General features: G+C 30.3%; 11 protein-coding genes and 1 long non-coding RNA gene across 32 annotated transcripts in view; 8 read left to right on the top strand and 4 right to left on the bottom strand.

Annotated features, from left to right (window-relative positions):
* The window catches only part of Mkp3 (Mitogen-activated protein kinase phosphatase 3), a 42,751-nt gene extending 27,929 nt beyond the window's left edge, over window positions 1-14,822 (top strand). Inside the window, exons 3-6 of one of the 2 annotated variants that reach the window (XM_088188871.1) lie at window positions 10,766-10,916; window positions 11,027-11,165; window positions 11,827-12,062; window positions 13,385-14,822. In XM_088188871.1, the coding sequence (XP_088044997.1) occupies window positions 10,766-10,916; window positions 11,027-11,165; window positions 11,827-12,062; window positions 13,385-13,621 (763 nt within the window). In that variant the 3' untranslated portion in view covers window positions 13,622-14,822. Of the gene's footprint in view, window positions 1-10,765; window positions 10,917-11,026; window positions 11,166-11,826; window positions 12,067-13,384 lie in introns of both variants that reach the window. The other variant, XM_088188879.1, reaches the window with a different exon arrangement.
* Window positions 14,823-19,528: 4,706 nt separating this feature from the next.
* On the bottom strand, window positions 19,529-28,778 carry LOC148239407 (kelch-like ECH-associated protein 1B). Its single transcript, XM_088188860.1, has 12 exons — window positions 28,294-28,778; window positions 28,116-28,229; window positions 27,884-28,048; window positions 27,679-27,828; window positions 27,476-27,592; window positions 27,232-27,393; window positions 22,087-22,278; window positions 21,893-22,024; window positions 21,272-21,351; window positions 20,615-20,820; window positions 20,374-20,550; window positions 19,529-20,298 (listed from the first exon to the last, which is right to left on the bottom strand). Exons 1-12 carry the CDS (start codon window positions 28,426-28,428, stop codon window positions 19,835-19,837), a joined length of 2,094 nt encoding a protein of 697 aa, XP_088044986.1. The 5' UTR covers window positions 28,429-28,778; the 3' UTR covers window positions 19,529-19,834.
* A 1,581-nt stretch (window positions 28,779-30,359) lies between these two features.
* LOC148239406 (uncharacterized) lies at window positions 30,360-32,599 on the top strand. Of its 3 annotated transcripts, XM_088188820.1 has the most exons (5): window positions 30,360-30,442; window positions 30,635-30,699; window positions 30,773-30,848; window positions 31,092-31,174; window positions 31,252-32,599. In XM_088188820.1, the coding sequence occupies exons 1-5, from the start codon at window positions 30,424-30,426 to the stop codon at window positions 32,401-32,403; spliced, it is 1,395 nt and encodes a 464-aa protein (XP_088044946.1). In that variant the 5' UTR covers window positions 30,360-30,423; the 3' UTR covers window positions 32,404-32,599. The 3 variants fall into 3 exon arrangements, with proteins under 3 accessions (XP_088044946.1, XP_088044966.1, XP_088044956.1); XM_088188840.1 differs by lacking the exon at window positions 31,092-31,174 and having other exon boundaries at window positions 30,388-30,442; XM_088188830.1 differs by lacking the exons at window positions 30,360-30,442; window positions 31,092-31,174 and having other exon boundaries at window positions 30,675-30,699.
* A 1,491-nt stretch (window positions 32,600-34,090) lies between these two features.
* On the top strand, window positions 34,091-36,367 carry LOC148239405 (uncharacterized). Of its 4 annotated transcripts, none has more exons than XM_088188793.1 (5): window positions 34,091-34,138; window positions 34,333-34,397; window positions 34,463-34,538; window positions 34,604-34,686; window positions 34,761-36,367. In XM_088188793.1, the coding sequence occupies exons 1-5, from the start codon at window positions 34,120-34,122 to the stop codon at window positions 35,904-35,906; spliced, it is 1,389 nt and encodes a 462-aa protein (XP_088044919.1). In that variant the 5' UTR covers window positions 34,091-34,119; the 3' UTR covers window positions 35,907-36,367. The 4 variants fall into 4 exon arrangements, with proteins under 4 accessions (XP_088044919.1, XP_088044909.1, XP_088044933.1 ...); XM_088188783.1 differs by having other exon boundaries at window positions 34,448-34,538; XM_088188800.1 differs by lacking the exon at window positions 34,091-34,138 and adding an exon at window positions 34,230-34,249.
* A 1,837-nt stretch (window positions 36,368-38,204) lies between these two features.
* On the top strand, window positions 38,205-40,641 carry LOC148239404 (uncharacterized). The gene is made up of 5 exons (XM_088188770.1): window positions 38,205-38,250; window positions 38,477-38,541; window positions 38,607-38,682; window positions 38,758-38,840; window positions 38,917-40,641. The coding sequence occupies exons 1-5, from the start codon at window positions 38,232-38,234 to the stop codon at window positions 40,309-40,311; spliced, it is 1,638 nt and encodes a 545-aa protein (XP_088044896.1). The 5' UTR covers window positions 38,205-38,231; the 3' UTR covers window positions 40,312-40,641.
* Window positions 40,642-42,496: 1,855 nt separating this feature from the next.
* On the top strand, window positions 42,497-43,658 carry LOC148239403 (uncharacterized). The gene has a single exon (XM_088188846.1). The coding sequence runs from the start codon at window positions 42,546-42,548 to the stop codon at window positions 43,656-43,658; it is 1,113 nt and encodes a 370-aa protein (XP_088044972.1). The 5' UTR covers window positions 42,497-42,545.
* Window positions 43,659-44,003: 345 nt separating this feature from the next.
* Window positions 44,004-45,521, bottom strand: LOC148239402 (uncharacterized). The gene is made up of 2 exons (XR_015810191.1): window positions 45,263-45,521; window positions 44,004-45,187 (listed from the first exon to the last, which is right to left on the bottom strand). It is a non-coding gene; the product is annotated as an uncharacterized LOC148239402 (long non-coding RNA).
* Window positions 45,522-45,894: 373 nt separating this feature from the next.
* Window positions 45,895-51,451, top strand: omd (integrator complex subunit 5 omd). 2 transcript variants are annotated; one of them, XM_088189885.1, is made up of 16 exons: window positions 45,895-46,169; window positions 46,330-46,483; window positions 46,544-46,654; window positions 46,718-46,908; window positions 46,977-47,100; window positions 47,166-47,339; window positions 47,408-47,566; window positions 47,675-47,984; window positions 48,720-49,027; window positions 49,091-49,314; window positions 49,384-49,569; window positions 49,632-49,748; window positions 49,815-49,980; window positions 50,056-50,180; window positions 50,239-50,323; window positions 50,394-51,451. In XM_088189885.1, the coding sequence occupies exons 1-16, from the start codon at window positions 45,924-45,926 to the stop codon at window positions 50,537-50,539; spliced, it is 2,826 nt and encodes a 941-aa protein (XP_088046011.1). In that variant the 5' UTR covers window positions 45,895-45,923; the 3' UTR covers window positions 50,540-51,451. The 2 variants fall into 2 exon arrangements, with proteins under 2 accessions (XP_088046011.1, XP_088046002.1); XM_088189876.1 differs by having other exon boundaries at window positions 50,044-50,180.
* A 39-nt stretch (window positions 51,452-51,490) lies between these two features.
* Window positions 51,491-54,879, top strand: LOC148239400 (V-type proton ATPase subunit D-like). Its single transcript, XM_088181891.1, has 5 exons — window positions 51,491-51,754; window positions 53,049-53,275; window positions 53,342-53,423; window positions 54,195-54,332; window positions 54,592-54,879. The coding sequence occupies exons 1-5, from the start codon at window positions 51,491-51,493 to the stop codon at window positions 54,877-54,879; spliced, it is 999 nt and encodes a 332-aa protein (XP_088038017.1).
* A 1,986-nt stretch (window positions 54,880-56,865) lies between these two features.
* On the bottom strand, window positions 56,866-60,244 carry LOC148239399 (uncharacterized). Its single transcript, XM_088187906.1, has 13 exons — window positions 59,668-60,244; window positions 59,376-59,607; window positions 59,245-59,311; window positions 58,987-59,182; window positions 58,792-58,916; window positions 58,616-58,720; window positions 58,456-58,551; window positions 58,263-58,387; window positions 57,924-58,198; window positions 57,781-57,858; window positions 57,652-57,715; window positions 57,470-57,578; window positions 56,866-56,959 (listed from the first exon to the last, which is right to left on the bottom strand). The coding sequence occupies exons 1-13, from the start codon at window positions 59,705-59,707 to the stop codon at window positions 56,939-56,941; spliced, it is 1,533 nt and encodes a 510-aa protein (XP_088044032.1). The 5' UTR covers window positions 59,708-60,244; the 3' UTR covers window positions 56,866-56,938.
* A 752-nt stretch (window positions 60,245-60,996) lies between these two features.
* LOC148239398 (queuosine 5'-phosphate N-glycosylase/hydrolase) lies at window positions 60,997-62,436 on the top strand. Its single transcript, XM_088188758.1, has 4 exons — window positions 60,997-61,169; window positions 61,264-61,479; window positions 61,546-62,008; window positions 62,069-62,436. Exons 1-4 carry the CDS (start codon window positions 61,059-61,061, stop codon window positions 62,299-62,301), a joined length of 1,023 nt encoding a protein of 340 aa, XP_088044884.1. The 5' UTR covers window positions 60,997-61,058; the 3' UTR covers window positions 62,302-62,436.
* M7BP (Myosin-7a binding protein) lies at window positions 62,344-123,536 on the bottom strand. Of its 14 annotated transcripts, none has more exons than XR_015810217.1 (16): window positions 123,439-123,536; window positions 113,141-113,324; window positions 93,078-93,245; window positions 92,845-92,957; window positions 92,603-92,764; window positions 72,812-73,011; window positions 68,590-68,820; window positions 68,347-68,512; window positions 67,595-68,221; window positions 67,334-67,526; window positions 67,215-67,267; window positions 66,945-67,139; window positions 66,651-66,876; window positions 64,159-66,588; window positions 63,416-63,949; window positions 62,344-63,338 (listed from the first exon to the last, which is right to left on the bottom strand). XR_015810217.1 is itself a non-coding variant. In XM_088188669.1 (16 exons), the coding sequence occupies exons 2-16, from the start codon at window positions 113,257-113,259 to the stop codon at window positions 63,021-63,023; spliced, it is 3,429 nt and encodes a 1,142-aa protein (XP_088044795.1). In that variant the 5' UTR covers window positions 113,260-113,324; window positions 123,439-123,536; the 3' UTR covers window positions 62,344-63,020. The 14 variants fall into 14 exon arrangements, 9 of the variants coding, with proteins under 9 accessions (XP_088044795.1, XP_088044861.1, XP_088044838.1 ...); XM_088188669.1 differs by having other exon boundaries at window positions 66,465-66,588; XM_088188735.1 differs by lacking the exons at window positions 113,141-113,324; window positions 123,439-123,536 and adding an exon at window positions 109,394-109,542 and having other exon boundaries at window positions 66,465-66,588.
* Between the last annotated feature and the right edge of the window lie 20,643 nt (window positions 123,537-144,179).

Below are 144,179 nucleotides of genomic sequence, written 5' to 3'. Positions count from 1 at the left end.
TTTGACGTACCAATACATGTTAGAAAATATCGAGAAAAAAGAATAAAAATATATTTATTATTAATATATTTATTTGATAAAAATATATATTTATTATTAAAATTTTCAGTGATATAAAATATTAGGTCATATATGTAGGGTAGCCATATTTCCCAGTACTAAAAACGGACGCATCGCAACCCCCCCCCCCCCCCCCCTATATAAGAGTTGTACGTCCAAAATTTTACAACTTTTCCTTCGAAAAACCATTAATATCGTCAAGGATATATATTTTGTTTCAGAAAGTATAATTCTTTTGTACAAAGAAAAATTAATAAAACACGAAGATAAAAAAAATGTTTATATAAAAATAATTATAGCGCCGAAGGGCTTTAATTAGTTTTAAGCCTTTTTTCATAACTGTACAATTTTTGGTATATTCATCTTTAAAATGACACTTCCTCTTTTATTACAGGTGTAAAAATCGGTTACCTGAAAATATAATAAAAAGTAAATAAATAATTGCTTGCTCCCTAAGCGGACAAGTTTTTTTGAGAAAACGGGACAAATAGTAATACGGGGCTAAGTAGTGTCAGTAAAAGTCCCGTATATACGGGACGCTTCATAAGATTCCCATGTCATCTGGACGAAGCACCGTTACACGAAAGAGCATGCTTTATCTCTTTCTTCGTTGCATGCGACACCACTCCCACTTTTATTTCTAGGGGATCGGCGTCAGTTCTGGATTGTTAAATGAATAAATTTGATTAATCTACAATACCACTAACTTCATTCTATAATTTTACTACTTATGTATCTGATTTTTTTTAATTTTTTGCAGAATTATAACGATATTTTAAATAAATATAATTATTATAGTCATTATTAAATGTATTCCTACTATTGTTGTTTCCAAAAGCAATCAAATATTTGTATTTATTATAAGAAAAGAGCATTATTATATAATAAAAATAAAATGGTGAATATTTCTTTAGAAGCGCAGGGTAACACCTCCATGGTGTATGGCTGAGAGGCAAATAGTAGTGGATTCTAATTAGAATGTAACGGTAAACCGTCGAGCTCGATAGGGAATCTTATGATGCATACGGGACGTATGGTAACCCTACATATATGGCACTGCATGCAGTAGTAACTATAATATTTATCGAATCATATGTGGCACTCTATGCATAAACAACAATAAAATTAATTAAAAAATGAAAACATAAAAATAATAAGTTTCTAATAAACATCTGTGCAGTAGTACACAATGTTTCTTTTTGCACACGTGTTGAATCATCGTCAGTAGTAAATAAACATTTTTAAGATTTGTTATTTCTGTTGGCAGTGTTTCTGATCCCGACAATGCTATCCATCTTGTGTTATTCTCTTCTTTATTTTAATTATTTTCTTTGTACTTTTTTACTTATACTGTTTTCTTGCAATTCTAAAGGATCTTGTTCTAATTCTGATTCCGGTCTTCATTTATTATGATGAGAGGTACAGATTTTTTTTATTGTTTTGCGAAATATACCTAATTCAGTATCATCTGATCTTTGTATCTGGTATGATAAAAAAACATTTGTGTCAATAAAAATTGTTTGGATCCGTTTTACCTATAAATAAAGAATACTGAATGTAGTACCAATATTAATAATAATAAGCACATATTGCTTTATAGGCAAAAGACAACATACAAATAATTCCAGTTCTCAATGATGTGTACTCAAATTAGCAGTAAATTTATTGGGGTTTTTTTGTTCGTTTCTGAGATTTTTTTTTGCTAAAATTGTAAAAGGTTTATCTTTTTCCCTTAAACTATAACCACAAGCGTTTTATTTTTTATTGAATTCAGCTAATAACTAATATTGTAAACATGAAAATGGTTATAAACCAGTAACATGTATGTGTATTATATATAATTAGTATGTTTCTAAAATTATTTATATTATCGAAATTAAAGTATTTTAAAAAAAATAGTATTCAATGCAATATCAATATAACCCTTACTGTACCTAGTGCCATATTTGCCTTTATAAAGAAACCTCATTTATGATATGATAACGATTGTAAAATTAATCAGTATATTCCCAAATTTACGTACCAATATGTTTTTTTAACGAAAAAATATGTTCGAATCCGTAGCAATGTGACATTACCAACTGACGCACTTCAAAGCATTTTCTGCTTTTGCTGCCTGATGGCAAAGTGCAATTAAGTTACTAAATATGTTACTGTATGCAGCAAGATAAATAATAATCAGAAGAAAGAGATTTTTAATATTAGCTTGTGAGGTCATATATGGCACTGTATGCGGTGAGGGGTTAAGGCACCTACTTTGATTGCCTTTTCCTTCTTTGAGCTCATTTGCTTTTTAAAATATTTAATTTGATATAGTCAATTATATTTTTACCACAAATGATGGAACAGATTTTCGATTTGTGACATTTCGTGCGGTTTTTAACCCTATGAGCGGTATCGCCGTACATGTATGTTTTGATTTATATATAGATTCGATATATTCCCATATATAAATGAAAATATAATAAATGTGAATTAATAAAAATTATTTCTATATAAAATAATATCCATAAATGAAATAAATTAACATAAATGAACGTATTGTCAAATACGTTCATTTATATTATTGTCCACGTAGACTTAGTATCTTGAAAAGGACATTCGATAAGCAAGTACAATGGTTTTGCTTATAAAACGCCACCCAGAAGACGAACTCTCGCTTCATTCGAGAGTTTATACATTAATATTCAATAAGTACGGTCATAAGTTAATATAAGCTGACAGTGAAAACCCACAGACCACTGAATATTTCAGTGTTCATATGGAATTTAGATATGTGCTTTCTTCCTTGTGACTAATGTTGACCTCAGAGCAACTCAGAACAGATCACAAACTTACGGAAACAATATACAACTGAGCGTGAATAATATAGTGGTACTTTGCGTATGCTGTATGTACATATTGTCCAGTTCTAGTGATCGATTACCAACGAAATGAATTGGTTGCTATGGTGACCGTTTACAGCCTCGTCCCGGTTTCAGCTGCAGCGACCTTTCCGTAGGTGCATCGATGTATGTACTGTGTTGTAGGACAATGTGTAGTAGATATGTAGGATATCCGTTTTTAGCTCGCATTGTGTATTCTTGCTAATTAGGCCGTTGGAAGTTTAGCATGTCGCGTTTGACGCGATTGTTCGCTTTACGGTGATACAGATCGAATTCGAACAATGTTCCAGATGCGGCAGATTTTCTATTATCGCTAATCTGCTAATGCGTTTGAGCTTTATTCATCCAAACGTGCGTCATTTGTTGGGTCTTAAGGTATGTAAATATCGAGTGGGTAGCTTCGAGACGCGTCCTTCCGCCCACAGACGGATTTTTGTCGGAATTAAGGAAAAATATGCCTGGGATTGATGGTTTTAAGTCGTAGTCGTCAGTTTGAAACAGTTTGCATAATCAGGATCAATAATTGACAAATATATGTATATATACAATATATAACTAGCCAATCAGTTTGTGGCACAATTTTATCCTTTTAGTGACCAGTTTTCCTGTAGCAACTAAAGTGATGATTTTATTACTTGCAACTATATCAATTAAGGATACACATACTCGTGTTTCGAAAGTTTTCTGTGAGTCAGTTATGTGAGGATCTTCTCGGTAATAATAATTTTATGACTCCAATCAAGAATGGAGTTTATATGACGATTAACTTAGGATGCGTTCGATGTGACGAATCGTTCAATTTTATTAAGGAGCAATTAGAGATATACTACTCTTCATAGCTTGAATGGATTCCATCGCAACAATTATCTGTAATATATTCAATAATTAATATTGTGATTAATTTGAATAATTAGATTTATTTATCATATTAATTGTGCGACTCTACATACCTTTTGATCGATTATGAAGTGTGAAAATAATATTGTTGTATTTCATAGAATTATTTTTCACATGAGTTTAAATGCCTAAATATATACAGTCTAGACTTCGAGTCGTAAAACATCGAACACATTAACTCGAGTTTGATCAAATTGGAAGCACACCAGACGCCTCAATAATATAGTCATGTTCTCCACACTCATCAACCTTGAAGCGTATTTTGGTCAGGTTCTCAATAAACACGATACGATCGCATCCTCGCCTTCGGTGCTTCCTCCAAATCCCCCTCTTCTCGTTCGCTCGCATGAATCACGGCAGATAACAAAGAGGAGACTTTGACGAGGGTCCGGAGGAGACGTTCCATGCACCGCGATCATTTCCAAATCAGATATCATCGCCAGATATCCAAATCCAATAAGCCTCCTCTAACAAGGAGGAGGCGTTCGAAAGAAACTCGATAGTGAGCGCCGCGTCTTCTCCTCCGCCACGTGTCCACGTGGGCCGTTATTTTGGTGCTCGTCGACAGGAAGTCGAGGATCCGGTGTGTCTATTCACAGCCAGCGGCCACCTTATGGCCATAATGCCATTCAAATGCGGCCGGGCCGAATGACCGGACACGGTCGCCTTTCGAACGCCTCGTGCCTGCGCCGATTCGCCGAAATCGATCATAATATGTGGGCAATAGCTGGAAATCACTTTTAGTTCACTTCGTAATGACCCATTTAAGCTAATGGAACTAAATATGGCAGTGATGGATCTTCTTGGAAAAGGGGAAAAAATCGAAATAAATGTTGATTTTTAACTTCCAACGATTTTCTTACCAAAATAAACAAGAAACTACTTTGTTACCACTATACTATAGTGATTAGTAATTCATTTTTTTATCTCACGAGATTTTTATCACGTACCCGAGATTTCAAAAAAGCAAATATTGATTTGACTTGACAAGCAGCCCAATATGTTTCATATCGTGCATTTTGATGCCGCTGGACGTATTGTCACTTTTAAAACAATAGCCTCGACATGCTTAATACGGTATAATACCACAACATTTTGTGTTTCATACTAGTATATTTTATTTGCGTTAACATAGTCAGTTCGAGAGCTATCCATTTCGTCATTATTCATAATTGAGATAGAGATGGCAAGTTTGGCTTTACACGATAAGGATATACGTTCGATATACTTATCATTACTTCTGTTTATATTTTGAACAAATGTACAGAAATTTAAATCCTTAATTTATTTTTTATAATGATAAGTATATCGAACGTATATCCGTATCGTGTGCTTTACGCCTGCGCTACACTCTCTGGAAGTTGTCCGAACCGAAGTTACACCTAAAGTCGGCCGAGACCTACGACTTCGAGTAAGCAACCACACTGCCACAAATTTCATATGCCGTCCGGACGGCGGCTTCTGTCACGTAAAGCTGGCATATTTGCGCGCGATCGAAAAATGTACCAAATAATCGCAAATTTTAAATTGTCATTTTATTAAGTTTGTGTGGGCACTCACTAATACAATATCACTGAAAACTTTTCAGTCGTAAATATTCAATTTACCCAAAATCTTTGTCGGCTTTTCAAAATGCCATAAGGCATAAAAATGATACTTCAGAACACGAACAACACATCTGTGACTATCCTAGAATTTGTCGCCATCGATTCTAAATAAGAATTTGTTTTTTTTGTGACATTTATGTAAACCGATCTAGGAAAATACATTTGACTTGGTCCGTTTGCCGACAATGTTCGGAAACGCTCAAAGCTGGCCAAGTCGACTGAATTACCCCCACTTTACCTCCCGTTCTAGGAAATGTCGGACAACTTCCGAGAGATTTTAGAGCGGGCAGAACCGAACTCGACCGAAGCAATCCACTATATTCTCCGTCCTTGGCCGTCCTTGGCCAACCTTGGGCAACTTCCAGAGAGTGTAATGCAGGCATTAGAGCTAACAGTAGAGGCGTGAATCCAAACTTGCCATCTCTTTCTCAATTATGAATAATCATGAAATGTATAGCTCTCGAACTGACCGTGTTAACGCAAATATATTATAGTGCTTTATTCTATCTTGATCACAATCATATAAGTAAACGAACGCTACAGTGTCCAATTTAATTTGTTACCGCTTTCAAAGACGTAATTGGGGGGGTAGGGGGGGGGGTATTTACCAACTTTTCCACACGTAGTAATATATACATTTACATATTTATTATTATTTATTTTATTTATGATACATATTCCGATAAATATTTATGATACATATTCCGATAAACTAGTGAAATTATATGCTACACTAAAATGTCTGAAACTCAAACCCAACATGACCTAATAAGAGTTCTAAAACTAATTACAGTTTTAGATATTTCATTAGGTCAATGTTAAGATCCAATTAATAAGCTTTCTTCGTTTTTAGATTAATTTGAGTATTTTCATTGACAAATTGCTTCTGTATATTGAAAACAATTGCGTATATTATGTATACATGTATATGTCATGACACACACTCTAGATACGAGCGAGAGTTATTAATTTAAGTTTGTTCTAGTTTTGAATTTTAGTTTGTAAGAAGTAAAAATATTACAGTGGGAAAATTTGTTTTAACGCTAATCGCTCAAGATGACGGTAACTGAATCTAACAGCACTTCGTTTTGACAATTTGCAAAGTGACTTAAGATACCGTCGATTGAAATCGGTTTTCGCGAAAATATTATCCCCATTCTACATATTTTAGGAAGCATTCGTGCGGACAGCTTTGTCGCTGTTTTCCACCAACGATGAAAACGGCAATTTTGGCAAATTTCCCGGCGGCGACTACCGCCGCGGAGAGTGAGTGTAGGTAGGTGGGTCGGTAGGGTTTTCTGTTCTGATCCTGTGCTGTGTTTTTCCGTTGTCAATTTTAATTATTTTCAAAGGTCAGAGTCGTCGGTTCATCTGGCATTTGCGATGTGGAGAAGAGGGTCTGAGTCGGGTGGTTTTCGGCTGAAACCCTCTGGTTTGTGTGGATGTGTGCGTGTACTCGGCTCGTTCGCCGTGGTAGTTTTATTATTCAAATAGGTCAAACGTATATCCCGCCGCTCCTATCCCGGTCGGGTATGATGTTATTTTTGACCTGTAAATGAACAACTACAATACAAAATTTGCAACAAAAATAAAAGTATCGATTCCTATGTAAAATCACGCAGCGCCTTCAAAACTTGATCATAGTTAAGAAATCGCCGATTTTATTGTTGAAAATTTTGGACAAAATCTATTTTTAGCTCTTGACAAATGTAGGCAATATATGCTAATTGGCATAATCGTAGTTTATACATATTTGCAAACTGATCTGTATTTTTATTAAATTAATTAAATTAATGATAGTTTATTTTTTAGTTATGCAATATTTTTTTGCTCGTGTGTCGAGTCAATTTTTTTTTAAATTTGCTTATATTTTGTAAAACTCTTATTGTTCCACTGTACCAGTTGTCGGTCCCTCACTATAGTGAGGTACCGCAGCAAGTGAGTGCACTAATACCGGACCATAGTTAGTTTTATTTATTTGTTAAACTTGAATATTCAAACCATTGTGTAGCTCTGTGCTATATTTTTTTCACATTTTTATTGCTATTTACTGGTTGGTTTTAAAACATTGAAATAAAATGGTTGCTCAAGCCATTATTTAGGACCGAATTACAATTTCTCTACTGTCAAAATTTCGCACGAGCACGTTCGATAGATATGCGGTTAATCCAAGCACATTTTTGACCGTTCCCGCGTTACTATGTGAATTTGCGCACTACGAGAACGACTTAGTTAGTTTTTTTGTACTATTAAATAATGATGTTATTGTCATATATTATGTTCTTTGTTTGTAAGATCATCGCCCTTCATACGAGTTTTGATCCAGCATACTTATTTTTAGATTAAGACGACGCGATTACCACTTTTCGTGATGCTTTAACTACTAATTAACATAATTATGTAAATAAAGGAATCTCCTTTGTTCATCAGCATCCGTCAAATAATTTCAAATCATACGGTCAGTCATCTGACCGATTTTCATTGAGTGGCCGCAAATTTATAACATTATGTATGTAGACAAACTACGTAATATTAATTAATAAAGTTATTTGAAAATATTATGTAGTAAGGTTTGCATCGTAATAATAAAATAAAACATTTTATGTAATTTAAAAACAGGTTCACAAAGTTGTTTATAAAGTTCATCATTAAACCGATTGTTTTATTAATTATTTTACACGAGTTAATCAGTGACAACGGATGGTCTTCCACTAGTTTCTTCTTTGTTTTATATTCACGACACCATTTTAAAAATAGCGTGTCTATTTTAAAAACACTGCGATTTATAAAATAAGTAAAAATATAATACACTGGTTATAACGCAATATTTTGACGTCACTTAAAAGCGCTTTGACTCAATGTGAATGCCCAAGCGTGTGGAAATTAATGTGTATATGTATAGGTATTTTTATTATTTATATTATACTCAATTACACAGATTTGTAGCTATCGACTTTGTTCTATCCTTTGTACTTGGCACGTCTATATTATATTAAAATATTTAACAAGCTTATTATTCATTGAACGTGTTGTAAACAATGGTCGTTATCATATATACAGTTACTATTATTCATATATAATAACTTGACACGCGGCAGAAATCAAATAATAGTTCAATTAATAATGATGACTAGATGTCTATATTCACTATCGCTCGCACCGCATCTGGAAGTTTCGCGCGTGGCGTTGCTAATTTCACGCTTTACGCTCGAAAATATTTCTAAAAATTTCTTACCAGTATCTTAAATTAGTTTTCAGCAATTCATAATAAATAACCAGGCCACACGCAATGTTGCGGATGGGCGATTTTGTTAAAGGATTTTGGCAATTTAGTTTCTTTGGCGCGCAAAATCGGCCGATGATTAATTCGGTACATAATTTATTACGAGCATTATGACTAATCGCCATCTTTCCCTTTATTGGGCTGATGAACGCGAATTAACGCGCAGCTCGCCGGAAGCTCGTCATCGTGGAAATGTTACAACATGGACACGCTGGATATTCTATTTCTGGTGAGCGCACGCACATGGCCGTTTTGCGAAAACAGCGTATAATGATAATTCTAAATCTTCTGTTTAGTTGGCCGAGCTCAGAGTGAGGGACTGACCAAAATAAGCAAGTTATACTAAACAAACGCGGTTAGAGTAATAAGTTCTTAACCCTTTGTAGTCCAAAGTTTTTTTTAATAAGTGTTAGCATAAGTCCAAGCCTTTTTAAATGAATATATTTAATTAAATAATTTTATAATCATTGAATATAATAATAAAAAATAACTATGTATTCTTTATTATAATAGTATTATATTAATTTAAAAAATATTTTTTTTAAAATTATATTCATTTATTTATTTATTTTTTATTAGATTTTTTTGTTTAATTTAAAAAATTAAACATTTGTTGTCACGCAATTTTAAAGAAGCAAAATTCTCCGTAAAAAATTAAACGTTTTATTGAAGCGAAAAGAACCGGGTCCCTGTTAAAAATTACCCGGTTTCTTTAAAAACATTTGAAAATATTTTAAATTGATTATTTTTATCAAAAATGGCCACTGTAAAATTATCACAATGCCATATCATACACAGATGACACAGTTTTTATTGTATTTATGTATTACAATGAATGTCAAAATGTTTAATTACTCATTGTTAATGGAATTATTAATAATGAGTAATTATTATTGTCTAAATTTAAGATATAAAATCAGCATCGTTATTACGCCAAACTTTCAGGATGTTGTGTTAAGAGTAATTTGTTTATGTTCGCTTTGCATAAATGTGCATACGTGCTTTATAGCAGGGCCGGATTTAGACTCGCGACCCCAAGCTACACACAAATTAAACGCAACAGCTGAACTCGGCAAACCTAAAGCCATAAAGTGTGCATTAGCTAAATTGCTGCTAATGCATTTGTATTGTATATTCACTGTGTACATTATGAATTATATCACTAGTTTGTAGCCCGTTGAATAATCAACACTGTATTGCATTGCATCTTTAAAATACATGATAACCTTTATCCTTGTATTTATTTTTATATTTAAAACATCCAAATATTTAAATAGTCAAATTCACCCTTTGTTTTCACGTTTCATAATATTATTAATATATCCTCAATGTCACTCTGTTACAGATACATATTAATATTTTTAATGAATATTCAGTGGTGTTTTTATTATTATATCGCAATTAATTTATTTACAGTGGTTCATCATATTACATTATATATGAAAGTAATGCAGAAAATTTTTCATGGCTTACCAGTATAAAATTATGATAAGGTATTTAAAAAAAAGTCAAGAAAGAATGCTCTACATTACAATTTTTTTTCAATCAAAATCGGTTTCTTATTTAGTTTGAAAAGTAAAATTAAGTTAGATGAATCACGAAAGTTTGTCATGATCCACTCATGTACATTATCAATTTGTATCTCCCCTGTGTTTTATTAAATAATGGCTAGTATATTTATTAGGAAATTATTTCAACTTGGAGCAACGTCCCAAAATAATATCTCAAATTGGCATTTCGTTCAGGGGTGTAGTTAGTTGGCTTCAGTTGTTATTCTAATATTATATTATTCGGAATTTTCCGCTCCGATCTATTTTTATTGGTAATTTTATCATATTGTTATCGGTTGGAATTTATATATAGACCTTTAAGGGCGTAGGTCGCGACCTAATTGATGGGGAAGGGGGAGGATAATCATCCGATTGAATAAGGGCGGCATTAAAAAATCCAAATACGTATATAATGTACAAGAAACTTTTCACACGCAAAGATTTTTCTCGTTGTTTATAATAATGTTTTGTTCTTCTTTTCAGTTCGTTGCGGATATCGGGAATGTCAGACTCTGAGGACACGCTGCCCACACGCGGTTACCAAGATTTTCCTGTTGAAATTCTGCCCAATCTGTACCTGGGTAACTCTGCCAATAGTGAAGATTGTGAAGGGTTGGCGAGGCACAATATTAAGGTAATTAAATTGCAATATTAACTAAAATTTTCCACTAAATCTATGCCACTTATTATTCTTATAGACAATTTAATACATAATGTTAATGATTTTTTCTTTTATATTTGCAGTACGTGTTAAACGTGACGCCGGATTTGCCCAACGTTTTCGAATCTGAAGACGGCGATATCAATTATTTGAAGATTCCTATAGAAGATCATTGGAGTCAGAATTTATCATCACACTTTCCGCAAGCTATAAGGTTTATTGGTGAGTTTTGTTTTAATTTTTTAAACATATACATGGCAAAATTTAGTATATACTTGAAATTTTATTTATTTTTAAAGTGAGAATAATTATAATAAATAACATGTCTATCTGTGTGTAACGCATGAAGTTAGTCGGGAGTAAAATAATACATATTTAATGAATGGTTCTAAACTTAGCTAAATTTTTTTTATGTAAAATATTTTTTACTAGCTGTTAGTTCCCTCACTGTTGTGAGGTACCGCAGTAGTGAGCGTGCAAATATATGACACTCGACATTTTTTTAATTGATATCTATTGGTTAGATTAGTTATAAGACATAGTCACTCTTTGTGAAATTTTTAAAAGCTCTGATATTTACTAATAATAGAGGAAACAATAGATACTATCAATAATAGTCTTTATATGTAAATAAGCATTGAAATATAGTATGTATGTATTATTATAAATAAATTTCTTATCTATTTGTACATAATAAACTAACGTATTTATACTTTAAAATACATAGTCAAAAACTACTTTAGATTAAAATGACTTATATGTATTAAACTAGACCGATAACGTTGTTTGATGATTGCAAGAATATTGTTTCTTACTCGACAAAGTGTCTAGTAATTTATTTTAATTGGTTTGTTATTAATGTTTTTTATTTTTTTATTTTTAGAGGAGGGTGTTTCGTCCAATTGTGGCGTCCTAGTGCATTGTGTCGCCGGCATAAGTCGTTCTGTGACCGTGACGGTGGCGTACCTCATGCAGTGCCATCGGCTGAGCCTGGACGACGCGTTCACACTAGTCCGGTCACGGAAGGCCGACGTAGCGCCAAATTTTCATTTTATGAGTCAGTTACATTGTTTCGAAAGAGACCTCGGTCTTGACGTAGACTCGCGTAGCCTGAGCAAGGTTGGTGCGTGTTTTTTTGTTATCTTTTCTCTGCACATTCTATTATGCACATATAGTTTTCTATCGTTCTATTGTTACTTCTTCAATTTTTATGTAGGCGTACAAATAAGTTTTAAATACACCTTCATATCATCGACTCTTACTATAGCTCGTTCATTCATCATATATTAATTCGGAGATATGTAACGTCTAGAAATAATATTAGGCTAGTCCATTTTTTTTATAAGCAAATAAGTATCTTATTTTTTAAATCGAACAAATTTAATTCTTGTAAAAAAAGTCTAGAAAAGTTTCTTTCATTTTTAAATAAAAACTGAATTTGGTACAAAATAACATAATTTTTATACTTCTACAATGCTTAGATTTTTAGCATGGATCTTTCTAGAAATAAAAACTTGGACACGGGCTGCTGCCCCTCGTTGAAAATTTCTTGTCCACGAGATCTGCAAAGTATGGTGGACGTTCAAGACACTCATTCAGATCTTTCATACCTGTATTTAACGAAACATGATTTTTGAGCATGTCGTCCTGGTAGTAGTGTTCCTTATGGACACGTAGTGCACTAATATAATTCCTCGTTCATCCTAGACATCCGATAGAATACTGTTTATCATTTTAACCTCCTCAGACCCATTGTACATTGCAATGTACAATAATTTTATTGCTTGTTTTTAAAATCCATTTTCGATTTATTTTCACCGGGACCTTTTGTACATTACAGGGTACACCATATTATTTCAAAATACAAAAAATATTTTACATGCCCCTTTAACCGCTGATGAAATCTATAGACGTCGTAAAGAAAATCGCCGGTATGCATTGTGCACCTAAAGGTGTCCTGAACCTTTGAGCATTGTAATATGATTTTTTGTTTAATATAAGATTGAAAAACACTTGAAATAATATTTAAATAACGTATGGCATAAATAGGTGCTCCCCCACATATTAGTAAAGTGCGAAATAACATTAAAAAATACCAGCCGTAGGCAAAGGGTTAATGTACTAAGTAATAAAATTAACAAAAATAAACATTTCTATGAAAAAAAAAATACTTTTCATGCCCCTTTAATGCACTTAATAAAATATTTTTCTGAGGAGGTTAAGCTACTGTTGTATTCCTGATTCATGCTGCCAACCCGACAGCCACTCTTCAAACTATACATATGAAAACAAAGCAGTGTTTTGATTTTTAATCATTTGATTAATTTTATGGGCAGACATGTCTGAAAGATTTATTTATTTGTACGCTTAATAATATCAAAAATACAATTAAGAATTTTTATTGTGTAAAGTAAATTAACGTATGTCTATCTTTGTTTTAGGTTCTTGAGGAATTGGGGGGCAGCGGGGACGGTGGCTTGTCGCATCGACAGGAGCTGGGGGAAGTTCGCGGACCCCCCGACTCGGGGTTCGAGCGCAACACGCCGGGTGGCAACTGCGGCGGTCCGCAGCTGCCTCGCGTTCAACTGCCCCCTATATGCCCCCTCAGCGTGGGAGTCAGTCCAGATTCGGGCATTGAGTTCGACCGCTGGGGCGGCACCCACGACACGCTGCAATGACAATTCTTTGACCGGCTGGACGAGGCCGACTAGGAAGAAGACTCTCAGTAGAGCGACTCGCCCCCCGTCGGCTGGTCGCTCTCATCCTTGTTGCAATTCAGCCGTTGGCGATCGCGTGACCCTTCTGAAACGCATGCTACACGGCTAGCGTCATAGTACAGAAGCGGTCCACGTGAAACGCAAAATAAAAGTTATTATATATTTATGTATATCCCATGAAAACGATGACCGTTTTGTCTATATATATATATATATATATTTTTCTGTGGATATTGTTTTCGGATGAGATGATTAGTTATTGTAGAATGAAATGTTTTAAATGCATACTTAAGTGCATGTGGAAAAAAATGATTCCTTGTTGCGATGAAACATTCCATAAGTATGTAATTTGCACGTTACGAGGTTATAGAATGTGTATTCGATATCAAGGCAAAAAGTAATACCTATAGTACATTCCTTTACTTTTATACAGGTGGTGCAAAAGTCGATTTATCATTTTACCGGTCTTTCAGGAGCTTTTTATAATAGCTCTTGAACTTCCATTTGAGTATTCCGCAATTCCAAAGAAAATGTCTGGTGTTGTAAAATCGGGTGATGTTTCTTTGGCAGTTGCATGCTGAACTGTAATTAGATCAAGCGAATTGAAAAGTTTCACAAATTCAGTGTAATGTTTTATATCTTTCGGCTGGATAGACTTACTCGACATTGAGAATGACCTCTTCTTCTGGTTGGTTTCTATACTCAAGATTTCTAATACAAAGCAATTAGTTCCTATCTTCTATACTGGTTGCTAATTTTTCCTCCAGAACCGAGGGCTCATGCTTCCATCCGATAACATGAAAATTATAGAATTTATTTCTGGTCTTTGGTTCGAATTAAATTTTATATTAAAAATTTCTTCTATATATCAGCAAATAAATTCATCAAAACCAGTTTGAAATATTTAAATTTCTTAGGGACAATCATATTGTCAAATCTTCGCTTGATACTGCTTTAATTTTGTAAGAATCTAGTCTGTGGTTAAAATGGGCGAAATTGAAATACTTTAATAACTTTGAGATTCTGAGTTTCTTCAAATGAACCTTTCTTTCTCAGTTCTTCCTGAATGCTTTGTTGCCAATATCTACATGTTGTCATGTACTTATTGAATCATGAATAATCACCATTGCTGGAAATGTATTAAAAATTCTCAAGAAAGAAATAATTATGCTCTGTGTTATAAGAACAGAGAGCTGATTCTAGAAATAATATTCAAAGATTTTTATGCATTGCTCTGTCGTAATTTTCTAGTTTTAATAAATTTTTAAAATTTGAAGAAAAAATTTAAAAAAATTAAAAAATTTTAATAACGAATTTTTAAAAATTTTGAAGTTATTAATTTATTTAATGGTAAAGAGACTTATGTATCATCCGTATAACCGATCAGAGAATAAAAATGCCATTTTATAATAGTGATTCGATTTTTTCGTTTGTTTAATATCTAACCTTATGAAGGATCCTTTAGTGCTTTATATATTAAAAATGAACAATTACGTTTTTGAACTATAATAACGTTGTTATAATGTTACATTTTGAGTTCACATTTGAATGGTTCTGCTTGTATTTTAACATTCCTATTAAATCAGAGAAGCCATTTTGCCGTTCTCGGTGTGCAAACCGTCGTAAATTTTATATATATATATATATACATATATGTATCGTTAAAAAATAGGCACATAACTTTTGCACAAAATGCATTATAGTGCATTTTTAATAATTATTATGCAGTCACAAAAAATACGTATTTATATGTAAACTTGAATAGTTTATGTGTAATCTATGGACACTATGTGGTTTAAGATATTCTAAATGTGTACGACGATTGGGTGATCTTGAGATGAGATATTTTCGAATTTGGCAAATTTTATATATATATGTATGTATACATTTATACGTGTATATATATAATTATATACATGCATTGTAATTTTTCAATTATCGTATATAAATATAATATTATTAATTATTAATAATAATATATTAAATATTATCAATAAGCCAAAGTTAAGCGAATTCGCAATGTGAAAAAATAAATACAAATGTTATCTCGTGTTATTGATGCAAAAATGGCATTGTTTCATAAATATAAAATGCGTATACTCAGTTGACGTTGCTAGATATTGTAATTTATTTTGATGGGATTTTTCATTTGTTGAACTCAATCTCGATATACCATAAAGCGCATTTTGGATTGTGTGCAGCTTTTATTTTTAGTACAGTTTTATTCAGCAAATATATAATATCTAGCAACTCTCATTTTATCATGTTTTATCTGAATGAAATATACAAATAATATTGTTGTTAATCAATGTTCTGCTATATTAGTGGATTAATATAGCACTATTGTTGATTTATTGAATTTTGATGAAGCTTGCCGATATTTTCATTCAATGTTTCTTAAAAAAAAATACAGAATTGCTCACGTGAGATTCGCTGAAATTGTACAAATTGATTAGTGATCGTGTGAAACCATGTCATTTTATTATATATTTTTTTTTAATAAAAAAATACATATTTTAATATTTTATATACTGTTTTTAGGATAATAACTATGATGATACAAATTAAAATTCGAATTAATGAAAAATAATAGATATAGGTATCGTTTCGTAGTTTCCGTGCGAAACCAACATTCGAACTAGTCAATAGAAGTTTTTACTAATTTTTGTGGTCATTTGTGGGGCGTTTAAAAGTAGACCATACATACTAATGTACAAAATAATTATTAAAAAAAAACACGATCGTAAATTATAATATAACCATTCATAGCTACTTTTAAATGTGTTCTGTTTTATTTTATATATTTGACATGACAACAATCTGACTAATAAATTTTAATCAATAACTACCTCTTGTATTAAATTACATCTCGATGATTTGATTCATAAAATGTATTTTTTTAGATGTATATGATACGTTGTAATTAAAAATTCAACGTAACATATCCATTGTCATATTTAATACAATTAAAATAGTAATATATATATTTTTTTACTCAAGATAGTTCATTTTAGATTAAAAATAATAATTGTTGTACTATCATTCCATTTTGTCAATCAATTACGCAATCGTTCTAATTTCTTAACCTTCTTTATAAATAACTAATAATCCATAATATTGTCTGTTATGATGGTTTTCGACTGATAAGTATTATTTATATGAGATTGTTTATAACGTAACCTATGAATGTGTTCTTTTAATTAAAAAAAAACGTAATGCGAACTATTTAATTATTTGTAAGAGATTCTACGAATAATTGTGAATGCTTCCAAAAGATGGTTAAATTTAACTTTAGACTTCCACGTCGATAGTATCAGATGATTTTTTTGTGAAGTGCCAAAACGTAGAGCAGATAAGGGCGCAACTGTTAAGCTCATAACACGTATTTTATATGTATCGAAGAAATATATGAGTTTGATCGGTAGGGAGTAAATGTCTTACTTCAGCACGCTTCCTGTAGAAAGATGTCTACTCTCGTCACAATACTGGTTTACGGTAAAAGTGTCATGTCGATGACATATCTTTAATACGTAGATGAACAAGAATATTTTTTTTTATAAATTATATATAATATAAATAAATATAATGTTTGCACTATGATGTAAGATATGAATAGACAAAGATGATATCTATTAATAAAAATATTATATAACGCAATCGTATTATTTTATTTCAATATATTCATTTATACTTTTAGTTATCCCATAATATATATTATATAACTATAATATATATATCACACACATATTAACAATAATTAGAATCACAAACACAGTTTGCATATATTTTCAATACAATATTTTTTCATTATCATTTTAACTTGTATTTGGTAAAAATGCCATGATGGAATAGGTTTATTACAGGATGGGACAAAGCGAGTTATGTTTCATCAACAAGAATTGAAATAATATTTATATAAAAAAAATATTAATACATTAATAACAAAAGGCATATGCAATGCCATAGATTATAAATAATTTAATATATAAAGTGAAAATCAATAAGCTCAGACTCAATTGTAATTATTTGGCCCATCCTGTATTATATTGCATAATGTATAGAATGATACATTCTTTCAATTGAGTAACAAACACATTGTTACATTTACATTATACAGTAAAACTCCTCTATTTAAAATATAATTAAATGCACCACTTGTTTGATTTACTTATAGTATGAATCTATACTTTACATATGTAACATGAACTTTCAATCGGAAGAGTTTTACCGCATACGAAGCAAATAGATGCTAATTTTTATTTACACTTTCATAAGCACAAAAATACATAGTCATTTGATAGTTTATATTTATTCACGTAACTGAAGAAAGCCGATTTGTATAAATATAAATATTTATTTACATGTCAGTACAATTCACATTATATACAAATGGCACGTATCACATACTTGGCACATTTACTATTCTTAACTATTGTTTTTAACAATCGAATGGAATTGGAACAATGCCTACGTAGATAATACATTTAATTTTATTCACTTTAAAGAAAAAAAAATTGGTCCACTTTCAACGACAGATTGTTCAAACGCTATGATGAACATATTATTTGTTGCGATGATATTAAATAATTTAACAATAAAAGGAATACTTCAATTGGCAAACATACAAACACTAGTACAATTAAATAGATAATGTGTAACAGTAACTATATTATTGTATAATTATATATAAGTGTGCCATTTTTATGTAGAAGAAAAGCACCAGTATCAGTTTGGAATATATAGCGTGAATATGTTGATAAGTTGAGATGTTTATTTTTAAACTTTATATGTAAAAATGTACTTTTAAGCTGCTAAAACATTAATTTTTATACTCAATTTGTTGATTGATCATAAAACAATGATAAATATAATTATTGTTTTATAATATAATATAAAAAAAATATTATCTTGATTTATATAAAGATAGTTTTTAAGATGAATGACAATAAATTTTATCAAATAATTATATTAATGAAAATAATAACTTCTACGGACATTGATTATTATTTATTGCAGTCTAGAATTTTAAATTAAAAAGAGAAAAAATCATGACATAAAACTTTAGTTACTATTAAATTAAAATAAAATTGCGAATCACCATTTAGATGTACACCAAAATCATATTTTTGTTAATTATCAACTTATTCACGCTGACTACATATTGACAATAACAGCAAATATCATTACACTTAATTTTTTCACAAAAAATATATTAGACCAAGTTTTAATGATCTACTGGAAGTGATATTCTTAAATCGTCAAATTTAATATAATGACATTCAATGAAACAGTCGATACGCAAGCTGGCCCAAATTTTTAATCAAACCTCAATCGAAGCTCAATTTAATTCCTTCAATCATATCATATTGTAACAGGAACAGTTTGAAAGTAATATGAGCTTAAAGGCAAAAATAAATTGAGCTAATTTGTGCAGAATTTATGATTCATATCAATTTTTTGGGCCAACATACATCAAGTATAGAAATCTAAATGATATTGATTGATATGATACATTTTTCATTGAAAATAATTTGATGCAGGTTGTCTCATAAGATTTATTTTAATTATATATCAAATTTTCTTATAATGTATTATAAAATCACTAGCTGTCGGTACCTCACTATCGTGAGGTACCGAAGCTAGCGAGTGTGCGTATACAGGACCCTCAACTTTTTGGGTTTTAAATATAATTTTTGCTTCGTTCTGATTTTTTAAAATATTTTTTATAAGTTAATGGTTCAAATTGGACATTACTATTTAGGATTTTCAATGATAGACAAAATGGTTCATTTATAAAAAACTACTTAACATTTTCAATTCATTTGAAAATAGGTTTACAACTTGACTAAATATTTCCAGAAGAAAACATTTTATTTTATTTATTAGATTTAAAACGTTAGATTTTATCGTTATATTGATATCCTTAATTAACAGGATTATTGAAACAAACATATATCTATAAGAACATAGATGGAAAATTGATTGTAAAATAGCAGACTTATGAGACAACATAATCAAGTAGTACAGAATCTGATTAACGGATTGATTGAAAAAAGCAGACTGAGCCGTCCCACTTTATTAGAATGTTACAGACGGACTCGGGCTTGTGCCCACGCTGTGGAAGTCACTCATAGACATGCAACACAAGTCGACACACGCGTCTCACAACGTGTCTCATAAGTTGTTCAGTGTGTTTTTGTGACCGAACAGAGAGCCAACAAAGTTACTGACGCTACAATATCCGTTGGTTCTCCTGTTTTCGTTTCCGTTGATCGGATTGTCTCCTCTGTCCGAAGCCGGTACCAAATCGTTTATAGACGATTGCTTGCTCTCGTGTTGTGAGGAGTTCGACGGTGGGCTTATGTCGTTGAAGTTGACTGAATTTTCTGGGTTCCCGTTGCTTGTATTGTTATTGGGAGATTTTGGTAGCGATTTCGTCGGTCTCGACGACGAGCCGCAGCTGCCGCCGTGCACTTCGATATCGTTCTCGATGCTTTGCAGTGGACAGTTGTGCTGATATGAGACTGCTGAGGCGTGTCCGGATCGCCCAGATGTGAGGGGAGTTCCTTCGATCCACTCGTCTGTCGTCGGATCGTAGACTTCAACGATGGATAGAAACTGTTGTCCGTCATATCCGCCTGTAAACAATTAAATTATGCATATTAATAAAACAAACTCAAGATCATATAAATATTATTTAAATACAAACATACCCATTGCGTACAGCTTTCCATCGAGAACGGTCAGTGACAAAGCGCTTCGAGCCACCTTAATCGATCTTACAACCTCCCAGACATTCCTCTCAGTATCGTATCTTTCCACAATATCCAACTGTCGACTTCCATCGTAGCCTCCGACGACATAAATCCATTGATTCAAAGGAGCCACTCCTGTAGACCGATAATCATAATAAGCAACACTCGAAAGATATTAATTTATAAAATAAATACACACCAGTTCCACTCCTAGCGATTCTCATCGGCGATATCATGGTCCACTCGTTGTTTTCGGGATGGTAACATTCTGCTGAATCTAATCTTTCTTGTCCGTCGAAGCCGCCTATTGCATATAATAAGCGATTTACGACGGCCACGCCGACGCCTAAACGGGCACAGCCCATCGGAGCCACCGGAGTCCAGCAGTCTTCTTGAGGATTGAAACTATTAAAAAAATAAAGTATTAATTGAAGTGAAATAATATTATCGTGTTTTTTAAGATCATTATTTCCATTATACTTTCGAGTTACATAACATATAATGCATATTTATCAAATGTTTTGGCGCTAAATATATTTTCGGAGGTCATATATTCGTAATGACTATTTAATATATTTAAAACTCACACAATATCTGATAAAAATCTTTCTCTCCTGGGAAATGACCGAAACATTTCTCGAGATCTGAAGATTTTTTACGCTTGTTTTCCATTTTAAATTATTACTCTCTTCATTTAGGAGAGGTGGTGGCAGAGTTTGTCTACGTTTTATGAAAATAATTGCTTCTGTTTTAATTTTCCACCTTTCAAATGTCGACCAATCTAGGTTCGGTGATAACACCATCGTAATCTTCATCGCTGCTCAGGTAATACTATTATTACATAAAAAAAGCTTACTATTCCACACTGGCGTGATAGTCAGATCCGTTTGATCCGCCGACTGCATAAAGTAGACCATCCATGACTGCAACTCCGACCTTAAGATATTAAAGGCATACATGTAATATAGTTAAGACAGAAATCTTTAAGAACTTTGTAAAGATATGAACATTACACCTACATTTTTTATCTAGATATGTCGTAACACTTGACGAAGCAATATAAAGAAGAAATCATCTCTCAAGGTAATTCCTACATTACGCATTGAGAAACAGCTTTAGCCACTGATTTATTGTCATGGAAAAGGCAAGGTGAATACAGAATTTAAGCGCTTGAAACAAAAAGTTAAATTGCGATTTTTGGAACACATTTTCGTCTTTAACCCTTTGACCGCGACTAATTTGCGCGCCATTTCGAAATTTGTTTTATGTGGGGGGCATCATGCCATATATTTTTAAATATTATGGTTCAATAAATTCAAGTGGTTTACTGCCTTAAATTATACTCAATAACCTAAATTATAATAAGGATTCTTATATCACTGATCTATCGTATTGGTACATAATATATGCTATTTTTTAATGCATCATATTGAGATGTGCTCATCTGAGTCTGGTATAATTATTTTATTTTAGTTACCCTATTTCTTGGAATAGACATCGGACAGCAAGGTCTCCATTGCTCAGTCACCGGATTGAACATGTCCACCCAATCGCAATCGTAAGAGCTACCTGGGGCATTGTTTCTTCCACCAACTGCATAAAATAGACCCTAAAATTTCAACAACACGTCAATTTATATTGTCGCAATGATAATTTATTTTGACAACTGACTTTGAGAAACGCTCCACCCAATCCGGATCTAGGTACAGGTAGTTTCGGCAGGGTCGTCCACGTGCCATCGTCGAGATTAAACACCTCCAGTATGTTCAGCGAATGTCTGAGGTATCCGCCAGCTATGTAGATCATGCGAGGAGTATTTGGTCTGCGTTCTTTTACTATCGTTTTCTTGTGGAGGGTTAAATCCTATAAAATAAATATTAATTAAAAATCTACTGTTTACAATTTAAAGTGCTATTTGCTGATTTAAAAAAAGTTATTGCATATATTATTAATACCAGTTATGAATATTTAAGAAAAGGATGGTCTCAACTTTTTTAACGCTAATTTATTCGTTATACAAAATATAGATTATATAAAAAAAATTTTTTTAACTCTTTTTATGGACTTAATAAGATATCATAAAATGATGCAATAAATTCAAAACCCATGGGACCGAAATTTGTCAAGTATTTCAAATTTAAATTCAAGATTTGGTTCCGGTTTTCGTTCTGGAATAAATATCGGTTTTTACGGTTTTCGGTTCAGCACCGAGTGATTATTTTTTAAATGTTTTTATTTGTAATAAAAATTAATTTTCTACCCTATTTTAAAACCGTTTGTTTCGTCTATTATTTATAAGCGAACTATATTAATTGATACAATAATATAATACATATAATAATAATTCATAACTAATTAAAGGTAAATAATTAGAACTGTAAGTATATAACATATAATATATGATAACAATATAATTTATTTAACAAGATATATGTAAACAGAGCAAATTCTTATGCGATAGTTTTGTAACATATCTCCCAATTTTGTATCGAGTTTTAAGTCTCGATTTATGTGGATTTTTAATTTTTGTAACCAATCTTCTATTTTTGAATATGTTCTATGTTTCGATTTACGTGAATTTGACTAACGCAAAATTTTGCGGAACCTATTTATGGTTTTAAGTGGATTTTCTTTAAAAATTCTTATTATTTTTCGATCCAAATGTATAGAAGTTTTTTCGCATTTTTGTTACGATAGACGTTTACACATGTTTTATATATTTTTGTAAAATATTTTAATGCATTATAAACTTAATTTCTAAAAATATTAAGGTTTTCTGATATAGTTTTAATTAACCACTGCTTGTTATGTTTTAACCCTTTATGTGCTAGGTGCAGATAAATCCGAATCACTGTGTACGACTCTTAAGTACTCAAAAATGGATACTTCACCTCATATTAAATTTTATTTTATTTTATTCTTCGTAAATACACTATTTATTAATATTTTTTAATAACTAAATTTAATAACAATAATAATAGAAGATGATAGGACGATGTAAAAAGCAGAACTAAACTGAAATATTTTAGATAGATAAAGACTCCCTTTGAATGTCCTGTGATATTTATAGGATGTGGCTCTAGAAAAGCAATAAATTTTGAGTTTTAATGAATACAATTCAGAGTGAGCCTCAGATCGGTTAGGTGAATATATCCTCTAGTGGTTTCAATGTTTTTTTTTTTACAAATTTGTGATTTTATTACGTATTATGAACAAAAATATCATGTCATTAAAAATGTCCTATTTATTTGACCGCCACTATATATTATTATTTATCAAAAAAAATTTGGTTAGAACACTAATAGGCACCACCAAACTACGTAAATTATCATATATAAAATTATCTATAGTCTTATCTAATAGTCTTCCATGAGCTAAAATTTTTATGTTAATAGCTTTGTCATGCTTTAGGAATAATTTAAGATGCTTAAAAATAGTTTACGATCAAATTATACTAGCATCTCTGATTAAGCAAAGAGTTCTTTGATGGTCCCTTACATGGAATTCAGGGGCGGCGGCAATGAAAATAATTGTGTTAAAATATTTTTTTTAACCATTTGGACGCGTTAATCAAAAATAAATATAAAATTGCTTTTTTTTTAAAATGCAAATTTTACTTTGATACTGTGTTTAAATGTTCTAATTTTTTAATTTTTATTTATTTAAAATGATATTTTATGTTTATTCACAAAAAAAAGTTTTTTCTTAAAAACATTTTTTTTACTGATTTTTGCGTAGAGATAAAAAAATCAATTGGGCGACTTTAGTCAATTTCCGCATCCAAAGGGTTAACCCTTTGCACTCGTAATCGTTTTCGTACTAGGTATGTCGCCAGCTCGGGAAAAATGAAAAATGTTAAATTCTTTTTAAAAATTAAAATTATATATGTAGAGCATAACTATGAATAAACTAATATCAAAAACGAAGAAATCTGAACAAATACTTGCATTTCTCTAAATTACATTTTTTTTTTTTTTGGTTCTCTCAATTACCATTGGTTGGCAATCCATAACAATAAATTAACACAATAGGGTGACGACCCTTTTTAAAATATTTATGGGACCGAAAAATGTTTAAACCATAAATATACACAAATAACAATATGCCGCTCGGTTTTAGGTTTAGATATATCTACCTGCGAACGAAGCCAGCTTACATCGCTCGCAGAATTACAAATTGTACGTTTTTTCCATAATTAAAGAAACCCACAAGATATCTATATTTATATAAACTAATATTAGTCTCATCGCCCCATCGAAGGGCAAATGGAACGTAGCAGTTAGTGTCATATTATTTTATATATTTCTTAATTAAAAATAGACAAAACTTTTATTAATGAATAGCTGTATGGTAAATATGTATTTGTTTGTAATTTTATACGACGACGACGGTCAATTGGGCGATGGTTTATTGGGCGACAGAAATTAAAAAAAACTTGCACGCCTTGCTTTATTGTAAATATTAATAAAATATACATTAACTATTTATAGGACACCTTGAACAAAGTGGTACATGAATATACCACCAAAATTAAGGTTTATTTTTCCTATGTTTTTATTTTTAATAATGAACCTAATGTTACAAGAGCACCCGTGATAACGTACATTGGTAGGTCAGTTTACCATTCAATATAAAGTTGACTTAATTTAGAATATTGCAGCCTAAAACGACAAATAAGATATTAATTCATTTTTAAAAAATGTAAAGAAAACAAAAATATGTGTCCTATAAAGGGTTAAAACGAAAAATTATATTGGAAATTCCAAAAGTTTGTTCTCACAGTAATTTATAATTCTCAAAATATAAAAAAATCGCGTAAAGGGTAAAATCTGCGATAAGCACTTATCAGCGCTAGTTCTGGGTTATTATATTTATATATAACTACCCTATCCAGTTTAAAATAGATAACGGTAAAGTATGCGATTTTTGGAAATTCCAAAAGATTGTTCTCACAGTAATTTAAAAGTCTCAAAATATAAAAAAATCGCGTAAAGGGCGAAATCCACGATAAACACTTATCAGCGCTAGTTCTGTGTTATTATATTTATATATAACAATCCTATCTAATTTAAAATAGATAACTGTAAAATATGCGATTTTTGGGAATTCCAAAAGTTTGTTCTCACAGTAGTTTCCAAGGCTCAAAACATAAAAAAAATTCGCGTAAGGTCCCACTATAAACATTTTTTTGGTAGGTATTTATAATAAAATTACCGACTTTAGCCTAAGTGTTTTATGATATCGAGTAACTTTCTTAAATTCTTGAATAAAAAAATCAAACTGTTTAAGTTATTAATTTTATGATTAAATATGCACAAATGATAAGTAAATATACATATACATATATCTTATGTAGGTATATTATATTTTGTTTAGACCGAATAATGTTTTCATCTTTTAATTCTTTTCTAAAAAATATTACTTATATTTTCGTATGTATTTAATTACGTTAATTATTTAATTAATTATAAGATCATGATTTGCATCACATTTATTTGTAATGCATTATTATTGTATCGCCCAAAAGACCATCGCCCGTTTGTCTGTCGCCCATTTTGAATCGCCCATTTGACTGTCGCCCAATATACGATTATACACTATCATTACAAAACATATCTTCACAATCACTATATTTAGCCATAGCACTATTTTTTCACAATAATATTTAAAAATTAACTTTACAATAACTTCACAATAAAATTACAAAATAAGTAATTAAACAAAATTATCAGTCACTATATATAGTTTCACTTAGACACAAATTACGGACAACCGAGCCGCTGTAGAAAACAGAATAGGTAATAAAAACGTCACCGACGCGTGTCAACCGAAAGGCGATCGCCAACTGTTGCCTTTGGGAGAAGCTACGGCAAATCTGCCGTTAAATTTAGTCATCAAAAAAACCCCGACTTATCCCGATAAATAAGCTCTCCCCGGCTTGATTCAGGTAAAAATGATATTTTTTTGATAAGGTATGACTCTTGAAACTCTTGTCTACAACACTGCAAAAACGCCATTCAAAACATGCACAGGAAATACCCAAAAATCGACGTTATATTTCATTAATTGAAATGGTGCGTCTGACGCGCCTGACGAGTAATATAGACCCAAGTACTGGTGCGTCTCACGCACCAAACGAGCGGAAAGGGTTAAAGTATAAACATTGATTCATAGATGGCAGCACAAAACGCTTAAGTTTTTGCAGTTAAATACAACCAAACCCGTCGTTAAGCATCAGAATTCGTAAGAGGTAAATTACCAGCAGCGGACAAATCGGATAGATATTACCTGATCTATTGGTGAGTGTTTCTATGATTTTTTACATACTATGTATTATTTTTTAACCACTGTGATGCATAAGGGTGACCAGTTTGGTTTTTGCTTGTCTTAATTTAAATAAGTAAGCATAATAGTTACTTATCGCTGAAAGTTTTGAATTGTATCTTCAGTCCAGAAATCCATTTTTTAACCATGGTTATAAAATTTTAATGTATTGCTTGTAAAAGTGTCAGATATAAAAATGCATTTTAACATGCTATTATATTATAATATATTAGAAAATACGTGAACAAGATTTTGATATAATCAAATTGTTCTATAAATTTGATTAAAATAATATTGAACTTTTGGACTAAATTTAGGGCAGATATCTTTAAGGAAAAACTTGTAGCAAATATTAATAATCGGAATCTGTTCATAAAAATAAACTAAAATAAATATATCACTAGAATTACGATAGCAATGTAAAATTTATACAAAATCGATTATAGATTAGATAAGGCATCACGTAGAAAGCATAATTGGAAAGTGGATAACCTTGAAAATTCTCGCCAAGTATTCCCTGCAAGCGGGCACTTTTTTGAGTAGGGTACAATTTTTCATCTGATCTTTCAAGAAGTTGGGAGTCAAAAACTGGCATCGGACTGCGCACAGGATGTGTTCCATCTTGGGATACCTGTTATCCTCGTCATACTTGACCTGCGATTGTAAGTAAAAGCGATAATTTGCAAGTCACAATGATTGTTTGATATTTTGTTTATGTACAGATTATGTCGCTAACCCAATTCATCACTGCGTTATACACTTCCGTTTCTTCCTGGACGTTGAGCTCGTCCTTCCTGATCAGCGAGATCAATTGCATAGCGGACAATTGCAAAAATTCCTCTTCTTGACATACCTGTTTGATACAAAACGACATAAGCGAGCATGACACAGCATTATTTTTCATACCAAAATACATGACTCGGCGAAATTTGAACACACCTGAGTGAAATGCCTCTCGATGAATTGGGTCGCTTTTTGTTTCAGATCGTTACAACCGTGTTGTTCGGCAAAATTGCCGATCCCTATTGCGTTGGAGGGATCTAACTGACGTTCCAGGAATAAGCAACAAGCGTCTATGACGTCGGTGATCTGGAAACGGATAAGTTTACTATACGATATAAACGTTTATATCCTAGAAACTAACCTGGAACATAGTAGCTGCCGGTAAAAGTGCGCAAACTGTGACTTCGGTGATGCGAACTTGACCCGTATACATAAAGCAGATGAGCCGAGCCATCGCCGAGGGGCAAACTCCTTGTAATTTGACTCTAGACATATCGCATTCCTTTAACCCTCCAGTAAACATAGCCTAAAATAATTTGTATCCATAAAAAATACACCCAAATCGTTAGAAAAAAGCTGTATGCGATATATACCTTGAAATACGGACTAGCCGCTGCCAAAATGACTTTATGCGCATGAAACAATTCAGAACCAACCTCTAGGATCACGTCGGTTAACATGTGATGAGATCGCATCATTAACATCATCTATGAAACATATCGATATAAATTTTGAACAACGTTAATTGACAAAGTTAGTTAAATAACTCACTTTCATAGCTTCTTTTATGTAGTTCGATATCGAAAACGTAACATCGCCTAGATCGCCAGCTAACTGACGTTCGTTAGTCGGCGACGGCGACGACAAGCCAGCGCCCTTGCTACTAGGAAACTCGCTTTCGTCCATTTTTCTATTAAACTATTTCTTTCGGTATCAATTAAAATAAAACTTATAACATACACAATTGTTACATAATTTAACTATTCAACTAGCACACGCGATTCGAACGATTATCTACTTTAGTAATAACATTTAGGTATGCGAAATCACAGCTGTACTGTTATTAAATGGCGCGTGAACTTTCACAGTTGTATCTTCAATTTGATTATGAAAAATAGTTCAAAAATTATAAAAATATACATAATACGGGATAACATCTAGTTTTTGTATAACAATTCAGGAGGAACGAACAGTACGCGCATCGTTACTTTGACAGATTGATAGTTTCATTCTTAATCCGTGCGCTCGTGCTAAGCATCTGACGTTCGGCCATGAGCCGTAAACAAATTTTATGATTTTTTTAAAGTTCATTAAATCACATTAACCCTTTCACCACGACTAATATTTTTGCGCGCCATTTCGAAATTTGTTAATATGTATTTTTTATTATGGCACCTATTAATTCCATATTTAAAAAATATTATTGTTCAATAAATTCAAGCGATTTATAGCCTTTAATTATACTAAATAAACATATTAGTATGAATGCCGGTCAGTTGATTAGCATGTAAAATAAAATAAAAACAATAGTATTAAATAAACAGCGCATGTGAAATAATATGTAAATAAATACACATACGTATGAATCAACGATTCTCGTAATTATTAGATAAATTAAATTTTTAAGTTAAATTTTGCTTGGTCCTAATCCCATCAAGGCGACTTCCATAAATGATATAACAGGGTTTTTATGAAATTTTACCCTCACCTCCTCACTTATGGCACAAGGTATCACACCATGCCAGAACTAAAATTACTTTGATTTACAAAGGAAACAATAGATTAAGCAATGTAAGATATGTATTTGTGTGGAAGCAATTTGACTAAATAGTTTTTTCTACAAGTTCTGTATAATAATAATTAAGAATTTTTGGCCACAAAATCGAAGGTACGGACGTGGAAGACTAGTTTCAACAAGACGGCGCAACTTTCCACACATCAGGTGTAACGTTGGGTGATTTGCGTGAAACGTTGCTAGGTCGCATTATTTCACTTTTGGTGACGTTAACTGGCCGCCAAGATCATGCGATTTAACTTTGTTGGATTTTTTGTGGGGTTACGCTAAAGGCGGCCACACACGTTACAGTAGACCAGAGAGGTCTACCGGAAAGGCCGACCTCTCTGGTCTACAGTAGACCCACACAAGTGGACCGGAGACCGGTTGACAAGCCCACAGACGCTCCGCAAACTGTCTTTTTTCAGCGAACGTGACGTACTTGAATGTCTCGCGTCGACGCTTACGACAGAACGGAGAGCATGTCAGAACCCATACAGGTCGACGCGAGATATTCAAGTAAGTCACGTTCCCTGAAAAAAGACAAATTTTGCGGAGCATCTGTGGGCTTGTCCAGTTTTCAGTCAACCTTCGCAGGTCTACCGTATCGTCTGTGGCCGCCTTAAGAGATGTCGACAAACCCGAAACGTTGGAGCACCTAAAAGCCAACATACGCCATGTTATAGTAATCGAAAATTACATCGAACGAATCGGTTATTTCAAAAGGTCCAGAGGTGCCCATTTAATTGATATATTTATTTAATTCATAAAATAATTAAATGTGCTATTATTAAAAATGATGCTGAAATTGATCATCCTTTAATAATCAAAAAATAAATAAATTGGAAATATGCAATATAAGGAATATAACCCGATTACAATTAGTGTTTTAATTAATCAAATATCCTGTATCTCTTTGAAATCATTGTGTTATGAAATGTTGAACAACGAGTTTATTTTAATAAAAATGCATTTCATTAAATCTAAATTATGAAAAATACTTAAAACTTATTTATTTATATTATTCCAAAATGCATGGATTTTATTCCTATATTTTACACCATGCTCGACAATTCGTCGTATTTAGATCAAAAGTATATTATGAGCAGAACTGTCAACTCTTCACAATGGCGTTTATGAAAACTGGTATTATATTATAGTTTTTTTATCACAATATAAATTAAGGAAAAAGTTGTAAGGACTTTTTGTTACTATTACTTTTCTGTCAGATTAGTTTTGGTAAAGTTTAAAATGAAACATATTTTATTTACATTTAACACTGCTAGGTTCTTAACTAGATAAGTTAATCACTTAAATGATCAAACTTCGTCTTTTTAGAAGCTGACATCGAAAACGACACAGAAATGTTTGCTTCCGTTAACACGACTAAGTGTAATGTAGAGGTAACAAAACGTAATATCTAACACTTATTGATATATATATGTGTGTAATCTTATTTAGTGTTCGTTTTTCAAGTTACCAAATGTAAAATGCGAATACGAAAACATAGAAAATACATACATCGACGACGAAGAAGACATGTTTGAAACAGGTTAGTCATATTTAAATTAGATGACCAGACATCCTCAAAAATTTTGCTTTTTAATTTCCTCCTCTTTTGTCCTGACCTTTTATAGCTTCTGCAGCATATCTAAATTAACAAAAAAATCCGAAGCGAACTTTTTGTTTTAGTGTCATTTTATATTTTTAAAATCTGGTCTTCTTAATTTAAATATATATTATGTTGTGTTTTGAAATTAAATTATTAATGTAAATAAATTATTGTATATTTAAGAAATGCACGATGTTAAGGATATACTTACGGCAAATACTATCGGTGTGAACGATTTATCTCATCAAATTTGTAACGTCACTAAAGTAATAGTAAAATAGATTTAGATTTCTATTTATTTCAACATTTACAACTTATGTGATGAACAAAATTTAATTTTCAGAAACCTGGAAGAGAAAAATCTAACAGAGTTCTACATATGGATAATGGTAGATTTGAATGTAGCAAGTATGAAAAAGCATTCAAAACAAAATTCGCTGCTTCATACCAAATGTCAACTCATTCGGATGTTCATGATTTTGAATGTAAAGACTGTAGAAAAGTATTCAAAACTAAACTCACTCTTTCGCGCCATATGCACACTCATAACAACACTTGTGACTTTGAATGTAGAATATGTAAAAAAACATTTAAAAAAAAATGTAATCTTTCGAGTCATATGCAAACTCATAGTGAAGTTCGTGACTTTGAATGTGAAAAATGTAAAAAAGCATTCAAATCTAAACGCAATCTTTTAAGTCATATGCACACTCATAATAACACTTGTGACTTTGAATGTGATAAATGTGGAAAAGCGTTCAAATTTAAATATTATCTTTCACAACATATGCAATCTCATAGCGAGGTTCGAGATTTTAAATGTCAAAAATGTAGAAAAGCATTCAAACATAAAGACAATCTTTCACGACATATGCAAACTCATAGCGATGCTCGTGACTATGAATGTGAAAAATGCTTAAAAACTTTCAAATATAAATTTTATCTTTCACGACATATGCAATCTCATAGCGAGGTTCGTGACTTCGAATGTGAAAAATGTGGAAAAGCATTTAAATATAAAAACTATCTTTCAGAGCATATGCAAACTCATACCGATGCTCATGATTTTGAATGTAAAAAATGTCGAAAATCATTTATAAACAAAAGCAGACTTATACACCATATGCAAACACATACTGGAGTTCATAACTTTGACTGTGAGAAATGTGGAAAATCATTCAAATATAAACAATATCTTTCACGACATATGCATACTCATAATGAGGTTTTTGCATTTGAATGCGATAAATGTGGAAAAGCATTTAAATGTAAAGAATATCTTTCCCGACATATACAAACTCATAGCGAGGTTTGTGCATTTAAGTGCTATAAATGTGGAATAGCTTTCAAAACTGCATCTATTTTATTATACCATATGCTAACTCATAGATCTGTTCCTAATCTTGAATGTAAAATATGTGGAAAAACACTAAAAAATAACCGTACTCTTTCCCGTCATATGCAATCTCATGGTAAGATTTTTGACTTTGAGTGAAAAATGTAGAAAGTATGGGGGCCAAAATAGATTTGTTATGGCCAAAACTAGTCGGCGCTTGAGTATCATTGGCGTGACGGTTTTCTGTCTCTCTACCGGCAAGCCCGCAAGGGTTCGGACGCGTGCCGTCGCGCGCGCGCCCCTTATAATGTAAACACCGTTAATCTTCAATAAATATATTACTGCAGCGGCTCAATCTGTGTCTAATTGCTACCCGTCACCATCACGGACCCTAAAAAAGCATTCAAACATAAAAATTATCTTTCACGACATTTTCTAACTCATGCACATAACTGAATGTTAAAAATGCCGGAAAAATATTCATAACTAAAAACAATCTTTTAGTACATATGATGAGTCATAGCAATATTCAGAACGCCGCAGGCTAATCTACATTTACCGCTCCTTCCTGAACTTATACTTAATTGCTAGGGAGGGGAGTTTGTAGGTGCCAATTTAGCTAGCCATCCTGAAGCTACGCGTTACAATGGCAGCACAGACTGAGAAAGTAGCGGCAGGAGGAACTAACAGGTTTTAGCGACGCAATGGAAAGGATTTGCTAGCCGGCTCTGTAAAAAACTTTATTAACGATGTACAATTATAAGTATGAACAATAAAACTTCTGCAACGGTTAACCTGTATTTTATTGCCAACTCGTTACCATACATTCGCCGTAAGCTTTTTGGCATGAGGTCTTAATCACTTACGTGTGTAAGATTGGCCCATGCCTAAATCCAGAATCTGTAGCAACACAGATAGCAGCTAAAATATGTTTAGATACCGATTCATTTTAAAATGATTTACAACGCCACGATTCTTATGGTACCAACGACGATTTCACTTGCACCACGACCTCAGCCTTCATAGCTAAATCTGCCTTATTCGCCTAAATAATTCATACGGTAAAAGCTATATTTCATCTATTCAAACGTTATTTATCACCTTTCTCAATAATTCGTTGTATTTAGCTCATAAGTATATTTTGAACACAACTGTCAACTCGTCACTAAGGCGTTTATCAAAATTGGTTTCATCAAAACAAAATTTTCAGTTTGTAGGGGTCTATTTATGTGTTTATTCAGGTTAATTATAGCGAAAACTTGGCGGCACTCTGATAATACTAGCGTAATGGATTTCTCTCCACTAGCAACTTCGGCGCGTTCATACGCCCCATTTTGTAAGCTACTCCACACTATTTTGATCGCGTTTCCTTGAAGATAAAAAAAATATATTGTATTCCTCTGAATATAAATACACAAGTAAAAACATTTAAGTTATAAATTAATAAAATTGCTGTCAATTCTTTTATGTGTAATTGAATGCATCGCAGTTGGCCATAACTTGTTTATTTACTGTTTACAATCATGTAATTATTACTTGGCGTACCCACAAGTGTTGACTCACGTACACTCTGGGGTACACGTACCTACTTTGCTGACAAGTGATTTTTACTACAATTCATTAAAAATAAATCGCTCCTGCCGCAAATATATTGGTAGCAACGATAATTTCATTCACATCATGATCTTGATTTGCATAAAAAAATCAGCTTTATGCTCTATGCACGTTAATAATTTATACGGTACATATTTATTTTTAGAGTGAAATATAAACCAGATTTCTACGGATTATAATTCCTCTATTTTCCGTCATGATCAATAATTCGTAATACTTAGACCAAAAGTATATTATGAATAGGACTGTCAACTTGTCACAATGGCGTTTATCAAAACTGGTATTATATTATAGTTTTTATCACAATAGAATTTAAGTAAATAGCTTTACGGTCCTTTGTTATTATTACTTTTCTATCGGATTAGTTTTTGCTCAGTTTGAAACTAAAAAAGTATTCTATTTACATATAACACTGCTAAGTTATTTACTAGATAATAAATTATTCTCCTAAAATATCTAACTTCATCTGTTTAGAAGCTGACATCGAAAACGACACAGAAATGTTTGCCCCCGTTAACACAATTAAGTGTAAAATCGAGGTAACGAAACGTAATGTATAACATTTATTAATTTATGTAATCTTATTTAGTATTTTTTTTTCAAGTTACTAAATGTAAAATGCGAATACGAAAACATAGAAAATACATACAAAGACGACGTAGAAGACATGTTTGAAACAGGTTAGGCATATTTAAATATATATTATGTTGCATTTTTAATGTATGTCAATTATGGTTTATTTAAGAAATGCACGATGTTAAAGATATACTAAAGGCAAATATTATCGATGTGGATGACTTATCTCACCAAATTTGTAACGTCACTAAAGTAATAGTCGAATATTTATATTTCCATATATTTCAATTTTGCAACTTATGTAATGAATTTAATTTAATTTTTAGAAACCTGAAAAAGAAAAATCTATCAAAGTTCAACCTATGGATAATGATTCTTATAGATTTGAATGTAACATTTATGAAAAAGCATTCAAAACAAAATCCACTGTTTCATACCATAGTCCAACTCATAGAGTTGTTCCTAATCTTATGTGTAAAATATGTGGAAAAGCACTCAAAAATAAACTCACTCTTTCGCGTCATATGCACACTCATAAAAACACTAGTGACTTTGAATGTAATAAATGTAAAAAAACATTTAAAAACAAATGCACTCTTTCGAGTCATATGCTTACCCATAACAACACTTGTGACTTTGAATGTGATAAATGCGGAAAAGCATTCAAATTCAAAGACTACCTATCACAACATATGAAATCTCATAGCGAGATTCGTGATTTTAAATGTGAAATATGTGGAAAAGCATACAAATTCAAACACTATCTTACACAACATATGAAATCTCATAGTGACGTTCGTGATTTTGAATGTGAAAAATGTGATAAAGCATTCAAACATAAATTCTATCTTTCACGACATATGCAAACTCATAGTGAAGTTCGTGACTATGAATGTGAAAAATGTGGTAAAGCATTCAAATATAAAAACTATCTTTCAGAACATATGCAAACTCATACTGATGCTCGTGATTTTGAATGTAAAAAATGTCGAAAATCATTTATAAACAAAAGCAGACTTTCACACCATATGCAAACACATAGTGAAGTTCATAACTTTGAATGTGAGAACTGTGGGAAATTATTTAAATATAAACAATACCTTTCACGACATATGCATACTCATAATGAGGTTTTTGCATTTAAATGTGATAAATGTGGAAAAGCATTCAAATATAAAGAATATCTTTCACGACATATACAAACTCATAGTGAGGTTCGTGCATTTAAGTGCGATAAATGCGGAAAAGCTTTCAAAACAGCATCTACTCTATCATACCATATGCCAACTCATAGAGTTGCTCCTAATCTTATATGTAAAGTATGTGGAAAAGCACTAAAAAATAAACGCACTCTTTCACGACATATGCAATCACATAGTGAAGTTTTTGACTTTGAGTGTGGAAAATGTGGAAAAGCGTTTAAATATAAAAACTATCTTTCACGACATATTCAAACTCATGCTCATAACTGAATGTTCAAAATGTCGGAAAAACATCAACAATCCGATCTTTCAGTACCCATGGTGAATAATAGCGAGATTCAGAGAGCCCTAGGCTAATCTAAATTTGCTCGTTCTCCCTGAACTCATTGTCAAATAAAAGATGTAATAATAAATACTATTTTGCCACGAATTATTGTATTGAAATATACACTCTACTAAGCAATACCAGGAGTTCCAGGTGAACGCCAGGGTCTGTCTTTCTATACTGATTTTGTAATACTTAATTGCTAGGAAGGGTTAGATTGTAGGTGCCAATTTTATTAGTTAACCTGGAGCTCTGCGTTACAATGGCAACAAAGACTGGCATAGCAGCAGCAGGCGGAACTAACAGATTTTAGCGGTGCGATGGAAAGGACATGTTCTGTAAAAAAGTGAATTAACAATGTAAAATTATTACTATATAGGTTCAATAAAACTTCTGCAGCGGTTAACCGGTGTTTTTTTGTCAACCTGTTACCACACATTCACCATAAGTCTTACAGCATGAGGTCTTAATCAGTTGTGTAGTGATAAAAAAATAAGTGCTGGAGTGCTGAACTTACACCCCGCCCTTATTTTTCGTGTATTTCAAAAAAAGTAGCCAATATTGATATTTCAAAATATTTAAAAAAAATTAATGTTTTTGTGAGAATAAAAAAACTTATTTCAACATTTCAGTAATGAATTTTCCTAATGTATTATGTGTATTTTTATTATCCTGTCTCATGATTGCTACAGTCTAAAGTGTGATCAAGGAATCACTGGTAACTTATCAGTCTTCGCATTTGTTTTCGCAAATTAAGTTTAATAAATTAATCTAATTTATTTGACAGATGTTATTTATATTTTACCGAAGTTCGCGCTCTTATGTCAACCGAGGTTGCACTCCTATGAATACGGTCGATATATTCGGGCAAAATTTAAAAGAAAAAGCAATCGGCTGCGAAAGTGTTACTTTGATTCTTTTGTGTTACACGGGCACAGATAGGAACAATTTTTTTTAATTTTGTGAAATTTCTGTTACGTTTTAAAAATTTGGATTTTTATAAAATGTAGAGAAACGCATCGGTAAAAAAACCGGAGCGTCGCCCCGGTGCGCTCTGTGGCCCCACTACACCACTGGTTTTAATCACTTATGTGTGTAAGATAGCCTAAATCCAGAACCTATAACAACACAGGTAGCAGCTGAGATATATTTAGATAACGATTCATTTAAAAACGTTTCGTCACGCCACGATTCTTACAGCTTTGCTCGACAATTTGTTGTATTTAGGCCTAAATTATATTTTAAGCAAAACTGACAAAAATATCCTTCTTTGAAGAGGATTGTCCTCAACATTTTTATCCTTTTATGTCCTTCTTGAACAAAAATGTTCGAGGTGACCTGTTTAGCTCCTGTAGCAATTTATCCTCCTCGAATAAAAATTCCCTTGTGGGGCTATTTAAATATTTATTTATTCATTCTTTATGACCAAAACTTGGCGGCATTCTAGTAACACTGACGTGATGGCGGCGAGGACAGCACATTATTTTGGTGGACTTCGAATGGAAGACAACGGCATTCATTTCATGATTTTTTTGTCAAAAAAAATATTAAAGGTTAAACATTACTCTACATAATAAGGAAGAATAAAAAATATCATGGGAGCCCATTTATATATGTATAGGTTTTAGTATGGGCAAAACTTGGCGGCAGTCTGGTAGCACTGACGCGACGGCGGTACATTCTTTTGGTGGATTTTACTGGATAAACAGCGGCGGTGCTGCCTCTTTTACCGTCCATTCATTACTATATTAATAAAGTCTAAACTAAACTATATTTCAATAAATACTACTGCAGCGGCTCAATCACTGTCCGCCAATATATATATATATATTAAAAATCAAATTTATACTATTTCAGTACAAACAGTATGTTACAAATATGCAACATTATGAAAATAAGGAATTTATAAAGCCATATGAAAATATCATTAATGTTATACTGTAATTATTACTTGACGTGTCCAAAAGTGTTGACTCACGTTCACTTTTGGGTAAGTATACCCACTTTGCTAACAACTGATTTATGCAACGATTCAATACAAATAAATTCGTCTCTGCCACACTTATATTAATACCAACAATAATTTCATTCACATCATGATCTTGACATGCATAGAGAAATTTTCTTTATGTCCTTTACGCGTCAATAATTTATACGGTACATATAAACTAAATTCTACGGATTTTAATTCTTCTCTTTTCTGCCATGCTCGATAATTCGTAATATTTATACCAAAAGTGTATTATGAATAGAACTGTCAGATCGTTACAATGGCGTTTATCAAAACTGGTATTTTATTATATTTTCTTATCACAATTAATAATTGAAATGAAGGAAATAGGTGTAATATAACTTCTATTAATAATTTATTAATTAACTTCAGCTAATATAACTTCTCCATCCGATTAATTTTCATTCAGTTTGAAACAAAACATATATTTACATTTCACGTATTGCTCAATTATTTACTAGAGAATTAGTTTTTGTCTTAAATTATCAATCTTCGTCTTTGCAGAGGTTGACATCGAAATTGACAAGGAAATGGTTGCTCCTGTTGACATGCTTAAGTGTAAAGTCGAGGTAATGAAATGTAATATTTAACACTTGTTAACAGATGTAATCTTACTTAGTGTTTATTTTTCAAGTTATTAAATGTAAAATGCGAATACGAAGGCAACGAAGATACATACAAAGACGGCGGGGAAGACATGTTTGAAACAGGTTAGACATACTTAATTATATATTTTGTTGCATTTTTAATATTTTACCATTATTGTTTATTATATATGATTTAAGAAATGCACGATGTTAAAGATATACTTAGGGCAAATATTATCAGCGTGGACGGTTTATCTCACCAAATTTACAACGTCACCAAAGTAAAGTGAAATAAATTTCTATTTCTATGTATTACTATATTTACAACTCATATTATGAATAAAATTTAATTTTCAGAAACCTGAAAGAGAAAAATGTATCAAAGTTCAAAGTATGCATGATGATTCTTATAAATTTGAGTATGGAAAAGTATTCAAAACAAAATCTAATCTTTCATACCATGTGCCAACTGACAGCGATGCTCCTGATTTTGAATGTAAAAACTGTGGAAAAACATTCAAAACTAAATACACTCTTTTGCGTCATATGCACACTCATAACAACACTTGTAAATTTAAATGTGAAAAATGTGGAAAATCATTTAAAACTAAATGCACTCTTTCAAATCATATGCACACTCATAACGACACTTGTGACTTTGAATGTGATAAATGTGGAAAAGCATTCAAATTCAAACACTATCTTTCACAACATATGCAATCTCACAGCGAGGTTCGTGACTTTGAATGCGAAAAATGTAGAAAAGCGTTCAAACATAAAGACCATCTTTCACGACATATGCAAACTCATAGTGATGTTCGTGATTTTGAATGTGAAAAATGTAGAAAGACTTTCAAATATAAAGTCTATCTTTCACGACATATGCATTCTCATAGTGAAGTTCGTGACTTTGAATGTGAAATATGTGGAAAAGCATTTAAATATAAAAACTATCTTTCTGAACATATGCAAACCCATACCGATGCTCGTGACTTTGAATGTGAAAAATGTCGAAAAACATTCATAACTAAAAGCAGACTTTCATACCATATGCAAACACATAGCGAAGTTCATCACTTTGAATGTGAAAAATGTGGTAAAGCATTTAAATATAAAGAATATCTTTCCCGACATATGCAAACTCATAGCGAGGTTCTTGCATTTAAATGTGATAAATGTGGAAAAGCCTTTAAAACCATACCTACTCTTTCGTACCATATGTCAACTCATAGAGTAGGTCCTGATTTTGAATGTAAAACATGTGGAAAAGCATTTAAAACTAAACGCACTCTTTCCCGTCATATGCAATCTCATAGCGAGTTTTTTGACTATGAGTGTGAAAAATGTGGAAAAGCATTCAAACATAAAAATTATCTTACACGACATATGCAAACCCATAATAATACTCGTGACTATGAATGTGAAATATGTCGAAAACCATTCAAACATAAACAGTCTCTTTCAATGCATATGCAAACTCATAGTGATGCTCGTGATTTTGAATGTAAAAAATGTCTAAAAACTTTCAAACATAAACAATCTCTTTCAATACATTTTAAAACTCATAGTAATCTTCGTGACTTTGAATGTGAAATATGTCGAAAAACATTCAAACATCAACACTATCTTTCAATACATATGCAAACTCATAGTAATGCTCGTAATTTTCAATGTGAAAAATGTCAAAAAGCATTCAAACATAAACAGTCTCTTTCTATACATATGCAAACTCATAGTGATGTTTGTAGCTGAATGTAGAAAGTATTAAAAACATTTATAATTAAAAGCAATCTTTCAGTACATATGACATGTCGTAGCCAGAATATTTATTATATAATGAATAATATATTTTTTTTATTGCTAATAAGTTGTGTATGCTTAAAACGAATTTTAGCTATGCTTGTAACGATTTAATAAAAATATAGGAATATAACAACGAGTAGATAGAGATTCAAATAATATTGTTTAATTGTATTATATATAATTAATTTAAAAAAAATATGTACAGCAAAATTGTGATGTAATAAATAAATATAACAATGAATTAAAAATATATGTACGAGGAATAACAATAAAAAAGTAAAAAATTCTCTTTTTAATATTAATATTAAAAAAATGAACTATTAGTATACATATAAAATAAGAAATACAACACAAAAAATAAACTATATTAAATTATATAAAAGGCGATTTTTGTCAATAGTAACATCCACCAAAAATAGATAAGCATGTAAAAGGTCATGCTCTAGAAACTGCAAAACACATTATGTACTATGAAAAACAATGGCTTGTTTTTATGTATATATATAGTACTTATAAATAAAAATAAACACACAAATAAATGTTATACTAATAATTTAAAAACAAATTTAATATTTAACTACTGTAAAATAAAAAAATATATGTAATATAAATAAATAAATAATTTTCATTCACTAATCAAAACAAAACCTAATTTAGAAACAGTAAACAATATAGAAAATACATAGAAAAAGCAAGATAAGCAGCATCGCTACACACATTATTGTACCCAATTCCTTGAAACGGCACACTTTTACGATAATTAGTATATGATTATTTAATACAAAATCAGAACAAACTTGATTAAAATATTAACAAAATCAATATAAGCCCACATCTTTATTATTACAGATGAGCTATCCACCTTAAAAACCTCGCAAGCCTTGCTCTTTTTAGTAGCCCTATACAATTTAAGCAGCTTATTCATGTAGCTCCGACTGGCTTTGCACGGAGTTCGCACGCCGGAGTTCGTTACGCCAGTGTTATCAGAGTACCGCCAAGTTTTGCCCATAATAAACTAAATAAATATATGTATAAATAAATAGGCTTCCTATAATACTTTAAAATTTACAAATTGCTCTTGAGTGAAGGAGACGAAATGTACATATTTGCGTTAATTATGTATTAACAATTTTTCAAGACACTAAAAAAGTTAAATAATTATGGTCGATGGTCCATTAAATATTTTACAATATTTGTACTCAAATGATTTAGTAATGTTTCTAAATTTACCTATATTATTGCACATACCATTGACACTTTTGTAGCAAAACGTTCTCAGGGACGACAATAGTTTTAGTTTTGTAAGCATTTCTGATATTTTTTATTTAATAGTGGCCTAGGCGGACAAGTGTTATGTTAAGGCCAAATAAGCTATTGACAGATTGCCATCTGTTAATTTAACGAACTTCGGTTTACAACTAAATTAAAATAAGTATTAAGTTACAAATTAATTTCAATACTTCTAAATGTAAAATATGTGTTAAAATAGGTTGTTGAAATTTTTGATTTAATTATGATTAACAACGTCGATTGTACAATTAAGGTAAATAAATCTTCAAAAATAATTTTAAAATATCGCATTAAATGGAAAATATTTTTTCAGGAAGAACGTGTAAAAGAAGAATGTGATTGTAATGAAGAGAATTTTAATAGCGATTACGATAAGTTAGATATATATCTACGTACCACGAAAAATGCTGAATTATAGAACTCAAAATGGCTCACAATATATTGGTTGTGCCAATAAATTACTTTTAGGAAGAAGACTGCCAGAAAACGAAATTAATAGATGTTCAGGGTATTTCAAAATTTGTGTTGTATCTTAACTGGAATAAATAATAGTAGATTTACCACATAGTAATCCCAATAAGGTACGCCATGGTTTGTTCCACAGCTAATTATGTAAGTTATTTTAGGTAATCTAGCAGTTTGGTAAGATAAAGATTTTTCTTCTCCCACAATATTTCTTTCCTAAAGCTATATAGCTATCCTCAATCTAACTATTTTTGTGCAAGCTAAACTTGTTACTTTCTACGACATTTCTAGTTGTTTTGTATACAAATTGAGACGGTCTTCTTCCAAACTGATGATATGTGGTATTAAATCATTTATTTTCTGCTCCCCATGTAAACAGATGTTATCCTTAAATTTAAATTTTTGTCTTTACTAATTTTATCATATGTATGTTTTCAGATCCGCACGATGTTAAAGATATACTCAATAAAAATACGGATGATAAACAGCTTAGTGATAATTCAGCTTCTTATGAAATGAGTATGCTCCCGCATTTTAATGAGCAACTCAGTCATAAGACTGACAAAAAATATGAAAGAGGCATTTCACTACTTCCTCTATGCAAAATAAAAAATCTAAAATATGTACATAATGATAATTTTTATGATAAGAAGGAGTTTTTACAACATCTTAGTAAATCCTGTGACTTTGAATGTGGCATATGTAGAAAAAAGTTTAAAAGAAAGAATAATTTAGTTAGGCATGTTTCTATTCATAATGATTCTTATGACTTCAAATGTGGCATATGTGAAAAAAACTTCAAGACAAAAAATGGCTTATTAGCACATTCTCATATTCATCATAATTCCTATGACTTTGAATGTCGCAAATGTGGAAAAAGATTTAATACAAAGAGTAACTTATTAAAACATATGTATAATCATAATGATTCTTATAATTTTGGATGCAGTGAGTGCGGAAAAACATTCAACATTAAACGTAATCTTGTACTTCATATGTTGACAGCACATGTCGATTCTAACAACTTTGAACGTGATAAATGTGGGAAAAAATTTAAAACAAAAGATTACTTATTAAAACATATGCACATTCATGACGACTCCCGTGACTTTGTTTGTGGCAATTGTGGAAAAGTCTTCAAAACCAAAGTTAATCTTTCTTATCATGTGAATACGACACATGTTGAATCTTATTATTTTGAATGTCACAAATGTGGAAAAAAATTCAAAACGAAACATCTCTTATTAAGACATTTGTTTATTCATAATGATTCCTATGATTTTAAATGTAGTATGTGTGGAAAGTTATTTAAAAGTAAACATAACATGTCAGAACACAAAAACCGTGTACATGTTAATTCTTATAATTTTGAATGCGATAAGTGTAAAAAGAAGTTTAAAACAAGAGATCACTTATTAAGACATTCATATATTCATAACGATTCATATGACTTTGAATGCGATACATGCGGGAAAGTGTTTAAATGTAAACGTAATGTGTTGCAACATAAGAGGCGTATGCATACTGATGCAAGCGTATAATTTAACTCATTTTTCAGTTGAAATGTGACAAACTAAATAAATAATGTTTGATTAAATTGTATGGATATTTAATATGAATCAAAAGTTTTTACTTATGCATTAAAAATAAATTTCATAATAATTGTAAATGCAGTAATTGTATTGTATGCAGAAAATGTACTGTGATTACTTGACAAAAATACATTTTTGTCAATCTTTATATCTGTATGTCTAACATTTATATTTTTTTCATTTAAAGATGAATAAAATAATTGATAGTGTAAAAATGTGTATTTTAATGGTGGAACTAAGTGACACAAGAATTTGCAACAGTAATGGGGGGCGGGGGGGAATAAAAACTAAAAATTTTGTCGAATTTTTATAAATTCATATTAAAGTAAACATTCAGGAAAGTCATATCTTAAAATTAACATTATCCAGGTGTGCACCATCGCGCTGCAAACATAGTTTAAATCTGGACCTCAAATTTGTGAAAAAACTCTGGAACATTGTGCGTGGAATAGTACTTCTTGTCCATGTAGTCTGCTCGTAATGCATTGACAACACATCCGTATTTTATACCATGAAATATTCATTTACTTCACGACCTCTTGTAGGCCAGGCTTTGCAAAGTTTCCCCGCTGATACCTCTTCATTCTATTTTCAATGTATTTATTGATTTTTATGAGTAAATAATCCTTCAATGGCTTATTTATTACAATGTCAAGAGTCTGGAGATATGCCGTCATTCCTGTGGGAATCATTATTTGATCAATTCTTGAATCTGAATCCCGAATTAGCGAACCTCTTTGGCCACCTCACGAAAGAAGTAGCACCATTAAATCAATCCACTTCCTTATAATTGCTTGTGTACACTAAGCTTTTTCGATTTCAATGACATAAACCAAGCACCAAGCTTTTTCGGTATCAAGGATTAATATATAGGTAACACGTTCATTTTTGTAACCAGTGGAAGGAATATAGTTTAACGTGGCAACAATGTGATCAATCGTCGTTTGAAATCCGTGGCCCATTAACACTGCAGTTTCATCCATAGCAATCATGCTGGAGAGTTAATATTTTAAAAAGTCGATGCCAGCAACAAAAGACTTGAATGCAGCTTTTTATAACTTCTTTATCTTTCAACTTGGACAGCGTTGTCGATTTTCTTAGAGAACGTTTATATCGCAGAAGAAAGTCATCCAGCATGTTTTGTTACGCTTTGAATGCTTCTAGGAATATGTTAGGGTAATGCCATTGTAAGGGCAATGCTTGAATATCAGCCCTGCGCACAACCAAAGCCATTGATTTCCTGTCCGCAATCATTTCCAGAGGATATCTTTCAGCTCAGGAAATAATGGTTGCCGACCTGATTCACACTTGCGTTTCTTATCATTTCCCTGGTTCACCTGATGACATAGGTTATTGTATTATTTTCAGACCATTCTGAAAAAAAAATTTCTCTATGCAGGAAGTCGTAAAATTCTTGCCCCGGGAGTCCTTCACGATTTATTGTACTCGACGGACTCTTTCTTCTGCACTCATTTTATCTGTGGTTAAAAAAAATATTTACTTAAGAAAAAAATAAAATTAACAGTTATGATTTACAAGACAGAAGTGCTTACACGTTATATCTGCGGCATAAAATAATCATTTATTTTTTAATATTATAATTTGTAAAGAAAAAAATGTAAAATAATATGTTGTTTTCTTGCCAACTTTTGAGAAGTCGCGTGTGCTTGACTTCATCGGGTCTGAGTATGAAATGCGTTTGTGTAAGTGCAAAAACAATGACAAAAAGACATAGTATCGTCTTGTTCTACGCTCAATTAAAAATATTTCGGTTTCAAGACAGTTATTGCGGTGCTGCCACACGCCGAAAGAAAATTCTAGTAGATTAATCAACATTATCATCCGATATTAAATAACCGAGAATGCGAGAGGGATTTGAACGGAAACTAAACACGAAAGCTTATTTTTTTAAACAAATTTTATTTAAATTAGAAAACGTCCTGAAAAATGACATTTATTAGGTTTATTTTTGGAGTAGGTCATATTTTCGGGGTAACGTGGTACTGATGTACCACGTTTTGTGTTGATAATTTTAAAATATTATTGTTTTTGTTATAAATAATATTATTTACATTAAACAAATCGGTATTTTTGTTAAATTTATTAATTTATGTGATAAATTTATTTTTTATTTGTTGTTTATTGTTGGACCCAAAAAGTGATGTTTAAACCAAACGTTCTAGTTGACGGAGTTGACGTTTGGAGTTAGCGACAATGGCACCGATCGGTGCTAACGCGGGTGCCATCGAATCAGTGACTGAATCGCCGCTGTTAAAAGTTCGGGCGTTTCTGTACGGTGCCAGCGGTGCCGCAGGTAGCGGAGTGCGCGTTCCTGAATTGACTCGCACGGCGGTGGAGCTCTTGCAAACGTTTCCTGCGGCCCGAGAAGCTGTACTCGAATATTTCGCCAATATTTTTCATGACGCCGTTCGTTTTTTCGTCGAGAGGAGCGAATATGAGGTAACTTGCGCCCACTGGCGCTGAATTATTCAATTTCAAAGTATTAGTATCACCCAAAAAGTAGCAGAACATGTACTAAATTTCAAATAACTTAAGAACCACGTTAAAAATTGTCAAAATGATGCCAATAGTGCAATAATAAAATAAAAATTGTTTTTAGAGCGATAGTGGCACGAGTAATCAATCTGCAGAAGCTGTATTAATCATCACACCTGCTCTTTGCGATTTACCAGCACCATGGGCCCCGATTTTATCACCATGGAGTATCTCACTTTTGAAAGACATCGCTCAAACGCAATCTTTAGATTGTCCTTGTAAGAAATATCTTAAAATAATTATATGTACTGATGATAAATATTATTAATATACTTCAGCTCAGGTATTGCAAAACTGCGAGGCCGTAAGATGTCTCTTGAACATAGTAACAGTATGTTTATCCAGATTAAATGCGACCTACAGAATCTCAATAATCGATGCCATGTTAGGTGTGTATGATATTCATTCAATTGTAAATATCTTTTTATAATGTACTTATTTATATTATACAGGAAGCGGCAAAATAGATTGGGTCGTTGGACACGTCGGTCGCTGCGATCCGTCTTTGATCGTACCGAGAGTTTTAGAACTGGCTTTGAAGAACTCTACGCCTCAGAACATTGATCATGTCGTTAAAATATTGGCTCATTTATCTCCGTTGCATTTTATGCACATCAGACAAGCTTTATTAGATATGTTTGAGGTATTTATATTAGTTAAAGGCGTCCTTGAACCAACAGATTTGTTCAAAAATTCATTCTTAAATTTTAGGATAGTTTCGACTCAGAAGCTGGTGAAGCTGAACGCAAACGAGAAATTGTGCCATATCTTATGCATTTGGCATCGAAGTCTGATATTGTATTAAAAGCGTTAACTAAAGATATCAACGTTGAATGTAAGTTTGATCTCAATTGAACGAATCTATGTTGTAATTTATTCATTTTTAATGTACATTTTCAGCGTCGGATGCGACTTTAGACAAATTCTTGCGAGTTTGCACTACGAGTATACCTGGCTTTGGAAGCGGAGCAACTAGAACGTCTCTAGTTGTTCTGTGTCTTCGTGCGGCAGCTCCAGTATTCTTACTACTTTTGAATTGGGCTCCCAAGAATATTATTTGCCGTGAAATGCTAGGTCCGTGAGGAATAAATAAATATTTTAAGCTATATTTGTTTTAAAACTAACGCATTTTTTTAATACAGAGAGCTTGTTGCAAAAAATGGAGAGCGATGTGCGCAGCTCTGATATAAAAATTCCATTACTGGATAGCATTGCCGGCGATATTACAAATATTAGACGGAAGCTCTTACATGGTACCTTACTCGAAAAATATGCGATAGCTCGAGTCACAATTCTTATTAGTGAGTATTAATTTTAGCTTTAAATAAAATATCTAGAATTTCACATTCTATAATCCTTCGTGTGATTAATTAATTATTATATATGTATAAAATATATTTAATTCATAGGCTTTCAATCACCGTCGGTATTTGTAAACACAATTAGTTATTTATTGCAAAACTCACAAGATAACATGACACTCATAATCCTCGTCAAGATTATAACGGGAACGTTATCTATGAGAGCAAATCTGGATTCAAACGATTCGTCCTCGGAAAATGCATTGTGTTTAGTGCGCCAAGCTCACGAGAACGCCCTCAGAGAAGCCACTAATGCTGAAACCTTTCCGGAAAAGTTTGCAGAAGATGAAAAAGTGTTCCATAAAATTAAAGAGACTTGCTTAGAAAGATATTGCTATAATATAGCTTCATTATTGAGGTTTGTAACGATTGATAGATGTATAATACAATAGACCCCCCAATAACACGATAAATTGGGAACGTGCCATTTGATTAGAAAATACTCGTACAATTTTTTGCAATACGTACATACAAATCAGGCGCATGTGTTGAGATATCCTGCATTTGTCTTTCTCGCATATAACGTACTCAATTTACCGTGTTATTGAGGGGTCTACGAGTCGACTAAAACCAAACCGATTTCAAATCAGTCAACAACTGGTTGCATGCGATTGTTTTTCCTAGTCACAAAACAGTTGCGTTGCATGGTTGCACGTGTCTTCACAAAAAGTTCAAGAAATGAGTGAAGCGGTCAAGTCGTAGATTGTCGTTTACGCTTCAAAATAATGTTTACGGCAGTGCCGGTCGATGATTTGTACAGCGAACTGTACAAAGTGGCCCTTTATTTATATAAAATAAAAGTATTTATTTATATAAAATAAATATACATATACCCTTTTCATTTTCATTGCTGCAACCCCTTCAACTACGAATTCTCATGAGCCGCCACTGATACTGTACCTTATTCTCTATTTTCATTTTCACAATATTGTATGCGTAGCGTTTGCCTCAATACTGTTTTTTAATTGTCGTTCATCTAATTTCAAGGCTAATGTCACATAAAAAAACTCTTGAACCATTAACCATTTTATGTGAAATATGCTAATAAAATAGAAATAATTTATAATTTCTCAAATACAATTTAATGATTTAGATTGGAAAAGAGCAATAGTTATGCCTATTTGCCGAGCAAGCCCATAATCAAAGTCAGCGAGATGAATTTGTCTAAATTGGCCTGCGCTTTCAACGAACAAGTTTCCGATGTGAGTTATTCGCACAAGATTACCAAGAGCGCTGCAGCCAATGCTGTCCATCGAAATTCAATGTCCATTTGCCATTCGATGGCATCGTTACTCAAGCAAATCGATATTTATGAAAATAGTCCATCGATTGACGTTCAAGTGTTGATTAAAATCACACGAGCGAACGTGAAGTATTTTTTTAGATGTCTTCACGAGACAGGTATTAGATTTTCAGAATTAATTTTCTCATGTGAGATTCGCTCTAAAATTTTATTTTTTATAGATATTGTAAAGCAGTTTAAAGGAACGCAGATAGCTTATAATATATTTAGACGAACTTGCGCCGAAAGCAAAGTTGCGAGATCGGTCGCGTTGAGAGAGTTGCTAGAGACAGCTCTCTTCCGAGAATCGGAGATGTTCGGAACGAGTTTAAAGGAAAACTGGAACAGTGACTCAATTCACGATAGAAATAACGAAGACTTATTGATGTTTCAAAATCATAAACAGGTTAATATAGCCTAATTTTGTATTTTTAAATCATTGCTGATGTTTACGAGAGTTTTGTGTTGATTGTAGGGTCCAATTACTCAATTGACGCAGAGTCACACGTCAGTTTTTCACGCAGGTATTATCGGAAAAGGGTGTAAAAGAACGCCTAAGGCTTTATTCGAGAACGATTTTAATCAAAATTCTCAAGTTGCAACTCTTTCGAAGACTAGTCGTGAAGTCGAGTTGTTTTTGGGTGCTTTAATGGCTTGTATGGTATGTATTTATTATTAAAATTGCTAAAGAATATATATAGGAATTACTTGATCATATTACAGGAAGATAATGATGTTTGCTTGGAAGCAATGACTTCAGTTTCTTTATTACTCGTCGAGTTAGTTTCTCCGGATGTAATGTACAATGGTTTACCATGGCCTGATGAAGATTTTACAAAAGTGCGTATTTATTCAATCACTTTATTTAACGGCAATCTTATATTTTATATGCTTAATTATTTTAAGGTGAGCATTGAACGCGAATTATACATCAGACAGGTGTTTGACAATTACCCGTTAGTCTGGCACGTCTTAAGACTGATTAGCAATTTCCGTCCAGCTCTTTGCTATTGTTCGGTGCTTCTCAGAGCCATAGTCGCCACATTGATACATCAATATGGAGCCAAATCAGGTTAACCATTTTTGAAATTCTATTCCATATGGATTATATAAACATGACTCACTTAATTCATAGATAAATATACAGGAACACAAGACGATAATCTGAACGAGATATCCGTTCAGCTCTTGGAGATCATGTGTCGAGGACAATTGCTACCATCGCCATTGAACTACATCACCGAAATGATACCGCATTTGAAAACTAACGAGGTACCGTTTAACAATCAATAATATGAATTAATTAAATATAACGGTATTTAATTTTCAGATTGTACAAATATTACGAGATTGTATATGGAATTATACAAGAGATACGGTGCCTTCACCGGAACTGTTTAAATGTGACAAATCTGGTTATTATTCGTTTTTATAATACTATTATATTCATAATAATGTAATATATTAAAATCATGTTTTTTTTAGGACTTTATTGGCGAGATCCGTCAGTATCAAAACCATTATCTCAATATACTGACACACTAAGAATCATCATTCAAAGGAATATCTCAACTCTCGGACATCTTTATCCTTTGATGTTTTTAAACGAATTCGAACCTACAACCCTGTAACTGTCAGCTGTAAAATATTTTATTTACGTCTACAGGCCAGCGATTTTAGAATCAATAGAAAATGCAACAAAGTGACTTAATATTTATCGTTCAAAAATGTTTTCTGTGTTCTGGCATACGTATGTAAAACATATGTTTCAGAATCATCTATGGATTTATTCAATTTTTTGTTCAGGGTTGTAACAATACATAGTGTATATATTTTTCAAATAAACCGTTGATGATGATATCTTTAAAAATAATAATAATATAAAATATTTATTTTCTATGAGAAAACATTGTGACTCAACGGTTAGTCGCTGGTGTGTGGAGTAAATCAATAAGTGACTCACTGGTGAGACACTGGTGTTTAAGTGGCTATGGATTGAAGAAAAAAATTAAGACCAATGTAATTTTAAGTTTACTTTAAGAATTTTTGTATATATTTTTACATTAAATAAATAATACAAATAACATATTTAATTACATATTAGTTAGAATGCCTTAAACATTTAAAACAGAACCAAGAAAAGATCATTATACTTTTATAAATCAACTTATGCAGTGCTAAAGACAGTTTTCTGAAGATGGAATATTTTGTTTTTAGGATCTGTTTTTAAAAGTCAGTTAGTGTTAAGCTTTTTTATATTAGATTCAAACTACATCTTGACGCAGCTCAATAAACTATCTATAAAAGCAACATCCGCAATAAAAGTTGCAGCAATATGACTTTATCCAACTTACGTCAAGAGCCTAACAGTCAAGTATAAAGTATAAATGTTTCAAGTGATTCGGACATCTGTACTAAACATATTTCGTTTTCATGTTAATATTTCTTTTGTATGAAATCTGCTCTTTTTGAAACATGTTTTTTTAATGTATTATGATTTAATTAAATTACAGATATATTTATTAAATATATTGTCATATATACTCATTTGTTTTTCTTTCGATTATTAATAATAATCAAACATGGACGGCAGCAGACTGCAGATAACACCGTGTGTTGCACATTACTTTGAAATGAGAGATAAGCTGAAGAAGACGCAGAAAGCGGCGAATCTTCTCAGTACTAAGGAAGCTGTGCTGCGTCTCAATGTCAACAGAAACAGCAAAGAGTTGATAGAAAATTGGAAAAATATCTTGGAATACATTAACGAAGCTTTCATATCCTTGGCGACTGCAAAATACTTCAATAGCAACTTCTCGTTACAGGTCCTCGAAGACATCCCGAATGTAAGAACTTATTCAAAATAAACTGCAATTTACATATAATCTTGGTAAAAATAAAAGTTGTATGTTATAATATTTAAAAATACAAATTGGTCAAGGTTTTTTTTATATAATTTTGCTACAGTTAAATCAGGGCTGTGGAGTTTCTTAAACACGTTGAGTACGGTTGAGTGTTTGTTAATTCATTATTTATATTATCTACAACTTCTTTAATATTATCACCTGTGCAATACATTAATGTGTCATCTGCAAACAGATGTATTTTACACTTTTTTACATTATTAAATATACATTAATATATAATGGACGTTTCGCAACTGTCAAATTAAGTTTCGTAGACATTTTAGAGTGGCATATAATGTCACTACGCGTATCAGTCAAATTATATTTTCGCTAGTAGAAATATGTATATATATATCTACTGGTGAAAATATAACTTCTCTGAAAAATATACATTCACTGTAAAATTTATACATCGCATGTAAATAAAAAATGATAAGTACGTAAATGTATATAAATAATGATTAGTTTGTAAATTTTTTAGGGTGGGGGCAAAAGTTGTCCAGTCGATGGTCGTTTTTTTTAATGTTTCGATTTCATTAAGGTTCATAAATGACATGCATTTTTCTGACCAAATTCAAAGGGGGGGGGGCAAATGCCCCCACATGCCCCCCCCCCCCCAACACCCAATGATGTTCCTGTGCAAAACACTTGGATTACTGTAAGAATATTGCTTTTTAGCTCAATAAGAAATCAAGGTATACTGACAAACACACTTAAAAAAATCTGAAGCTTTTCAACCCGCTGGTCATTATTTTTTTTTAATCAAGTCTTATTTATAATATCTTGTAAATATTACATTGACTACAAACAGTTGTAAATCACAATTTTTATGCATATTGGTGAGAATGTATATTTGTTCTCTACTCGAATGTAATTAAGAGTTATTTTACTCTGTCTCATACTCATAAACAATAAAATTAAGTATGTTAAAAAAACCTACTCATTTGAGGCTCATAAAAGGTACATATATTTATTTAAAATTTCCCTTGCTATTATAGTTGTTAATAAACGCAGAAGTAAATTAATATACAAGTACTAGTTGCCAGAAAAAGATGATATATTCAAGCCTTTTACATAAAAAGAAGTGATTTGATTTCCATAATATTAAAGATAAAATATCGATCCGCACTATCAGTGACATCTATAAATGAAAAACATATGTCTTCGATTTTTAGCCTGAGTAAAAATATTTGAATAACCTAATCGGTAATGATAATTTAAATTTACTTTTCAGGTTGCCGAGCTTTCCATAGTTAAAAAGTCCACGGGGACTTCCTTATACGAATTTAATCTAGTAGAACATGGTCTAGAGTCCAACGCTCTCTTAGGACTTTCATCCGGCGGATCTCAAATACACGATGTTAAAGTTAATTTCAAGAATTTACTAACACTGCTTGTGAAGCAGGCCGAATTGAGAAATAGTTTCATTGTAATGGACAACGACTTAAAGTCGACTTCCAGGCTCGTTTTTGTGTTACTTTTATTTATTTTATTTATTATTATTTTATTTTGTACTGATGTTTTTAGGAAAGTCAACGTGATGAATAAAATGCTCATACCAAAAATTGAAAATACTGTCAAGTATATATTGGATGAAATCGAGGATATGGTTTGTATCTGATTTATTTATATTTAATTTATTCATAAATATGATTATTACTATCTTGTATGTGATAGACGTTACCTTAATAACTTAATTAATGATATAATGTATGAATATATTATATTTAAATAGCACAGTAAGTAAGTAGTTTATTATAATTCTATTATTAAAAGAGTATATAGTCACTGAAGCCCTACAAATTATATCAATTGAATCAAAGTATATTTTTTTTAATAATATTAAAATTATATTTTATGTAATTTTGTAATAAAAGGTTATAAACATGTAATTATTTTATAAAAAAAGTAGAAAATTTCATTTCAGTGTTGTATTTCCTAAAAAATAAAACCTATCAACAGAATTTAAAGATTGTAATGTAAGATAACGAAGGAAAAAGCAAGAAGTTGTTTTCCATTACAACCGAACAAAGGGTAGTGTTGATACAGGCTATAAAATTACACAATCCTATTTTTTCGCGAGAAGATGACTATTTAAGATGTTTATGGAGGTTAAAATATGTCAAAATGCGTAAAAACTATGTTCGCACAGAAAACATTTTTCTACCTTCAGTCTACTAAGGGATATAATATGATTTTTTGATGAATATTATAGATGTCCAAAGTAATATTGACATTAAGATATATTTACAAATAGAAAAAGCAAGCGATGTTTGTTTTATCTTTTTATATCCACATACGTATATTCGCTACATATGTATTATATATTTGTACTTTAAATAACACAGCATCCATTTTTTAATACACTTATTTTCCTCAGGATCGCGAAGACCACTTCAGAATCAAGAAGGTCAAATCTGGAAAGAATAAAGAAATTGAAAACGTACAACCGAGGGCTTTCAGCCATTCCAGCCGTTTTTCGATACAACTTCTGGAAAATATGATTTACCCTGTCAGAGTAGGTGACAGTTACTTTTGATATTAATTTTTAAGCTCTGTATTTATTTATTTATTGAATCAATCTGATTGTAAATTTATGAACACAAAGGCTGACCAGACAGGTTATAATTTTATTTGAGTCCCATCGACTCGTAAGTACACTCGTAGTTTATTATCTTATTTAGAAATTCAAGATTGGCCATTTTAAAAATTGGAGAGTTATATATCCAACATCCACACAGAGCATTTGTATTTGTATACGTATCACTTTATTTCAGGATTTATTGAAACACTTGGCAAGATCCACAGCTAATGATTACAAAAAACAAATGGAATTCGAAGCTACGGCTAAAAATCATAGTCATAATATAGAAGTTGAAGCCGAAGGTAACAACCACGATAAAATAAATGAAATTAAAGAGGAACATCAGATTGATAAACACAATTGTTCTTATTGTAATGATGATGATAATGGTGAATCTAGCGGTGACGATTTTGAAGTTATAATATTATTTATCTGCACTGTGGCTATTGGATTTATTATGTATGTTTACTTACACGATTAGTTCATTCGTTTATTAATAAATAAATAATATTCAATTTATTAAAAATATTATTTTATTGAAATAAATACTATATCATAATTTAATTTGAAGAAGCCGCATTATATACGTGATATGTTTATAAATTTGTTCTTAATAATGCTTATAACTAATACACTTTTACTCTATTATAAAAAAATATGGAAGAAAAAAATAGTTAAAAGCAATATTATATAGTAGATTTGGGGTCAACATACCTTATCTATGATATGTTTCTTTCAAGAGTCAGCAGAGATAAATAATGCTGGAAGCGTGTTCATTACTTGGCAGTATGTATTGGTTTTTACAATGACTAAAGAACATTATTGGTTTGTTGTTGTCAAGAAATTCCTGCATGTATTCATAAATATTTGCTGATTCTTGAACGCTAATAGACTATAGATTGCTTTGCTCTTTTCTGATTGGCTAAATTTATTAATTTGTACTTTGTGACCTAATGAAAGCTGGATTTGATTAATTCGTGTAGGTTAGGTTAGGGTTTGAATAATAAATGGACGTTTCGCAAATGCCAGATCCAGTTTTATAGACATTTTAGAGCAGCATATACTTTTGCTAGCGCCTATCAGTTAAATTATGTTTTTGCTAGTAGATATACATGTCTATGAAAATGGTGAAAATGTATTTAGAATTCAATAGTGAAAATATAACTTCACTGAAAAATACACATTCACTGTAACATTTATACATCGCATGTGAATAAATAATGATGAAAGTATGTAATTTAATTTTACTAGCACCTGCCAGATAAATAATATTTTCACTGATAAAACTATATATCTACCGGTGAAAATGTATTCCGATATAATTTCACTGAAATAACATATTTTAAAAAATATTTTCGCGATCGATTCGAGACTGTATTTTTTAGATTTTCTTTGAGGGATAACCTGAGAATTTCTGGTTTAGTATCAGGGGCGTCATTTCAGCTTTTTACTGGAAGGGGAGGGGAAAGTTGGCCAGTCAGTGTTTTTTTATTAATATTTTGATTTCATTAGGATTTACAGTATTTCATTAAATGACATGCATTTTTCTGGGTAAATTGAAGTAGGTGGGTGGGGTGGGGGGAAATTCTGAAAAAAACACATGTTTATTCGACAATAATCTTTATTTGTTTATGTTTGTATTATGTATAAAAGCTTAATGAATGAACTCAAGCCATTGTCACAGCAAAATTATCATTTTTTGCATATCTTTTTGTCAATTTCGTGTTACAATTCAGCTGACACCAACATTGAATTTCTCCACATTTTTTGTTCAGTTCACTTGACTTCTCAGTGTTGCAATTTACGATTTTTTGCGCATAGTGCACTTTTCTATTCGCCAACCTCAGCGTGACTAGCAAATCTAAAGTGCATTTCACAAAACATTGAGATGCGTCTACTTTTGTTTTGTGTATTCTGGTACATAAACAAATATATTAAATCATATATATTTTAAAACACAGCGTTAAAATACTAACATTTAGCAAATAATTGATGTGTTCATCGTCAATTGTTATATTATATCTAGAGCTGAACGTAAAATCCAAGAACTTTCCGTTAAAAGTTGGCGTAAAAGCAGTATACTGTTTGTAGAACTGTCATGTTCAAAATAACAAAGTGGACTCCAGTTTGTCGTTAATCTAAAATTGTTTTTAATTTTTATTTATACACATAACATATAAAAATACAAATATATATTTTAACCTTATCGATGAATTCTACAGACTCAATATTAATGAAGAACAAGCATTTTGACATTCTTTATTGTTTAATTCTTCATGTTTTACATTAAAATTAATAGTTTCCTGATGCTGCAATACAATTATTATAAAGCATATATTAGGTGTACGAATAAGTTTTAGTATTGTTTTCTTCGACCAATTAAAAAATATATTCCTAAAATGCTGTATTACGTATGTAGTAAAACATGTTCAATCCTGATGAAACGACTATAAAAAGATTACAGTCTAAGAAATTTAATGTAATACGGCATTTAATGGTCAAATATTGTGAAAGGTGTGTTGCTGCACGTCAATGCTTAGTCACATGATGCTGCTGCGACCCTAAAAAGCATTTAAAATTATAGTGTGAAGTTCTTCTATGATGCAAATTTAGTTATTAGTGAGTATTTAAAAATTGTTTATGTAATTGCAACCAGTGGCAATTTTTGAAAAGTGCTATACAGCTATTTTATAGGTATGTACATATTGAAATAATTTAATATTTTAAACAATATAATTATGCATGATTGGTCGCTACTGGTTGAGACAATGATGAGCACTACAGTAAATGCGTGATCGTGATCAATAGTATAATAATGTATTATAGATTATATTTGTGTGACTTTGTTTTAAAAATGCCAGATTAGCCTTTGCGTGGATTTATATAATTCGTTGATATATAACAGTAGTTGATCTTAAGGGATGAAAATTGACAAAAATGAAAGATATTATAGACTGACATATTATAATTCCCATAATATGTTATAAACATAAGATGAAGATTTGCCAATAAAAACCCATTTGTGCACATAATAATAACGTATATGATTGAAATTAATTAATAAGACGTACAAGTGTATGTTCGTTCATAAGTGATTTGCATTTTTCCATTTCAACAGATAATACTTCGAGTGCCAGTTTTGCTTTATCAGTAGTACTCACAGAATCATCAATTGTTCTGCTAAAAATAAAAAACGTTTTAAACCAAGCATATTATTCGTTACTTATAATAACAAACTATTTTTTTGAATTACATTTTAAATTCATCTATAAGATTATACGTTGAAGTTGTAACATTTTCAAGTTGTGTTAAATGATCTGTAATTTAATATGAAAATATTATCAATAAGAATTATTATTTTGTAAGTATCTCAAACTCGTACTGCTGCGTATTTCTCCATCACTCAGATAGTCATCCGAACTATCGTGACTATCTTCATTCAGAATTATAGGCACCAGAGCTATAATATTAATGTTATTAAAATTAAATAAATAACCACAATCATATCATTTACTCCATATATACTTTTATTATCGCTTGCTTCTTTTACTTTATCTTGTGAAGATTCTTCATAAGTTATAGTTGTAATCGCAGTGTCGCTTGATTTTTCATTATTTACTATTTTAGTGTTTTTTTTATCACTTTGAATAAGATCTATACTATTTGAATTATTAGCTACTTCATTATTCTTAGTTAATGTTTGAATATTATCAAAATCTTCCATTGTGTATGTATTACGTCTCAATAGTAAAGGATGTGGTTTAAGAGATTCTTTTTCTGTCATACTGTCTGAAGTATTTCTGTAAATATTATTTAGTATTAATAATATATTTCAAAAACAATATGTATAATATTATAACTTACTTATTATTATCAGTATTAGAAATATTAATTATTTTTATTGGATTACTTGCATTATTATTATTATGTTGTTCCTTAATTGTTTTTTTGTCTTTATCATCAATCACTTCTATTTTTCTTTCGTTATCCTTATTAATTATAAAAAAGCGATTATTTTTGGTAAATATTTAAAATATAGTATTAGTACAATATATACCTGAGTCTGATTAATCTGTTGTAGTTTCAAAACATCAACTTCCGATTGTAAAGTTATGGTTTTTAATATTAATTCTCTATTAGTTAAATCTAAAGACTGATTCAATAAAAATTATAAATAGTTTATAAATGAAAGAATATGTATTCTATATTAAAAATACCTTAAAATTCAATTTTGATTCGAGTAATTGTTCTTCCAGTCTTTTCTGTTTAACATCCGTAGAGTCAATTTCAATTATTTTCATACCATGTTTCTTTACTTTCTCCTGAAAATGAAAAACATTTATGTTTTATAAATTTATAGACTTATTATAATGCATTCTGAATATTAATGTACTTTTAAAACATCAAGATGATTCTCAAATTGATTCAAAACATCGTTAGTCATTTTAGATTTCTTCAACTGCCGTTGCAAATCGAGCACTTTCATTTGCTCGTAGACTAACTGTTGATTAAGACTATCTATTGAAGTAGATAATAGATCATTATTTATTCTACAAAAATGCGATTAAGATATAGATATTGTATTCACCATTGATTATATTTAAATCAGATTTCTCATTTTTAGTCTCCGTCTGTACGCTTATACTTCTCGTGGTAATTATTTCAACTTTTTTATTTTCTTGTGATGGTATTTCTTTTGGAGTTTCTATTATATCATCCAAGAACTTAACATGCTTTACGTTAACTAAGTCTTTTATGCTCTCCTTTTTTAAGTTATCCAGCTCCTGATTGAACGTTTTAGTAAAAATTACTATAAGGATGTTTAATAAATATGTAATAGACTTACATCTTCTAAGAATGTTATTTTATTTTCCAAACTATTGTATAAATCTTCGTTTTTCAATTCATATAATCTAAAATATGAATTAAATAAGAATATAGTTAATTTTATATAATTATACAGTACAAACTACCTACTGGTCTTCTTTATCTTGTAGAAATGATTCTGTATAGCAATAAGTAGTGTGAAAGTTGTTTTCTCTTTTGTTCTGTTCGTGCAGTCTTGAAAGCTTTGTATTTAGTATTTTTATTTTATTGCTCTGAAAATTTATCTTTTTCTTGAGAGTCAAATTATCTTCCCATGCTTTATAATAGTGATCTTCTAATTCTTTGCGGTTCAATTTGCCAATTAATTGGTTATGCACATAAACTGTAAAAATGATGACATATAAACGTTCACTATTAAAATAATATGTCATTTTTACAATACCTTGCTTTTCAGGAATATGGCCGCAATGTTTGCATTCCATCTGTATATTTTAAATGGTTTGAATTATAATGCTAGTCTGCAAAAAATAAGGTTATTGTTTTGGTTCAGTTTCCATGGTAATGTGTGAGGTAATCAAATTATTTTACGAGTAAGAAACATTTAATGACAATCTATACATGGATTTACATATAAAACAGTAATTATTTATGAAATATTTTTGTTAACAATTATTATTTATTAATTAAGATTAAAATACATTTAAAGAAAAGCTATGAATTTTAATTATTAAAAAAACGACCAGAAAAGAATTAACCAAACCCAACTTGACTTAGGGCTGATTTACACGCTGCCAGTTGCTGACATGCCAGATGGAAGTTGACTGAAAGTTGACTGGCCGTTTACACAGTGCCAGCAACTGGAAGAACTATTGTTAAGAAAAGCGATTGGTGAGCAGCAATTGTCGTTTTACACATTGCGCCAGTACGGTAGTGTGGTGGAGGGGGAGCGGGCGTGACAGTAAAACAAAAATATTTGATCTATTGGAGCTGCCGGATGCTAAACAAAATTTGGTTTAGATATGTTTTATTCAATTCTCACTTATTGTACTTCGATTCATTCGATTATCACTTAATAACAAGACGACTCCACGGTGACAGTGACGACACAATTTTATTACATAAACATGAACGTCATTTGGAGGGGGGGGGGGGGTAGGTAGGGTCATTTGTTTCTAAAGTTGCATAAGTTCTTCAAGACGCATGGGCGTTCGTAGGGGGTGGAGCTCTAACGATAACGATAATGCAAGAGAGTCTGATCATGGACACTCAGAGAATATACGAAATAAACTTTTAAAAATAAATAATACTACGGGGGGTGCGCACCGCTCTTCTGGACGTAAAAATCTAGGAGCCCACCCGATGGGATGTACTCGTAGGGCCTCAATATTAATGAGGTTATACGAGTGTTTATTCTCGTTCTAGCTCTCGCATGGTGTCGGACCTTAAGTTGACACCCAGCGGTAGTCTGGTACCTGATTGTAATTGTTATAGCTTGCATATAGAGCTTGCATGAGCGCAGGCAATGCGTGATATGTACTATGAATCTTAATGAAATTGAAGTATTAAAAAAACGACTACTGATTGGCCAACTTCTGCCCTCCCCCCCTATATACAACTGAAATGACGTCCCTGTTGGAGCATAAAGTTAGAGAATATGTATATTTAATTAAAAAGTTCATTAAATACTTTTATTTCTATATTTTATTATTAAAAACTAATATATTTATTTATAAATGTTTAATATACGAAAATAATGCTCAAATTCTAAATTGTTACAGCCAAAACTGTCAGTTGTGACAGCTGTCATTTCGGTCGCCATTTCAGTAAGCCGGTATGAATTCTAACGTAAATTACGTTTCACCTGCAGAATCCGGCAAGCTTATAGCCGAAGGGTCAAAATATATCAAAATCAAACCTGAAGGAATATCAAAACTTACTACTGAGGTAAAATTATTTTTTCAATTCATAGTCCTTATCATACTTTTATCTAATAATTGTGAAACATGTGCTCAAATAACCAAAAAATATAATATTGAAGCTCATCAAATGCTTAAAAGAAGGCGGATTTGAAAAGTTTGCATATGGTGATGATGGATTACATCCAACTTCTAAAGATGCGAATGCGATCGACTGGATTTTTGTTATTGATACGTTGAATTTTTGCTTCTGGTCTTTGACTAATAAGCCTAAATGGACTGTCAACGGTCATTCTGGTTATTATGGTTTAACGGCGGCTATTCGACGTGCTATAAAAGTTTGTATTAAATCATACTCTATAACATTAAATATATAATGTATGATACATACATCGTTTTTACAGGAGGGTAGTGATATAACAAACCCAAAATTTTATTCGACCATCACTGAGGAACAACTTAATCACATTATGAGACCTGACGATGGAAAATCTCATGTGTCTTTACTTTCAACAAGACTGAAATGCTTGCATGAAGTTGGCGAGCAGCTCTTGAAAAAATATGACGGAACGTTTGTGAATTGTATTAAAGAGGCAAACAAATCAGCTGTGGGTCTATTGAAGATCGTTGTTGATGATTTTCCATGCTTTCGGGACGAATCTTTGTTTGAAGATCAAAAAGTAACGTTTTACAAAAGAGCCCAAATCCTCGTTGGAGATGTTTGGTCGTGTTACAATGGAAAAGATTACGGAGAATTTGACGATATTGATCAAATTACGATGTTTGCGGATTATCGCATTCCTCAAGCACTCGTTCATTTTGGTGTATTAGAATACGATGATTATTTAATGGATTTATTAAAAAAAGGTTTGCTATTACCCATTAATACACTAGAAGAAATATGTTTTTAATCTTTTATAATTTCAGATGAAATTTTGGATAACGACTCCAGAGAGATTGTTGAAATTCGGGGATGTTCCATACACGCTGTTCAATTAATAAGTCACGAAGCCAAGAAAATAATTGCAGCTGAGGGTAAATTGGATGTTAAATCGATTAATTCTATATTGATCGATTATTTCCTTTGGCTGTATAGACGAGAGTATGCGATTGAATTGGAGTACATTCCTTTTCATAAGGTGCTTTGCCAATATTATTAAAAAATAATAATTATGTATTTATTTTTAACTAAAACACCATAGTAATGTTGTCATCGTTTATTTGTTTAATATGTACATCCAAGTTTATAAAATAATATGTTTTATTGTAATTGTCTTTATAATAAAAAAAATAAATCTTAATGATTATAGTAACATTTTAAATGAACGATAAAATATTATAACTTCATCCTAAAATGGTAAACACTTTAACGTATAATAATTTAGGATAAAAATCTCAATATCACCGTGACCTTCTAATAGTCAAATAGAATCAGTCAATTCTCAAAAAAGTACATGTTTTAGACCCTAGCCAATATACTCCAATGATACTGTGAAATCACTTCTATTTACAGGTTGGTATATATATGAAGTACAATGATTATTCGTTGAAAATTGTAACTCATTCCGCTAATCTGTTATATTATACACACATTTTTATTGAAAATTCATTATATTACAATAAAAAATAACAAAAACAAATATTTATTAACAAAATTCTAATCAAGAATTTTGTAAAAATATATTTTTTTTTTACATTCTACTTTAGACACTTATAATTTAATATAGTGTTAAGGCATGGTTTTTTAATAGCTAATCTATTTTGGATAGCAAGTCAACATATAATACATTTCCCCATCAATATAATGGCACGTTTTAACAATCTTAAAATAAAGGTATTTATTACAAAAATAAAAATCACATATTTACATTACCATATTTTATTTGTGTGCATTGCTTAACGACTCAAAGAATGCTAATTTGTTTCTAATAGAGCCGGGCTCCGGAACTTGATCGATTTCGCTCAATGGTTCTTCCTTCTCAATACCATCTATGCCATTTGTTATGGAATTACAAACACTAAGCGGTTTATTATTAACGCATGGCATTGAAAGCTTTAGTTCGTCTCTGAATTCTTTAGATATACTTCGTGCTGTTAAACTATGCATATGCTGAGGCTGTTTTACCAATGGCTTGTTATGTATCTCATTCACGATAGACTCATCTTCCAACATATCCCTAGATAATTTTCTCTTCGGCTGAAATACAAAAATGATAATTTGATTTGATAGTATTATACATTATTAATCATGTTTAATATAATATTTATATATACCTTAATATCTACATTAGCTTCTTTAGCTTGTTCGAAAAACTTTTTAGCTAAATCTTTAACAGAAGGCAAATCAATATCTTCTTTAGTTCTCACTTCAACATCCTCATTTTTATTTATATGCATATAAACATCGTTACTAGATTTCCATGTTTTTGTATCGGAAAATTTGCACACCGACTTATCGAATAAGTCATCCTGTACTGTTCGTATAACTTTACCGCTGTCTATGTTATATATTCTGGTCTGTTCCTCTAAACTGCTAATGCTATCGCTTTGATCTAACAATTCGTCCTCATGTAATATTATGCCGTTTGTCATGTCTAGTAATTTGTTAATGTGATTTTTATCGTTCAAATCGATCGGTAGAATGTATATATCGTTTTCTCCACTGTCAATCTTTGTAGCAGTCTTATATATTTCATCAAATTGAAATTCAACATCGTCGTCTACTATTATTGGTGTGGCCACGTAAATATTGTCATTGTTGTTAAAAGCAGGCGGTAAATCATTTTCTAAATTATTATTACAGGAACCCTAAAAATAAAGCAATATGTAAATGTAACATACTAAATAAAAATTCAGTCCAATTATATTTATAAATTATTTGTAAGAATATAAGTAATATTATATAAAAATAGCTTGTTATGTAAATGAAATAAAGATGCAACACAAATTGTTAGTAAACAAAACAAACAAAGCGTCGAGTTAGAGCGTTTGATATGATCTTTATAAATGAAACTCACCCATAGTTTAATTTTTACTTATTTGGCAATAGGAATAGAATTTCATGCATTACTTCTCCATTGTGCACGATAACCATAAAATAGAAAGTGAATAAAATGTTTGTAAGAATTCTGTGCATTATTGTTTTAAATAAATAACAACAAATTCATGCACAAATCATGTATTTACATATAGATAATATACATTATATAATAAAATCATGTATACAATACATAAACTTATTTCATTGAAACTATCATTGTCTTTATATTAAAAATCGTTGATCCTGAATCGGTTGTTGAGAATAAAACTATGAGAATGCAAAATACAAGCAACAACACAAGTTATGATAAAATATATATGTGGACAAACAAAACATACAAAGCATAATTCGTAATTTGTTACAGTTTTATAATTGTACACTCAATTTCTTTATAAATTTTATCGAATATTGCCACCAAAAGAAATGTGAATATATTCATTGTTATTATTATTATAGTATATGAAAGTTAAATATCATATTATATAGTGCAATCATATCTGAAAGATCACATATCAGTTTTTCCTAGATTGTCCTAATCTCACAGATAAATATTGTAATAAATAAAATCAGGGTTGCCAGATTTCAAATTAGGTTATGCGGGGAAAAAGTTTTATCTCGATTATTTATTTTTAAAATTAACAATTTTGCCATATAATTATAATTTAATAACTTTATTATTGGCCATTTAAAAATGCATATAATAAATAAAACAACATTTTTTTTTATTTATACTATTTATCCTAAAAACTATTAATATTTATCACTTGATTTATTTGACATTGATTTTTAAAAAAATTGGAATTCCTAACAATTCAATCCGAAATTTTGTTTTATCGTCAACTCGGCACCAAAATTTTTGGAAATCATTTGCTCCATAATATTAGGTGACCAGATTTTGATGATACCAAAGGACACTAAAAATAAAAGGGTCAACTCGGAAATTTTTGATTGAGGAGGGCAAATTTCTGCGGGAGCTAAAAAAAGGTCATTTAAGATTTTTTTCATTTAGGAATGCTGTGGGAGCTAAAAAAAGGTCACCTCGGATATTTTTGTTCGAGAAGGATAAAAGGAGGACAACATTTTTGAGGTGGACTTCTGGTCACCTTACATAATAATATTAAATTGTTTTTGGTGTATGGCAGAAGAGAACTCAAATTGCTAATTTCATAACCTTCCAGAAATATGAGTGCTAGTGTTTCCAGATTATTGTTTCAAGGATTATATCATGTGTAAGTAATGTGAAGATTTATGGCAAGAAATATATTCTTATTAAGAAAGCAGAGTAAAAACTGCTTAAAAAAGTCTCAATCGTGATTAAACTTTGCTTTCAAATAATGTACTTATATACTCGGGAACCACTAAAAAAGTGAATAAATATGAATATGCAAACTAATGTATGTTTTTACACTTTCAATACTATTCTAGAACTTTTGACCGATTTTAATTTAAATTCTCCTAGTTACTCTCAGTGAAAGGTGCTCATATTCAAAACATAAATACTTTTTCATCTCAGCCCCAACCCAATATAAATATATATTGTATTAAATTCAACCTGTTTCAATTGTGCTCAGTTGTACTTTACGACCCTAATGAAAAAAATAGTATTTCCCCTCCACCGTTATCCTATATTACCTTCCACTTGTCAGGATCGAATTTTTCATGTACTCGTCATCGATCATTAAACATAGTGCATAATTCAAACTTAGTATTTTTGTTTGATTACTAATTTCATACCCATGTACTATTTCTTATAACCTGATCTGTACATAAATATATAACAATAATGATACCCTCGAGCTAATCACACTAGTAAATTATAAGCAATGGAGATATTTACATTTATTTATTTAGCAATATTCGAACATAACCTTAATTTAAGACACTTTATCAGTCCTGCCTATGGATCCGTAAGCTGCCTCCGAAAATATTATTTAAAGATTTACGTTTTTTAAATGATCTATTAAAATTTGTTAAGCTACTTTGTTTGGAAGATCTTAATTTGCTCAAACTTTCGTATTCAACTTGAAACATTTCCGGTTCATCTGGTATATTCAATCTGATTGAATCATTACTCTTATTACTATTGACTATATCCAATTTCAGACTATTAATTTGTAGTACTTTGGTATCGGGTGATACCTTAAGATCAAATTCATCTATATTTTCATATAAAGGATTGATGGCAAAAATTTGACTAGCATTTTTTGACTTCATACAGATCCTACTGATGTTCGAATGTAAAGTTACAGCCTCTAAGCTATTCAACGAATCGTTTAAACTTACTTCGTTCGACGTTACAGAGGCTGATCTTGAAAATGAATTTCCGTTGAAATCCGACACATGCTTAGATTTTATCCTCGCTCCCGTAGAACTCTTTGCTTGATTAATGTAATAATCTCTTCCGTATCTATAAATTAAACATTCAAATCAATAAAAAAATATTTAGATTTATAATTATATTAGTATTACCTAACGTTTTCCTTTATTTCTTCGCTTAAAATTTGTTGCAAAGTTTGAGAATTCCTTGAAACCTCTTTTACTATTGTCGGATTAACAGGCGTCTTTGTTATTGAATCGAACAAACTTAACTGTTTTTGCTTGTTGAGTCGTGATTCTATTGCTTCTGGTGAGTATGGATTGTTTTCCATGGGAATGGCATTCATCCATTTCTTATGCTCTCGCTCAGCAATTGACCCTTTGTTATTAATATTTTTATGGTATAACTGTTACATTATATGCACATAAACATATTACAATTCTTACCAGGAATTGGTGAAAAAATTAAATCATCTGTTATGTTTTCAGTATCTTTTGTGATTATTGATTCGTTGTTGGTTTCTTGTGAACGCTCTTCTAATTCAACTGAAGATTTATTATCTTTTGATTCTTTTAGTTCCATTTCAACAATTTCTGAATGAATCTCATTTTGAGATGTATTGAGAGGCTCTACATAGTTTTCTATAAATATAATTTACATTATACACAATACAATACAAATTATATGAATATAAAATAATAAAAACTGAATCATACCTTCTATTGTAAATGGTATAATTAGTTCTACATCATGCTCAATACTATTAAGTCTGTAATATAAATATAAATATATAAAAAAATATGTATTAAATTTATAATTAAAAAATATAATATACTTTGGAATCGGAGTTGGTGGTAAAGGAAGTAACTCTGTATCTTCATCGTTATGTTCTAGTATTAGTTTAGATAAATGAGGTATATTGTGCTGTCGTTTTAAACTATCTAAATGCCTCTGTACTGGCACCGTCACTGTCTCTGTATATTCACTTTCTTGTTGTTGATTCTCTAATGACTCATGGCTGCTACATTCTATACAAACAATACAAAATAACATGAAATCCTTAACAAAAAATAATCTATATTATTATTCCACGTACCTTTACTGTCTACTACATCAAAATTAGTGGCTTCTGCCAAGTCATCTAATGCAACAGAAGATTTTAATTGGTTAAAACTTTCAGTATCGTCCGTATCATCCGATTCTAAGCTCTGCAAAAAGCTTTTCATCGTATTTTTTGTATCGGTCAACCGTTCAATCTTTGGTTCAATATCTTCGCTTGTGTGGTATTCGTTATTTTCATTCTCGTCTTTATATAATTTATTTTTAATCACATAAGTTTCTTGATTGTCATCTAATTCTGGAAAATTATTTGTTTCATCAAAATTGATGACAATCTCTGGATTCTTTCCGCCGATTATTGTTTTGGAGTTGACAAGGACGTGCTTAATATCGCCAGTGTTTTCGTCTTCTATATCTGAAGCGGCATCAGATAGATCCGTTGTATCTTCAGCATCTCTGTCACCGATCATGGCTCTGTATTCAGTGTTTGAATTAGGAATCAACATCGGCACAGGAACTGATTGAGACGGCTTGATTTTCTTTTTCTGAAATAGCCAGTTTTCTTCCCAAGATTTGTCATTTGTGTATATTTCACTGTTTCCGATCAAGGTGCCGTAAAAACTCTTTTTATTTGCATCCATTTGTGAATTAGTACATGACTTTTCTGTAAAAAGATATATCTTGCATCTGAATTCAATTGTCATTTATATTTACTAGTCTGATCTTTATAAATATAATAAGAAGGTATACACATTACATTTAATGCCAGATAAATTATTAACGCCTTACCCATATCGACTACATCACCGCCATACTCTGGAAACAATACACGATCCTTAGATTTAAAGTTGATATTTGAAAGTGCTCCGTCGACCGGATTGTCATACGATTGGGTATAATAATCATCATCATCATCTGTACTATAAACTGTTCGTTCAATGTTACATTCTTCAATCTAAAACAATGACGCATATCATAAATCATTAAGATATTAAATACATTTATAATCTCAATTGAATGTGTAAAACATACTATTACTGGAGTATCGGTCACATGACCGCTTGAATCGGAATGACCGTAATCATCTTGAGACATTGGTTCCAAGCTGGATGGTTCTGGAGATAGTGATGGTGAATTGTTCTTCTTGACGCTCCTCCGGCGCCTTTCTCGTCCAAACTCCCCCGGACTCGAACTACCGGAATGCACTCCGCTACTGCTCGCACCGTTACTCCGCTTGTTATCATGCTGATATCTATCAATCACCTGAAATGTATTTACTTATACATATTCACGACAAATTGATTTGTATTTCAACGATGCCTACAGCATAACTGATATCATCTTTGTTATCGCACTCGCTTATCATGTTTGCTAAATATACTTTTTAGAACCAAGAGTATCGGGTTTCAGCCGCACACTGAATGTAACTACGCTCATGTAAAAACTCAAACGACCGCTTCAAAACAGGGCTGAACTCAAACTAACTCAATTAATAAAGATTAAGTTTTTTACTGATTGATAAGATAAATTGAATAATTTGCAGAGGCGATAATCTCGAAGAAGGAATTTTTAGATGTACTCAACTGAAGTGCGAGTATAATTTTATCTCAAAGGCAGTAAAGTATAAGATAACATTTTATTTTATGTTATAAAAAAATATTTAAGGAATGAGTCACATAGTATTTTTTTATTATAGATATTATATACTATACATATGTATTATATTTAAAGCAAAATAGACAAAAATCGAGATAACGACTAGTGGTGCCATAAAACTTTAGGAGGGGGAAGGGGGGGGGTTAATAGGCACTTGCTTCTCTTGAATTTGCTCAAAAAAATGCATGTAATATAATGAAATATTATGAATAGAAAAAAATTAAATGACGTCTTTGGAAAAAGCTGAAATCACGTCTTTGGAACTTCATGGACTATAATGCTCGAAATTGTTTGTTTTTATTTGTCTGTTTGATATATATCTATATAAATTTAATTTCAACCCTTGATTCAGTGAAAAGACAGGTAGTTCACTGATACCTTACAGTGTTTTAATGTAACGTTTGTCGAAGCCACTTGAATGGTTTCCGGTCATGACGTAATTTTATTATAATTGCAAAGACGCAAGTTTGATCCAGTTATGATAATCAACATTATTGTAATCCATTTATATTATTTAGAGCATAAGTAAACAAAGTAAATAATAAACTTTTTTAGGATAGTCTAAAAATATTTCTGGAAATTTAACAATGAAAGTGCGCCACTTTAATTTTGTTGCACTCATCTTCACCTATTTCGTAACTTTTAATAGCTACTCATTAAAGATCATATTAGATCTGCAATCGAATAAAAAAACAAGGACCTTGAGCAAAAGTGTTTTGTTTTATTGTGGTTGTGCTGGGCCTCATACTGCTCGTATAAAGGTTGTAAAAATGGCTTCGAACCGGAACAGAAAAAAATCGGAGCTGAACCGAAAAAAATATTGATTTCTTTCTATTCGGTGTATGTTCAAACACGCGCATTAATTTGGAACAAATTACATTTTTTAGATAAATCAATTTCAATCACAAATGGATAAGCACAATCATCTAGTTCTAGTAAAACGTCCGATGAAAAAGTAGATGATTTTTTAATAAGAAAAGAATTGGCTATTGCGATAGATTCAGACACAGATTCTCTATTTATATAGATGTAGACATTGAATTCATATTTAATAAGCTTAACCATGTATAAAGATTAAATTGGTAAAATTTTGTCTAATAGAAGGGCGCAAAAATATAAATTAAAACTCCTGAGAGGTCAAGATTCCACGTCAAAAGCAATAAAATAGTGCCGTCGCCATCGCAGTGGGAACGCTCGGTTATCTAGCGTTCATATTAAGACTTTTTATAACAAAATTACGGCTTACAATAAGTGAGAATCGAATAAAGCATGTCTAAATCTAATTTGGATCAATAGAAGGGCGCAAAAAACAATTATCATTTCTCAGAAGTCAAAATTACACGTTAAAAGCAATAAAATCGTGCTGTCGCAGTAGTGACATATTTGACATATATTAAAACATATTTTTGAGATAGATTCGAGTCAGATTTTCTTTGAGGGATAACTTAGGAATTTTTTATTTAGAATCGGAGACGTCATTTCAATTTTTCAAGGGAGGTGGGGGGGGGGGGTTAGCAAGTCAGTGGTCGTTTTTAATATTTTGACTTCATTAAGATTCATAGTATTTAATTTGACTTGCATTTTTCTGGCCAAATTCAAGAGGAGCAAATGCCAAACTTCGATTTGTCTCAATATTTTTTTACAAATAACGATTTTAACATATCATTTTTAATATCTTTGTGACGACCAAACACAAACCCTCGTTACGACCAGAAAAAATAACACGCAGGTGTTCTTAGTCTAAATATTTTCCGTTATTGAAAGAATATTTCTTTATTGCCAAACTACCACGGGAAACAAACAAACAAACCTACGTTTGTAAAGGGTCATATTCTCAAAAATCGTGTTAATTTACTATGACCAAAATAATCATCCATCGACAAGGAAACAAGACAGCGTAAAGAATTGGGACTACACAAACCCTCGTCACGACCATAAATAACACGCAAGAATTCACCGGTGCATTGAAAGAATATTTCTTTGTTGCAAAATGGTCACGGATATAACAAATCACCAAATTCACAAAATTGACGTTGCAGTATACGATCTTGGACAATGCCCATCAAGAAAATGTCACTTTCTAAAGGCGTATACCTATTTCGCTGTTTTAAAAAACGAGTATATCTATTGGTTGGATGATCGCTGGATGATTGTGACTGGTTAGCAAACTTTGCAGCCCTGGATACTTAAGCCTGGACTCCGATGAGGAGAAGGTAGTCACAAGCAGCCACTCGAAGAGACCAGAAGACGCCCGCCGCTCGCAGAAAAGATACTGTCATGAGCGCTCATATCCCGATAGGGACTCCTCTATACGAGCACCACCGTAGCAGAGAGGGATCATCATCCGCTATACCGTCACTGCCACGCCACCTACAATACCTTTGAGGACCTCCCACGGACATCATCCCTGCGCTAGCTTCTCCGCCACCGTTCGGAGAAAACATCTCGCCACTTACTGTCTGTCGCAAGCAATTGTAACCAGATTCCACCAAGCGTCTCACTGGCTACGAAGTCACACCCTCTAGAGTTCTCACACTTTGAATCTAAATCTTATTTTGGCCATTTAAAAATGTATCTAATAATGAAAACAGCAAAAATAATTGAGTTAAATTTTTAGTTATACTATTTATTCAGAAAATTATTCAATATTTATTCCTTTTTTTAAAGTTTGTATTCCGAACAATTCATTCTAAAATTCTGTTTTATCATCAACTTGGTTTCTAATTTTTTTTTAATCAACCTATTTCTATATTTACGCCAAGCACTCGTCAATAGACTAAAACTCCTTTCAGATGTTGCATTTGCACTTGGAATAATAAAAATGTATTCGAAGATTTTTTATATAAAAACAAACTCATCTTTGATTACACGGTAATTGCATTATAGAGAAGATTTTTCTTAAAAAAACAAGCCCATCTTTGATCACACGGTAATTGCTTACACATACATACAACGGGGTCCCGCTGTATATGTGAATATTTAAGCGATGCATGTATTATAATTTATTTTTACGGAGGCTAGGAATCGGTTGTCAATTTTTGATTGCGTAAGCTTCGCCACGCACACCTTGAACGTTTGGAAGCTGAGTGGACAGTGGGGCGTACGCCGATTTACACGGACGCTTACGGAAAAAAATTCCCGACATCTAACGCGTGCTACGCATCCGGCAACGCTCAAATTTAAGGTGACCAGAAGTCCTCCTTCACAACGCTTCTAAATACGCTTTAAATTTTAAGTCAGAATTTGAACTTCCTATTACTTTGATTCCGATTTAAGACACACGAGAGTGCCACTAAACTCGCAACAAGCGGAGCTACGCCGAGCATTGACTGAGAAAGCAGCAGCTTTTCTTCTTCAAGCATAGTCTAGCTACGAAGTCCGAAACCCAAGAATGAAAAACGGTCTTCAGATAAGACAATTAGTGACAACGTGACGCAGACAAAGCTACGAGGACAGCATGTATTGCGTAAATAATAATTATTTATAATATCAATAACTTTGTATTCTATAAAAATAAACGCGCGACCTCATGGTTCACACACAACGATTCAAGATCTGCATGTCTTAAACATCCGCTTTTTAATATTGTAGTAATTACCTTATTCAATATGGCAGTCGTTAACAGTTCTTCGTATGTTTTTGGATTGAATTCTGGTAGACGCCCTTCTGCGTCTCTTTGTATGCCACTGTAATCTAATAACGCCGGAAGTTTCAGAGCTTCTTCTATAACTCTCTGCACCAAATTCTGCAGTTTTGCATGAGAACTGCTCGCAGATGATCCAACTGTGGATGGTAAATCTGAAAAATAAATGAATAAATAAAATAAATGAATAAATGAATAATAAATAAAGTTCAAAATGTAAGATCATTATATATTTAAATTCATTACGAGCTTATGTTTTGTGCACTGAAGCGTTTATTTGCATCAATATGAAAATCTTAGCTAATCGCAAGAGAAACGACTTAATAATTAGATATTTAACCAAAAATTCACACACTTTGCATTACAAAAACATATTAATTATAAATCTAATTATTAACATTTCATATTTCATCGCTGAAGTTATGTTTCCGTTAATTTACAACAATATAAAAATCACATGGATTATGAAACGTTCCTCTTTAACAAAATCGTCGGTGAGAGTGATTTGAGCGGGCTTATAATTTTCCAAAATAATAAAGAAATATTGCATTGTGCGATAGCATCATTGGTTCGTTTCCAGTACAAATTGCCATGTTTTCGTTATTAGTAAACAATTCAACCGAACGTTCGTGGGATTAGTAAAATTTGAGCAACGCTCTTTTTTTTAACAATCAGCAATTAATAGCACCATTGCCGTTTTTCAATTGAAGCAAAATAATTTCTTGGCTATTGTATTGTTCTTTGATAACAAAATTTCATGAATAAGGATTACTTTTATAATAGGAAACAATGGATATGGGATAATACTTATTATATACATATATTCAATACGCAATGAATATAAGTATAGGCATAACTTATACAATATAATTCTCAATGATTGCTATCACCCGAAAAAAAATACATATGTTTATTCAACATATAACGACACAATATAAAATAGATTCACTATGTTTATTTTAATATATTTTTAATTACTAGAAAAAAGTCTAGAAAAAATACTAATTAAATAACATCTACATATAGAATAATTTATTTCACGTGCAGTTTTCCTATTATAGAATCCATCGCAAGAAATATTTAAGACACGATTTCAAGAAAACAACATAAATGGCCATAGTTTGCGATTCTCGTTGGATAACTTGCCAACTGTATTTCATGGGTAGCTAGTTTCAAAACGATTATGGTAACCGAGACCTTCGAAATTATTTCTAATATTGCAATATTTTCATTATAAAAAATACAATTTGCATTTGAACACAATGCATTATACGAAGTACGTGATTTATTAAGGCGTTCACTTCACTTTCATATTTCAGTTTTTCCAACAATCGAAACAAACGTGCCGAGGAGAATGTGTAGCGTGAAATTAGAGAATACATAGTTTGAAAATAAATATGAAAATATGGGTTGGAGCAGAACGTGATAATATGTATGAAAGTGGAATTGCATATTTTGTATTATTTTCTTAAAATCCCTATATATGATTACATCGTATAATATTTTTGCTATAACAGCATATATGACCCCAATGATTTTTAATTTCTATCATGTCTAGGAAAGCGAAAGGAAGCTTTTATATAATTGTAATTCAGATCGATCATCACAGATTAAGTTTCTCTAGACTTTCCTAATCTCACTAATAATTATTGTATTGAATAATTGAAATAAAGTCGAGCTAATGCTTACCATCTGATCATTTTATATTGCTGGTTTGAATCGCAGATGAGGATGGTGGCGAATCAATTGCATCGCTTTTTGAACACACCGCCGAAATACGTTTACGCATTAAAAGTAAAAGCTTTTAACGATCATCAACAAAATGTAAAAAATAACAATATTCCTTTTGCTCAGGATAAAACGCATTGTCTATCGCGCATCATTTACAAACAAGCAGTAGTTTTTTCAGGTGCTTACAAGTGATTAATCCGTGAAATATTAACTATTATTAACGCAATTGTTTAGCACCGAGATCTCTCTTATTTTCGAGACTAATTAGTATTTCTTTTCATTTGTTCGAAATAGTCGTTAAAATTACCTCTAAATTAATTGTGCAGGTGGTTGAAACCGTTACACTAGTTCAGTGGTAGGCAAACTTATTGGCCGAAGAGCCAAATATGTACATTACAACGATTCAGAATAGTTCTGAGAGCCAAATCTGTTTTTTAATTTAGTAAACCTTTATTATAATTTTAGACCTTCATTAAATTACGGGTACATTGAATAAAACTTGATTTCACACTTAATAAAGATTTATTCGTTGATAAAATATGATATGAAAGTAAGGTATCCATAAATTTAAACCATGACAATGACTGACAAACACTTAATGCGAACAATGTCCTTGCATCTCCTTGGAAAGTTTCAGTAAGTTAGGTTTATATGTTGTTGTTTTTAATTTTAGGCATGATTCAAAGTCTCGTCAATAAGACGACTTCTCAGTTTACTCTTGATAAAGTTCATGCTTGAAAAGGATTATTCGCATGTATATTTAGAACCAAAAAGGGAGAGAACAGCAAACGCAAGTTTTTCAGCTGATCGTAAGAGTCAGGAATACTATTCCAGACGTTGAAAATGATCATGTCTTCATTCTCCAGGTCTTTCAAAGCAGACCACTTATGTTGTAAACTAAGATCACATTCGTTCTTCTCCATATTTCCAAATCAATACAGAAACGTTGAAATTTGGAGCTCCATATTTCCTTGTTTTTTAAATCCTGCAATTGTATTTCAAAGTTACCAATGTCAATGCTAACAGGAAAAAATTTCAACTCAGTTATTGTATTAGCATTAAGATGATTTTTGACGAATGAAACCTGCTGAGAAATGCTTCCCTCATATTAAAAATTATTGTTTTGAAATGGTGTTTGTCAATAGAGAAATTATTTTCTTGGCGATGCTTCAGCAGGCTCGGAAAGTGAAACAAGGTTGGTCTTTCAAAATCTTGAGCAAAAAGGGATAATTTGTTTTCGAATAAAATGACTTCTTCTAACATCGAAAAAATTGTGTTTCCTTTCCCTTGTAATTTACGGTTAAGCTGATTTAAATGAGACATAACGTCTACCATGAAATGAAAGTTTTGGATCCACTGATTGTCTGTAAATTCTGGATAGTGAACACCCTTCTCAAGGAGAAATGCTTCAATTTCTGGCAATAGGGATGCGAAACGTTTTAAAACGTACCCTCTTGATAACCATTGAACCTTGTTATGAAGCGAAAGATCAGCGTACTCACTCTCCATTTCAACTAAAAATTCTTTGAATTGACGATGATTGAGAGCTTTAGCTACAATGGAGTTGATGATCGTGATCACTAATCCCATAACTTTACTAATTTCTTTCGGAAATGTCTGCGCACAAAGTGCTCCTTGGTGAATAATGCAATGATAAACCAATATCTCGTGATTCATTTTTTCTTTCAAAATGGCAACATACGCCAGTCATACTTTTGGCCCCGTCTGTAACCGCCAAATACGCAGGTTGACAGCTGTCATGCTACTACGCTGCGCTGCGCCCCTACCGGACGAAACAGGTACTACGTCAACGCTCACGCACACATTCAACGTTACATGGAAAGGACACTCGACCAGAATTAGCGACCTGGCCCGTGGATATTTGTGCCAGAGCCGCACTCAAGGAGCCAAAGAGCCGCATGCGGCTCCGGAGCCGCACTTTGCCGACCCCTGCACTAGTTAATACACACTTTGATTCCAGTCTAGTATTGCAAAGCGTGTTCCGATATTTACAAAACAATAAAATAAGATAATATCATTAGCCCAAATAAAGGCATTATTTTTTAAAACTGTCGTACTTCATTTGCATTTCTACCGTACACATTATAAATGATTTCTTTATTTGATAACATAAATATTATAAACACTCATATTTTAAAAACGTTCAATGACAATAATATTAGCTAAAAAGTTGTTGATTGTGTTAACACGGTTGTAATGCTTTACACTGACGTCTGTTATGTTACGATGGATGACTTGCACTGATATGTTACTAATGCATATACAATTTTAGTTTAATTTAAAAATGCATAACAACGCATCTTTGATTAAAGTATAAAAAGCTTGTTATAAATGGTATATTATTTATAATTAGTCTACTTATGTATTTTTAGACGATTTTATCTTTCTTATTTGTATTACTTGAAAACAGTAAGAAATGACACGGGAAGAATAAATTAATTGGTCTTTTTTATGAAAGCGAAATATATAATTAAAACACTTTTATAGTGAAAGTAAGTATTATACATATATAGTTGACATAATAATTATAATATAATATATTATGAAATTATATATACATATATATATACTAATAGTATATGTTTTTTTTAATTAAAAGATATATTTAACTGCTCTTATCATTATATAATAATTATGTAGTTTGTGATTTTTCTTTATAAAATAGTTTTATAACATTTGATACAAAAAATAAATAAATCTAAACTACATTTGTCAGTTAAAAAATATATTATAATTTTAGGCACAAAAATTTAGTGTAAATGTTAGTCAATAGTAATTTTAAAATATATATTTAAATGTAACTTATGATTTTTAATAATATATTAAAGCAAAAAAATATAGTTTAGTGTAAATCAAATAAAAAATAACTACGCGTCACTCGTAGCCTTAAAATGATAAAATATAATACTAGGTATATACAGTTATACACACTGATAAAAAGTTTATTTTATTTTATTGTTAAAGTGTATAAATATTTATAATATGTATATGATAAAACATTTAAAATAACACTTACCCCATTTTTCTTCAATCCAATAAAAAATCAGATAGAGTAAAGATGAAATTCCCATCCAAAATCCAACCAGCATGGACAAAACATATTCCCACATGTTATATGATTTTTAAAGAAATATTATCGAATATTCATTACAGCAAATAAAAAAATAGTCATTGCACTAAATAAGATATTTTACACAGTTATACATGCATACATTATCACTACTAAATATTTTATGTTCAAGTCGTAATATAAATTAGCTTTACACATGTACACATACCTAACGTTCTTACGCATTATTTGCTATGACGTTTTATAATGATATTCTTTTATAAATGGCATAATATAACAACGATATTTGCTTTTAAGCAATACCAAAAATGTGCTTATTTTTGGGTCATCGATCATTTCATTTGAAGGTATGCACTAAACAAATGTTTTGCAAGATAATGTGCCGAATTGAATTGGTATGTGTCTATTTTTTGTAATAAACACGTCTTTCCTAATGTGGGTCAGTTTAAAAAGACCTTAACGGCGAACCCAAGAACGTTGAACTTGTGCGAGCGAATTAACTATTCCGCGACGCGTTTAACAGTAACAACATTCTTACACGATCGACTCTAATCATTATTTCGAATGGTAAATGATAACGAAAAAATGTGATAAAAAACACAAACGTCGGAAAATAATTCAACGTCTGATAGTTAAAGTTTTCATTGGAATTAATATCAAATTGATAGCAGTCAAATATTAAGCACTGTCTTATTATTTTATAATTGAATGGCATTTTCAGAGATAGACAGAAGATCACTCTTAAGATAAGGGGTCTATAAATAATTTATAAAAACGTGTGATTAACATGTATATTAGAACAAGTATTAAATGCATATTTTTATGTATCATTAATATAATCTATATTTTATATTTATAGGATTGACAGTTTATGATTAGTAATAAAACTTTATATTCACATAATATTTTTAGTGGTTTCGACGTTTCATTAATATTCGCAAAGGTAAAAAGACGTTAGATTTGTTTTTTTGTTGTATTTTTTTGAAGACGTCTCAGTCACCTATCGCATATAGAATATTCATAAAATGCCAACATCCAAGGACTTTTTTTATACAATAATCGTTGGACTATGAGATCAGGCCCAGGTTAATAGTTGTTTCATTATAATGGTATATAATAAATGCGGTCTAATCACGCAATAACCTCAGGAGATCAAAAGACATGACTAATATATTTGTTATTTGTAATTAATAATGCTAATGATAAGTTAAACATTTACATGAAGTATAATTATGCTTGTGGAAAAATATTAATACAGCAATTTTAAAACGAATCATTGTTTCCATTAAACATAATGCTATTTTAGATCCAACCACAGGTGTGGCAAATTGCGAAGAAAATTCGCCACACGTAAATCATATAGAATTACTAGATTAAAAAAATATATTTTTGAGGTATTTGATCCATTAAATAGAATGATTCATATTTTTTTATGAATTTTAATGACGCTATCAAAAAATCTTAAAGGTACTTTCTTTTCCTTCACTCAAATATTATTCTTCTTGAATGGTTTTAAAATATATGTTTAAAAATTACATATATAAATTGATTTACTTTATGTTAATAAATAATAAAATTATTTGTAATGTGTACGGTAGAGATGTCAATAAAATCGACAGGCTAATGGTAGCTTAAAAAAATTGATGAATGTAAATTTATATCGCCTTTGTTTTTAGGGCCAATGATTTTTTTTGTTATATAGTAAATATTCCGCTGTGAAGTGAAGCATCTGCATCACATTACGATGTTTGTGTGCCTCATCAATTCAACGTGCAAGATAAAAATAAGAATACTTTTTGCATTGAATGAATTTAAAGTTTTATGTCTGCACTACACTCTCTGTAAGTTGGCCTAGATTGGCCAATGACGGAGAATATAGTGGGTTACTTCGGTGGAGTTCGGTTCTGCCTGCTCTAAAATTTCTCGGAAGTTGTCCGAGGTTACCGAGAATGGGATGTAAAGTGGTAATTCAGTCGACTTCAGAACATTGTCGGCATATTTCCGAGTCAAAGGGACCGTAGTCGGAGCTGCTCTTTCGAGCGCGAGCGGTGAGATACTTCCCCTTTCGGTCTCTCGCGTGCTAAGTGACGAGAGTGAGAGAGATAATTATATGGTGGTTCGCAAACTGAGATAGAACGAATAACTCGGTTCAATTTCAGTATGCGCGTAGGCGTCCTATGGTTAACACACATGACGAGCGCTGCATCGTGGTCAAGTTATAATAACACATGCTACAGTGGGACGCATGTGAACATGTTTTATGAAGCTCGATTTTCAATAGATTCTTACTGACATCTTTTAATATTTTAGATTAATTATATTTTTGATAGTATATTCTTTTAACATATATCGTTATTATATTTTTTTTCATATAAAATTAAATAATTAAAAAATAATTAGTGGTACTTGATTTTGTTAAAAAAAATCTTTTCCAATATTCTTATGTATTTTCCTAGATCGGTTTATATAAATGTCACACCATAACGAATTCTTAGAATCGATGGCGACAAATTCTAGGATAGTCACAGATATTGTGTTCGTATTCTGAAGTATCATTTTTATGCCTTATGGCATTTTGCAAAAGCCGACAAAGATTTTGCGTAAATTGAATATTTACGACCGAAAATTTTCATTGATATTGTATTGGTGAGTGCTTACACAAACTTTTATGATTATCAGTAGCGTAATTTTAATAATATGACAATTTAAAAATTGCGATTATTTGGCACTTTTTACGATCGCGCGCAAATATGACGGTTGTACGTGACAGCAGCCGCCGCGCTTACTCGAAGTCGTAGATCTCGGCCGACTTCAGGTTCGGACAACTTCCAGAGAATGTAGTGGAAGCATTAAGAAGTGATCATTTAAGCGTTTTTAAAACATATTTTTTAACATCATAATGCGTTAAAAATATTTTGTATGTAATACACTGTATTATAAAGTAACTAATTAAAAATAAAAAAAATTACTTGTCAACAAAAAATGTAATCTTACTTACTTACAAAATTGTTTTTAAAGACATAATGAATATGAATTATATTTCATTGATTTTGCAATAATAAAACCATGAAAAGTATTAAAGAGACTAAAAAATACAGTATTAATATAATGTAAAAATTAAAAATACATATATTTTTTTATATATTATAAAAAAGTCACGATGACGTTGTTAAAGTAAAATTATACAAAATAATATACACATTTATTAATTTACGCATATAATATTCATACCGCTCTATAATTTTCTAATTTAATAAATGTAAACAATCATAATTAACAGATGTGATTAATGTAGTGAAATAAAAAGGCATAGAATTCAATTATAATTAAACTATTTGCACAAATGTCTAAATAAATTAGAAGCGTCCTACATAACTACGACTTCGTTTATCTAAGCAAATTCTATTGGTTACGAGTTTACTATTTTATCGCGTCGTTTTACTTTGTAATGCCATAAAGATTTTTAAGCTTCATTTACTGACTGCAATTACTACAAGGGCACAATACATATTTACAAGCGATTAACTCCAATTCGCGTGATGTATGAAAGTATAATCTCGAAGAGAAATAACAGTGACGCGTGACTATGCAAGTGTGGGAAATGTTGAGAAACGCTGATTTCACTGATAAAACAACGATTTTTTAATCGCAAGTGATCATGAAATTGATAGGCGTCATTCAGATGGTATTTAGATACAAAAAAATGTTTTTTCAATTACTACACATATACAATTTATAATGTTTCTCTAAAGTGAGTTAACTTTTTAGACAAACTTTCGATAAAATACGTACAAACTTACTGGAAATAAATACAAATTATTAATTAAACTGTTTTTATAATGTTATGTTATACAACTACAAAAGTTACTAAATAATCTTAAATTTATCCAAAGACTTTTAAATGCAAATAAATGTCAGATTAATTTTAAACACAGTTTTTTATTTGCTTGAATATATATTGGAAAGTAGTAAATTAATACATAGTGCATTAATAATCTGTCTATGGTTTTATACGTTACATATTAGCTTCTGTAAAAAACATTATACGCAATAGGACCAATTTTGATACTAAATTTAACGCAGATTAATTAGTGAAAGGGTTATTTCATGGTAAGCATGTTTTTTTGTCAAATATTGCTCTTACATATTAGAGATAATTTCATTTGACATATTTTAGTTAAAATATCCATATAAAACTTCTCGTTTAATTCATGCAGAATTGAGCATACTTAGATTAATAAAATTTTCTCGGTTTATATTATAACAACACTCATTTTATTGCATTTTCATCTAATGTAGAAAGTCTATTAAAATGAAATTTTATATTGGCCTAATCAATCGCAAGTAACGTTTCTAATTGGTGCAATTCAGACAATTCGCAAAATTTAATTGTTGCGATTCATCATGCGCTCGTTATATAGTCAATGGTAAAAACCAATAAATACAGCAATTTTAGCACTCGAAAAGCGACACAGAAATTAACCGTTTTCACTCGGCATACGAATCGATTAGGTGTCAATCACTTCGTTTTACTAACGACCCAAAAATACACTGATAATTTTTTTTAGAAATTTATAAGCATCTTTAACTGATCTAATTATTTAAGATGCACTTAAATTCATCACGATAAATAAATGCTAATGGCACAGTAAATATGTCTTTATATATATATATGTATGTTAAAATAATAAAATATTTTACTTAAGATTGATAACGGGTCTAAATAAATTTAATACGATAATGCTTGATTTTATAAAATACAATATTTTAGAATTTAATAGTCTGTTTTAATTATATAGGGAAATTTAAGAGTAAGCGGATATATTTGATTTTGAAAAGGCTTTTGCTAAAGTTTTTCATTGAATATTTGTTTGAATCATACTTTTCAGATTGTCAGTATGTTCAATAAGGCTACACAAGTCGTTTCCTCTGTTTTTATTGATATTAATTATCACCGATGATCTTACAGAATTCCTCTTAGTAAATAGATTCTATTGAGGATAACAAAAATTTTAAATTTAAAGTTCATTCGTTAATAGATTACCTAATAGAAGTATTTTAGAACAAGGACACTATATAATTTTAATTATGAAATGGATAACATTGTGCTTCAACGCTCAGAAGTGGTAAGCGATTTGTGTGTCTTATTTCAAGATCATATAAAAAACAAATGCTAAGATGATAGAATTTATTTTGCGATACTAGCAAAAATTAAGAAGCTCGAAGGCACTGTGTGCTTTGTATAATCACTTATTGCTCAGTATCATTGAGCATGCTTTTCTGGTCTAGTTGCTAAATAAAAAATGTTTCTTATTTGTATATATGAGGAAATATAAATCCATTTTTATTTCCTACAAAATTTCTATAAGTAATGGTGGGATATGATTTCATTGAGTCGCGTCGACGTGTGTGCTTTTTTAGAGTTGCTGGTAAAGGATTTTAATTTTATTATGATGGCCGTTATATAAACAACTCTCACATATAAACACACAAACATATAATACGTTATTTAAAAGAGAAATTATTAAAGATGCACATAAATATTTTTGTATGAAATAAATATTTTTTATCGTATTTCTCAATTTATTTTTTTGAGTTGCATTAAGTGTGTATAATTATCAAAAAAAAGTAACTAATTCGAACAAACAGTAAAGAACATCTCGACTTTTACCGACTTTAAGAAACTGGGAAAGAGGCGGCATTTTATGAACAGCCGGGTCAAAAAACCGTTGTTTATTGTTTTCACATATTCAGCTTAGCCCTTAATTATTCGTGAATATATATTATTTAGCGCAATTAGTTTAAGAAGCAAATTACATTAACGGTCCTTCCATTGCGAAAATGCCGCCCCCAAGCAAGTGCCGCCCAGGGTGGTCCACCACTGTTACAATAGCTACGCCACTGTGCTTTGAACATGTAAATAAATAAATAAATAAATATATAAAAACACAATCGCACAGATCATGTTATCGTTGTAAAATACGGTTAAATAAATATACTTTAAGAGCACGTGAATATCTTGTTTTGAAAATGTCGCCATTTAATGAGCTTATTTTGGCAAAGATAATAGTAACCAATAGAGTAATATAAAATAATAGCCAATTACTCACACTGGGTTCAAGTAAATAAAATAAATCTCTACAACTTTATAGACTCTAAATAACATGTTCTTCCTTTAAAAAAATATATATAAATACCTATCAAGATTATTTCGATGTCAAATAGATTGTGATACAATTAAGAATCGTTTGAACGTTATTTTGAAATAAATTTAATTTACAGAAAAGTTTTATGGTCGTTTCAAAGGTCCAATCCGAGGCGACCTTGCTAGGCCAATCATTAAGAACAGGTTCTCGCGCACGATTCACAATTACAAACCAACTATTCTAAACATTTAACCGTCATTCAATCGAATTTCACTATCTTTTTACGCATTTGATACAACAAGTACGACCTCAAATTCAAGTTATCTTCACAACAGCAATTTAATACGACCTTAAGAATGGCCGTAAATGCGACCAAAGGTCGAACTGAGTTTCATATGAATAAATAATTTTCATATAAAAAGATAAGCTCCAGCGATGTTAACATACAATGCTTTAAAATAAAAATATTTCATTACATTTTAAGGTATATCTAATCTCTAATCTATATATTGTATAGTACATTACTAACATATACAAAATAATATAACTTTCTTGTGTAAATGAACTATGCTTTTTCATCATAAATTAATAGAATATCACCTTTCACGTTAATTTATTGCATATTGAACCATCTATCATTCATGAGAACTTCACGCACTTGACATAAAATAGACGTTTTCAGATAAGATATCTGTGACTTTTGAACACCTGTATGTATGTATGTATGTGTAAATATTTAAAAATATAAATAATACTATTTTATACATGATCACATATCACTGCAATTTAATAATATAATATATATAAAAGGCACAATCACTCTATTAGGCACAAAACATTTATAAATTAATTTAAATATATTTATAGTTATTATTATTATTATTGATCACAACTTTTAGTTACATATTTTATAAAAAAATGTATTACATTTTACACACACGTAGCACCACGTTGTGCGATGTGTTTATATAGCACGGCTAGCAAAATAAGACTGACGTGTTGATGATATGACCGGCTACGTCTCGAGCGTTTCACGTAACGTAGTACAGGTTAAAAATATTCAAATATTACATTCGACAAAGGTGGAGTGAATGTTAACATTTTAATTAATATGTATGTCTGTTCCCACACCGTCAAAGAAAATATTTAAGAAAAATCGATGAAAACCGCTGCTGCGTCGGCGACAGTGTTAACCGTTTGTTACGGTTTAACGGATGCATCCGTAATTCGATATTTACGTATTATTAAATATATGTTACTCAACATATCTCCTTTCCTTTTATATGTGAATTTAGATAACAGCACACGCAAGTCATTTTAGGTAAAATATATAAAAAAGAATGTACATTATTTATCAGTAAATATTTTTTGATAAATATTACATCAAATGAATAATAATAATAAAAATATTGAATAGTATTTAAATATTATTATTGATGTAATGTGATTATCTAAGAATTTTCTATTCAAGAAAATATTTTTTTTTGAGACACGTATAACATATGATAAAACCAAAATAAAAAATATAGATAACAACCAGTGTCGTCATAAAAACAACCAAACTCCATAAAGTAATGTCCTATTACGTGACCAAACACCAGCATATGATTGCTTGTTTTTTGTATTAGATAATATATTTTTTATTGTAGCACGTATCATATAATTACATTATAGTCTTAAATATTTTTGTATAAATATTTGAAAATAAATAGACTATGTGAATTAAAATGGAATAAATATAAAAAATGGTTGTTTATGTACTAAAAAATAATTTATCTTGTTATAGTTATATACAAGCCTGCCGAGAGGGAAGTGGAAGAGGGCAATCATAGCAAGGATATACAAGGAAAAAATCATAGCAAGGATATACTGTAGGCATCATAAGATTCCCTATCGAGCTCGACGGTTTACCGTTACATTCTAATTAGAATCCACTACTATTTGTCTCTCAGCCATACACCTGTTACTCTGCGCTTCTAAAAAATATTTACCATTTTATTTTTATTATATAAATATAAATATTTTATTGCTTTTGGAAACAAAAATAATAGGAATACATTTAACATTGACTATAATAATTATATTTATTTAAAATATCGTTAAAATTCTGCACGAAATTAAAAAAAATCAGATACATAAGTAGTAAAATTATGGACTGAAGTTAGTGGTATTGTAGGTTAATCAAATTTATTCATTTAACAATCCAGAACTGACGCCGATCCCCTAGAAATAAAAGTGGGAGTGGTGTCGCATGCAACGAAGAAAGAGATAAAGCATGCTCTTTCGTGTAACGGTACTTCGTCCAGATGACATGGAAATCTTATGAAGCATCATAAGATTCCCAATCGAGCTCGACGGTTTACCGTTACATTCTAATTAGAATCCATTACTATTTGTCTCTCAGCCATACACCGTTGGGGTGTTACCCTGCGCTTCTAAAGAAATATTTACCATTTTATTTTTATTATATAATACTCTCTTTTCTTATAATAAATTTAAATATTTTATTGCTTTTGGAAACAAAAATAATGACTATAATAATTATATTTATTTAAAATATCGTTAAAATTCTGCACAAAATTAAAAAAAATCAGATAGATAAGTAGTAAAATTATGGAATTTAGTTAGTGGTATTGTAGGTTAATCAAATTTATTCATTTAACAATCCAGAACTGACGCCGATCCCCTAGAAATAAAAGTGGGAGTGGTGTTGCATTTCAACGAAGAAAAAGATAAAGCATGCTCTTTCGTGTAACGGTACTTCATCCAGATGACATATTGTGGACTGTAGGATATACTGTGCCCGTTACTTTATGTGTGAGTGAGCCAAAGGGAGGATATCTCAACACACGCGCTTAATTCGTAGATACATAATGCAAAATATTGTATAAGTATTTTCTAATCCCCCAACTACACGCACCTAAATAACATGTTCCCAATTTACCGTGCTATTGGGGGTCTACTGTATGTATATAAAAGGTAAAAACTGACCACAAATAATGAATCTAAACTAAACTACAATTGTTTGAGATGTACTTCTAATATAAAGTGACTGATCAAAGTATATTTAAATCGAATTTTGGTTAATAGGAGGTGCGCAAAAACAATTATCCCTTCTCAGAAGGCAAAAATTCACGTCAAAAGCAATAAAATCGTGTCGGCGCAGTCGCAGTGGGAACGCTCGGTAACGAGCGTTCCCACTGCGACTGCGACGGCACGATTTTATTGCTTTTGACGTGGATTTTTGACTTCTGAGAAGGGATAATTGTTTTTTGCGCGCTCCTATTATGCAAAATTCGGTTTGGATGTACTTTATTCAATTCTCACTCGTAATGTTATAAAAATCTTAATATAAATGCTTGGCACAATTTTATTGCTTTTACATGGACTGGAAACTCACTATATGGCAACAATGAGCAGCAAAGAAAATACGACTAATTATCAGATAAATATAACCAATAACCAGTGGTGTAACTATGGGGAGGCGGAGGGGGCGGGCAGCCCCGGGCGGCACTTGCTTGGGGGCGGCATATTCGCGATAATGTGCTTCTTAACCCTGAATGTACTAAAACATATATAAATCCAGGAATAACTAGAACTTAATAATAACCAATTTATTATTTTAAGAAATGCTGATTTTATGACCCTGTAAAAAATGTATGGGTGAGGGGGGCGGTAATTTTAAGGATCGCCCTAAGCGGCACATACCCTAGCTACGACACTGCCAACAACTAAACAATCAAGACGCAACACCAGAAGAGTTAGGGAAAAGTTCTTGGAAGAGGCGAAGTCCTATCTTGGGTTGCAGGGCCAAAAATGTATGTGAACTCTTATCTGCTGAAATGCTTTCTAGGAAGAATTTTAACCTAATATCCTTAACGACTGGGAAGACCAAGAAAGCACTCGCTTCTCTCTTCACGTTAACCCTAGTCCAGCTACAACGTGTGAAATCCAGAGTTTAACAAGATCTTCAAAAACTACTTCTTGAGATAGACGCATAGATAGTGTTAATATAATAAATGATGTTTTCAAGTGTCACAGATGCATTTTTAAAACTCTCTTCTTCCAAATTGGTAACTAAGCCAAGAAAGCTTGTAATAATTTAACTACATCCATAATAGTGACTTCAAGATCTTAAATGGTAAGATTTATTTCATTCATTTGGTAAAAAATATCTGCTAGTTAATTAAGAACATTCATAGATAAGAAAAGTGGGATTTTTTTATTCCAGAAAAAAAATTGTTTTACTTAGTTTTAACAAGTGCTTTATAATATGCATTTTTAAGGGCCATCGTATTGCTGTTTATCTTTATGCTAAAGATCTGCTTCTAATAAAATTGATAACGGTTTTAGCTGTTAATAAAATTTCTTTCTGGTTTTTACTAAAGTAACTTAACCGTATTTATGATCCTATTAGACAAAATAGAGACGTATCCTGTAGTTATATTATTTTCAGAAAGTAGTTAAAAAAAAGCTAAGTTTTTTCTTTAAATCACACTTTGACTATAAAATACCAAAAGTAAAAGAAAAATACTTTATGAACCAAAATATTATTTACTGCAAACATGTTTTACAAGATCAAGTTAATGTGTATAACACTAATTTGATCTTTTAAAACAATATTAGGCTCTGCTCTGAGAAGAAATATAACATTGTGATATGAATCTGTGAAAGAATTAGGTCGGATAGTAATTATTTATAGCAAATCTTATAGCAAAAATCACTATCTAAAACATAATAATACAGATCAGTACGCAAATTTGGTTATCAATAAATATGTTTAATACTTAGGTCTTTAAATATGTTTATATAATATTGAAACTAGTTATGTGAGGAAGGTAATAAATATCAATTTATACTCAAATTACTGATTGATCTTAAGACTTCTCACGAACTAAAATTAAATTTAGATTGAAGAAAGTTAATTTCAAGACGTTTCTATCTGTCTTGCCACCAATACAATGGGCACGACAGTCGTTTTGAATAAGAATATTTTATATATTATTATAATTTAGCTCGTTGACGAATACTTCGTCAATTAATAACCTTGATTTTTTTAGATCTATATACAAAATGATAAAAAAAACACCTCACTTTTAGACCGACTCAATATTTGAAGATCAACAAAGGTTTGGTCGTACCTCCACTCCTTTTTTATATATACAGAATACTTCAAACAAATAATAAATTCATCGATCAATATGTCACTTTCAATCGTACGACTGTGAGAGTGCGTAAAGATTTTTCTTTTCATCAAGAATCGATTGCGGACGGGATGCTGGATTTCATCTCTCTCTTTCTTAAATCACTTTCCATCCGATTGCTTCGGGGCTATTTGAGTTGAAATAACAGGTTGTTGAGAGATCAACTAGTGATGTATTACACAACGAATATTTGCCAACATGTGTGTGGATACGCATGTTTTTCCTTACGCGAAATCGAAGGTATAAAATACGGTTCGATATAATATACATAGAAAAGTGAAGGTATAATATGTAATAATAAATTATAGGGTAATCCAGAACATACTATATTATTATATAATATTATAATTTTAAAGTTGTTGTAACTTCTAATACATGTTTCCATCTTGGTAAGATAAAGCATGACAAATAAGCCACTAGTTATTGAGTTATTAAATTTATTAAACACGAATAACACAAACTAACCCTTAAGGTTGTTTTTATGCTGCTGATAATTTTAGCTCAACTATAACCCTGCAATGGATCTTCAAGCGGATTTTATTCCAAATTTATTTTAACAATGTGTAAGGAATTTAGAGGTGAATGATTCTCTCGTGTTAGATTTAATGGCGCAATATTACGAGTTGATTATCCAGAACACAAAATAACCTTAACAAATTATTGTTAACTGATTAAATAAGCATGTTTTATATTAATTAAAAATAAAGCTACAGGTGTTTAAGCATCAATCTACGCCTGGAACATCTAAACAAATATTTTTCAACGAAGCATTAACCGCCTTAATTATTGACATTATAAAAAAACATTATACGCATTATTAATACGCGTATTAAAAACTAAAAAAAAATATTTTCAATCGTGTTATTTTTTGTACAGCAAATTATTGCTCTAACTCTCACGTAATAGGGTCAGGAGGCCGCAATACAAAAATATACACATCGATTACAGTATTTTCCCGTTCGATCGATAATAATTGCTCGAGCTTTAATGTCAAATGTTAGAAAGCATAGTTTTCCCATAATGAAGATTCACACATTCGCAGTGGCCTTCTGTCACGGTGCTCGTAATGGTGATTGATGAAGAACCGTAATGATCATCGCACCTCTCGCATCGAATGACACCCATTCAAGAAATTGTTCTAAATAGTGGAATTGCAACAAAGGTGCTGGGAAAAATTGCGTCATGATTGTTCAAGACCATGTGAAGAAGTCATCACGCAACGAATTCAAATTGTCCATTATTCTATGTAGTTGATGTCGTTAACTGATTTTTAATCGCGAGAAATCTTCAACGGAATATGCTAAAATTTTTATATTATGAAGACTAAAGAAAAAAGTGGAACGTTAACTTACAAGAAAAAGTATGAATAATATAACCTTTGGACTCTATTTATATTGAGTTTTTTAAATGTGGATAGAAAATTGTTTATAAATGGAAATTACATTTTTTTTCATAATATTAAATTGCTACTTGATAGTGAATATTACTTTTTGAATACAATGAAAGAATACGACCAAAATATATCTTGTCACTGATTTGGTTCAATATCGTCTCGATAAGAATAATAGATAAAATAGAAAGAGCTAAGGCTATGTTCATATTCATAGTGCTTTTCAAAATCTACTATTGAATGCAAAAAATACTGGAAAATGAGCTGATGTGAGACATGAAATATATTTGTGAAGGATTAGTAATATTTTATGTAGAATTTAACCAAAATTAATAATATAACGGAGTGCGAAATGAAAAGTGCAAGGTTGCCAAATCTCTACTTTGAACATTGAAAACCAACGGTAGCGCAATAAACCTCCCCCATTAAGAAAAAACGTATATTAGATTTCCTCAACTTTAGATACAAAATATTTTCTGTAAATTCTAAATTCTATCCATTGATTTCATAATTAATTTAAGTATAAGCACAAAAAAAAACAATCTACAATAGCACAATATTGCCTCACTTAGTAATTGTGCAACAATATTATATATCCTTAATATTTTATATTAAATGAAGTTACAAAAATTACAAAATAGCGCATTCAGAGTAGTTTTAAATAAAAATATATATACTAATTGTAGAAGTATGATTGATAGATTAGAATGGCTGGAAGTTAAGAAATATTGAAGATGAAAATTATTTTTTACCAGAGTATTATAATAAGTATTAAATAAGAAATTAAGAAGTAGATAGATTTAATACTAGTAATAGAGACAATTTTAGGATGGTTAGGTATAAGAAGAGCAGTACGACCTGGGGAATAATGTACGGAGGTGTGAATTTGTATAATAATATTCCTAGGGCAATCCACAAAACATGTTTATGTTTATATTATATTTTATATGTATGTTTCGAATAAGCTTGTTTATTGTAAAAACAATTAGCTAAATAAATTAATAAAATAAGTAATAAATTCTTAATTGCGCTAAAAAATTAACACACATTTTTATGTATAGAAAGGAAAATTTATTTGACATTACCGTTTTAAATCATCAATATACTTCAAATGTATCTTAATTTCAACATCATTGCTGCTTTAGTATTTTTATTCAATATGCCTTGAGTTTTTAATGCGTTTATATTTCAGTATGAGTTTCATTATAACAATTCTGGTCACTTTAATCGTTAGTCCCTTATCAAAATTTATTGAATTCAAAGAAAATGGATCGCCTTCTATTATATTACTCATCATTAACCTTACTTCTTTCTGTTTCAAATTCATCTCACTATTTTTCCTATTTATAACGCCATTTCTATGAAGAGAAGTAAGTGTTTTTCTTTTTGCATATAACAAACCTACTATAATATAATAACCACGACAATTTGTAACACACAGCTCTAACATAACGTTGATGCGATCAAGGCCTGATAATTTCGCTTTTATTTTTTACTATACTATACATATATTATATCTTTACTCTCAAAATATAAGTTAGTATAAGATCAGCAAACTGAAACTGATATTTATTTGTCAGTGACATCTGTTCTATTAAATATAAATTATTTTAATAATATATCTTAAAATCACTAGATGTCACTTTGCAGATCAAATATTTAGTTGATAATACGTTATTTATTATATATAATATCACCAAATACATTTATTTAGAATTTGAATGGTTTATTTGTTAGTAAAGTGATCATGCATCTATTGAAAAACATGCAATTATAAGACACACATAAAGTCACTCAGTGCAAATGGTTACAGAGGGACTTACTAGATGAAGTGTTTCTTAGACAAATGGACAACCTTGCTATCGCAGAGCAGAGGGGTCCGTGAAACTTTCTGAACATCCTGTAGTCTGAAAATTTGTCGTTTACATGAATCCAAATAATTTTAAGAAAAAAATATTATTTAAATTTAATACCAATATGGGAAAATCAAAATCTATCCAAGACTTAAACCATTCCCACAAAAATAATATTGTTAATAAATAATTAATTAGTAATGTAATTAAATGACATGTTATATTAACAAAAAATAATTAGTTTAATTATTGTGTAATTCGCAAGTTTAATTTAAATTTTTAAATGAGTTAAGCGTGATAAATATATATAAAAAATAACAAATTTACTTACATTCTGGATGATGATACATTTTGCTGATGCTCACGTCGTCCAGGGATCCACCGGTCAGACGTTCTGCCAAAACTTGTAGAAATTCACGAACTTGCTTGCTCTCTTCTTCTTGCTTCTTTTTCGTTTCTTCTGAATTTTTATCTGCGCCAATGGCGCGCGTAACTGTTAATCGAAAAGTTTTTTTATCAATTCTATTTATTTTTTTCTAACTGGACAGTTTTTAGATAAATTAGATAATTTACCCCTTGCTCGATTCAGATTGTCTTCGTCGTCGGACCAATGTCCAAAAGACAAGTTGTCTTTCAATAGCCTTAAAAAGTTATTGCCAGATCTCAGTTCTTTTGTAAAGATCAATCTAAATATTAAAAAAATGCTTTTAAAATTAAATTTGTTTATCTTTATCTTATGTTTAAGTAAATATCAAATATTATTAATTATGCTATTTGTTAATTGGATAAATATTATATATAATCACCTGTCGTTTGTGCAATATTGACACCTACGGACACCTTGCAACACCAATGAACATTCAGAACATATAGGCAACGAGCAAGATGAACATTCTTCAGTTGTGGGACACGAGCATGAAGAACATATCTTGTCGGATCCTTCAGATTTGATCTTCTCAGCTTTCTTGACTCGCCTAAAAATTAAAATTGATGCGGAAAATAAGTATATTTTAACATATTTAATTCACATAATTTAGTTACAATGACTATTTTATATAGTACTTTTTACTCTCCAGGTTGCTAACTTTCAAGAAAAAAAGCATAATAGAAATTTAGAATTTTATTGAGAGCTATACATATTTTTTTAAGATCTGTTTGTTAACAGGGAGAGGGGGGAATTTGTATTTTGGTTAAATGGTATTGTAAACTCTGCTACTACTTTCGGATGTACGTCTGATGCCAAGATAGTTGTATCGTCTGCAAAAGTTGTGTCCATCGCAGTTATTAGGTCCGCTATGTATATACAGTATTGGTCCCAAAAAATTCCTTTTACTACACCAAAGTCAATTAACTCAGGTTTTTCATATTTTGTTTCGAAATGCATTCTATTCACTAATGTTTTTTCGAAATTCGAAAAAACATTAGGGAATATAATGTTTATCGGTGGTTTCTGCTATGACTGAAATTCGCAGAGTTTGTTCGTTGAAGGAAAAAAATGTTTGAAAGTCTCATTATTTATTATCGTTTAACGCTTATCTCAAAAACAGGTATGCGTCACAAATTTTTGTACTTGTTGTTTCAAGACACAAAGATTTTATTTTATCAAAAATCAAATTCGTTTTATTCATTATTAGCTATTGTTTTTACAATAAATTCGATAAAATTATGTATTTAAAATGTTCCATCAATTTTGATAAATTAATTCAATTGAATCTGATCTTAATTCTGGTGATTTATAAAGCTTAAATGACATCTCTGATCAAAAGTTATGTAAAATAATAAATAAAACATTGTCCTCACTAATCAGTAATTCGTACAGCATTGTATTATGCATATATAATAAAATTCAAAAAGTTTAACGATTGTTAAAGTAATTATTGATTAATTAAGATATGAATTATTAACTAATAATTATTTTTTTATTAAATAATATTTTACAGGCAAAAACCGAGAAAAAAAGACGAATATATTACAGTTGAAAACTATGAATAATTGAGAACCCTGGTTTACACGTATGAGTGTTGCCATTCACATTTTTTCTCTTAGCACAGGAGTGAATTTTGCGTACAGAGATTTTCAACCCCATTTTTTATAGATTAATATCAAATAAAAAATAATTTATTAATTATGTTAAAAAAAATATTGTCTGAAATAAATTTGAGGATTTATTATAAATATGAAAGCGAAGACAAATTCTAATTAAACTGAGATATTATATAACAGACACAGAAGATTCTAGTAAATATTTGGATGATAAAGTCTTCAAGTTTCACTACAACCAATATATTTAATATAATGTTAAGCCTTTGACTTTATAATGATTATTTTATTTTTTCTGAATTTAAATATTATTTTTCAAAAAAACGTTATACATTTCTACATGTACACTGAGTGTACATCACCGAAGCGCACGAAATTCAGCGAGAAATTTAGGACGTTTACTGAAAAACTAGTAAAGTTTAATATATTTTTACATAAAAACTCTTAAAAAAAATGGTTGCGCCAAATTTTTAATTATCTATTCAAGTGGAGCATCTGGTCGCAGATTACGGATTTTTTTTAATGATTTCCTGTATGTATTCAAGTATGTTGATACGTATGCATTGTGTATACGATAATAGCACTTAAAAATCGACTTACAGCAAAACAAATTACGCCAGAGACAGCGCGCTTAATAGTTTCTCAAACTGTGTGTACTTTAAATATTATAATCATAATATATTGTGGATTTTATTTATTTAAGTACAGTTATAGAATATATTTATATGAATAGTGATTCTTAAATGATCTGGAAAATAAATATATTTTTTAAAGAAAACAATAATGTTATTTGTGCTGTTTTTTTTGCTAACTACAAAAATGGTATAGATATTGATGGCAATAGTAAGAAATTTTAGTTAGTTGTGCTACTTTCAAACAATAGATTTCTAACAGATGTGTTTTCCTTCCTTGAACGTAATTTTTCGTCCCAAATTAATATGACGGTACCTTTATTAACAAAAAAGAAAGTATGTTTGTATATTATCATATTTATTTTTATTTTTATCTTTAAGAATATTTTACTATAAACATTTTAAGATAATAATTTATTTTCATCTATATACAGATATTTCTATATAGGAATTTATCGCTACAAACATGTTTTGCAACAATTACAACCAAGTTGGTCATTGTCCCAGTTTCCTTTGCGCAAGTGTTTATTATCCATGTGTCCCAACCTAAACTTTCATAATGTCTCCTCGATGAGAACCTTTTTCTATAATGTATTATACAAATATATTTTAAAACACGTAACACAACGTAAGACGGCAATAGAGTCCGATTAAAATTCAACGATGAGAAAACGTAGAAAGTGAATGCATTTACTTTTGTTTACATTACCATGCTAATGTCAGGGTTACGACTTTGGTTATAACGCCAGAAACTGAATAATTTATTAGCGAATATGCTAAACAGGAATCAATAAAACGAAAGTACAATTGCTATATTTTATTTACATTAATATAATACATAATAAATATATCTTTAATATTAATTTGGCCGTCATTGTTCCTCGTTGGTGATCCACATGGAAGGATTTCTAGCGGCGCTCCTGTGTATGTATATCTCCATGGTAATGATCTTCAGAAGCACCACTTCCATCGTGCATATGGCGAATATCATCATGAATATGGCCAAGTTTGATCCTCCATGGTTGGCGTCTGATGCGTAAGGATATTCTTCAGCTGGCCAAGAGTCTATGTTCCTGACCGTTGATTCAAAGTATGTTAAAAACCACGACATGTTCTCATCACTTTAATCGTACGATCATCACTATAACGTCACAGTTTTTTTCACTATATTTCCATAAGCACTGGTATACACATGATTATGTAGGTTACTGTAAGTTAATGTAATTAAATTGTATTAAATGTAACTGGTTTATTTTTATTTCAATTAACTAATTAGTTTGCATTAATGATATGATCTAAAATTTCCGGTTCTATTACAAGCGCAAGGTCACAGATTAATCAAACTAAAATACAATTGAAATTAAATCTCATGTTATCGATACATCTTTTATAATATGAAGTACCTAATTTTATTTATAGTCTATAAACTATGAATTATTGATCATAACAGAGTATATCAATTTAGATTAAAAAGTATATCAATAAAATATACTTTCTCGTTTGAACTTAAACTTGACAAGACTGAGCCATTACTTAAGATTTTTTTAGTACAACAAACACAACATTAAACTTTAAATAAAACTTAAGTTAAGAACTTTGTATCTATCTATAGAAGATTCGTACAAAATAAATATATGTTGAACTTTGAAAAAACATATTTTAATCTTGAATTTAAGTTCATTATTGTGTTGATAGTAAGCCTATTTTAATTTAATTTAATTAATTAAATAAATTTATGTTGATTTTTTAACAAAGCTCTAAAATATTTTTATTGAATAATTAAAATGTGATACAATTTTTTTTTTAAGTGAGTAAAAAACAGGTTATCGTATGAAGCTGAGTTCAAATTTTAACCTCTTCTGATTGAATTATTCATATCCAACTGCTCATAGCTCAATACACTTCCAAAATAAACCAATTTAAAAGGTTATATATGTATAAAAATAATTACATTATAAAAAACGATTTTTATCACTTTGTTTATGATTTATTTATTTTAATTTTATCAGCACTATAAGACAATATTTATTATTGTTCAGTTACTTATGTATTTTATAACTAAATCAATTATTATTATAAAATATTTATGCTTTAATTTAAGGTATTTATTATGTTTAGTCGTTATCACATGTTCACAGCGCGTTTTAAACGTTTGTTTTCACTTTCGAAGCACGTGTTGCGCGACCACCAGCTCGGACTGAAATAATGTGAGGTGTTTCCAAACTGAGGCTGTCGATGACTCTGTTGCAACATTTCCTTCTCTTTTACTTCTCCGCCGCTTCAAAGCATCCTGTTCTATCGATTATCTTCGATGTATTAGCACCTGACAGTAAACAAACGTAAAGCATGTGCCTCGACCCCATAGAGACCTTGTCTTCTAATTATACTTTTGTAATGGCGAAACGACAAAATATAATGGAAACGCAAACAGTTTGAATTGTAAATTAATAGATAAATACATATACGTTTATTCAAGTAAACCTTAACATTTGATCCTTTGGCAATGTGTATACAGTTCATATAAAAAATAACTATTAAGTAAATTAAATACTTTTGCTTTTTAATGTTATATGTCTTAGACATTTATTTGGCTCAAATAAATATAGAATAGTATCATAATTTAGAAACAATAAATATGTTATTATATATACTCGGAAGTAGATTTGATCATAACCAATAAATATGAATGGGGAAAGATCATATATTCATTAATACATTTTTATTTATATACATATACATATATATTTAGATAAAACAATTATGACTATTTTAAGCATAAAACTTGTTTTTTGGAAGTCTTTGAGTTTTTCATTTAAAATATTTAAAAAAAATATAGCTTATTGTACAGAAGCAGTAGAAACAGAAATAATTGCTAAGATTCAAAGAGCACCATTGCTATTCAAAGATTGCTCAATCAATCATAAGTCATGAAGTGTTCATATTATTTAATTTTTGCTATGCCTAATAGAAAGATCTAATTCTTGTGAATCAACAACGTTATAGAATCCTAAAGACGAGCCACAGAGAAAGTAAAAAACAGGTCTTAGTTGCTCATAACGCCAATCTAATTTAGACAATGTTTGCAAAAACGCAGTAAATTTTAAATACTTTATTTCATATTTTATCGACTTTCATTATTTCTTTTCCATTTATTGGTTGCTGTAGACATTTTTTGCTTTAGATAATTTTGTTCATAAATTATTTCTTGTAGCCCATATAATGCTGCATATATAATGTCCGTATAATGCTGCAATAGACACAGGAAAATTTAATTTATAATTTTTATTATGAAAAAATGAGTTGTATGTGGAGAGGGAATGACAATAGCGGTCTTTACGCAGGTTGGACGCATTGTCTTTCGCGTTAATTTATGCACAAAAGGGTGCTTAAGAGTGTTTATGGATGTGCTGGCAAGGAAATCTCCAATTATTACGCAATTGTAATATCGAACATTGTGTCTGGCGAGTTGGTAATTTCCTTTTCGTAATATTTAAATGACATCAGAGTCAATGGTGAAGATAATTGGACCACACACAAGCATTTCAATACTTTTTAAGACATAGCTTAAGATATTTTTGCCTACAGATTTTTTAAAAACTATTTTTAAATAAAAAGTATTTACAAGTCAAAATGTTATGCCAAATTGAAAATTTTTATTTATATACAGCTTTCTTTTGTTAAGAATCGAATTTTTACATTTTTTTAAAATGTTTTACAACCGCTGCATAAAAAAGGTGAGTCCGTGCCAGATGTTTGAAAATATGCATGCTTTCTTAAAGCTAGGTATATGACGGGGAAAAAATTTTTGTCTATATCTTTTTTTGTATACTTTAACATATATTTTGGATTTCGGCAGACGTTCAAGTGTGGATGCCAGTAGTACCAGAGAAAATCTCTGGAAGGATATCTTTAAACAAAATGTCCGAAGGGAAGTGATTCCTGGTATCCACGTTTCAGTATTTATATTCAGTCTTTTTTTCGGTGAGACAAGTTTTTTTTAATACAAATTGCCTTTAGTCGCTAAGGCAGGTCAGAAACGGTCGTTTTGAGGATAAGCCCGAATGCACTAGTTATATATTCTTAAGATATGACGCGTACCTCGTGACTTCTGTAAAGAACCGTTTCTCACGGTGTCTCATTTTAATGAAGACAATATTTGTTCTTAAACGGTATTAACGCTTTATCACAAGTCTAACTGGCCTTATTAATGATTTATAGTATGATTTAATCCTTCAAATTGTAAATAAAATAGTGGTTCAATTAATGAATCCGAAAATTTATTAACAATTAACAATAAAATAACAGGGGTGGACGATTCCATTTTAGATGGTATGTGTATTTTATTTATTTAAAACTTATTTTTAGAATAATTAGTGAAAATTTACTTAGTAATGTTTTAATAAATGATACTGTTTTACCATTCTAAAAGTTCTTTTATATTTTAATTACGATGAATAATATTTACATGCACATATTGGCAAAAAATTACAGCAAAAAAAACAGTAAAAATATTTTACATATTGTATAAAAATATCTGCAATAATAAACTGTATAATTATAATGAAATACTATTCATGAGATATATTTTTTTTTATCAAAATTTTTTGAGAGTCCTTTTGAACATCGAATTTTTTATTTTTCATGAACATCTCATTTTTCGAAAAAATAAAAATATTGAGAAACCAGAATGTTTATATTCAATGTATTAAAAACACGTAAAGTAATCGCGCTTTTTCTATTAAATATCGATCTAAGGACCGAAATGGCGGCAAGTACGTTATAGCGAAGTTCCAAAATATGTTTATTAAATTTAAGCTTTGAGTCCAGGTATTTAACGCTTGTTTTTCATTTAAGAATGGTACAAGTCTGTATGATTTTAAGATAACTTATATCACATCATAAGGGCAATTGGAATATACAAATAATAGAAAATTGCTATAATTATGCATATATGCCAACTAGAGTCTCCTATCTAAATATTCGGTCGTTCGAATATATGCCATATTTAACTATTCGATATTAGAATATTTGTCAAAGTATTTTTTTCATTTAATTATTACAAAAATCAACTATATAAACACAGTTGTGAATCATTTTTATCTTTGTATATTACAACAACGCAGGTATTAATTTTTTTCTTTTATGTACCGCTGCATTATTTACAATCCAATTGTGTTTTTGCGATTTTTTTTATCATTAAGTGATTTATAGCGGCCATTGCCATAACCATTATAGCCGAAAAATAAAATAATGAATAAGAAAACATTTTTTAATTGCTGAAATTACAGAAATTACTCATATTTACAAGTAAATATTTTGCAGCTGTGGTTTTGATTTACTTAATTTTTGAAATTTATACAAATAATGTTTATTATTATGATAATAATATTTATTATAATATTTTATCGTTCACTATACGACTAAATATAATTAGTTAATATTTTTTTTTGACACGTTCTATAGAATTATGAACCGTTAATTTAACCAACTGCAATACATTGAAATTATTTAATTTGTTTTGATGAGCGTCATACAATACCGATCAAAAATCTGACTTAACGTTGCATGCTGGAAACCAGTTTGTTAAATAGTGGAGTAACCGTCGATTGTGCAAATCGATAGAATCGAAAGTGAAAATGGTCGTTTCATCCGACGTGCAAGGTTGACGAACCGCTTTTATTATGTTTATGAATTCCTATTTGAGAACGAGTCATCAAAACCTAAGAAATCCAATGTTGAGGAAACGTATGTCGGTGAACTTTCGTGGTACAAAAAGTCTGTGAGTGATGGCGTATGTGATTTGAATGGGAATATGCCGGTAATCTATTAAATCGTTGGAAATTTCCTGCAATGTATTTTTCATGTAATAAAATAATACTTATGCATCACTGCGGTTATATAATATGTTAAATCGCTTGCTATCGAATGCACAAAAAGTCGTTAAATACGCGGAGAAACTGCCGGCGAAATTTTAGTCGTTTATATAACATTCATTAGTGAATTTGTTTTAACGGTCCAGGTTTTATAATTAGGCATGCAAAAAAATCAACGAAAAATTCGAGAAAGCCTTTCTCCAATTTCTCCTTTAATGATTGACGGATTTAGACAAAAATAATGCCACATTATGAATTATGTATCTCGTTATATGTTATATAAGTGGCATTGACCATAACTGCTATTAACGCCATAAAAAGCGTAAAATATTTTATGTGCAATATAATAACCATAAAATATGTTTTTATTGATTATAAATTTACAAAATAGTATTTAAAATAATCGTTTTATTACTTAGAACAAGCTAATATGATAATAATAGATAAACTGTATTTATATGTATTTGTATGTATAAAACCAAACCAACTAGTAAATGTATTTTTTATAGTGGTTATAATCTTTGTAAAGATTACAGTCTCATTGCTGAATAATGCTTCTCGTGATGAAAGTAAACGCAATTACGACTCACAGATTGATGTTATGTAAAAATCACGATTTATATAGTACAGATCTCTGTCACCAATCTAACAAAATTACCTTTGAAAGGAATATGTTTTATTCTTAGTCAATTTAAAAAAATATAAGATAATCATTTTGATCTGTATATGTAAAAAAAAAATAACACTATGTGATAATCTAGTGGTCACGCGTTTTTTTTTTTAAGAAGAAAGTTATTTGTAATGTAAATTATTGTTACATTATATCATTTTTAATCCCGCATAATTTGTGTGATAATTTATAGAAATTTGGGTATTAGACTTCGTAGCTGGGTCAGAGTTGACGTGAAGAGGGAAGCGGCCGTTTCCATGTAGGGTTAGTACTGGTACTGATAATACCAGTATTGGAACAAAAATCGACCCTCGATACTACCGTTATTAAAAATATAATACCGGTAGTATCAAAAAAGAATCTATTTTTTTGCAATGCTCCATTGATTTAAAGCAGAAGTGGAGATTAAAATAATGCTTATTATTGGGGGTGAAACTAAATAGTGTTATTGGGGTAGGATATCAAAGTAGAATAATATTATGCAGTATTTACGTATTTAAAAAAAATAATTAATGCTTAGCATAAGTAGAAATAAATAAATATACGAAGTATATATCTTTTTAAAATATTTAAATGTTCTAAAATAAATATAAAATATGCGATAATTAAAATAAAAATATATAAATAAAATACAAGCGGTCGATTAAAAACGATATTTTTTCAAAGATGATGTTTTTCTAGACTTATTGTTCCAAAATAAAAAAAGATTTGCCACCTGAATGAATGAAAGTTAAAAAATAAATGGAACAAAAATGTTTTGTACATAGTCGCCATATTGATAACACAATAAATGTTCTTTAGAAGTATTTGAACACAAGGAAAATTGTTTAAAACACGAATTTTCTTAAATAATCATAAATGTCGGCAACTTGAACCTGCTTCTTTATTATATTTGCCAAAAAAATGAAGAAGACAATAGTTACTACATCTTCATTCAATATCTTCAAAGAAAATCTACCGACTCTTAAATCCTTGAATTTTTTCGCATAATTCGCAAGCGTCTATTAACATTCAACAATGAATTACAGCATAAAAGTAGCAATAAAGCATTCAGTTTGACTTTAAATGAATGGACATTTATTAGACAAGCTGACTAAACAACGTTTAAAGATACTAAGCATGACAATTAGGTATAGTTTTAATTTAATTGTAATTGTAATGTAATAAAAAACATTACTACCCGTGCCGGATGTAAACATTATAAACGTTAAAAGAGATAATGATATAATTAAACCATTTAATATATCAAAATAATAAATTCCGGGATATTCGAATGCTTTAAATTTGATTATCAATAAACATGGTGACACATGTGAGTGGTACTCGGATTATTTTTTCAGTTCTTTTATTATCAATTAATCAATATAACAGTATTAAAGTCAATATCTGACTGTTTTCTCTCTATTATTATTGCAATCCCTACTTTTATGTCGGGAGTGTAAAAGTTCCTGACGGAAGCGTAGTCCGAATAGAAGTGTCTGACGTACGTAAAGTATGCGATTATATATTTGGTTCAATTGCGACGATTTGAGGATGGAATTATATATGTTTTTCTTGTAAAAACGCTTTTCCATAATTGTAGTTGAAGATTTAGCAACGCTGTACTAGGGTACATGTAATACCAGGTAGTGTCAGCACTTGTCAATACGATACGATAACATTTGTAAAGGCACTGGAAGACCTTCGTTTATGATCTATTTGAAAAAGCAATTACCTAATCGATCTGATTCCTCTATCTTTACGTACATCAGCATAGCAAAGACACTTATTCAGAGAAAGTCGCAAAACTGATTACGCTTTTAGCACGTTTTTGCAGTGATATTGAGAGTTATATATTTGTAACTGCCATATTTAGGTCATTAATAAATAATATGAAGAGCAGAAGGCCCAGGTTGTACCCTTGAGGTGAAATATTCTTTCGACAATCGGCAGCCATAGGTTACAATCTCTCAAATAACTGAGTTAAATCATCCGAGCAACCGAGGTTCCACAATTTTTTTAATAATAACCCATGACAAACCTTGTCAAAGACCTTCTCAAAATCGGTATATGTATTTAAATTTTTTAAATAAATTTTAGGTATTTAAATAAATTTAAAACTTTTTGTGTACTCTTAATGATGTGAGGTGATAAAAAGCAAAAATATTTAATTGCTACAACAATAAAAAAAAAAAACTTTTTAAACCAATAAAAAAAACAAGTTGATTTTAAAAAACACATTTTAATTATGAGTTATTTTAATAATATCTTTAATTGGTAACAGAAAATATCTAAATTATTCTAATAGAAAATTTTAATAGCTGATTTTAATTATTAACTTATGGTATACAAACAATTTCTGAACCTATCTGGACATATGATGTTCAGTTATGTGTAGAAAAAATAGATTATGAATACATCTAAAATTACATATAGAATAGTAGAATCCAGATGGTCTTAAAAATGAAAAACACGCGTCTGTTTCAGTATAAGAATGATGAGGCAGCAGTATTACTAAATGATGCTGGCGTCATAAGACAATTATGTAGGACTAAACCATCCAATTTCATCCATTGAGATAAGACTCGTTAAGACTGTTTTGAAGGTTTTCCATAGACGATTAGCTGACGTATTCATAACGATTAACTGACATTTGTGATAACAGTGATGATCGTTACAGATTTATTTCTTTTGGTCATCAGAAGCTGCGGCGAGGGATATTAAAAAATAATTATTGTTGCCGTTGTCTTAACCTTAACCATTACGTTTATTCTCTGTTTATATTTTTTTAATAGATACAGTTTATGATATCCTAAGATATATAATAAATTAGTACTTTGTTTAAAGTATACATATATACAAAATATCTATTTACAATACACATATATGTCTATGTGTAAAAATAAAATATAAGCTAATAATTTAAGTATTTTTTAAAATTTCATATTAGAGTTTCATTTGTTCAAAACTCTCGCAAAAGCATTTTTTAAATTTCGCACTAAATTAAATAAAAATCCCAGAGAAGAAAGGTGCTCTATAGCCGAGGACATCTAAGTCACTCGACCGTGAATTTGGGTCATTTTTGACCAACAAAGTCAAAATAACATACGGCAGGTTATGCATGACGTAACTGATTGCCGTGTGGCTCTCGATTGCACGAATGGATGGTCACCCCCGATCAGCGTTTTTTATTATTTATAATTACACAAAACCAACGGTTTTTGACGGTTATATTATACGCGTAGAAAAATGTCATATTCATATTGAATAGATTATAATTTGCATCGAAATAGGTGCGACGGCCCCCGTTGACTATGCAAGTACAGTTATCTATTTTCCACAGGTATAGTGACCATTTGAAGTGAATTTCTTAATAGGGACCTACTGGACAGAATCAAGGAAGTATAATAACAATTTTCGTTTAAGGAGCTAATACCGGATATCGTTTTTTATTGGCATAATTTGGATATTTGCGTGATTTTTCGTTAATATATTTCTTAAAGTACATAGTCATGGCCATATTGTAATATATTGTTAATCTAAAAAATAAACATGTGATGCGGTCAAATATAAAAAGTTCCTTCAATCAAACGTGTGAATATATTTAATAAACAAAAGTGTATTTTGTTTTTATTTTTGTAATCGTTGTGACAAAATTAGTCGCAAGGACTTAGTAAAAACTTTAAAAAAATACTAATTGTTTTATTTGTGACCATTGACTTTCTAGGAACAAAGTTTTTTTTCGTTGTTGAAAATCAAATTATAGCGTGCCAGAGCGGACATTCACTTACAGTTGCACTTGCAAATAAAAAACTACAGTGTTCAAAGCCGAAGATCAGTGTATAATATCTCAAATATCTCCTCAGGCAAATTACACCTAATAGAATATTTCATAGCTGATTTTACCGATTGTAGAATCAAATATTGGGCAATAACAAATATGCTGATTACCCCCTGCATAATCGCATTAGACAAATAATTAAGATCCAGAAAGGGCGTTCTACTTACCCAAATTCTAAAAGGTTTATAACACGTTTCTTGTTTTGCAAAAATCCACAAAAATATTTTTTGTTAAAAATTAAATTTACACAAATATTTTAAAATAGTTGATAACTTCTGCAAGTATGAAGTTTTTGCATTACACAGCTGAATTTAGAGCAGGTAATACAAAAAAGGACAGATATTTCCGTGTACCACTCAGAAATCATTATTTGACAATACAAGTTTTATGACCGACTCTGAGAATTGCGATTAGCAAATATTTCGTTTCGGCTTCCTTGAATATTTGTGGGCCAAATAAAATAAGAATGCAAGAAACGATGAATTAAGTCTGACTATAATAATAAGTCTTTAGCAAAGATTTCTCAAGAATTTGTATTAATATTTTTAATTAAAAATTAAATTTATACGAATATTTTTAAATGGTTTATAACCGCTGCAATTTAAAAAATAAATAATTTAAATCGACTACTTTCTTAGCTGCCATTTCGATTAGCACTCCGAAAACATTGTTTGATAATATAAGTTTTATGACCGACGCTAGGAAGAACGATTAGCAAACATTTTGTCTCGATTTTATTGAACATTTGCCGGTCAAAAAAATTAAGAATGCAAGGATAAATGACTTGAGAATATTTATATTATTAGTCTTCGGTAAGGTTTTGTTTATTGGTTAATGAAGACAAGAGTCAATGTTTTTTTAAAAATGCTGTATACATCATAAGTTAATAATATGATTTGCAAAACACGAGGAAAAATATAATACCAAGTGATGAAAAGTGAATGTAAGCTAAAAACGCAATAAACATTTTAGTAAGATATTAATATTAGCCGATTTTCTATTCATCGGTACGCAGAGACAATTTAACAAGATCTTTATTAGACAATAACAAATAATTTAGTTCCTCCCCGAATCGTCTCATTGGCCATATAATTATGATTTGGAAAGGACGTTGAACTTTACAGTTTTAAAGAGTATAGTATTAGAGCACGGCTGCACTAAATCAATTATGATTAGTGTTATTTCTCTAGAAAAATATTAAGTGATAACTTCCTATTTCTCGAAAAGTTTGGAGATTTCTCAATAACTTAAAAAAATATTCTCAACAAATATTTTAAAATGGTTTAAAACCGCTGCAATTTCAAAAAAGAAAATTAACCAGACAAATACAATAATCAAGACAATTTTTTTTAATAAAAGTTAAATTGATACTATTATTTACAATTGTTTTACAACTGCTATAATTTAAAGTGAGGTATTGGCTTTTATCAGTTAAATTCACAGTAGGTAGCACAAAAAACGACAGAGATTTCCGATTAACACTCCCAAATTATTGTTTGACGATATAAGTTTTATGATCGACTCTGAGAATTACGATTAGTAAACATTTAGTTTCGACTTCCTTAAACATTTGCCTGTCAAACAAAATAAGATGACTTAAGACTGATTATAATATAAAAAAAGAATTTGATAATTTGCATTATTGTTTTTCTATTAAACAATAAATTAACACTAATATTCTTAAATGCTTTACAACTGCTGCAACTATACAAAAACAAATATTAGTTTTTATTCGTTAAATTCATAGCAGGTAGTACGAAAAGGGACAGAGATTTCCAATTAACATTCCAAAACTATAGTTGAACAAAATAAGTTTTGATTAACGATTAGTAATCATTTCTTTACCAAGGATTTCTCTGGAAAAGTTTCTCAAGAATTTGTATAAATATTTTTTTATTAAAAATTAAATTTATACGAATATTTTTAAATGGCTTATAACCGCCATAATTAAAAAAATAATATTAGTTTTATAGAGCAAAGTTCTTAGTTGCGTTTTTGATTAACACTCCGGATATAAGTTTTATGATCGACGCTAGGAATAACGATTAGCAAATATTTTGATGATCATTATTTTTTTACATACGATGTGTAAAAGTCCAAATACATTTTCACCAGTAGATGCATATTTCTATTGGCGAAAATATAAATTCACTGATAGGAGCTAGTGTAATTATATGCTGCTCTAAAATGTCTATGAAACTCAATTTGACAGTTGCGAAACGTCCATCTGCTGTTCAAACCCAAACCTAACCTAATGACAGTTTTAAAACTAATTATTGTTATAAAACTTTCATGAGGTTAAGACCAAAATACAAATTAAGCCAACTTATTCAGGAGAAAATAAACAAAAGAGGATACAGACAAATGTCGCATCTCGTTATCTGCACTGAAAAAATATAAAAGCTATCTTTACTGATACTACGGATTTTGGTCAATATGAGAGCGCAAAAACAATTATCACTTCTCAGAAGTCAAAAATTCACGTCAAAAGCAATAAAATCGTGTAAGCGTAATGCAAGTATTAAAACTAATTATGGTTATTATATAATAACTCTCAGGGAATAATAAGCGGGAAAAGAAGTACAGACAGACGACACATAACCATAGATATAAGAGTGTTTATCAAATTATATTCAAACCAATTCTGGTATAAGAGTATTGGTCAAACTAAATTCAATCCGAATTTTGGTCATTAGAAGGGCGCAAAATTAATTATCACTTCTCAGAACGCAAAAATTCACGTCAAAAGCAATAAAATAGTGACAGCTTTGGCGCGATTTTATTGCTTTTGACGTGGATTTTTGACTTCTGAGGAGGGATAAATGATTTTTGCGCTTTCCTATTTGTCAAAATTTGGTTAAGATATGCTTTATTTGATGTTTAGTTAAAATTTGTTTATTGTAAAAATTAACTATATAAGCTAAAAAAGTAAAAATAAAAATAAACAGAGAAAAAATATTGGGTCGAGATTAGAACCTTAAGGAATTTCTGATGTGGAAATGTATTCAGAATACTTATGTTACTCATAGTGAACATTTTGTCGGTGATTTGGAAATTATGATATAAATAGTAATCATTTTATGAAAAATTATAAACATATCAATTAAAAAAATAAGACATGACAAACTTTATCAAAAGCCTTTTCAAAATCAGTGTAGATGACATCTGCTTGATTGCCCATATACGATATTATTTGAAGCATACATATGAAGTATGTTTTTGAATAATTGACACAACATATATTGTTTCCCTTTTTATGTACAGGAGTTATTACCATACATCAGGAAAAGTATTTATTTTCAACGATTTCTTGAAAAAAAAAAACAGAATTACATGAAGAGGATCTAAAATTCTCGCTAAAATAATGTCCTTGTGAGTTAACAAGCAGCATTATTGAGTAACAAACCAAATCAACACACAACCATCGATACAGGATGTTAAAAAAATCCCGATTTCTCACACCTACGAGAGGAATACACATGCGTATAATTTCCGAACAAAACACGTACATTGTGACAAATTCGACGTGGTCGCTATTAATATTCGTTGTGTCCATCGGAAGTGTACATGCCGTGCAGGGTCCATTTCCTGCGGATCGACCATATTGTCCATAAGTCGGTTCAATGCCACTAAATGTGTGGGTCACTTTATATAAAAAAGGAAACATTATCGTGAGACCTACGTCAACTCAGAAAAGCCTCGCTGAAAAACTCTGAATCGAATCTAATCGCGATCGAGTACATTGACTCTTCTCGGTTAAACTAACGGACGGAATAGTGATAGTTTACCGATTTTTACCGGTGTTTTCAACAACGATATCACTGTAATTTTATGCAATACAAATCATGTAAATGTATCGATTAAACCAATATATTAAAAATATACATACACGGGATTACATTGAGCGTGGGAAAATTTTAAAACAATCGATAAAAAATTAATGATTAATGAATATTGAAGAATAACTGTTCTTACTGCATTTCTATATTATATACATATGTTATAAAACTAAACAATATATAATAACTTAGTTTATAAACATATTTAATTGTATATGAACTCATATTATAATACAATAGTTAGTTACCTGTTCAATTAAAGATATATCCATGGAGCACTTTAACACTATATTAGTCACATTTGTACATTTTATTTTGTGGTGTTATAATTTCCCACTTTTCATAGAGCAAGCACTCAACGATCTCTGTAGTCCCACGTCAAAATAAATACTATAGTGAGGGCTAAACGTGCGGCGGATGATCACCGATGAATTTCCAGAGATCGTCAACATTTTAATAAAATATATTTTTTACTAGCACGTTATAAGTTCTATCTATTTATGCAACTAGTATTATTAATATATTAATCTCTAAAGGACCTTATATATTTTCGGGTGTGACTTTGAAGCCAAAATAGACACCGGGTTTATTGTTATTATGTACAATTTACCACAGAAAAATATTTCGTAAATTGAGTGTTGATGAAGAAACTGGCGGAGAAGTGATGTCTGCCGGAGGTATATCGTGTTTGTTGCTTTTAATTTTTTTATGCAAAAATCGTATAAAATCATTAGCAAATTAGTATTTATTTTTAATATATTTTATAACCCCTGGCAAACACGTGTAATTAATATGTGATGCGCCTAGCGATGAGAGAGAGATGGAGTAACGATACCGGTCACAGGTGATGCGTCCGTTGAAACAAATGGTCTGAGCAGGTTGAACCATTGTTATGCATGTCAGCTGCTCTATGACTAGAATTTATTATTTTTTGCTAAAAGGGCAAGTAATACAAAGCCCTTGGGCGAGTTGAATGTTGAATATATTATATATCACGCGCTCATAAGAATAACTTCAAAAAATATAAATAAAAAAATTGCCAGTGAAATACCATATCTAAGCGATATCAATTAGTGAATCTTACAATTTTTATTGTTGCCAAATTGATGCAACTCAGGAATAACAGATCTTAATTCCGCCTCAAATCGGATCGTTGATCTCCTCCCAATTCCTTGCTTATAAGCTAAAGCGCTGGTATAGAAAAATCACTTCAACTTCTACTTCCGTTCGCAAATTTCACTTAAATTTTTCACTTCGCTTTCGATTCGGAATAGACAAAAATTAATCAGGGTCATTTTTAAAATTATATTTAAATTTAAATAAATATAGTAGTTTTAATCCGATATATTTACAACTGCATTTAAAGCGGGTAATACGAAGAGGAACAAATAATTCTGATTAATAGTATATAAATTTTATGACCGACTCTGGGTATTTCTTCTTACAATTGTGTTTCAACTTTTGCTGGTCACAAACAAATTAGAAATTCAAGGATCAATGACTTAAAATGATGAAGGCTACATGAATAAGAGTTAATGTTTTTATGTAAATGCTATAAATCATATGATAAGATCTTATCATTTTTTGTAAACTATGAGGGAATATATCATGTGATGAAAAACGACATGTATAGCAATATTACCAATTACAAAAAGTGAGAATCAAATAAAGCATATTTAAAACAAATTTTAAGCAATAGGAGAGCGTAAAAAATTCACGTCGAAAGCGATAAAATCGTTCCCACTGCGACGGCACCATCACGATTTTATTGCTTTTGATGTGAATTTTTGACTTCTGAGAAATGATAATTGTTTTTGCGCCCTCCTATTGACCAAAATTCGGTTTGAAAATATTTTGACTAATACTCTCATAAAATAAGTCCGTAGAAATATTGATAAGGATAGCTATCATATTTTTAAAAGATAGTGTAAAATCGAACTGCAGACAAACTATGGATCAATATGCAAGATGTGTGTCGGTACTTCTTCTTTCGCTAATTTTCCTCTGAGAGATGAGTTGGCTTAGTTTGTATTTTGGACTTGCCCAAATGAAAGTTCTAAAACTATAATTATTTTGAGAATTTTCGGTAGATTAGGTTTTGGTTTGAACAGGGAATATACGTTTCGCAACTGTCAAATTGCATTTCATAGACATTTTAGAGCAGCATATAGTTTCACTAGCAGTTAAATCACTTTTTCGCTAATAGAAAAATTTATCTACTGATAAATATGAATTTGGACTTCCACTTGTAAAAAAATAGCTTTACTGAAAAATACACACTCACTCTAACGTTTATACGACACATATAAATAATTAATGATAAGAAAATGTATATATGATATTACTACAAATGAAAAGTTGAAATCATATAATTTTACAAGCACCTGCCAGATAAATTATATTCTCACTAGTAAATATATCTCCCGGTGAAAATGTATGTCGATATAATTTAACTGAAATGTCATATTTTAAAAGATATAAAGGCTGTTTTTTTAAATTTTCTTTAAGGGATTCTGCGAAGCACGAAGCGAGGCTTCAACAGCACGTCAACATCGAGGAAACAAGCTCATCAATGTAGACAACTTGAAAAGACGGCTGAAGAGGACCAAGCCATTCGAACTGATCTAGTTATCATTAACTAATTATTTAACAATCTTAATCGAATAAACTCGAATCCTCTTTATCTTATATACGAATGATATCCCAAAAATAAAAAATACGCGTTTATCTATGTACGCTGACGATACAGTTATTTTAACTAAAGCTTACGGTCTTAAACCAATCGCGAATAAATTACAAAAATATTTTGATACCCTAAAGGTGGAAAATTAAAATCAACCTAATAAAAATAGAAGCAAGTATTTTCACAAAGCATAGACAGACTTTGCCACCATCTCCACTAAATGAAGAGGACAATAAAGTCAAATGGAAAATAAGCGTCAAATACCTGGGCTCAAAGATCTTGACTCAAAGCTCAAATTTAATAAACATATTTTGGAACTTCGCTGCGAAGCGACTCGGCGACCGCGTGTGTAAACACTTATTTAAAACTATATAAAGTACAGTCGCCCGACGACTAGTCGACGCTGCGTATGGGCTTGCCGCCACTGCGACTCTCATCGATATTTAATAGAAAAAGCGTGTTAACCATTAAAAATATAATTTTAATCTATAAACGATAAATTAGACCCATTTTAACATATTTCCAGTGCGGAGTAACACCAGTAATACTATTTTTCCTAAATTACTAATCTTTAAGAAAATGCATATTAGCCTTAAGATACCAACAGTTTAAAAACTCTTTCATTTTCAAACCAGAAAATATTATAAAAAATATTTCGTGAAACTACACTACCCACTACGATAAAAATAACATTAAATTGAAATACAAACACAAAATACCAATGCACATAATGCTTTAGAGGCTAAAGACAACATGTCAATAATTCTAGTTCTTCAATGAAATGTACTCAAACTATCACTAAATTTATTGTATTTGTTTGTTTCCTGTCTTTTTACTTTTCTTTCGCTTGTATGTAAAAGGTTTTTTAATTTTTTCCTTACATTATAACCAAAGACTTTTTGTTTTAAATTCTTATTTTTTTGTTAAATTAAGCTAATTACTAATTGTAAACATGAAAATTGTTATTAACCAGTAAAATTTATGAATATTAAAAAATATTGAGGTAAAATATTATTTATAAAATCTAGAAGTAAATGTTTATAATGAAAGGTAAGATACAAAAGTTAAGCAGAAGATATTTTTTTTATACAAATGGTTGTTATTGTTGTCATTTTTGGTCTAAAATACATTTATATTTAATAAATGTTTACACACTCGCCCATAGATGTCTCTAAATAAGATATTATTTTCTATGCAATATTTTTTTTAATTACCAACAGATGTCTCTATCATAACATTTACATTTAAAAAATTAACCTCTTTTTGTTTTCTTGTGAAGAAATATTTAAAATAAATACAAATTTTTTATTACCTTGACCAAGCCAGTCCATTGTACACTAGAAAACAAACTCCAGAGACGACTCCAGCCAGAACTCCAACTCCAACCCCAGTCGACAGCATTACAGGAAGAACTTCTCCTGCGATCTTCATATTTATCACAAGTAATTATCATAGAATTTTAATAACCATCATCTTCAACCGCCTCCACAACAAATCTGTAAAGTACACAATTTTAGTATAAATCAACACAACGCCGGCGAATGAACTATTTTAACTGACTTCGTTAATGTGACAACAGTAATTATATCGAATGATTTACAACGCACAAACAGTCACACCAATAACACTCGTTTACTACACATTGTACATTATTGATATTTCATCGAGCGTATCGTAGTTACAGTATGTAACAAAATGGTTTATAAGAGAGTTTTGGATGAAATAATTTTTCAATCTTACTAGGGGGAATAAGCCTACATGCCTTTGTGGTAAAACGAAACGGCAATTAATGGATGTTGTGGCGAAGAAACATGGAAATTAGACTCGGATTAAATCGTCCGTGGCTTATCAATTAATGGTCCGTGAGTCGTTTGTGAAGTCCTGCGCTCAATTGGATCGATAAGCGAAAATCCTCGATAACATTTACGAGATTTCCTCGTAATGTTTTTGATGAGTGTGTGATACGAATCAATGTTCAACACTCAATATAAATGTGGCGTCTAAATCACTTATTGTTTCATTTATGTCTGGTACTTCTGATTAAACGTCATGCTTTTAATGAAATAAATATGTGCCAAGATTACGAAATATTGACTCATTAGGAAAAATGTCAGAGAATTTAATTAAAAAACATCGTTAGAAGTTTGTTAATTAACTTTAATATCAAATTACATTCAAGCTGAATTGCTCAAAAATTGATTATATTTTATCTTGCGGTATATTTTGTAAATCAGATACCTTTTAATTAATATTTGTTAGGTGCTTTCTTGATAAAGTAGAATTTTTTAATGATTTTATTTTTATTACACATCTGACCAACATGATTTAACAGGTTTTTATATTGCGTCATAATGACTATAATACAAACAAAAAACATCTATGGTGCACACATATAAATTAATGATTAACATCCCACCTATTTCCAGCTCATCATAACCATCGCCGAAAACAGCATTGTGTTTGGCAAGCTGGATGGATTGTGCAAGAGGAGCGTTCTCAAGCGCTGACATTCTGGCCGCGACATGCAAGATTAAGGGACGCGATCGCGACTCTCTAGGATGATGAATGACGCGAAATTTGAGCTTGAGGCTGTTTACAACACAATATGAAAATATAGACTCACATCACCAACATCCAGAGAAAAAAGTTCTTGCACGCCTGTTCGAACTGAGGAAAAAAGTAAAACAGTTTATGCGAAAGCAAAAATCTGAGCTAGTAGAGCCTTTATTAAAAGATTAATTGATGGTAAAGCTTGCAAATATGGCTAACATATTAATCCTACTCAATAAACTCAATATTTATTTTCAGGGATCTTGTACGAATATTTTTACACGAAATTAAAATGACTTTTTGGGATAGTCGCGCACAAAAAGAAAATATAAAAATGTTTCTACTTTTGGGAGAATTTTTGAATCCTGCTGATGGCAACCAGAAGGTCATATTCAACATTTAAGAGCATTAACCGAAAACTTTTATAATTTATTTATTGAAAATGAAGATCCACGTAAAGGTAACCTTTAAATTAATAATTCAATCTTGTGAGTCAGAAAAGTTGATTGAGTTGTCTTTTGATGTCACTCTGGTGTCCAAACATAAAATGTAATCACTGTCGTAATTTTGGAAATCCCTCGATAAAGAATATCCCTATCTGAGTTTTAAATCTTTCAAATCGTTAATCGTTTTTTCGTTTTTTTTGTGTGAAAAGACTTTCAGCCCTGTCAGTTATAAAAAAATAAACAGAAATTGTGGATACTGCCCCTTAGCATTTTTTTATAACAATATTACGATTGAAAATCGAATAAAGCACATCTAAACCAAATTTTGACCAATATGAGAACGCAAAAAACAATTATCCCTTCTCAGAAGTCAAAAATCCACGTCAAAAGCAATAAAATCGTGCCGTCGCCGTCGCAGTGGGAACGCTCGTTAACGAGCGTTCCCACTGCGACGGCGCCGACACGATTTTATTGCTTTTGACGTGAATTTTTGTCTTCTGAGAAGTGATAATTGTTTTTGCGCTCTCCTATTGATCAAAATTCGGTTTTAATATACTCTGATCAGCCGTCTTATATTATAATACCATAGTAATATTGGTAAAGAGAGCTATTAAATTTAAAAAAAAGTATAATATTGAAATGCAGACAAATTATGGAGCAAAATGTGAAATTTGATGTCTGTCCATGATTATTATTACGCTTATTTTCCTCTTAGAGATAAGTTTACTTAGTTTATTTTGAACTTGACCTAATAAAAGTTCTAGAACTATTTTACAACTTTCATCAGCTTAGGTTAGGTTTAAACAGTAAATGGACGTTTCGCAACTGCCAAATTGAGTTACATAGACATTTTCGAAAAACACTTAAATTATCAATTTGATATTGAAAATTACAAACTGCAAAATTTCGTTTATAATTTTCAATATCAAAGTATTATATAAAGTTTAAAGAATCTTTACATTTTTGAATCTTAATAAAGTTATACCTCCGTAAGCATATTGCTAACTTTAAAAAAAGGCTCGACATAAAATGCTTTCGAATCACTGCAACAATCTACTTATGTTGAAATTTAAAATGTCTATTAATTCTGAAAAGACTGTCAGAAAAACACAGGATCGAACATATGCGTCTTAATGGGCCATAGTATTTTTTGTGTATTCTTGATTTATTGCAATAAAGACAAACTTTAAGAAATGATCCATAGAAACGACACATTCAAGTTGTTCTAGCACTTGTTTTTTAACACAAAGGGTTCCAAGAGCTCCGCAAAATTGCCGATGCAAGTGCGAGAATTCGTACAATTTTGTACAATATTAATTATAATTTGTTTTTATAATTTTTTTTACTTTGGGCGCTGGGCCCTACATATGTTTAGAGCCGACCCTGCTTGTAGATATATATTCATATATTTTTTAAAATTCTTCTTAACGACAAGGAATACTTTCCTTCACATTTAGATTCCAAACAATAGAGCCATTAAATATTATAGTTCATAGAAAAAATATAAAATAAATATAGTAAGGATGCGATTTACCAAGGAATTATTTAAAAATATATGTGCATTTAAATAAATGTCAGAAAGTTGCAGAAAGTTATTAATAGGGTGTTCCCTGTTCTGACCAATGATCGCTCGCAGTAATGCACAAACAGTTCGTTTTATGGAGCAATTATTTTATAATTATTTTAAGGACGGAATAGCGTAGTCCGTAAAGTCTCAGACCAGTAACTCTGAGGTTGCGGGTTCGAGGCGAATTTTTATTTATAAAAATGCGCTATTATTAAAAATAAACCGGCCCCAGCTGCAGTTACATATATTGATTATAAATTATAAACAATTTATTTAATCTGTGAATGTGAGTAATTGATATTTAAAAAAAAGTGAAAATGAACTGAAATTAAAAAAAAAACATTTTTATGGTTTTTTACTATTTTATAAAAAAAATTTTTTTTTATTTTTTATAGAAAAAATAATATATTTTATTTTTTTATTTTCGCATTTTAAGTTAGAAAGAATCATATTTAATATTTTTTTAAAGAAAAAGTGGTAATACATAATATTAAAGTATTTTAAAAAACACTAAGTTTTATATTAAATTAAAATATTTTGATAAAGTATTTCTAATTGTTTTATGGCTAAAAAACTTTTCTTATACAACCAATATGCAATAAGATTATTGCCGCAAAGATAAGATCTGATTGTAAATATGTCTCCGCATATTGATATATCGTTTCTATTTTTGTAAGTGAAATTTATCGCTTTTTAACACTTGAACTTGATTAAAATATATTAATTAGAAATTTATAAATAAGTTAGATCTATTTTATATACAATTGATTGAAAGCAAAACAGTGTATTTGGCTCAAAATAATATTTGCATATTTTGAAAGTGAAAATATAATGAATCCAAATTGCTAATATTTTTTTTTAAATTGATCATTATTGTTATTAGTAAATGTGTAGATTTCTCATTTTAACGGAATCGATTCGTGACTTACATTAACTTTTTATTTACGTTAAACGGCAGTTTTTTTATAACGTATTAAACGTCACATATTCATATTATTATGAATTGTTTAGAACTTATCATTTAAATGTCATGTATGATTTTTATAATAGTTTAATTGATCATGACAATGTGACAGTATTGAACTGTCACATTGTTTATTTTTGACATAATTGACAACATTTAGACAGTAATTATCCCATAAATGTAACATAGAAAAGTTTTTTTAATATCTTAATTGAGTCAATAAGTATTAAACTGAATATTGTAAATACATACATTTTATTTGTTATGTAATGTCGCTTAAACTTGCAAAAATTCACATTGATTAACAAACAAACACAATGTAAGTTAGTTTTTTTTTGTACACCGCCATAATTATTTTGTTACAAGCAAAGGTCAAAGAATTATAGCAAAACATTGCACAAGCGTTGCTATCTCGTGTTTTGGCAAACGTTGCGATCCATCGGTTGTTTTTCGCGATTATCTCGGCTAATTAAGAAACCCGTGTTTGTGTAAGTCTGATTACTGATCTGACCCGGAGATTTCGATCTCTTTTTACCGTTTCGGCTCTCGTTTGTCTAAGCATTGTGGATTTGTGGACATTGCAACAATTGCGAACATCTAGTTGCATAGTTGCACCGAGACTTAATTGCAACAATGCCATTTTTCGTGTTTCACGTGGGAACAATTTGTGTTTATGTACCGCTAGGTAGGAGGTCAAGATACACTCCTAATTAAGGGGTTATTATAATTTAGTTAAAGTAAAATGTTATTGATATTGAGTGGTAATAAAAAAAGACCGAAAAAATAATGTCCATTTATCAAACTAAACATTTTATTGCTAAGTTTATGCTATAATATATCATTGAATGTTGATATATGTTTGCGAATTTAGCAAAAAAATATAAGGATTCAAAAGTCATAACATTTTTTTTTTAATATATTATCGACTTCATATTTTTATGGTAAATATATTAAACAAGCAGGTTCAATTATTACTTAAGTTAGCAATATTTATGAATAATTATCCGTTTGTTTATGCATATTTCGTGTTTCAAATAATTAGAATTTTTTTTCAATATTTCTTGCATTCAGGTACTTTTAAAAATACTTTATACGCTGATCCTTTATTGTGTTGTCTATGCGTACTAATAAAATCAACGAGACGACTGTGTACAAAAATTATTTTATGCCATTTATATTTTCACTTTCATTCATTATTTCTTGGAAAAAATATTTTTGAAAATACGGGTACCAAATCTTTTTTTTTGAACAATAAAACCGCTTCTGGATGCCTTTTAAATTTTTATACAAGGGGCCAGAGCATCACTCGTAAATTTATGCCAATGAAATATATACTTATTCCTATATTAATATTTAACAGAATATAAAAAAAATAGTTTGATTTAACTAGTAAAATATAAAATGCGAAGCTAATCACAAGACTTATTTCATGTTTTTGTCATTTGTTGTTATTGCATAATTTAACGTGTTTTCTAAATACACTGTTAAATATTAAAATAAAAACTTTATAGATAACGTTAACGAACGCGACAAGGTGATCTACATTCCATATTCAAAAAGATCCAACAAGTAAGGCAACTCGGTCATTTCGACCGGGTCACTCTGTAATTACTTTCGCATAGTTAAACGAACTGTACTCATATCGCAAATCAACCTGTTACCGGCAATTATAACATTATAGTTTGAAAAGCGATGCGACATTTCAAAATCCAATAAATCATTGTTCATTATGAGTGCTCTCCCGAACAACTTTCCTTTTACGATTCCAAAAATTCGCCTCAAGGACGAGCCCAAATTATTTTCCCATGTTACGCAACCAAAGGGTGGTTTCGATTCGATTATCCCCCCTCCGCGTTTAATGTTCAAAGTACCCCAAAGGTCTATAAGCGAAATATCTATAATAGAACTTTGCCACCACGGACAGGGCATTAACTGCACGGACTTAAATCTTGGACGCGATTTGTTCGAGCCGAGTTTAAAATTGAAAGTTTCGACAGTTTATCGAAAGCTAAATGCAGCCTGCTTAGGAAGATTAATCTAATACCTCAAACGGGGTGAAAATAAAACTTTCATAGAAAAACGACGAGTGATATAAGTCGCTGACTATTGACCTGAAATACATGGGATCAAATCCCATATGGATCTTAGTGTTTCTAAATCTCTATAGTGACTGAAAGATTGTCTTATATTGATCATCACAGATTAAATTTACTTAGATTTTCATAATCTCACGAATGTATATCGTGATTATTAATTAAAATCAATGTATACGTAGGAAATATATATTATGTATATGTAGTAAAAAAACTTTTTTAAAAAAAAAATCTATAAAATAGTCCTATTTTAAATTTGAGTATTGCTTATCTCCATAATAGTTCTTCGTAATAGATTGTGGCACATGAGGCAAAAAAAGATAAAATACAAATTTTGTTTATGGGTATTGTTTCATTATACGCAACAACTTATTATTTTTTTCTTAATGTAAACAATTCCTGAGAAATCAGAAATTTAAATAATATTAAGATTGATTTGCTGAACAAGCAACATTTACCAACATAAATGTTGTATGTTCAAATTTATGACAACCTCTACTATAATAATCATAAAACAGGAGCTTGAAAATAATACTAATATGAATTATAAAAATCTAACACCTATTATTATTATTATAATTTTTAGAATGAATAACTATGGTATGTATTATATTTAAAGTCTGTATGTTATACAATATACCGTTAGTGCAATACTGCATATTCCATAATCCAACTGTAATCAGTGACAATACCATAGAAAGCTTAGATTTAATTAAAAGCTCTAGTTATGTATTAAGTAGCACAGAATTATTTATATAATACAATATATATCCCAAGATTATTTTTGATTTTTATTGCGAGAAAATATAAAAGAGTTTCGGGATACTAATAAATATAGTATTTACTCTAAGAAATAATGAATTTTTGAAAGTTGATAAGGGCCGTGTCGACAATCGAGAGTCGCGATCGCGTCCCTTATTCTTACCCGTTGTGGCCATCACGTCAGCGCTTGAGAACGATTATTTTTCAAGAATCATCCAGCTTCTTAATGAGCTTGAAAAACACAAGGATGTTTTCGGCTATTGCTACTAGGAAATGGACATTGCGTGCATCATAATGGTTTATTTTTTAATATTCAATGGTATAATTATTGCATGAAAAATTTAACATTATTTTTATGAGAGATTTATTTCGAATTCTGCTTTCGAAGAATAACTAAATAATTCAATTTTTTTGTCTGGTGAAAGATTCTGGATTTTGCAAATATTTAATTAATGACATCAATATTTGGTTTCTTTGATTATATCGTTTCTCTTCAATTTCCCGTTGAAATTTTGAGCTTAGCTCAGAATTGATATTTTCCAATTGTTTTAACAAAAAAAAATAAGACCCCTTTGGCTGTCAATATATATCGTAAGACAATTGTCAATAACAGATTTTGCTACTTTACAAAAATGAAATAAAAAAACCGTTTGGATTATCAAAAAAGGAACATAGCCATAAGTTGTATTGCATTCTGCCGATTTCCATTCGTAATTTTTTTTTATTGAAACAGATTCTTAGATTACCAGCGCAAAGATAAAGCCGCTGGCCAGTTAGAGTAATAGGAAATCGTAAAAAAATGTTGGTCATTCAAATACTTTCGATCTTCCGATAAAGTATGCATTTTTTCGAACATCTGCCGCGAGCATCTTCGGAAAGGTTTATTATCTGAGTGTTTTCTTTTATTATTTATGCAAAAATAGGTATTAAAAATCTGTAATCAATATTTCTTCATTCTCAGAACCCTATTAAAATCTTTCAAAAATTATGAATATTAGGCATAAGTCCACCTTTACTTATGCAGCGTTATAAAAAGGCAGTGGTTGTAAACCTTTTGAAAATATTAGTACAAATGTGATTTTATATAATAAAAAAATTGTCGAGAAATGAGAATTTTTGATTTGACATTTTTCTCGAGAAATAATTTTTGATAAAAAACACTAGTGATGAGTGTGATATACAGGTACGTCATTTAGGAAGGTGAGGGCATCCCGTTCCCTTCTTGAATTTGGTCAGAAAAATGTATGTCATTTGATAAGATTCTATAAATCTTAATAAAATACAAATATTAATTTTTGGATTGCTCTCCTGAAAGAAAATCTAAAAATACAGTATCCCAAAAATATTTTTTAAAATACGTAATTTCAGTTAAATCAAATTAGAATACATTTTCATTGGTAGATATAGAAATATATAGTAGTTTTGCCAGTAAAAATACAAATATTTTAGTAGCGAAGTCCAAATACATTTTCACCAGTAGATATATATCTACTAGTGAAAATGTATTGAAAATCGCTATATTGTTAAAAATTTCGTAATTTAAATTGTAAAGTAAAAATAAAATGTTACGCTAATTGTAAATCAATTTTTAAACATCAAAAGTATCGAAAAAAGGTGCCGGATCTTGTATCGCACGTTATATCAAACATACATATTATTTACGCTTTTCCTTTAAAGAACGAATGAAAAATCTACATACCAAAATATTTTCCTGTTAAAAAAGTATTTTTGGGTGAATATTTGATGTACATATAATGATAAATTGTTATTCAACGTTATGCATATCCCAACATTTATTTGACAATGCTGAATATTTTACAGTAAGTGTAAGTATAGTTGAAAAAAAATGAAGAATTCGTTTTTCAATGTAAAACAACAGTACATAATTACCATTTACTAAACTATTCAAACTATACATTTGCCATTTTCAATCATAAATAATTTAAAATTATTTATGTTAATTTTTATATATGTTTTCTAGAACCTCTAATGTAAAATTAATAAGTTTAAAAATCTGTTTTAGAAACTTGATTGTAAAAATAATCACTAAAGTACTATTAGATATGAATTTAATTATAAATTATTCATAAAATTCTCTAGGAAGTGATGAATCATTTTATTTATGTAACTATAATTTTAATCGTTTATCTTTGCAAGCGAAAGTGTTATAATCAATTAATGCAAAAATTAGCTACGAATGGTAGAGTGATAACTGTAAATAGAATGTCTTTTCTATGCTAAATACTATTCTAATTGAATCGGTAAAACATTTTTAAGTGAAAGAACTATTTGAATTTATAGATATTATTTAAAAAAAACATTATCATCATAGATATAATTAGATAGATAAATATAGTGTCTACATAAAACGCCATTTATGTTTGCGTGTCCGAATAAATTGATACATTTCTATAAATTCTCTCGATTGAAAAAACTAAACTATTCATTTGAATCATCACGATAAGTAAATATTCTTATGAAAATATACTGATGATAAAAAATGCAAAAAAAAATCTTAAAAAATGTTATTTGTATGCGTCACATGATAGGCGTTATCGATTCGATCGATCAATTAATTGATATGTTTTTCTGTGTCACATCATCTGACAAAAATGAAATTTCTACACAAATATTAATTTTATACACTATATTTAACTTATTAGTAAAACTAATAAGTTACTTTTAAATCTACTTCTAAATAGGTCATAAAAATATATATCTTAGATGTACTACGTCTGACATTGAGAGATACATAAGCAATTGTGCTAAGTTTTATAATTTACACCTGAGAAGTATTTCATATGTAAATTTCGTCTATTTAATAATATTTTACATACAAGGTTTTTTCCTTATCAATGTTTCATTCCGATAAGATTGTTATGATATTATGGCGAACTATTTTTTTAAATACAGTTTTATTAATCTACATTAAAACACGCGAATCTAATAAACTACATTGAAGTTCATGAACTTTTGAATCATACTTTTTCATGCTAATTCGAATATTACACAACTCAACCAACTTTAAAGTCAACACTTCTTAAATTATTCATGCATAAGGTTTTATATAATATTGATTCGGTTACATGTAATTTATGCAAACGTTCACTTTTTATTATTATTCAATTATTTAACTCATATTTTAATTTGACTTATATATGTGTTGTCACATTTCTATGTTATGTCAGTTAAAAGACTATTAAAATTATAGCTGTATGAAACACGTACACTGAATTGTTTATCACGGTTTTATCGTTTGTGTGTGCACCGATCGAAAGTTTGTGAGCAACTGACACCTCTTGCTCAGATTTGCGACTCATGTGACTATCAAAGATTTTTACGTCAAGTCCACCTGTGCACGCAGCTCGTAACAAGTGTGCCTAGTTAAGATGATAATCTACCGGGTGTTTGAACAGTATTTACAAATATTTAGTTTTTATTAACATATTTTTTAGTCGTCGTAAAAACTGATTTAAACTTAAATCCATCTATAATACATAAAACGTCATTTATGTTTGCGTGTCCAAATGAATTGATACATTTCTATAAATTTTCTTACATATACTCCTGCGACTGAAAAAACTGAACTACTCATTTAAATCATTACGATACATAATAAATAAATATTGTTTTAAAAATATTCTGAAAAAATGTTATTTGTACGTATCACATGATAGGCGTTATCGATTCGATCGGTCGATTGATAGATATTTATTTTTGTGTCATATAAAAAAACAACAATTTTAAACACACCTTAAATATATTTTTTTAGTACCGAAAAAAAATTGGGTTAGGCAAGCTCGTTAAGAAGCTAGATGGCTCTTGCAAACAAAGCATACGTGAGCACTGAAATCCTATCTGCAATGAATAAGAATAACGGTTGCGATCGCGACTCTCTAGGGCAGTGGTTTGCAAACTGTTCTGATTTCCGACCGCATATTTTATTTATGGCTAGACTTTTTTTACTTATCAGCATAATTTATCGGGATCATTTTTCGGGAGCCTTGCGATAATGAATCTGAACATTAATAATGATTAAACACATTATTTTAATATATTAATGTGTAAAATACTTTAATTCAATATGAGGTATGTGCTTGTAAAGAGCTTGTGATTTATTATATAATCAAATCTATGATGAAAACTGTAAGCCTTTGATTATTTAGATACGGTACACGTTCTGATTTATTTTTTTGAAAAATAAGAATTTTCGATTTCACTTCTCAAATTTCTCGAGAATTTTAGAAAAATTTTGATGCATAAATATATGTATGTAATACAGTAAATAATTTCATACATCTTTATATATTATGTATGCTAAATATTTTTACTGTTATCGATTTTTTTCGATTTAAGCATATAAATATTATTATTATAATATTTAAATAAAATATAAAACAAGTAGAAGGAAGGTAAAACATATATTATCTATTATTAATATATGTACGAATAATAATTCGATACATTATTACATATTATTTTTAACCCATACGTCACGGTGCCTCGAAATGAAAAACGTCATCCGGTGGGGTCGCTCAACTACCCCAATCATTTCAATAACCCTTTAAAAGCACATGCAATCTAAAGTGGAATCTGATAATGTAATTGTTAGGCCATTGATAAATTTTCAATTTCTTCAATGAATTTTATGGATTCTAATAATTCAGTCTTGAGAGTCCTTAGAATTCATCAAGCCATTAAATAATCTGCGAATAATTTCTTTCCCCATTTTACAAATTTTTGTTTTTGAAAAACCAATACTGAAGTCATTCTTTTTTTGATTGCTGAAAGATTCTTTACTTTGAAAATATTTAAATAATGACAGTAGTAATGACATAAATTCTTTGATTATTTAGTTTATTTTTAATAGTCAGTTAAAATTTCGAGCTTAGCTCAGAATCTTAAAGCGAATATTTTTTAATTATTTTAACAAAAAAATTAAGGCACCATCGGTTAACAATGATGTAACATCTTCTCTACTAAGATTACTGAAATTTAAGTCACTTAGTGCTTTTTTAACTGTTGATTAATTCGTAAAAAGCGGTCTAGCATTGTGTTCCAACTAGTTTTCACATCTAAAATGAGGTTCAATTATTTTTCAACTTCAAATACGTGCTTTTGTAAAATATTATTTCGTACGGAAAAATATTTAAAAACACTTTTTTAATGACGTTTACTGCTAGTTATTCAACCAAATTTAATTTTATATAATAAAAAAATATTTTAAATTTACGATTTGGCAAATTTTGGAAAAATTCTCAAGAAATAATTCTTGAAAAGAAACATTAGTCACACGTTGTCCTTATCATGTACTGATTGTCCAACAATCTCTCCGAGCGCAGGTGGAGTAGCTGGCGGAGGGATGATGTCCAGTGGATGGTTTTCTGAGAGATGTTCCTCAATCTTCGTTCCTCTATCGCTCTCTCTGGCCGTCTGCTATTAGTCCATAGGAAACCGGCCTTAAGTATCATATGTATGGAAAATTGTTGCAGTCGTTTATTCGACCAAGGAAATATGTCCACGCCGCTAGAAAGTGACTTCTGCTTGATAAACATATTTGAAGGTCGAATTGTGCAACGGGTTAAATGTACCTAAGCAATGGTTTTTGTCGTCTGGTGATATATTGTTTCTCTGACCGCAACAAAAAAATATTTTTACTCAGCATCGTAGGGTAATTACATTATTTTTTCTCTAACATACGAAGATTATTGTGGTTCTTCGTTTTTAAATTATTTTGTCACGTTCATCCATATTATTGTCGTGGTTATGGAGATTGAAGTGCGCGACTTTAAAAAATAACCCCCTCAATGGCTATTATATTTATAGCTCACTTTTTTCTGTATTTAATTTTATGTATAAAATACATCTTAACTACCCTGTACGTGCACTTCCAATGTTAACGTATGTAACTCACGCTCACCGCTACTATACATACCACTCGGAGCAATTCGCTTCTCAATTTCTTTAAAGGCGTGGAGAAAATTGGACTGAGGGTATCAAAAAAATGCAGTAAACCCTTTCCCTCCAGGTGTATAATAAACACACATATATTATTCTTCGTGCGTTAAAAAAATCGTTATCGTCCAATCGTTTTGCCTGAACCGCATACCAATCGACCAGGAAAAGTCTTATACAAAAAAAATAAGCCCGAGGGTTAATTTATATCATATTTCTTATTCGTACATGAACTTCGTAAATAACAAACCGTTACTAATAGCAGGCAATCGCAACAAGGCGAAACAAACTTGAGAAATTTCGCTGAAAACTCTTGAAAATATATATAATATATAGTACGCTACTTATACTCATCTCCTAGTCGGCACCATATATATCACGAGCTTGTCAGATTTACACCCATTTACGAATTTTGTAAAGCAAACTCGTAATCTTAGTAGAAGAGCTCCTATGCGTGTGTTTGCCAAGAAAACGATTTCTAAATACGTCTGTATTGGTACGCATACATATTTTATAATATATCTATGCTAAAACGTGAAATAAAATACCAAAGTATGAATCAACATAACCGCCAATAATCGAGCTCACGTTTTAAAAATAGTTATAGGACAACATTGAATCAACGGACACATTGTTTCGATAGAAAATCATTCAGGCTCAGATTATCTACACGATATGCAATTTTGCTATCATTCAATTGAGCAATTAATTAGTGAATGTCACGTTGTAATTTAATGTTACGATTTATGCGATGAATATGATTATGTGACCGCTATAAAATTACAAGTATTATATATGTTTGCACTACGCATATTAGGATAATTTACGTGAGTAAGGTATTATTTTAACGCATAATATTCATATTATGTTGATTGGTAGTCGATTGAATCGCATGAATGATCAGGTATTATAAAATAAGGAAGCATAAAAAATTATATGATCTTGTTAAAACGACTTGAAAAATTTATGTCCTATGAAAATGATTGTAAATTTAAAATATATATAATATATACATTATCGACTGATAATATAAAATGTGATTATATTATTAGTACAGTAATAATTTCTCGGAAGTTTCATTCATAAATTTATCTTATTAGATTAATATTAACTAGCATTGTTTTTTTATTTTATGTTATCTAATCAAAAATATTTATTAACTAGTTGTATTTTATAGAAACAATAATATGCACTATAAATATTACATATCAGTATAAAATTTATATACATACAATAGACCCCCCAATAACACGATAATTTGGAGACGTGCTATTTGGGTGCCCGCTACTTTAGGATATCTCACGACTCGCGCCTGATTCATACGTACGTCTTGCAAAAAATTGTATTAGTATTTTATAGTTCCCTAATTACACGCTCCCAAATAGCACGTTTACTGTATATCGTCAATTTAGAATAATACCGATGATTGAAAGAGATATGTTTGAAAGAGTTTTATATGTTACATGTAAATATGTTTGAAAGAGTTTTATATACTACTAGTAGAAATATAATTCATCTGACAGGTGCCAGTAAAGTTATATATATATGTTGCTCTAAACTGATTTATCAGGCGTGAAATGTATACAAAAATCCACTGTGGTGTGAAAGTAGTGGTCTTTAACCGATATGTGTAAACGTCACTTAAATAATAAACAGCAGAATAGACGAGTAGTATAAATCGCAGACTATCGACCTGAAAGTCCTGGGTTCAAATTCAATATAGAGCATAGTGTTTTTATATTTCTATCGTATCTGGGAGATCGGAATTAGTAATTATTATATAATTTTAATTTCGATCTATAAATATAATTCGAGGTTTACCCAGATTTTCTTAATATCACGAATAAATTACTTACTTGAGCTTATAGAGAATATATAATGTGTATTAGAAAATATGCCATCAAGGGATTTTAGTGCAATCTGTTAAGATAAAAATGTCCTGAAAGCATTGAAAAAATACAGTTTTACTGATATTGTCCAGTGAATTGTTTTATATATTATAAACAATTTAAAAATCTTTTATTTGCTGTTCAAACCCAAACTTAATCTTAACGAGTTAGCCAAACCCAACTTGATCTATAGTTTTTGAACTTACATTAGGCCAAGGTTAAAAATTGGTATGTAAAGTCGATATATGAGATAAAAAATGACCTAAATACAATGTGGAAAACAATAAAACAATTAAGTAATCCTACTCAGAGAAACGACATAATAAATATGGAGATTGATGGAAATATATATAAAGATCTCCATGTGCTAGTAGAAAAAAATGAGTAGGTACATACATATGTACTACATTGAGAGTATAGAAGGGATTGTGAATTCAATACCTCAGTTTAATAAATTAGTATAATACTGTAATGAAATATTTAATTAATTTAAATTAGTAATTTAAAAAGAAATTCACAACATAATTTGTAAATTATAAAAAGGAACCAGTACTGATGAATTCGATGTAAACATAATTAAAGATTAGATTTCTTAGATAATTTTAATCTTATGAAGGAATATTGTGATGAGTAATTCAAATCGAGCTAGGTTTAACAATAGGTATAAAACATGCATAATAATCAGTAACGTATGTATATATTAAAAATGGCGAGATAAGGAGTGACTCATTAAAAATTTGATAAGTCATCCAAATCTTTTTAATACTCTATTTACCTTAAAGGTGAATAGAGTTTTAAGAAGAACGGTTGCTCAAATGAAAGTCGCGGCTTGGTCGTTAAAAATAAGTCATACTCATAGAGTTTTTCTTATATCTGTATGTTTACAATTATTTCTAGAACGTGATAAACATTAACACTGTTCAACACCGAAATGCTGTAAAATTTAAAAACTTTATATCACTGTGCTACCGATTCGCAATATGAAAATAATTCGATTCAAATCAGCGAGCGCGATGAAATATCGCTTTTACGCTGTTGAGATTCTAAGTAAGCAATCATATAAAAAATTGAATTACCGCACCTTAGATTTGCAATATAAAAACATTTTGAATAAAATCAGTTATATAAGGGATGAAATAGCGCAGCCCGTAACGTGTCAGACTACTAGCTCTGAGGTTGCGGGTTCAAGCCCCGACAGTGGCACTCGAATTTTTTATTTATAAAAAATAAATGCGCTTCTATGAAAATACTGGCACTAGCTGCAGTAAAATCTGTCAATTATAAGCTATATTAAAAACATTATAATTTATAATATAAATGTCACATATTCCCATACTATTCATTATGTCTGATTGACTTACACAATAGGTACAGATTTACCCCGTTGTAACGCATTGGGCTTAACAAATAAATATGTAAATGAATGAAGGATAAGTTTTTCTTATGTTTGTTTGTAAGCGACGAAACTACGCGTTATCGAGTAATGTCTGTTGTCTGCGATTATAAAACTGCTTTTGTGATTCTGAGTTCATGATTATGAACGATTAATTTACTGCACTGATTTGCAATATGGAAACAATTCAAATCAATTTATGTATAAGTCTGGCCTACTGCAGAAGTAAAGAGAGTCAGCAGAAAGGCATTCGTTGGCGGTGCCTGAGACTGCATCCATAAAGATGCTTTCATATGGATAACCTACACACGGAGAGCCTGCGCCACTTCTCCCAGATCACAGAACCAGATGCTGCGCCACCAAAGGGTCTCCGTCTTTCGATACCACACCCATAGTGAACTATTGCATTTCATAAAGTATATTTAAAAAAATATGTACATTATAAATTACTAATAGTACATTTATTTAAGCCAAAATGAAAGCAAAACATTTGTGTTTTACACATAGTTTAATAATCTGTAATATTATTTTAATTTTATAAGATATTTATTTTTAAAGTAATTCAGATTGTTTAATTCTAAAGACATTTGGAATGTTTTCATATACTAAAAATATTTGAAACCATAAAAAAATATAATAAACAATCAAAATATACTTGTAAATATTTTAAAAAAGTAGTGATTTTTTTATTTATATGTACGTGATATACATGATAAAAAATAAGTAAAAAGCCATCCGTTACTACCGATGAACTCATTAAAAAAAATCAATAAAAATATTTTTTGATTCGCGTTTGATGATTGACGAATTGTATATATAATAATAAGTAGTTTTTTGTTTTTTTATGGAAGTTTAGGCTAGCTCGGTGCGCGTTCAGTGTTGAAAAAATTACCGGGTGCAAAACTTTATAAATGGTAAATAAATAAACTCGTTTCTAGTCTCACCGAATGCATCGAGCCGCGTAATGATAAAGTCAATCTTGTAAAACATTTTAATTATTTTTTTAATAATACAGTGATGTAGAAAAATTAACTTTAAATTCAATCAGCAATTCTTACAAACATTGCGTATATGTTAACATTCTTGTCAGATTGTCTTGAAAGTCGACACCATAAGTAATCTTAGAAACCAACTTTTCCACTCTTAACGAAAGTTTATACATCCCGACCGGTGGTCAACTTGACCTTCCTGTGTCACGGATGGTCATTGGCGCATTCTTGGCCAGCCGTCGCTCCTCTGCCATATCACTTTCCTCGACTGTTTTGGTTCATTCACTCTTCCAGACCACTTTCGAGCAAAGCCCCCAAGACTCGCCTACCTGTAAGTACTTGGATCGTCTACCGTACGTCTTTTACGGAACAGGTTTCGGCACTTTCGCAATCGCTCGGACTTATTGGACGCGGAACCAAAAAAAATGGATGGATGGTAAATTCTTTCGAAGCATAACCATTTTCGAATCACGATTGGATTGTTCGTAAAATAAACCACATTTTCTCTTACTCCAATATATTTATTTGACGCTTCTTTCACTTGCATGTAATATTTATGTAGAGCAAATATTGATTTTCGCTGGATAGTAAAATACTTTTGCTTAAGTTTTAATTCAAAATGTTTTATAGATATACATCTTTAACTTTTTTGTTACTAGGAAGAAAACTTAATGTTTCAAACTGTCAAATAAAAGGCTATTCAAGCAGTATTTGATACCAGTTATAATAAATTATCGTCATCATTTCCTGTAATCGGATAAAACAAAGATGTGAAAAATTTTGCATGACAAACTCTATTTGTACAATGAGAATTAACTTTCGATTACGTGCCGAAGTATTTTTTTGTTAAATATCTCTAAAGTATCTCATCACTATGACTTAATTTTCTATACTTAATCTTACAGTCGCATAATACGTTTCTTCATGAGTCTTAAATTATCACCGCTTATTTAACATAGTACATTTCACACGATCTTAAAACAGCAATACAATACGTACTTAGTTAACATAAGGCAGTAAAAATATTTAAATATATCTTTATGCGTTTGTATATATATATTATTTATTTTAACTAATACATATAAAATTGGGAATGAAAACATATATTACAAGTTGTGCTGCTTTACTCTTTGATACTTAATCTCAAGTACCTCTGCCTTTTATTTTTGTTTATCGAACTATAAAACTTTTGAACCAATTTAAACTTGAATTCAATAAATTTACCTCGATATATAAAATATACTTCAATTTATCATTCTAAACTATTCAAGTTATTTTTTATATTAACTTGCAAAATGTAATCAGGGGTTAAGATGCAAATATAAAAGCTTAAAGTTTTGCAATCTTGACGAGTTATTATACAAACCGAACTTCAGAAAATATATCGTAATGGTGGCAAATTTTTATATTTATTTGTCGCATCAGAAGGGCTAACTCGTACCTATTATTATTTAATAAATAAATTATATTCCGATGTTAAAAATATATAAAATAGCATTTTTGTCATGAATCATTGATTGGCGGCCCTGACCACAGGACATATTAAGATGCATGTAGTGCCAAGATTATGATGATGATTTTATGAATAAAAAATATATTAGCAAAGGTATTAATATCTTGCATGTTTTTGATCAGTGATTACGAATATTTTTATAGGCCCAATGTCTAGAAATATGTATAAACGTTTGTATAGTTACTATAGCAACCTTGACCAACATTTTTAGATTACTACTATAGTACTCTATAGATATAATGTTATTTATATTGTCTCTGGATTTACAACATTTCATACTTATATAAAGTAAATACGCATATATGTGTACATATAATAAAATTCTTAACAATAGAAACAAATATCGGAGAGCATTTATCATTGCGAAATTTTGCGCGGTTATCAATCACAGCATCCAGTGAAAAGGCCGCTTCATTATGAAATGACCTTGCGTTTGGCGTCGTTCCGTCTGAAAAACAGGCCATATTTAAATACATTGATATATAATTACGAAAGCGCGCAAGTTTTCCGCCCCCGAAAGCCTGAAAGCCGCTTAACAAAAGCTCAAAAGCTGGAAGCGCTCGGTGGTGCAATGTTTAACGCAGATGTGTAAATATTTATATTTAACTTAAGCTTACGATTTCACGCGGGAAACGAGTCTTACATGTATACATAAACATACAAATTTTAATTATATAATCTAATCATTTAATTATATTATCTAATAATTTAATTATATTACCTGATCATTTAATTAAGGGCTGCGGATTATATCCTAAAGCGTACTTGATTAAATACAGACGGATTGGCTCGAGTTGCTATTGATGGGAATTGATATAAAATAAAATATTTATAAACTTGTGGTTAATTTCTATAAAGTGAATAAGGGTTAGATAATGTTAATTCAGTTTTATTTTGAAATGGTTAAGTGACCAAAAAAGTTTGAAGATTACTTGCGCGTAATCCCGAATTATTACTTACTAATTTAAGGCTTTGTATTAAAACGCTTTACCACGTTCCGAATTGACCTTTTTATAAATAAATATATATGTGGTTCAATGAATGATCCTGAGATAGCTTTTCTGGTTTTAAAAATAATTGTAGTGCTTTGTAATTGTTCTTGTCAAATAACGTTTATTTCTTTAAAGTGCTATATACTGTTTAATAGTTTTATTTATAAAATAATAAATATAAATAAAAATGTTTCTTTCCTTTCTAAAACATACTTTTTCGTGGTTAATTGTATTAATCAACGATGCATATAATTATTTACATAAGTTTCTAAGAACCGATGAAATATTATACTTGACTTTAATTATTATAGTTATACTTGATCTCATTGTCTCATCATAACGAATACTTTCGAAACTTAAATGAGATCAAAAGTAAAATTAGATAAGTATACCATTTTATAAGTACTTTAAATACAATAATATTATAAGAGAAGTAGGATATATTGATATTAGATCAACTAATTTCCTAAAAGCTTAAAGTAATTAAACAAGTCTTATAATAATATTTACCAGTCGCAGAAAATCTATGCTAAATATGGTATCTTTTGTGAAAACATACATTTTTAATTATTATTGCCCGTTATTAATAAATATACGTTATGGCTTTTAAACGAAGGTTAAAGAGCTGACATAAAACATATCAATATAAAAGTGTAAGGACACAGATCAGCATTGGTTTAATGTTCACAAAATTATTATTGTATCGCTCCTTTACTTTTCCTGATTTTAAGGCCGAAAGGGTGTGACTTTGCAACCAAAATAAACACTGGAACAGCTGTTTATTCAATAAATGGTGAATGATTTTTTATAGCAGCAACTGCTAACGCTACATCGATTTGAAGTAATAAGTCTGATAGCCTGATCACTGTGATAGTCGGTGTCAAGTTGAGCAAGTTGACTTGTCAGCCGGAATGAATTTAAAAAAATATTAAAGCTGTGTAATGATAGTAAAAAATGTTGGATGTAAAATGTAACCATCTCGTAAATATCCGGAAATGTTATAGTACCATAATATTCCATAATCTTGTTCTAAGCAAAAACAAATAAATGTCTAAATCATCTTAGAGCACATTTAGTCATTAATTTTTTTTTGGCAACATCTTTGAAAGCGTTCCGGCGTCCTAATAACTACAGAAAATGAGGCGCCTCCTGACAAATGGCCTAGTTAATAATTTTCACTAGGATTTCCGCCTTATTTGCCGCACCGTGTGGATTTCCGCTAATGCGAAGTATTTCAGTCGCGTATCCTAGCGCGACCCCATTTTTCATATTTACGGCACCTTTTCCCCTTCGCATTTCATATTGTTAGTGTTTTTTCAATCGGTGCCGACGTGATTTATAAGAGACCGAGGTGACAAAAAACCCAAACAGCCAAAAAAACCCTTTTTGTAATAAATATGGAAAATAGCGCGAACTTCCATCTCTAGATAAGTATTCGTATCATTATATACACTGGCTACGATCGTTTGCGAATTGCCCGGTAATAAAATTCGTTCGGATAATATGTCGATAAATTTAATAAATTTTTACCAATAAATATAGTTTTCATAGTAATTCGATTTACATAGAAAAGCATTTTCCTGAAATCTCTATGTAATATTCAATTAATGAGTTGAAGCAGAAAATAAACATGCTGACAGCTGACATAAAATACCGGGTATGGTTAGACCTTTTAAATAATACAAATTTAATTTTCTAAAACAGATTAGTGTGGATAATAATGACACCAAGAATGACCATTTAACTGTATAGCGTTTAGTTATTTGGAAATAGACTACATTCATCTCTCGATTTCATCGAAATCAATCCATTATAAAAAAAATGTAATAAAACATTGAATAGTATTCAATGGTATATCTTAAAGTTTCTTTAACTTATAAAGTAAGCGATCAAAAAGCAAATCAAGACACACTGCATGGACAGTGGGAGAGGTTCCAAATGTAGGTCAATTGCAAGTAACGGGAGTAAGCAACCCATGCGTTTGTACATCACCGTGGAGCCAAATATTTTTGATTTGTAGTATTTAAAAATCATATTTTTTCTTAAGCTCGTAAATCGAGGGATACTTTATGATTAAATTCATTTTTATTTTAAATTTTAAAAATAATAATCTTGTGAAAAACTAGTTTCATATTCAGAAATTTACATAGTTTAACGGCAAATAATAAATTTAGGCAAAAATAATTTTAAATAATTTTTATTTAATTTAATAAATATTATTACATTGATTTTGAAAATAGGCAGAATTATAAATAATTTAAAAAAATAGTGATTGTTTAATTTTGCTTTAAAATTCTACATCATATATTCAAATTAGCACTAAAATACTACTTATTTATTTTTCTCTTTTTTTTTGCATTTTACTTAAAATAAAATCACTTAATATAGTATCTGATACTTATACACTCATAAGTCTAATTTAATTATTGAAGTATATCCTAATTTATTATTATTTAGATGTATCATTAAAAATACCTTCTTAAATATATTTGGATCAATATATTTTTTTATTGCAGAATAATTTTTTGAACAAATATTTGTACTATAATAAACCCCATTTAAGCATATTTTTTAAATATTATTTTCATATTTAATTTATTAATAATTTGTAGTAGAAAGTATTTAGTATTACTTATCCCAATTTTTTACGTATTTTAAAAATGCAAAAAATGCAAATTAAAATATTTTATTACACAAATATGTAACAATATTCAACTTTAAAATAATTTTAAGTTTTACAGCAGCATCTATTTATTTCTACACATACGATTTTTAACGCCTGATTTTATTTGTTATGCAATGCATATTATTTATAAGCTCAAGTTATAACATAGCTGACAAAGTTGTAGGTGTATCTATTTTCTTGTTGATCAAGATTAGAATGTTTTAACTTAATCATTAAATATTAATTTAATATATGTTCAAACTTTTTAAGGATGCATTTAAACTGCTTATATGCATACCATTTTATAATACATATTTTATATATAATAGCGCTTTACGAATAATCCCTCGTGGGATATCTTATAAGAACACCCAAAATTCAGACATAAACGATTTTTGAAAACTACAAACATGATTAACTGTAATTAAACCTGCTATAACCGTTTGTCACCACTTAACAATATATTGTACTTATCGACACAATGAGAATTGTGTCGCTTAATATATTTTTTTTTATTCGCGATTTTTGTGGCTTTTGAGAAGCAACTACAATGGTTTTGTTTAAAGAAAGCCACATGGGAGAAATTACAATGCAGAGTTTAACAATACGGTCTAATTTATTTATTATTTATTTTATTAATTTATTTAGCTTAATAGCTAATCTTTACATCTAACAAATTTAGTAAACATATATAAAAATATATAAAAAATACATAACAGAAAGAAAAAATAAAAATATACAATAATAGAGACTTAATATTATAATTTATTTCTATATGTACGAAGGTGTTTTTTTATTCCATTTATGAAACCCGTTATATTTTTGCTGTTTCGGATTTCTCTTGGAAGACTATTATATAAATCAAAACCTCCGTACATAACTCCCCTAGCCGTACTCGTTTTCTTATACTTAATTATCTTTAAATTGTCTCTATTTCTAGTATTATATTTATGTACATCTTTATTTCTTATTAAATACTTATTAAAATATTCTGGTAACATATTATTTTCTAGCTTATATATAAATACTAAAACATTCATACTCAATATTTCTTGAACATTCAACCATTCTAATCTATCAATCATACTTTTACAATTAGTTAATCTATTTTTATTTGAGATTACTCTCATTGCCCTATTTTTTAATTTTTGCAACATTTGTTTGTCTAATTTATTTAACATATTTAATAGTGTTGCACAATAATTAAAATGGGGCAATATTATACTATTGTAAATTATTTTTTTTGTATTTATACTTAATATATTTCTTAATCTAGATAATAAACCTATTTTTCTACTAATTTTTTTAATATGTAATTACAATGTTCTTTAAAATTTAATTTTGTATTAACAATTACTCCTAAATATTTTATATTATCCACTATTTCTATACTAGAGTTATTTATTACTATTTTGGTACTATTATCTAACACATTTTTATAATTAATAAACATACATTTAGTTTTATTCTCATTTAATTTAAGTGCATTATTCTTTAACCATATTTCTAATATACTTAATTCATTATTTAAATTATTTACAATTTCTTTAATGTTATCACCTATGCAATACATTAATGTGTCATCCGCAAATAGATGAATTTTACATTTTTTCACGTTATTAACTATATCATTAATATACAAAACAAATAACAATGGTCCCAATTTAGACCCTTGTGGTACTCCATAAGACACTAATTTCTCTTCAGAATATACATTATTTATTTTAACTTTTTGTTTTCTTTTATATAAGTAATTATTAAACCATCTTAAAACTATATCACTTATACCTATACTCTCCAATTTCTTTAACATTATTTTTCTGTCTATTGTTTCGAAGGCTCTCTTGAAATGGCTATAAATAATTTTATTTTCAATATGTTAGAGAACATATTGAAAAGTTAACACTTTCTCATTTAATCAGAAAGAAAAACACCGAGATTAGCTCTGTCACTGAAACGACTACTCTATTTTTTGATTAACCTAGACTCTTTCGCATACTGATACTTGCTTAAAATATATGTATTGCTATATTTAAAACTTATATTTTATACAGATCTTTTTCTAGTCTCACTGGTTGCAATTTGACACCACCACAAGTACCAAAATCCGTAATAATTATTATTAGAAATGAACTAGAAGTAAATGACAAAATAAAATGTGACTATGCACTTGATAAAAATTCATTAAAAATTAAAAAATATTTTAATGCATTATGTACTTGTGATAGCCCTCGGAACGTTTCGAGAGTGTGTATGATAATGCTGTTGCCACAACAATGGTCTATATAAATTCGAGGTGAAATTTACCATATTAAATCCATAAAAATCGCATATTTTCCCGGTCGAATAGAGAGAAGTTTCCTTTTTGGCGCAAAAAAAAAACGCAGCCGTAGAGAGAAAAATACCAAAATAAACGTCCAATAATGTTAATAGCTCGCTACCATATATCTAAAGAAAACATGCGATGTTTTCGAAATATAAATTGAAAATGTCATTGAAAAATGAGTTCTATTAATCTGAAAATCTTGTTTTCTATTACTCAGTTATATTTACTTAAATATATGAATATACAAATGAAAGTAACACAACTTATAGTCGATTTTTTGTGTCTTATACCATTGATATACTACTTCTGCGATAGTGCAAATCCCTTTTTGTAACCTATATATGCAATTTCAATTAAACGCCGCGAATCAAAACATTGAAGCTAGACCCCCAGACCTAGAAACGGGATGTCATATGACACATCAATCATAATTATCGCCAGCTTGCTGAAGAGGAAGTTAAGGATTACAGTGGACCTTGTCGTTATGTCACGCTTGCAAGACCCTAATCCCGAGACTGATAAACGCTTTTAGTCATCTAGTTATACGCACGTGTGATATACAATATTAATTACCTTTCCGCCAGTGTGCACGTGCCAAAAACTGGAAACTTGGGTCTTGTTTGTCCCCTGTGCCTTTTCGGATATTAATCTTTAATTTAAGTTTTAATACGCCGGGACACTTTAATTTCTCACTCTTTGTTATAAAAGTAGCATAGTACATTATCACATAACTAGATCCCAAGTTACTATTTCAAAATAAAGGATCACGATCGTTTTATTACACCTGGCATTTGAAAACGATTCTAGCGTATAGTTCCAGCAGGATAAAGCATCTTTGCACATACGAGTGTTGAATTTAAACTTGTTGATGAGTTTAAGAACATAATACTTTTAAAAACAAGCAGTTTATTATTTTAATTCTATCTGAACTAATGTATATGTATATTTATTATTTATTTTTATTTGATGTCATAAAAAAATATATAGTCTTTTTCTTGTCACAATTCTTGTCCCAATGAAATGAAAATTTTGTTGCTTTTTAACTTTCAATGAAACTTTTAATAAGAAGCAGCATATTGAAAATGCATTCGGATATAATCTCACTGAAATAATTAGTAAAATTATATTTATAAAATAAGCTAGTAAGAGTTAATTTTATAAGCATTTATTAATTACCGTTATTCTATGGTAAAGGCAAAATGGCAGGTTTTGGAAGTCGGATAATTTTCTTTGAAGTGTCTAGATGTATTATCGTCAGCTGTGATCTGTCGTAATGTGTTTTTGTGATGATTCTGAACGATCTCGAGCTAACTTCTGGTTTTTACATTTCTGGTCCTTCTTCCGTGTGTCCCTATTGTGACTAAATGTCACATTTTATATGTTTCTGCTTCAAAACTTTGGTGATTTACAGATGAGGATGTTAGTGGGGCAGTTGCATCACTTTTAATTCACACCCACGAAATGTCTACTAAAAAATAATAAACATTACATTTAAATAATAGAATTTTAAATTTGATTTAATGTAAATGATTTAAATAAAAAATAATTGCAATAAATTAAAGAATGCGAAATAAATGAACATTTATAATAATTTTTAAAAAAATATTCAGAGCCTCTGAATTAATATAAAAAATCAAAAAAAGCTGAATAATATTAAAAAAATATGTAAAATAACATAACGAAATTTAATAATATAAAAGTGTTAAAAATTTTATTAAAACACACTGATACAAAAAAGTAGTAAAATAAATCAAAGCAATAAAACGTTTTTTCACTATAATTGCAATATAAAATATTATTAAATAAATAACAACAGAAATAATTATGGCAAAAATAACTACTTCTCTGGTTATACTAAAAAATGAACAAATGTGTATAAATTAACCCACTACTCAAAGGGTAATAAAAAATGCCATATAGCCGTTTCAGTGATTGCTTACAAAGAGTTAAAAAAATGTAGAAGGAATTGTCTATCGTGCATCCTTTCCAAACAAATAGTAGTTTTGCCGGTACTTATCGGTGCTTACGAGTGATTAACGTCTCGGGACATCCGTGAAACGATAACAATTATTAACGCAATTGTTTAGTTCTGAGATCCCTCTTGTCATTTGCTCGAAATGGTCATTAGAATCTCTCAAGGGAAAATAAGCGGAAGAATAAGTACAAACACACAAATTGCTTCATATTTTATCAGCATTTCGACATTACACTATATTTAAAAAATATTATAGCAATCCTTACCGATATAACTATGAACTTTTAATATAAAAAGGCTGATCAAAGTATATTCAAACCGAATTTTGGTCAATAGAAGAGCGCAAAAAACAATTATCACTTCTCAGAAGGCAAAAATTCACGTCAAAAGCAATACAATCGTGTAGGCGCCGTCGCAGTGGGAACGCTCGGTAACGAGCGTTCCCACTGCGATGGCGACGGCACGATTTTATTGCTTTTGACGTGGATTTTTGACTTCTGAGAAGTGATAATTGTTTTTTGCGATCTCCTATTGGTCAAAATTCGGTTTAGTTGTTCCACATTAAATTTGTAGTATTTTTATAAATAGTCGTAGTATAAACGCTTGATAATCGAGCACGATTTTATTGCTTTTGACTTCTGAGAGGGGATAATTGTTTTTTGTCACAATTCGGTTTATATGTACTATTTTCGATTTTCACTCGTAATATTGTTATAAAAGTATTAATATAAATTATTGATAATCGAGCGATAGAAAGAGTTAACTGGTATCTATTATTATTTATTCAAGAAATTATATTACGATGTTAAAAAATATATAAAATGCCATTTTTGTCATGAGGTCCGGAAGCATTGTTTTTCCAGGGCCCGGGTTCGCTCTCGGCGGTCCTGACCACAGGATATTTTAAGAGGCAAATAGTGCTAAGATTATGATGATGACTTTATTAATAAAAAATATTAGCCAAGGTTTTTATATCTTACATGTTTTTGATCAGTGGTTTTAAATATTTTTATAGGCCCAATATCTGAATTTTTTTATAAACGTTAGTATAGTTACTATAATATAACAACCTTGGCCAACTTAAGATTACTACTATAGTATTTAATAGATATATTGATATTTATATTGTCTCGAGATTTACAACATTTCATACTCATATAAAGTAAATACGCATATTATATTTATTTATTCAATAAATTGTATTACGATGTAGAAAAATATATAATGTGCCATTTTGGTCACGAGGTCCGGATTCGCTCTCGGCGGCCCTGCCTAAAGACACAATTTTTAAATGTATATACTAATAAATATAAATCACATCATAACAATACCTAGTCATAGATTATATTTCGTATCAACGCAAGATTTTTTTCTTCACTGCCCGATATTTATATACACAATAAATAAATAAAGCAATAGTTTTTCGACACAAGAGCAAATCGACTCATGAAATAGATTGCTCTAATAAATTTGTGCAGAAACACACAATCAAAACGGTACAGCGACAAAGCAATAAATTAAGCTCGTATCTGCGGAATGTACGTGTCCCCATGAAATTTCCACGGCCCTAGATCATACACCATCTTTGTTCGGTTCGGATTTAATATTTAACGAGACGCGCTGTGAGAACGACATATAAATTTCCCATCATCTGCCCATGATGTGTTGGCTAGACTTGTGATAAATACCCCTGGAGTAAACCTAGCGAGACGCCGAACAAGAATCAAGAGTAAGAGGGAAGTTCCGGTGAAACTCTGTGAGTTTATTATATTAATAAATATTCCACTTGAACGATACGAAATATTTTTTTAGTGACAGATGTGTTAACTAAAAAAATTGTTTATTAAATTATATGATTTTTAAAACGAATTAATTTGTGCCTGAAAAGCATACGAAACGATCGAATGATATAAAAAACTGCGCCGGAATTTAAATTTGCGACTTTAGAATAATTTTGGCCTGTCACACTTTAACCCGAAGAAATTAACGATCCCCGTATTATAAGCTTTCGCACCGCGACGTTGGATTGTGAAAAACGAACTTGACAAGTTCTCTGCAATGGAAAATCTTTTTTAGGACACATGTCAAAAAAGCAGTTAAAGACGAGCATTATCATCTGAAACTTGGAGAATAAAGGTTTTTACAGCCATAAATTACACATTATAAACGATTACCATAAATCGCTTTTGCACACTACGAATAATTAAATTAAAAACAATAAATTTAAAATAGGATTAATACATCCATATTAACCCAAATGTATTATAACACAAATAAATCATAAATCTTTTTTTATATTGAAACAATTTCATTTCAGTAATTTATTATTACTACAATATCTACTGACATTATCAACACTATTTTAAAAACTATATAAAATGTTTGATATAGTAGCAATATTTTTTAAAAAGCATTAAGACAAGCAATCGTTCGGAAACTCAGTATGAAATAAATTATCTTTTATTTTATACTTTGAAAATCGTGTCAATAAATATTTTTATTGCTTTATATTAGTCACTTTAAGCACTTAAAATTTAGGTTAATCGACATATCAACCATAAAATGTACAAATTAAAAAAATCGAAAAAAATAAAAATACTGGTAGTACCAGAAAAAAACGTTTTTCTCTCGGTAATACCGGTATTATTGCAATCGTTAGTCGTATCTATATTAGTATCCTAGTGCCATTTTGCTAGGAGCGTTGGAATACAATTAATTGTATTATTAGCGTAGCGTTTATCTCATGAAATACTTTTTAAAGTTGCTAAGGGGCGGTGTTGACAACCCGTGAATGCTTCGTGGCTTTTGGTTGGCAACTTTAGTGTCCTAGAGTAGCGATCGCGTTCTTGTTCCGTTGCAGTCAGAATGTCAGCGCTTGAGAATGCTTCTCTTGCACGAGCCATCCAGCTTCTCAGCGAGCTTGCCAAACATAATAATGTTTTCGGCGATAGTTATGAGGAGCTGGAAAATTTTAGGTTTGCATCATGACTTTTTATTATTTTTTTTAATATTTATTATTGCTTGTCTAATGGCCTCATGATGTATTTTGTAAGCCTGTCAAGTCAAAATAACCAGATTTAAATTAATAAATAATAAAATAAAATTAATGTATGTATCTATCAGTGGCGTGCCGCCCATACATGCGGTAGATTCAAAAAGTCAACAGCATGTACGGTTGATCGCGAGCGACTCAACCGTTACACGTGATCGTGTTTATATTCGTTCGTGTTTGTAGTCATGCGGCACGCTACTGGTATCTATGTATGTACAGTCCGTCCAAGATATGAACGCTCATCGTCACAGTATTGGTGAGAAAATATAATAGGGTGACCATGTGAAATTACAAGTGCAATTAATTTTTACTTTTTTAATTGAATTTGTTGAGGAAAGTGTAAAATATCACTTTCTTACTAATTTTATTTATTTATATACATATTTAACTCAAAAACATGAGAGCAGTTTTGGTATCACTCTCCAGGTTAAATATCTGTTCAATATAATATTTTTAAAAATAGCAATAGAATATTACAGAATTGTTTTATTGATTGCAAAATACCACAACATGACAGTAATTTATAATAAAAATATAACACATTATAATTTTTAATTCTCACCCTACCCTTAAAACAGCCCTGATTTAGTATTGATAACGTTTTCCTATCGGTGTAAACAATTTGCGGAAAACTGTGTATGTATGCATGCATGCGTACACGCACCCTTATTTCCAACACAACGACGATGAGCGCTAACATCTTGGATGGACTATTTTGTGTCAAGCGTATCAATTACGCAAGCGTGAATTTTTTATTTCCAAATAAAATATTGTTATCGTAGTAACCCGTACTATATGTATTTATATCTAATGAGGTATTGTATTGTTATATTATCTTGTATTATTTTCTGTTTGTATAAACGAGGGATCATAACCTTTTAATAAATTTACGAAGATTGATAAAATCTGTATTAGAAAGCAATATTTGTTATATACATATATACGCCATTGAATCACATATAGATTTTATGTTTGGACTGTTTTTACTCTATTATTTTTTCCAGCGGGTTTTATGTTATTGTATTATATAATACGCGTATATACATATTTATACATATATTTGTATATTTTATCTTATTTAATCCTTTGCGAATACGACTACTGGAAAACCCCGTTATAGGGATAAGCGGCCGTTGAAATAGTATTATGTCTCATTACTCCAATTAATTTCACTAAGGTTACTACAAAAAATACCCAATTTTTACAAAGAAATTCACGTA

The sequence above is a fragment of the Plectrocnemia conspersa genome, unplaced genomic scaffold (assembly GCF_051122295.1).
Source record: "Plectrocnemia conspersa isolate PC_06_02 unplaced genomic scaffold, ASM5112229v1 ptg000001l, whole genome shotgun sequence".
In the NCBI taxonomy this organism is placed as follows: domain Eukaryota; kingdom Metazoa; phylum Arthropoda; class Insecta; order Trichoptera; family Polycentropodidae; genus Plectrocnemia; species Plectrocnemia conspersa.
The sequence above is the reverse complement of the archived record's forward strand: the minus strand, read 5'-3'. Positions and strand labels throughout refer to the sequence as shown.

Bases quoted from the DNA above. Each gene is read 5' to 3' on its own strand.
- omd (XM_088189876.1), top strand. From the start codon at position 45,924: ATGGCACCGATCGGTGCTAACGCGGGTGCCATCGAATCAGTGACTGAA. The intron at 47,340-47,407 runs GTCCGTGAGGAA...TTTTTAATACAG, and splicing joins TATTTGCCGTGAAATGCTAG to AGAGCTTGTTGCAAAAAATG. The intron at 49,028-49,090 runs GTATTAGATTTT...TATTTTTTATAG, and splicing joins TAGATGTCTTCACGAGACAG to ATATTGTAAAGCAGTTTAAA.
- LOC148239404 (XM_088188770.1), top strand. The intron at 38,542-38,606 runs GTAATGAAATGT...TTATTTTTCAAG, and splicing joins TGCTTAAGTGTAAAGTCGAG to TTATTAAATGTAAAATGCGA. The intron at 38,683-38,757 runs GTTAGACATACT...ATATGATTTAAG, and splicing joins GGAAGACATGTTTGAAACAG to AAATGCACGATGTTAAAGAT.
- LOC148239406 (XM_088188820.1), top strand. The intron at 30,849-31,091 runs GTTAGTCATATT...TGTATATTTAAG, and splicing joins AGAAGACATGTTTGAAACAG to AAATGCACGATGTTAAGGAT. The intron at 31,175-31,251 runs GTAATAGTAAAA...TTTAATTTTCAG, and splicing joins AAATTTGTAACGTCACTAAA to AAACCTGGAAGAGAAAAATC.
- LOC148239400 (XM_088181891.1), top strand. From the start codon at position 51,491: ATGGACGGCAGCAGACTGCAGATAACACCGTGTGTTGCACATTACTTT. The intron at 53,276-53,341 runs GCTCGTTTTTGT...TGATGTTTTTAG, and splicing joins GACTTAAAGTCGACTTCCAG to GAAAGTCAACGTGATGAATA. The intron at 54,333-54,591 runs GTAGGTGACAGT...ACTTTATTTCAG, and splicing joins ATATGATTTACCCTGTCAGA to GATTTATTGAAACACTTGGC.
- LOC148239407 (XM_088188860.1), bottom strand. From the start codon at position 28,428: ATGGACGAAAGCGAGTTTCCTAGTAGCAAGGGCGCTGGCTTGTCGTCG. The intron at 28,230-28,293 runs GTGAGTTATTTA...TATGTTTCATAG, and splicing joins ACATAAAAGAAGCTATGAAA to ATGATGTTAATGATGCGATC. The intron at 21,352-21,892 runs GTAACTAAAATA...TAATATCTTAAG, and splicing joins TGTCTATTCCAAGAAATAGG to GTCGGAGTTGCAGTCATGGA.
- LOC148239403 (XM_088188846.1), top strand. From the start codon at position 42,546: ATGTTTTCAGATCCGCACGATGTTAAAGATATACTCAATAAAAATACG.
- M7BP (XM_088188669.1), bottom strand. From the start codon at position 113,259: ATGAAGATCGCAGGAGAAGTTCTTCCTGTAATGCTGTCGACTGGGGTT. The intron at 92,958-93,077 runs GTGATTATATAT...TTTAATATTTAG, and splicing joins CAATATTGCACAAACGACAG to ATTGATCTTTACAAAAGAAC. The intron at 67,527-67,594 runs GTACGTGGAATA...TTGTTTGTATAG, and splicing joins TGATGTAGTAGACAGTAAAG to AATGTAGCAGCCATGAGTCA.
- LOC148239405 (XM_088188783.1), top strand. The intron at 34,539-34,603 runs GTTAGGCATATT...GGTTTATTTAAG, and splicing joins AGAAGACATGTTTGAAACAG to AAATGCACGATGTTAAAGAT. The intron at 34,687-34,760 runs GTAATAGTCGAA...TTTAATTTTTAG, and splicing joins AAATTTGTAACGTCACTAAA to AAACCTGAAAAAGAAAAATC.
- LOC148239398 (XM_088188758.1), top strand. From the start codon at position 61,059: ATGAATTCTAACGTAAATTACGTTTCACCTGCAGAATCCGGCAAGCTT. The intron at 61,170-61,263 runs GTAAAATTATTT...ATAATATTGAAG, and splicing joins TATCAAAACTTACTACTGAG to CTCATCAAATGCTTAAAAGA. The intron at 61,480-61,545 runs GTTTGTATTAAA...TCGTTTTTACAG, and splicing joins CTATTCGACGTGCTATAAAA to GAGGGTAGTGATATAACAAA.
- LOC148239399 (XM_088187906.1), bottom strand. From the start codon at position 59,707: ATGGAATGCAAACATTGCGGCCATATTCCTGAAAAGCAAG. The intron at 58,552-58,615 runs GTATTTTTAATA...TTATTGAATCAG, and splicing joins AATCAAAATTGAATTTTAAG to TCTTTAGATTTAACTAATAG. The intron at 57,716-57,780 runs GTACGAGTTTGA...ATTAAATTACAG, and splicing joins TGATGGAGAAATACGCAGCA to ATCATTTAACACAACTTGAA.